Here is a 124,495-nt window from a genome sequence, read left to right on the forward strand (position 1 = left end):
GCGGAAAGATCGGCTCGAATGCACTCATATGACAGAAAAAAGTGACATCGTACCGGGCATCGTTTTCTTTGTACTTAGATTTGAATTATACGAATTATACGAGTACAATGATGAAAATACATAGGGTATGTATGGAAATTTAAAAAAAAAACGACAGGTATTAAATCATTTCTTAGTATTGTGAAAGGGTAATCAAGGGAACCAAGGTTATAGCGGTAATCAAAAGAATGCAATCCAGGGACAAAGACCAGACATGGAAAACAGACATACACAACAAAGAACATGAATTAACTAAAATCATACATACTGTAACTGTCACGATGCGCGGCCTGTATTTTCTCAACGTTAAATATTTACACACCAAAAACACAATAGTCACGTCAGTCAACGAGGCATCATAAATGGCCCAAAGAGGTAATTTAGTCATTTCTACATCAATCTATCAAGTCAATCATTTCTATTTTGATAACTTTTAAGATATTTCATGTATTTACTACTACTAGGTTTGTAAACAATGTTTCTTTGATCTTTTCAGGTTTTACGTAACTTTGTACCTTTGTACATGTACCTGTGACTGCATTCAACAGCATGTGTATTGTGATTTGTACTTATTTGCGATAATAAATAATTGAACTTTGAAGCTTCATGGACCTTTATTGACTGCGACAATACTCTTGCTGCTACAGTGAAACCTCTGAGAACATTTGTGTGCCGAGTTGTGGTTCGACCATCGGGGACACACGTTACATATGTGAGATATTGTGTATAACAGTATTTCATAAACTTTGGATATTATGGTGATTTGGAATATATTTTCACTCAATCGTAAGTGATTTATCAACACTTATAAATTTTCAATGTCGATATTCTACGTAATGCACCCGTCACGCAAATAAGTGTGTGAATAAACCACGTCACGTTCGAATTTTCTTCAAGTACAGTACGGACCAGTTTTGACATTCTCAGAAGATTGAGTAACGGAAGTGACATTGTTGTGACATTCTCAGAAGATTGAATAACGGAAGTGACATTACATATATACGTTTTGTGATTCAGAAAACATCGCTTCTTACGTTTCATGCGAACTTTTTGGAGCTAAGTGGATACACTGAAGATGTCCTGATGAACTTTCTCCAGGTAACAGATATCCGGTTTTGATCTACAGTATTGAACCTTTTGCCATTAAACTTTGCTATTTTCATGCCATGCATTATTATTACTATTTCAATTTTCTATTATCACAAGTCTTTATGTCATGCATTTTTATATTTCATGCATCTTGAATTTCATATATTGAATTGAGTTATGCTGCTATGTACATTTTACATTGATTGTTATGGGTATTATTCATTGTTGATAATCTAAATGAAGGTTATATTGAGCAAAATGTCCAACGCAGATGAATCCGAAAATGTTGTTCGTAGGTCTTCTCGTGAGCGAAAGCCATCAAGTGAAGGACTATGGTGGCAACTTGATACTTTAGATAAAAACTTTAAAAAAACATTGTTTGCTTGGAAAGCTTGTTGCAACAAATTAGAAGTCCTACTTAGCGACAGTAAAGATTGTGTTATGATTAGAAGTCAACGAGATAATTTAGCCGAGCACTCAGATCATTTCGTTAGCGTCTATGAACAATTATCCAGATTAATAGCAAAGGAGTGTCAATCCGGTGAGCATGTCGAATTAGGACGAGACATGAAAGAAGACATTAATACACGGTACGAAACGTTCGAATCTCACCATTACGATATTATGAAACGGATTTGGTTACGTTTAAAGGAGCTAGAGGATGATCGTTCGGAAGCATCGTCAGGAACGACGCGTAGGTCATCTCGAGTAGGATCAGGGAAATCCTCACATTATTCACGTCATTCCATAAGATCCGAAATGGCCTCTAAGACAATCGAACTCAAAACGAAACTTAAGTATCTAGACGCAGAAGCGAGTGCGAAATTACAGTTAGATAAGATTCGGACAATGAGAGACCTAGACATCGACGAGGCGAAGCTAGAAATTATCGTCGGAACAGAATATCTCGAGTCCGAGTTAGACAATGCTACGAAATCGTTGCCTAAAGCCGATGTTTTAGGACCATTTCTGGAGAGTGCTGTTAAATTCAAGGAAGTGCCTAACGTCACAAATAGTTTCGCGGATCGAATGCAAGATGATCCACGCTCTAGCGAGTTCGAATGTGTATCGCGAAGAACCGTGCAATCAGTTACGAAAATTGCAAATGTGTCATTCAATCAGCTTCCGGAAGTGACTGTTAACCGAGAATCGTTTGACGCCACTTCCATCTCTGCTTCATTGAATCCGAATGTTAGTGAATTCATACCACAGCGATCGCGTTCCACGAGTATTCCTGTAGGAGACGACTGAATGAACAAACCGACAATTGATAGTCACGTTCCGCGCGACAATTCAGTGTCAAGCAATAGAATACTTTCTGAAGTCGACAATCGTGATACGTCTTCCCCTATGATAAACGATCTAGCCAAATCGTTCGCCGATCAAGTGAATTTAAGCCGTCTTCCACCGCCGGAACCGACCGTATTTGATGGAGATCCATTGAAATATCCAAGTTGGAAATCGGCGTTTCAGATATTGATAGATCAAAAACAAATTCCATCTTCGGAACGCTTACACTATTTGAGAAAATACTTAGGAGAACAAGTTCGCGACGTCATTGAAAATTTCTTTCTACTGCCTACCGATAATGCGTATACAGAGGCAAAGGACCTTCTTGATCAGAGATATGGCGACTCGTTTGTTATCGGAAACGCTTTCCGTGATAAATTAGAAAAGTGGCCTAGAATTGTACCAAGAGACTCTAAAGCATTATTAAGATTTTCTGACTTTCTTAAGCAGTGCGAAATTGCGATGGAAAGCATTGGAACATTAAGTATTCTGAACGATGATCGCGAGAACTGAAAATTGCTAACAAAGTTACCAGATTGGTTAGTCACTCGTTGGAGTAGAATCGTCGTCCAATATAAGAAAGAATACAGACAATTTCCGCCGTTTAAAAACTTTGTCGAGTTCATATCGCAAGAAGCTAAGATCGCGAGTGATCCCGTCACATCCTTACAATCAGTGAAAGGAGACTTCATTCCGAGTCATATCAACAACAATGGCGACCGACATAGAGCACCAGAAAGACGTCATGAAAGACGACCCAACACTGGAACGTTTCAAGGACGTGCTTTGTTGACCGACACTTCCGATAAAAGTACAACGGACATGTCTCGAACGGTTTCGAAACTAAAAGAGAAAGTAAAATGTTTGTATTGCGATCGGTGGAATCACGATCTCGACGCTTGTAGAACATTTCGTGCAAAGGCGATTGAGACTAGGAAAGACTTTGCAAAGAACAATCAACTTTGTTTTGGATGCTTAGGATCTGGTCACGTTTCGAAGCGATGCACGCAACGTAAAATATGTGAAATTTGCGAAAAACGCCACCCTACGTCTTTACACGGAGATTTGATCAAACATAACGCCATGAACTCGAATGCGTCGGCAGGTAATTCATCAGTTTATAATGTAACCACCAAACCCGAATCGTTTCAGTCTGGAACAGTACATATGAGTAGTATCGAATTGAGTGCTAAAAGTTAATTCCCGTATACGTCTCTCGTTTAGACTTTCCGAATGATGAAGTACTTGTTTATGCCTTACTTGACACTCAATCAGATACAACTTTTATTCTCAGCGAAACTTGCAATTAATTAGGTCTTACCGGAACGGAAGTGAAATTGTCGTTATCTACGATGTTTGCGGAAAACCAGGTTGTAGATAGTCGCAAAGTAAAAGGACTAGTTGTGCGAGGATATGGTAGTCCACTGCGGATTCCACTACCGACGGCGTTTACGCCTGCGAATAGATCACACATCCCAACTCCCGAAATGGCTAGAAATTGGCACCACTTACACGGTATTGCGGACGAATAATTACCGTTACTGAACTGCGATATAGGGTTACTTATAGGATATAACTGTTCACGTGCGCTTATCCCAAGAGAAGTAATACCTGCGACAAAGGATGGTCCGTATGGTCAAAGAACTGACCTAGGATGGGGCATCGTTGGATGTGTTAACTCGACTAGAAACGACGAAGATCAGATACGATTGGACACTCTCACAGAGTGCAGACGTTCGAAGTACCGAAGGAATTATCCGACACCAACGAATGTTTTAAAGTGTCAATACGATCAAATGTAAAGGAGGTTATCAATCCTTCCGATTTGAACCGACTATTCGAAACGGACTTTGTTGAGCATGGGGACTGCACAAGACCGATCTCACACGACGACAGGAAGTTTCTTACAACATTGCATGAAGGAATTCATGTAATCGATTCGCACTACGAAATGCCGTTACCGTTTAAAAACGGCCCACCGAATTTACGGAACAACATATGTATAGCCACACAAAGACTAGCGTATTGGAAGAAAAGATTCCGTAATGATGCAATGTACGCCGATCATTACCAGGATTTTGTGAACAATATAATTCGAAATGGTTTCGTGGAAAGAGTTCCAGAAAACGAACGAAGTCAGAATAATGGTCAACAATGGTTCATTCCACATCACGGAATTTATCACCCTCGAAAACCTGGTAAACTGCGAGTAGTGTTCGATTGTAGTGCTAGATTCATGGGACAGTCATTGAACGATAATCTGCTTCAGGGTCCCGACCTTACGAATTCTCTTATCGGGGTCTTGAGTCGATTTCGTAAAGACTCTATCGCAATAGTTTGTGACGTAGAACAAATGTTCCATCAAGTTAAGGTCAATGTTGAACATCGAAACTACCTGAAATTTCTTTGGTTCGAAAACGGAGATATCACTCGTGACCCAGTGGAATCTCGGATGAGTGTTCATCAATTCGGTGCGATATCGTCACCCGGATGTGCAAACTTTGGGCTGAAACAACTGGCCAATGATTACAAAGCGGATTTCGGACCAGAAGTAGTGAACTTCATTAGACGTGATTTCTACGTCAACGACGGATTAAAATCCCTCCCGATTGCCGAAGAAGCAATAAGGCTTATCAAACGGACAATTGAAATGTGTAGTAACAGGGGCATTAGATTGCATAAGTTATTGTCTCAAATGCCGGAAAAGGACTGCGCTAAGGAGTTGAATTTGAACCTGTCGTATGAAACGTTGCCAACGACAAAGACTCTAGGAATTCAGTGGTGTATCGAGAATGACGCTTTTCAGTTTAGAATATCACTTAATACCAAACCATCGACACGTCATGGTATGTTATCGATGCTTAGTTCAGTGTATGATCCCTTAGGTGTCATCTCGCCAGTTATACTCGTCGCTAAGCAAATGCTTCAGGAAATGTGCAAGGATCAGGTCGATTGGGAAATTGCGTTACCGGAAAGCGTCGAAATGAAATGGGAAAAGTGGTAAAGAGATTTGCTAAATCTGGAATCCTTAAACATTGATCGATGCCTTAAACCCGTTGGTTTTGGAGGAGTGAAGGCAGTAGAACTTCACCACTTTTCTGATGCGAGTTCAACAGGCTATGGACAGTGTTCCTACGTAAGATTTGTTAACATTCACCAACAAGTTCATTGTGCATTAGTTAAGGGAAAATCTCGTGTTGTTCCGTTAAAAGCCATTACTATACATAGACTAGAACTCACTGCGGCTTTGACATCAGTGAAAATCAGTAGTCTACTCCACAAAGAGCTTGACTATGCGAATGTTTCTTCTTACTTTTGGACCGACAGTAACGTAGTGCTTGGGTATATCGCAACTGACTATAAACGCTTTCATGTCTTTGTTGCGAACAGAATGCAACAGATTCGAAATATAACAGACCCTTCTCACTGAAACTATGTAACAGCACGTGACAACCCAGCTGATATCGCGTCTCGCGGAGCATCGCCTATAGAATTAGAACGGTCGAATTGGTTTTCGGGACCAGAGTTCTCATGGAAGGCGGATATAGAATTTGAAAAGAACAATACCCTTACTTCAGACATTTTATTACACGATCCGGAAGTTAAGAAGGTCAAAGCATTTTCTACCAATACATCCTCGAAGGATAATTGTAGTTCTATTCTTCAGCGTTTCGAATATTTTTCGAGTTGGAGCCGAGCCAAACGTTGTATTGCAATTTGTTTAAATCTGAAAGATAAATTGTTAGCGAAACGTCCGAAAGTTGCATGTAGTGTGATAAATGTGAATGACTTACAACGAGCGGAGATTGAAATTGTAAAACAAATTCAAAGAATTGCTTTCAAAGACGAAATTCAGACGTTGCGATCATTACGTTCAAATGGAGAGGTTGCTAGGGTGCGAAACGGTGTTATGAAAGTAATGTCATCATTGTATAGACTTGACCCATTTCTAGACTGAGAAGGAATAATACGCGTTGGTGGTCGTATACAACGCGCAGATCTCAGTTCAAACTTGAAGCATCCAGTTATCTTACTTAAACGTTCTCATATCACAGACCTTATCGTTCGCCATTACCACGAACAATCACAACACCAAGGACGTGGAATTACTACAAACATAATTCGATCTCATGGCTTTTGGATTCTTGGAGGTAGTTCTGTTGTATTGTCTCTTCTGTCTAAGTGTGTAATGTACCGAAAACACTGAGGTCAGACACAAATACAGAAAATGGCAGATTTGCCTTCCGATCGACTCGAGGACGTACCGCCATTCACTTATTGCGGAGTTGACCTTTTCGGTCCTTGGCATATCAAAGAATCTTGAAAGGTGCTGAAGCGCTACGGAGTATTATTCACATGTTTAGCATCACGCGCTATCCACCTAGAGACCGCCACTCTTAAGACACTTCCTCCTTCATAAACGCTTTGCGAAGGTTCATTTCATTGCGCGGACCTGTGCGACATATCAGATGCGATCGAGGAACGAACTTCATTGGTACTGAAACAGAATTTAGAAATTCCCTATCAGAATTAGACTTTGATCAAATACGTCAGTATCTTGTTTGCGGAAATTGTGATTTCGTAGAATTCAAAATGAATGTTCCGTCGGCTAGCCACATGGGCGGAATCTGGGAAAGACAAATACATACAGTGCGAAATATTCTCTCTACACTCTTAGCAAAGCTTGGAACACAGTTAGACGAATCTCTGAGAACTTTAATGGCCGAAACTACAACTGTTGTGAATAGCCGTCCACTTACCGTAGAACATTTGAACAATCCACTCTCTTTGGAACCCCTGACACCGAACCATATACTGACAATGAAAATGAACATTGTATTGCCTCTACCGGGTGAATTCATGAGAGACGATATTTATTCTAAAAAGAGGTGGAGACGAGTTCAATTCATAGCAAATGAATTCTGGAACCGGTGGCGCAAAGAATTCTTGGCAAACATCCAATCTCGACAAAAGTGGATCGCACCAAAACGAAATTAACGAGTCGGAGACATCGTTTTGATAAAAGATGATAACCTACCAAGGAACATGTGGCGAGTCGGTCGAGTATATGAGGTTTATAAGGACGAAGACAGGTTGGTTCGTGAAGTCAAACTGATGGTCGGTACACCAAAGTTGGATCGCAAAGGTGCTCGTAAATTCAAATTATCAGAACTTGAAAGACCGATACACAAACTGGTTCTCCTTCACGAGACCGAGGATGATTCCCAGCCGAGGAGCTAAATTTGTGGACTCAGAAACTGTGCATTGATTTATTGTGAATTTTGAGACTATAAGAGTTAGAAAGAGACTTGCTTTGAGGGTTAAATTTTGATTTGTGAATCATTTAAACTTGTTTATTTCCTATAAGAATGTTTAGTCGAGAGTACTAGTATATTGTTGTCTTACCTATTTCTTTGAAATTTTTGAATTGATAGAGTTTGATATAGGGTACGATTTTGTGTCTTGAGGAAAATTAGTTAACTAATTTTGAGGAGCCATGTAACTGTCACGATGCGCGGCCTGTACTTTCTCAACGCTAAATATTTACACACCAAAAAACACAATAGTCACGTCAGTCACCGAGGCATCATAAATGGCTCAGAGAGGTAATTTAGTAATTTCTACATCAATCTATCAAGTCAATCATTTCTATTTTGATAACTTTTAAGATATTTCATGTATTTACTAGGTTTGTAAACAATGTTTCTTTGATCTTTTCAGGTTTTACGTAACTGTGTAACTTTGTACCTTTGTACATGTACCTGCGACTTCGTTCAACAGCATGTGTATTGTGATTTGTAATTGTTTGCGATAATAAATAATTGAACTTTGAAGCTTCATGGACCTTTATTGACTGCGACAATACTCTTGCTGCTACACATACAAAGTAAGAAAAGCAAATGAGCAACTCGGCCTCCACTAAAAACTGGGAGCATGGACCAGGTGCACCGGTAGGGTAAGCGTCCTCTGCTTTTCTAGAAACACCCGCCGAGTTTCTCATAAAAATTCAAGTACGGGGTAGACAAACGAGGAAAGGAAAACTATGATCCGTTGAATAAATCAGTTTTCATGGTACAGATGGATACACCATAACGATCCATGAGTTTATGATGACAACCATAAAACTTCTGTAGTGATGACTTCAATCGTGTAGCAACATAACCCTGTTCCAGAAGCCTATTTGTTAGAGTTCTAGCGCGATACAAAAAGTCTGCGTAGTTTCATCAAGCTGTGGCATAGCGTATGAGTTGTGATATGAACACTCCATACGCAGGTGCTGAAGGAATGTTGCCAAAGATGAAAGGAAAGGAGATAACGGTGCCTAGAATTTTCTTTAAAAAATGTATATTATTATCAACTGTAATGGCTATCCTACGATATAAAAATCACTTGACAACGGAGCTCGTTAATCCTTCATGCTCTCTTAAAGTGGTCTTTTTCGGTAACGTTAAACTTTATTTCGGCGACGTCACATATCTTTGCATGTTTATGCGGTTGTGAATGTTCAAACGCTAGGTTTGCTACGACACTTGTTACATATATAGTATGTGTAGCAAAATTAATGAAGAGAAGGCCTTGGACACAGTTTTTTCTTCAGTCTCGAAGCAATTTTAAAATAATGGAAAAAGAATTTAAAATATTAAAAAGGCAGATAAACAGTTTTCACAAAGAAGGCGATTTATAAATAGCACTTTCAACCATTCTGTTTCAGATTGCTATATTTTAACGAATGATTTTTTTTCATTTATTTAATAACACGTATTTGTATCGAAATAAGATCTCTTCAAAATAAAGACAAAATGGACAGGTACACGATCGTTGCGTTTTTTGTTTTTTGTTTGTCATTCATTCCCTGTCAAAGATGAAGCGATTGATCGAATAATTATTCTATTTTGTAACTCATGGCTTACCATTGGAAAAGTTCTTCGCCGAGTAGCTGTTCTACAACCATCATGTTCTGTGTTGATAGGCTAATCTTAAATGCAATGCAGCGATAGTTCTAATCCAGATTTTTTCTTAATTTCAACAGAATTTTAGCACGACTATTGGATAAAGACGTTACAAATAGAATAGAACTTTGCAAAGACGGTGGCATGATAATTTTGATCATGCAATTTTCTAAGGAATGGTTTCAGTCTATGGTATGGTGCTATTGCTTTGTTAATCATCTGTGTGGGTGTCTATGCGACAATTTGTAACACTTAAATTATATAATAGCTTATCTACTGAGAATAAGTTGTAGATAGATGGGAAGTTCATGTACATGTAAATAAGGGCAGGTTTAATTTCGACGGTTGTGGCTCAAGTTTGAATAATTTGACTGACAGTTTCGATCTAGAGTTCGCTAAATTGAATTTCGACTTGATGATATAAAAACTAAAAAAGGCCAACTAGTAGTTTTAGTTCAATTGTGCAGGATGTCAGTGAGTTTTGTGTTTCTTCATCTATGTATTCCATGTAAACCGAACACGAACCTGAATATCACAGTAACTGGCGCACTACTAAGGTGCCAATTGAATTTTAATGTGATACTTTAAAGATAAATTGATCGTCGTTTGTAATCAGGTGAATTTAAATAAAAGAGTATAATAATAACAATTTGCAACAACAAACTTGTGTTTAAATACGTTTAAAAACGACCCTGGTTCTTTGCTTTTATCTTATCCCTATTTTTGCAATTTGGCGATTGTTTGAAGAGTAAAAATTTAAACAATCGATATAACTTCAATACAAGAGTACTTTGATTTGATTTATAGTTTATTGTTGTAGGGATACCAATCGTGTCCTGTTTGATTTATAGTTTATTATTGTAGGGATACCAATCGTGTCCTGTTTGATTTATAGTTTATTGTTGTAGAGATACCAATCGTGTCCTGTTTGCTTGATATCTGTTGTTTTTTACCGGCGTTTCGGTGACAAATCCTGCATTATAAGTTGATGTTGCGTTTTTAAAGTCTGTAGGTAATGGTGTTTTCATCGTGCATCATACAAAACACGCACTTCTGGTTTAACGACTACAGGCAGAATTATCGCGATGCACAATAAATCTGCGCTTCCTTACTCATTGAAAGTATCTGCATGTCTGATAATGTTACGCTCACAGGCATAAATCCCTCTGGAGACTGTGCTGCAATACCTGTAATTATCGCTGACAAATATAAGAAAACAACAGATGAGCAGATAAGTACCTGTGGAAATTGAAGGGGATGAAGGTAGGGTTTTGAGATCCGTTCGCCATTCCTGAATGCTAACAATGAAATAACAGGTTACTAACGTAAGCATTATAAAGGCTTGTCGAAAACCGGACACATCTCCAGAAGCAGCAATACATTAATGAACTTTTATTTAACTCGCTTTATTGTTTACCGATAACCAGTACTATATCTAAGAATAAAAAAAATATCACATCAAACAGCTAGAATTTATTTAATGTGAAGTCTTTGAAATCATGAAAAATACTTAGAAATGAACAGTAAAATGATTGCAACGTTGATGTATTTGATAACATTTCAAACAAAGAAAGCAAATAGATATTGTACCTAAAAGCTTCTTGCGAAGATAGTCAAGGGTACTACTGTGATCAACAAATCGTTGGACGTTCGAGTTCTTACTAATACAATAATTTGTATGGTTATTTTTTTAAACAGAGATAAAGTAAGTAATTTTATTTCAAAGTGATATCTCATGATTATGAGAGGTACATAAAGTAAATGCAACATCCCGTTAACAGCTCTTTGGGGCTCTTCAAAAACCTCCACTAGATCAAAGTTGTATGTCATTTAGAAGTGAAGGCCTTATACAAACTATGATTGCATTTTGGAAATAAAAGCCGAAAGGGAAATCAATGGAACTAGGATTTAAACAGTAATCAAGAGGAATCCAAGGATAACGACTATGGTTGTGAACACTCCAAAATACTTTAACCCCGTCGCATTTTTGCGCCTGTCCCAAGTCAGAAATTTCTGGCCTCTGTATGTATTGTTTCGTTTCTATGCTGCTGGAGTAAATGGGGTAACTATTTCGCTGTGTCTGTGTATAATTTTATTTGGAGACCAGCTGCACACTGCTCGGTGATATGAGGGTTTCCTCGTCATTCATTGGTGGTCGTGAGCCGACATTCCGTTGGGGTTATTGTCTCTTTGATATATTCACCATATCCATTTTCGTTAGAGACCAAAAAAATATAGCGCCAAACACAACAAAGAACAGAAAATAAAAAAAAAAAAAAAAAAAAAAAAAAAAAAAAAAAAAATAAATAAAATAAGCACATAGAAACAAAAGTAAATGAGCAGTATGGACTCCACCACACTAAAAACCGGGGAATTGACTAGGTACACAGGTAGGGTAAGTGTCCTCTTCTTTTCTAGAAACATCTATCGAGTTGCTCAGAATTGATCACGTCCGGATATATGAAAGAGGAAAGCAAAAACTATGACCTGGATCGACAAAAAAACTAGAAGTTTGGCGAAGTTCATGGACGGCTTTATTGTTTGTAGGGTATATTAACCTGGACAGACTGAATTTTAAATTTGATCAAACCGTGGGTTTAACTATAAAGTGAAATGAAATGCTCTCCTAGAAAAACAGAATTCGGCAATATATGCTGTTTGTTCTTATTATCTGAAAAGTCAATAAATAAAATGATGCTTCTCGGACTCCTTAAAGTATATTTTCATCACAGGAACACACACACACGCGCGTATATACATAGATAGATATGCAACGTCTCAGAATGTGACGACTCTATTCGCTGCACTGTCTGGACTTAGTGCAGGCGGTGTTGCCATAGATGTCACAGCGGAAGGAATGACCAAAAATTTGCTTCTCAAATTTGACAGTTCTAACATCGTTGGGAGAGATTTTGGATAAAAGAACTCCGTGTTTTACACCCACACGATATTAACAGAAAACATTAAGTCCTACCTATTTTGTAGTTTCTTATTACAGTGTTTGTAAATATTTTTAGTTTTGTAGTTCAGTGTTCAAGATCAGCACACAACCTGTGTCTATAACACAATGTTCAAGATCTTTGATAACTGTCAATAAAATTTGATACGTCACAAGTATTCACCTGTTTAGGTAGTGAATCAATATTATACAACGTCTCAGAATGTGGCGACTCTATTCGCTACACTGCTCCATCCGATCAAATTGATACAGGGAAGATAACGTAAACTTAGAACGTCTCAGGATGGAGCAGTGTAGCGAATAGAGTCGTGCATTCTGAGATGTTTGCATGTTTAATATTGATTTGTTGTGACATGTATAGTTAATTTGATCCTCTATCCTACATAACAACACCTAGATGAGCTGTCCTGTATTAAGATATATCGTGTACTAAGTTACAACCCTAGACTAATCCCACGAGGAGAAATGGCCCTGCCAGCGAAAGTTATATTATATATAGCCGAATGGTCTAGGGCTCTGGGCTTTGTGTAGGAGGTGTTGTCATAGATGTCACAGCGGTTCGAGTCCCGGGGATGGTACGACCAATGTATATTGTGCATGCTCTACGCATGCTCATGGACAACTCAAGAGTTTACACGAAAGGGTCTACTGAATAGGTTAAACGTTTTTTTTTTCAGCTGATGTGTAGAACTCCTAATTTGAAAGTAACCAGTCCGGTTTTCTGGTATCGACGGTCAATATCAAAATTCGAACTGCTACTACTTATTAGTGAGTTATTCTCTTCATAAAACGCATCGGTGATTCCGACATCATCATTGTCATTGCAGACGACCACAATGTGTTAGACAATAAAATACTACAAATACAGTAGAAATGAAGTATGAACGACAAACAAAAAATCACGAAAATAACAGAAACATAATAAACGGATAAAAAATAATGTTTTTTCATAAATGTGAAATCAAGGTAAATATGATAGTCGGTTAAAAGAGTAATCAAGGGAACCAAGATTCTAGCAGAAATCAAAAGAATATACTCCAGTGACGGATCAGACAGGGAAATAGATACACATATCAAAGAACAATAATTAACCAAAATAATACGTACAAAGGAACAAATATAAATGCAATAAGCAACTCGGACTCTACTATAAACTGGGAGCATGGACCAGGTGCACCGATAGGGTAAACGTCCTCTGCTTTTCTAGAAACACTTGAAAGCACTGCAATCGATGTAGCCCTTTTGTTTTCAGTTTGTCTCATTGTATGTAAGTTCGATCGCGTTCCTTATAATGCATATATATAAAACAAAAGGTTGCAATCTATAATACTGTTATACTACAAATATGACAACGAAAACACAATAAAAGTGTACAGGTTCTGAAGCAAAAGGCAGTGTTTATTACTGTATGGTTCTTCAATGCAATAAACGGAACAGTAAATTATGGCGAGGATAATATAACCAAAAGTGGACTGCCCATGGGTAACAATATGGACCAGAAATCGGATATTGCAGGTGGCTCGTGAAAGAATGATATTAACAATCATAAGCTACCGTTTGCTGAAAAAAGTTAGTGTCATTTCACGAATTAACCTGTTTTAAAAAGGAAGAAAATATGTTGGTTAAAATGATACTATATGCACTATCTTACTTAATAATAGTAAACTTGCAAAACCATTTAGTTTTCGGAATTTTGTTCGTGACAGGTGGTACCCCGCTATGTTTTAATACCAAATCAATTTAAACAGATAAAGACGAAAAAAATATGTATAATCAGCTTTACACATAATCAGTAATGACTATAAAACAAAATGTGTGTTCCAGATGTCCATAAAATCTTCAAAACTGTTTAATAAAGCCAAGTTATTCGTTTATCATTACAAAGGATAAAGCGAAGAAAATTGTTGATCGTGAACATGATCCTTTACAAATGTTCAAATTGAACAACTTTAGTCGCTTAGCTACATGTATCGACAACAATTAAATATTAATCACCTTTACCAATGACTTGTTTTATTAAGTATTAGGTTTCTGGTGCTTTTTAACGATGGTCTAAAGGTACTCTTTGTGCATTTAAGCGTCTCGTATAATGGTGATGTTAAGACTATCATAATCAATGGCATGTTTAGGATATCTTCGTGACACCGCGTCACGATATGACTTTTTTCAATGTTTCGCAGAAAGTAAAACAAATATCATTGAAACACGTTTTTGTATTAACTCATATATGATATATACTGTAAAAGTTTAATACAGTTTTGTCATGATATGACCGTTTTTACGGATTAATAAAGTGCAAAAATAAGTCTCAGTTTTACACGTTTTTGTATGAACACATGTATATATTATTACTCTGTTTGCATTTTGTTTTTAATTTGTAATCATATCTTCGTTCGTAGACTTATTTATCATTTGTTCCATTTTATTTTCATTTTATTTGTTTGCTTATTAATATAAGCATCATCGCTATTGTCATCACAACTCTGTAGTTTTTCCTGCAATTTCTGCCTTTTAAAGTGCGAGTATTTGACGTGTTAAAACCAATAAATCTATGTTATTTTGTCATTTTACTGAGGAACATACTGTTCAATGTTCTGATTTTCTTATTTGTCATTTTGTGAACAACTTAGCATTTTAAAAAGCTTTCTATTATTTATATGCCTCGAGTTTACAACAAGTTTTATTTTCTTTACATTGAATTTCAATGGTGATCACCTTTACAATAACAATATGAAAACCTTTTTGAACGATCGTCGAGTCATGACGATGCAGCAAAAACAAAAACAAAAACAAAAAAATATATGTCTAAAGAATTATACAACGATACCGATAAAGATGTTAATACACCATAATAAAATATATAATGAGCAAAATTTTCAGTCAACAAATGACCTTCTTCAGTGCATTAAATAAACTGGGTGTGTATGAAAGTAAATGGTCTGTGAACACAACTCACTACCTAAACAGGTGAATACTTGTGACGTATCAAATTTTATTGACAGTTATCAAAGATCTTGAACATTGTGTTATAGACACAGGTTGTGTGCTGATCTTGAACACTGAACTACAAAACTAAAGTTGTGACATGCATCATTAATTTGATCCTCTATCCTACATAATAACACCTATATGAATTGTCCCGTACTACCATACATCCTGTACTAAGTTACAGCCCTAGATTAATCCTACGAGGAGGAATCACCCGGCCAGCGAAAGCTATATTTTTATATAGCCTAGCTGGCCGATTGGTCTAGGGCGCTGGACTTAGTGCAGGCGGTGTTGCCATAGATGTCACAGCGGTACGAGTTCGAGTCCCGCGGAGGGAACGACAAAAATTTGCTTCGCAAATTTGACAGTTCTAACATCGTTGGGAATTTTTGAGACCCTTCTATATATACACCGCTTGATGAAGTTTTGTCCGCCCGACACCACGTTGGTAGAACTGAGTAAAGAGGCAATATTCGTTTCTAAACCTGTAAGTTAGAAAGTATTTGGCATTTACCAATATAAAGCTATACAATACATTATATATATCATTATGATCCGGCATAAAATTTTATTTGTTTCTATTCTAGGCTGTTGCTTTCACCATTTTATAATCAAAGATACATTAACAAATAGGAACGATACAATAAATAGCTTATGTAAATTTATAATATTTAGTACGATTGGTAAAAATTTGAATTATAGTTAATGTTTGTAATCTTCGATTCAAGAAATATACAGTTTTAACGCACTTGTTGATCACAACCAAAGTCACATATGTGGAGCCCAGTAGTACATTTGGACTTACACAACACTCCTGTACGACCAACATGTACATCACATCCAATAATACAGTTTAGACAACTACTTCTGCATGTAAAATGACAAGTACCAAAGAGATGACTAGTTGTCATTGGACAGAAATACAGGTCTTTTGTAGGTTGGAATGTAGTACCATCAATTTTATTGGTAAATCCGAATGTAGGAGGGGATTGGCTCGTACTATATCCATATGGGGTAGCTGGTCCAAATGTGGGTGGGGATGGCGCAAAGCTGAACATATGTATTCTACCAGTCATACACGTTGTAAGAAACATCAGTTGCGTCAAATACGTCATCGAATCACTGTACAAAAATATTCATAGGCTTTTTAAGATATTTTTACGTTAGTTCATTAATTATCTCCTACTACATTGAACATTTTGTTGATAAAGGATGGCAACAAAGGTCTTTTAAATATTTTGCATCAACGTTATACAATTCATCTGTTGTTTGAACCACTTTCAATAAAATAAAATAGTTAGAAACTAAATATTAAATAATATATATTACCAAATAATTAATGACACAATGTTGATCTTGGTAAGACTAATCATTCTTGTGAGACCTCATTAAGGAGGTAGACCTGGGGTAAGGGCTATAACTCTTAGAAATCATTGTAACGTTTGTATTCAGCATTTGACATCAATCTCAAATAAGAATCAAAGTCACTTGGATTGATTTTATTCTATTTGAAATGAAAGCTTGTTAGGCTTTGGTGAAATTAAATATGATACAAACATATCACTGATTTCAAGAGTTATCTTCCTCCTTAAATAACTTTGATTATCATATTGATGATGGTAAATTAACAGTAGTATTGTTTATTGATCTTTCTAATGTTATTTTATCACAGCCTAGAAATATATTAATTGGTGTTCTTTAAGATACAATGTAGTTAAAATACTGGGACATTAACTTTTTGAAATATGTGAATGTCTATCCAATTATATAAAGACAGAAAAAAAAAGAAAGAAAGGAAAAAAAAAAGATACACATATTGAATTTAACGAAAGCTCAGTGCATGTTAATAGGATCTCAAAAGATATTGTCAAGATGTAAAATCATCTCTATTGAAATTAGCAATGTAATTCTTGATACAGTCGATCTAGTTAGACTTTAGTGAAATTGTATTGGTTTTATTCTATAAAATTGATGTTATGAACAAAAGAAAATGTTTTACGACAGTTATAATGCGTAAATTTGCCATACGAAAGGTCAACAACCCTGTAATTTTGTCCACTTTCATTAATGCTGTATTATTCTGCCAGATGCCAAAAATCGATAAGATTTTAAAACATAATCAAATGACGAAACCTATTATCTTTAATGCACAAACTATGACACCATCTAATGAACTTTTAAAAAAATATTATAATGGATACCTGCGCCTGATTATTTTGTATTCTGGGACGACCTGTTCATTTTATTTTTAAATCTTTCAAATAAATGATTATTTGAATATTTTAAAATCTGTTAATCAGGTCACCCCAAGATCGACAAGACAGAGTACTTGATACATATTACAAAAACCAAAACTGAGTATTATAGGCGTTCATGTATCATGTCTGAAAGTAATTCGTTGAATAATTTGAATGAAACTTAAAAAGAGTTGCAACTTTAATTAATTATCTTTGAAAATGGACGACTAAAACTAATACAATAAGGACCCATATTTTGAGCTGTTGAAACATAAGATCATTGTCATTATCATTATTACAAAGTTGTCATAAAGTTGATAAATGTACTGTTGCATTATAATACTATACCTCTGAAATTGAAAACTTAGAATCACTACCGTTCCTAATATGGGACTTAAAGATAAGATCTTAAATAGAAGTAATGCATTCTATTTTCGTCTTTTAATCGCGGTGTTACACAATATCTTATGGAGGACTGATTATTTGTAAACAAAATAATGAACAATTGTTGGACAAAGATTTAAGTGACTGACTTGATATTTGAGCTGTAGATGTAAAAGTCTTGATTATCTATTTTTTACAAATTTATTTTTTAGTTTGAATTCTCCCTTGCTTAAAAACGTGACAATAACCTGCAAATTCGTAACACATGATCCAAGTGATTTGGTCCTATTGGCCGAAGTATCGTTAGAATTTATCGCATTCCTTGCTAGCCATATTCATATTAAGAATTTACAGAAAAAAAGTAATGTTTTCTCCCTGTGGGGGAGAAATCGTAGTAAAAACAGGTAACGTCCTCTCCCTGTTCGGAAGAAACCTTAGTAATAAAAAAAAGGTAATGTCCTCTCCATGTGGGGGAAAAACCTTAGTAGTAAAAAAAAAAAAACGGTAATGAGCTCCCCCTGTTGGGAAGAAACCTTAGTTGTAAAAAAACGGCTTTGTCCTCTCCCTGTTGGGAAGAAGCCTTAGCAGTAATTATGAGAAATAGTGCAAAAATAATAAGTCCCCGATCTTTGTTAGGACTACTGAACTATGATATCTAAATCTTTTCCTAATTTCATTTTGTTACCATGGAAACACAATCAACAATACTAACAACAGCAAATGGTAATCAACGGTGTTTATCTAAATATAACAGATCAAATTACCTGTTACATCCGAAGTATGCTTCTTCCGTTTTTCTATGAAAGACAACGATGGCAGACTGGTGCACGTGACCGTGTCTGTCTGTAATATAGCCAATCGCAATAAGCATAAAAAAGTAGTCCAGTAAGGTTCAGATGAATAAAGCAAAGATTTGTACGTAGATCTTTGTCTAAGAATGTATGCTTTCAATTATATAAAAACTTAATCACTATATAAAGGAATTTTCGAGATGTTCACTGTAAATCGCACGTGGTTAATCGGCGCCCAGTAATACGACACATTGTATGCAGATTACTCATTGACCTTTATTGTAATTCCACAGCTTTTGGCTGTAAAACGGAAAAAATACCTTTAAGAACTCATCATTTGTTTAAGATCTGGTATTTTTCCTCTCGTGTGAGAAATTAGTCGTCTTTTTAATCGTTCCGGTGCGTCAAAAGACGGAATTTCTCACGATCTTGAAAGAAATCAAATAACCTCAATAAGTACTCGTGTAATCTAGAACTTATTATTCTGTCATTTCATACTATTTTATCTTACATATGTACTGTACCAGTAAAGTCAGTCATATCCGTGATATCATTACAGAATTGCACCTTTCAAAAGACGACGTGTGAATGTAATTTCGTAGATTTAACACGTGGGCGATCGGTAGTGGTGTCTGTTTTCCTCAAACGAACCTAGACATAGTGGTTTGTTGAATGATTCGCAGTTTTTGACATACCTGATTCCAACATGTTGATGGCTCGCCCTCGTTCATTCTGCCCTTGACAGGACATCGGTTCTGTATTTGAAACTTGACGATGCTATATTTAGGAATGTGTCAAAGTAACAAAAACAAGTAAGAGACAGAAAGATAACGCCGAAATTTAAATGTAAATTCAAAGAAACAAGGATTGATCAATACAAATGCAAAGGTTTTATTACGTATATTTTTTTAAAAACCTTGAAACATCCGTCTGTATTCACAAAAAAAAAACAAAAACAAAAACAGACAAAAAAAAAAAACAAAACAAAAACAAAAACACCCCCCAAAAAAAACAAAACAAAACAAAACAAAAAAACGAAATATGTTACACAATCAGTTCTCCGGCACTAAAATATCAGTTCAATTTTGTTTTTATTTTCTCATTTCGTAGGGGCAAAACCAGGTTCACACATAATATATTGTTTTTATTTCGCCGGACTTCAGAATATGTCGTTATTTTTTTTTTATTAGTGAAGAGATTATGCTATGCTATATATTGTATGTCAAAAACATTTTTTTTTCAGTCGATGAAGACATGATTTTTAGAAAATTATATTCTATTAACCAAACGAATTTTAAATTATATAATTTATCGTGATCAAATTGAGAAATATCTATTTTTGAATTAGACAAGTTTACGTCATCAAAAGGCCCATACGCAGAAAAGTAAAGAGTAAAAGAAATCCATGGAAAACAATTTTAACAGCTTAATTTTGTAATGTCAATTAAAAATGAGAACGTTCGAAATATTGCTGTCGTTATGCATGTCTATTTTTAAGTGTTCATTAAACCAGGTAAATTCAAGTTTGATCAGAAAAAGATGAATTGATGTGAACGAACGGTTAGTTCAATGTATAGTCAAATTTTACACATTCTTACATAATCTTACGTAGGAATGTAGAGTGGACACCCCTTTCACTATATACCCACACTTTAAAAGTAAGGTGTGTAATAATTATTAAAATGTAACCAACCCATGGATCTTTAAAAAAACAGTGTTGTGATGGAATATGCCAAATGAGATAGACTGCATTAGCATTAGATGTTATGAAAAAAAACCCAAAAAACAAAAACAAAAATACAAAAACAAACAAAAAAAAAACAAAAACAAAAACAAAAACAAAAAAAAACAAACAAAAAAAAAAAAACGAGAGAAAAAAAAGTTTTCCTACAAACAGAGTGAATTGTCTGAAATAACCGGGATAACATAGGTTTTGATAAACTACAAGAACTGTGTTTAAATACATGAACGTCATCTCTGAGTTGACGACTTTTCGTCGTCTTTATTGATAATGATTGTTCGTGACAATGAGTGAATTTTTATTATTTCGTGTATTTAGGATTACGGAAATAAAGCACCATATTTAAGACAAATGAAGAGGATATGGTATATATATAATTATTATCGGACTGCTATATAAGCAATTTTCCAGCTCCATGTTTTTTTAACTATATCAGCAGCTCTCAAGCGGTGAGTGGGAATTCAGTAAACATGGTTAACAATGTAACTTAACATTATATAATTATTATATTATTATATTATTATTATAATACAGCTTTATATTGTTAATATGTAACATAATTTTGAAACTCGGCCTTTGTAATTGCCTTAGAAATTGTATTCACACTAATATATTTTTTTTACAACAACAATAACTTGTGTATTTTTTCCTTTCCTTTCCCCATTCATCTACCCCGGACTTTACTTTTTATGAGCAACTCGGCGGGTATTTCTAGAAAAGCAGCTTACCCTACCGGTGCACATGGTCCATGCTGCCAGTTTTTAGTGGAGTCCGAGTTGCTCATTTACTTTTGTTACTTTGTAGGTATGATTTTAGTTACTTTATGTTCTTTGTTGTGTATGTCTGTTTTCCATGTCTGGTCTTTGTCCCTGGATTACATTCTTTTGATTACCGCTATAACGTTGGTTCCCTTGATTACTCTTCGAAACTCAGCCTTTGTAATTAACTTTGAAGTTGTATTTACACTAAATGTTTTTTTTAACAATAATAATTTATATAATTTTTTCCCATAAATATTTCAGGCTAAGATTTACGACGGACACATGATAAGAATGTTGATATGTGTACTCATCTAAATCAATGTATTTTTAGTAATCCGAGGGTGTTGATGACAGGAAATATGGAAAAAAGTTTAATGCAAATAAGAGTATTACTGCACTTCTTTTAACAAACGATGCTGAAGTTTGTATAACCTTTCATTAAATTAATCAAAGATAAAAAAAAAAAAAAAAAAAAAAAAAAAAAAAAAAAAAAAAAAAAAACCAGAAAACAAACGATTTTACCGTTCTGTTAAGCTAGCTTCCTTTAATTATGCATAGATGTACGAATTCACTTATTCCAACCAATATATCTACACATATTTGTACTTAATTTTATTTTTCAGACAACCAATACTTTGCCTTTTATAATTTTATAATTTTGACCTTAGTGCCAACATGTTTCGCTACACAAGCAGATGCGGACAAAGACTTTGCTGGAACAAATGACAAACTAGAGTTAAAAAACAAATCCTTAAAATTCTGTTTTAATAAGTTTTTTTTTTAACATTTTTTAGAGTAATGATTAATATGCTATAGGTTCGTTGTCAATGTGACAGAAGGTATGATTCACGATATTATTAAATAACTTTGAACAGGACCAAAAACCTAAAATGGAGTTATTTATGTCTGAATTTTTTCAACATATCACTATTCATTGTTCAATTTGTTAGAAATAGAAACTAGAAACTTCATTAGTTTATTGTTTTATTTTTCTGATAAACATTCATTGAATAAATACTTCTGTTTTATCATTTATTTGAAATTTGTTTACAGTATTGCATGTATACTAACATTGAAACTTTACTATTTCTTTGTGTTATCAAAACACAATCACAGACATAAAACAAAGCATTTTTTTATACAGCGACAAACCAATTCAGTTCACCTTTGTTGTTATCACATATTTGCTGGTTAAGGACTGAAAACAACAATAGTGGTTTCTTAATTTTCTTAATGTTCTTAATTTTTTATGCAATATAGATATCCATATTTAGTTTGTAAACTAACAACTTCGTTCACCATTAGCAGTTTCTGATATACATTCATTAAATAAATACTTTTGTTTTATCATTGTTTGAAATTTTTAGAGTAATGCATATTTTATTATTGGATCTTTGTCAAGAGATAGAAGTCATGAAGAATGAAGAAATAGCCCTTAATCTTAACCCGTTAAGAAAAAAACACTATGATGGATTCACAGATACTACTACAGAGAACAACAAATCATACAGCACAAAATATCTAACAATCACTTGTACATACAGAGAACAACAAATCATACAGCACAAAATATCTAACAAGCACTTGTACATACAGAGAACAACAAATCATACAGCACAAAATATCTAACAAGCACTTGTACATACAGAGAACAACAAATCATACAGCACAAAATATCTAACAAGCACTTGTACATACAGAGAACAACAAATCATACAGCACAAAATATCTAACAATCACTTGTACATACAGAGAACAACAAATCATACAGCACAAAATATCTAACAAGCACTTGTACATACAGAGAACAACAAATCATACAGCACAAAATATCTAACAAGCACTTGTACATACAGAGAACAACAAATCATACAGCACAAAATATCTAACAATCACTTGTACATACAGAGAACAACAAATCATACAGCACAAAATATCTAACAAGCACTTGTACATACAGAGAACAACAAATCATACAGCACAAAATATCTAACAATCACTTGTACATACACAATCTATTACAATTTTTTTTACATCTATATCCGTAGAGTGCGTTGAAATTACTAAGGTTTTTATCAAAGTTTAGATGTCCAAATCTGGAGAGGTTAGATTTATTTTATCCTCTACCGAACGTGGATGTGTTTGGTATATAATGCTTTTTCATAATCATATCAAATTTCAACATATCAATGACTTCGCTCTTGTATCTATGCCGATTGCCTTTTATTTCAATTTATATCTAAAAAAAATACCCGAACACTATGTTAACTTGTCCATAAAATCAATGATAACCATGTCTGTTTGTTTATCTAAAAACCAATGAATGATGACCAAGTCTACATGCTTATTTAAATATCAGTCGAGGATAACATAGTCTTTGAGGATATCTCAAGACCAGTAAAATATCCCAGTTTACGAGTACAATATCTCAAGATCAGCCAAGATTTATCACGCATGTCTCCGGGTTTATCAAAAACTAGTAAAGTATAACAAAGTCTACGGGTATATCTAAATACCGGCGGAGGGTAACAATGTCTAAGAGTACATCTTAATAACTGTCCATAGATAAAAGTCTTCCATAGATTTTTTCAACTATTTGAAGAGACTCATACGTGCAAAGAGAATTAATAAATGTTTCAGGAATGAATATTATTACACGAAATGATTTGATCAAGTCCTGAAATCTTAACTGAACCATTAATAAAAAAGAGGATTAATGAGTGTTGACCAATTTTTACCCAAAACGTTGCAATTAAAAAAAAAGAAAAATGCCAGACCAACGAAGTTATAGTATACCTTATCATGTACAGTATTTTTGTCACGAAACAAGTGTTCTGTAGTAAAGGAAACGAAAGATTATCAGATATGTATATCTATGTTTGAATAAATGTTTATGTTAAATTAGTGTGGTCTTGTCATGTATGTACAATACACTATTGGTCATACGTTCAGAACCATAAAGTTTTTCATTCATCGAATAATACAACATATTTTTACAGGTATTTTTTTAAGATAGTACTCACGCGAAAGCCCTTGTCTTTCTCTAGTTCAAATTAAAATGACTTCATTGATAAGAAGGCGCAATCGATGGATGTAAAGTGATACGAATTTAAGAACATTTTCTCCGTGGCTGCGAAATTTCACGCAATAACTTCCGAATTACGTTTGTCATTTTAATTTCGGACAGATCGATTTTTTAAACTTTATCACCAGTTAGCGTATAATACAAAGAAGAGATGTATTGAAGAACCAATCCATATAAAATACAAAATGGTGAATGCATATACAGATAACTCTCCAAACAAATGAGGCTTTGTCGATCTGCATACCCCATATCTTAATTAACCATTTCCCTTTTTGAATGTCTGTCTGTATTTTGAAGAAAAACCTAGGTCCATCTCCTTCTTATACCTATCAAATTAAGAACGGTAACCGTAGCAATGTACTAATTTCATGTACAATGAATAAATCTTAAAATTTTGATCTTAAAAGTTTAAAAAACGAATGACGAATTTGGTTGAATAGTCTGTAAATGTTTCTTAATAAGAAGTAAAAATAAACTTTGTGGATTTTTAGGATGCACGGATCACTTTCTGTGTGAATAATATGAATATTACAAATTAAACTGAAAGAAAATTCATCGATTTAAATAAGGCAGACATAAACATGACTTCTCGTTACTATCTATATGAATGTATACTTAGATCCGCATCTTGTATCATCTATAAATATTAATGTAATAGACTACTTTTAATAGGATTAGAATTTAAACAAGATGATAGATTGGCATTATTTAGTAAATCGTTTTTCCCTTCTTTGAATAATACCGACTAATTTTAAAGGTATATTTTAAGAGAGCTTTCGTGTAAAAGTTTTGGTATTTTTCTTCTTCTTCAAATTTCAATGACCTCATTGATAAGATGGCACAAGCGTTGGATGTAATGTGATGTGATTCGAATTTAAGAATATTCACTCTGTGCCTGCGTAAGGATATATCTCCGATGTCTTAACTGGTTTTGTCACAGCTTCCCGGAACTACGTGAAAATCTTACAATCGTACTTTTCTTCTTACAATAAGGTTTCCGAACAGGGTTTTGTTGTCCAAAAATAAGTCATCACTACAAAATTTTAATGGTCGTCATGAACTCGTGGATCGTTACAGTGTATCCATCTGCGCCGTGAGAACCGATTTAATCACCATAACATAGTTTTCCGTTCCTCTTTCGTCTACCTCAGACGTGATATTTTATGTCCAACTTGGTGGGCCGTGCCAATTTTTTTTTATCGAGTCCGGGTTGCTCATTTACTTTTGCTTCTGTGTATCTGTTATTTCAGTTATTTCATGTTATTTGCGTCATTTTCCCTGTCTAATGGTTTTAATTCCTTGTAACATATTTTTCTTTTATTTACACTCAAGAAATGGAACAAGTAGTTAGTAATGTAGGAAATTACTTGGGCTATACATCTACGTCAAAAACAGGACACGATTTGGAGATGATTTATATTATATAAATCAAATATATTTTTAATTATATATAGTTCATCGTGATGAAAATTGAGAAATATCGATTTTTGAATTAGATACTTCTACAATAACAAAGGGAAAATAAGAAGCAATTATCGCTATATACTTGTGTACCGACAGGTGTGTCACGTCTTCATATCTTTATTGAAAATAATAACAAATCAATAAGTAAAAAAGAAATAAAAATTGAACACAAAATTACACAGACTAAGTCATTTTATCTTGCAGCTATGACCATTTACTGGAAATCAATAAAATGTAGGTTCTGACGTTGGGTATTTTATAACAATGAAAATAATCATTGTAGTAGACTTACCCACATTAACCTAAACGGCAACATGAGTCTGAGTTATATAAATCATTGGATTTATTTTATTGGTACCCTAAAAATAACTAACTATAAGAACTGTGTTTGCTTTAATATCTTTAAAATAGAAACACTTAAATGGTTTGCATACTTTTTTTAAGTATGATGTTTCCAATATCTAAACATGTAAAATGGATTCTTCCCTGCAATTTCTTCTTTAATGAGTTTTAATCATCATTACGAAATCAATTACAAAAATTATCGTGAAATGTCCATACAAACTATTATGACATAATCCAACAAAAACAAAAAACGAAAGCATTTTAAAATAAAATCGGGTTTTTCAATAACTGTTCCACAGAATTTTAACATTTTAGAATTCATTACAACATTGTGTCATATATTCAGCATAAAAATAGTAGCCCCTCAAAGGTGTGCGAATTAAAACGATATAACAATCATCATTTGTAGAAATTAAGATTACCCAACGTCGGGATGCAGCAAAAGAAGATAAAGCGAGCTATATTCTGAAAGGAGAGTAAATGAAATTAAAAATACGTTTACTAATACTAATTTCGGGGATTTGATACATCGCATCTACCCAAAAGAACTTGAGATAAAGGATACTACAGACACTGTGAAGTCAGCCTCATATCTTGACCTACACTTAGAAATCGGTGGTAAAGGAAAACTATTGACCAAACTTTACGACAAACGTGATGACTTTTCATTCAGAATTGTCAACTTTCCTTTCATCTGTGGCAACACCCCTTCGGCTCCTGCGTATGGAGTGTTCATATCACAACTCATACGTTATGCCAGAGCTTGCCGAAACTACGCAGACTTTTCGTATCGCGCTAGAACTCTAACAAAAGGCTTCAGGAACAGGGTTATGTTGCTACAAGATTGAAGTCATCACTACAAAAGTTTTATGGTCGTCATCATGAACTCGTGGATCGTTATGGTGTATCCATCAGCACCATGAAAACTGATTTATTCAACGGGTCATAGTTTTCCTTTCCTCGTTTGTCTACCCCGGACTTGACTTTTTATGAGCAACTCGGCGGGTGTTTCTAGAAAAGCAGAGGACGCTTACCCTACCGGTGCACCTGGTCCATGCTCCCAGTTTTTGGTGGAGTCCGAGTTGCTCATTTGCTTTTGTTACTTTATATGTATGGTTTTAGTTACTTTATGTTCTTTGTTGTGTGTGTCTGTTTTCCATGTCTGGTCTTTGTGCCTGGATTACATTCTTTTGATTACCGCTATAACCTTGGTTCCCTTGATTACTCTTTTAAAAATTAGTACTTGAACGTACAGGTTTATTTTTAACTTTTAATGTCAATAAATATTGAGAACGTTCGAAATCTTGCAGTTTGTTTGTTTGCATGTCTATGCTGTGTGAAACTGTTGATTCTGCGTAGTATCATTTGGTGATCTGCTTTAATCAATTCAAGTTTGTTCAGGAAATGAAGATAAAAAATACTGATTTGATGTCATTGAACGGTAAAGTTCCATGCTTAATCAAATTTTACACATTCGTAATAGCAACTAGAAATAATTGTTATAATGTTACGTAGTAGTCTTTGTAAGAATCATGCAAAATCTGTCAAATGTCATACACCCCAAAAAAGGCTACATATTTTTTTGTTTTGTAATTAAGTTGATTTATGGGTCTAGATTATGAAATATGTAATTATTCATTGCAATCGGACTGCTCTAAGAAGATTATGGAAAACCCAATAGATTCGATTGTATTTGCGTGTCAATTACAGTTATCTCCCTTAATTTTGAAATCTATAGTGCATTCTATATAATTTTTATCTTTTAAGAATACGTGTTATATGAAAAAAAATATTTTTGATTACAATTCATTTCAAATAGAATAGAAAAAATAAAAATAAAAATATGTAGGCTATTCACCCATGAATCACATTTTGAAAGATTCTTAGCTGGAGTGCTACTTAAGGAAAGAAGAATAGAGACCCTATCACTATATACATGTACTCCGCTTAGCCAGTTGGGTGTATAATATCATTACATTATACCTAACCCATGGATCTTTAAAAAAAATGTGTGGTAAAATACGTGAAATGGGATAACTTATATCATGTCAATATAAGATTTAATAAAATAAAATTCCAACAAAATACGAGTCAACGCCTTTTCGTCTGACTTCTTTACTGCTGATTATTGTTCGTGACCAGGAGTGACTTTTTTTTTTATAATTTCGTATATTTAGAAATACAGAAATACTGCACTATATTTAAGCTAAATAAATAGGATGTAGTAAATATAAATATTATTTGACAACTATATAAGTAATTTTCTAGCTCCACGTTTTATAACTGTATCATCAGCTCTCTAGCGGTAAGTATGAATTCAACAAACAGGGTAAAATAATTTAATGATGTAAATTAATATTGACAGTTTTCTATTGTTAATATGAAACATAATTTTGAAACTCGGCCTTTGTAATTAACTTAGATATTGTATTCACTTTAAATGTTTTATTGTAAACAATAATAACTTGAAAAACTTTCTCCATAAATATTTCAGGCAAAGATTACGACGGATACAGAATAAAAATGTTGGTATGTATATTCATCTATATCAATGTATTTGTAGTAGTTAAAGGTTATTGACGACAAATGGAATCAGTTTTCTGCAAATCTAAATATTCTAATATGACGTGCCTCAAAGCTCTTTAGACCACAACCATGGTAAAGAAGTGATAAACACATGACCAACATTTCGTGCAATTCATAGGCTGCTGCGTCTATTCAAAATTATGAAGAAACTATTTCTATTAGAATAGCAGTAATGCACGAAAACTCCATGTTATCATAGTTTTACGACTGGCCATTTATGTTGTTATTCAATAAAACAACGCCGTATAAATGGTCAGCTAGTGGTAAAACAATGATAAAATGGAGCTTTCTAGGTTTATTTCTTAATTACTTCATCACCTTCAACAAACGATGATGAAGTATTGTCTAACAATTCATTACATTAAACAAAATACCCCAGAAAACCAAACAGGAAGAAATTATTTGATCAATGTGATAAGCGAGGTTCTTCTAATTATTTATATATGTATATCCGAATTATTCACTGATTCAAGACAATAGGATACATATACTTTTATTCGTACTTTTATTTTATTTTTTCAGACAAAAACTACTTTGTTTATTTTAATGTTGACCTCTGTAGCAACATGTTTCGCTAAACCCACAGATCTTGACAAAGACATGGCTGGAACAAATGACAAACCAGAGTTACAAAACGAATCATTAACCGGCGAAGACCTAGATAGTATTGACATAAAAGAACTTGGTGGGGGATGGTACAATAGGTGCTACTACTGTAATCTACAATACAATAAATGTACATTTTACTGCCAAGGGTATGGAGGATTCAACTACTACAACAGAAAACGATGTTATTACAGATGTCAGCACCAGTATAAACAGTGTGTGTATTACTGCAGATATAACAGAGGAGGTGGACGATATTACTAAGTAACTTAGAACATGACCAAACCCTAAAATGGAGTAATCTATGTCTGAATTTTTTCAACATATAACTATTCATTGCTCAATTCGTAGAAATAGAATTAAGATAATTCGTAATTTTATTGTTTTAGATTTCTGATATACATTCATTGATTAAAAAATTCTGTTTTAATAAGTTTATGTAACATTGTTTAGAGTAATGATTAATATACTATAGGTTCGTTGTCAATGTGACAGAAGGTATGATTCACACAGTTGAAGAAAGTTGTGAAGGCTTCTGAATTGAATTGCTATTTGTGTCTACCTGCTAACATTACAACACATTTTGTATGAATGGTTGTCTTTTAAACGGTGTACATGTCTAAATATTTAGAAGCTGCTTACATGTAAATCGACCTATACTTTACTTGTTTACATGGCGCATACACGTACCTATTTCTTTGCGTTAAACCAGACTATCTACTGAAATGTCTGATTTAACTTACACGTATATTAACACGTGCATGGTTTTGCACAGTGACAAACCAATTCATTTCACCATCATAGTAATCACACGGTTACTTGTTAAGGACTGGATATTATACACAGCCTAATGTTCTGTATCTATTCTGTGTTTATGAAAAACTTAATATGAAATTTTAGAATCGACGATAAATGCTCTTAAAAAAACCCTTTTATACCAGGTAAAATTTCATATTATGCATGTCGTAGAACATGCATGTTCGACACAAGCACTTTGTTCTTGTTATGTAATTTCTATATAATGCTCCCTTCTACAAACATCAAACACATATAAAATAAGTTCATCAATTCTAATTGTGCAAGTAAATAAAAATATTAACAGTTTTCAAATAAAATTTAGACCATGGCACATTGTAGTTAAAAGGACATTACAATTTAAACAGCTATCAACTATCAAACAAACATTTCAAAACAGAGGAGCTTCAACAATGGTTAGAAAATTGCATTTAGTTTTGAAAAAAGTAACAATACGATACAACAGAGAGCAGAAAAAACGATAAGGAAAATGAAAAAACTTCCTGGTTTAATTATTGGTTGGACGAAGAAGTGACACTAGCTGAAGTGCAAAGGAGGGGAATCTTAATTCGTTGAAATAAATCAAAAAATCATATAGCACAAAATATCTGATAAGCACTTGTACATACATAAACACAATTTGATAAATAAAACATACTAATCATTACAATCTCGATATTTTCATTTAATTGAACTTGATTACATGTTTGAATAGTGTAACATGAACCGATTGTCTTCATTTCATTTTATATTCATAAAAAATCAAATCAATATATACAATCAGGAATGAGGCAGTTTACACGTATATCTAAAGATCAGTTACGGTTAACACAGTCTACACGTAAACCTGAAGATTAACCAAGGTTAACACAATATTCTTAAATTCATCATATAACGACACATAATAATGTTTTAGTGCAATATGTCTTTAAAATTGAAACACTGAAAATTGCAGTACGAACGTCTTAAGTATTTGGTAATATAACTCCTTGAAACACGATTACAGAAATAGAAACATGCAATATTAATGTGATTAGTATTTTGTATTCACTTTCTTCTTTTATCGGAGCGTAGCCAATCCTAAAACACATCAAAGTTTAACTTTGCTGGATATAAATCTACAGGATTACCCATATGGGCCGTAGTTATGATTTGCTTTGTTGATAAAACTGCACGGTTCAGGAATGTGAATGATACTGAACAAAGACTGGCAACTAATTAGAACATACTAAACTGATAGTAAGAAACTAAACAATTTATTTATTCTAATATGAATACAGTAGGCTTTTATACAACAAGTGTGAGTTGATAAAATCAAGTCATGGAGTGACACGATTCATGAATCAATTTTAATTATAGGAAACAAAAAAGCCAAAGAGATAAAGGAACAGAAAACCAGCACTAACTTTTCCCTTTTAAACTTTTTTTATTGCAACTTGTTGTATAGTTTAATTGTTTGTTGATGTAGTTTTCTAGCTTGTACACTTCTAGTGTATTTAAGATATTATGAACTTATTGTTTTAAACCCAATCCTTGAATATGCGATAGAATTGAGTTGATTGTTTGGTACATGTATAAGACCTTGTGTCCTAAAAATAAAGTTAACATTATCGATAAGCTTGTTTCTTATAATAATATTCCTACAATTTATAAACTTGAACAAAACGGTTATACAACCGAGTCGTAGCAAGGTGAATATGCTTATCAATTCAATACCATCCTTAAAATTACAACGTATGAGTTTTGATATGAGATTATTCCACAGAAAGAAAACAAAATTTGAAATTGGACGTGAAAAATCTAACATTTCGACATTATTCAGGAATTTTGTGTCCTATTTGAGATCATAGTTGCTATCAGATACAGTTTGGATTTTCATTATTTTTTATTTTGGAACATATCAATGCCTGTTTTATTTAAGCTTGTTATCATAACCCTTTATGTTTTGTGATGTTATTGTTGACCAAGCAGGAGTAATAAAGAAACATTGTTAAATGGGAATAGACACCTGAAGGGTAGCGAACATAAACAGGGCTTTCGTAACCTCAATACTGTATGAATAATCGACCTAAATCAGTATTCAACGACGTATAAGCTGAAAAATGTCTCTCCTCTCTTATTGAGAAATATATTGTTTTCCTTCAGATAAAGCCTCAAACAATATTCGTTTGTATATAAAGCACAAAACCACTAATGCTTATATTCAAGTAATTCAAGTAATCCTATATACAAAGGCAGTACATTCAACAATGACGAACAAGTGTCAATTTCACAATTAGTCGTATAGGTGTGGCAGAGTGAAATTTTGATAGGTTATTGTGTTTTACATATTCATAACTGTTTTATATCTTTATTGATTATTTAACTGTTTTCTCTAATAAAAATCATTAAAACAATCAATGCTTACTTAGCCTCTGTCTCTAGTATTTTCTATATATCACTATATAAGAATTAGTCTATATCTATAGGTCAGTTTATGGGTCATTGGTTTTGAGCGGGAATATTTCTTTTGTTCTGGACACTCTATTGAAAACTATTGAAGAAGGAAGCCATAATTTATTTTCTTTGAACATCAACATAATTTGACTAAATCTAAAGTCTGTGGAAGATTTGATAATGCAATTTCAGTTTCTTTCCTTACAATAATAATTACTTAATAATTATTTTAATCATCTGTTTTGTGGAAATAATATTGTTTATTAATTTACAATATTTGATTGATTGATTGGTGTGTAAAATGTGTGTGATCCTGTGAATGAATGCTAAAACCTTATAAACAGATATAGATAAAGTATGAATAACAAATAATCGATAACAGTAATATTGAGGTAATAATAATATTATATTTTTTTAAGGGAAATAACTACATTTTCATATTTTTAGCACATTAGTTATTGTTTTAATATTGTTTCTTCAGGTGAAATAAACAGCTTATGTAATAATTGTATTGTCCCTGGAAAACGAGGCCTCTTGCACCTCATGCGAGGTATGTTTATGTGTATTGTACACATTTTGTATCAAATGTAATGTCATTGCATTGGCTTTGTCGTGTCTAAATAAGCTATATGTCTTGCTTAATTATTTCGACTTATTTTATGTTTCATATTTTTCAAGTAAATCATACAGCAATTCCGCCGTTTTGCTGTTTATATATATATATATATATATATATATATATGCAGATTATTATAAAGATGCATTCTCAAAGATGTGCATACTAAAATATAGTATTGATGTGCTTATATTGATCAGAATGCTTAAACTCATTTTGATAACTAAATATAGTAAAGATATAGAGTTTCGTAATTTTAATAGTGAATATAGGAAATAATATGTCTTTCCTATGCATAATATGTATGTAACGCAATTTTAATCGTGTAGCTTGTTACTTAATTATTGTAATTGTTATTTCAGGGCCTTTTTCGTTTGTAAAACATATCCACATATGATGAAATAAAGAACCCTGAGACTTAGATTACTTGTTTATTTTATTGGGAATTTTGGACCAATTTTACACAGGTATAAAATTGATCCCAAGTAATGCTGTCACAAAACTTTTTTTTCGGTTGTGACGTTATAACTTACAATCAACATGACACTTTCGACCTTTTGTGAAATTGACACAGGTCCTTTGGTAGGTACAGTCATTTTTTATCGGTTTTTATAGTTTCGATAGTTTTTTACATGTAGAAATTGGTGAGTTGATCCTTGTAGTACAAAAATGCGGTGGACAGCTATGTTTTATGTTTAAAGGGATTGTCATATAAACCGCTTTCAGGAGCAGATTCAGGATTTTATGATGGTGAGGCGTAATTACGAGAATCGGTATAAAAGAACATGTTTAATAAATGAATATGTCATGAATAAATGAAAAAATAAATTGCCATATTCAATATAACATTTAGCAGATTACGATTGTTTTTTCTTTTCCATGTTTTTCCCTTGAAAAAAGGAGCATACGCCCTGTCTTGAACAATTCAAATCAATGAATTTCAGTGAAAGAGTAATCAAGGAAACCAAGATTATAGCAGAATGATATCCAGGGACAAAGACCAGACAAGGAAAACAGACAAACACAACAAAGAAGATAAAATAACCAAAATAATACATACAAAGTACTTTTGTTAGTACATGAGCAACTCGGACTCCTCTAAAAACTGGAAGCATGGACCAGGTGTACCGGTAGGGTAAGCGTCCTCTGCTTTTCTAGAAACAACCGCCGAATTGCTCATAAAAAGTTAAGTCCGGGGTAGACGAAAGGGGAAAGGAAAACTATGGCACGTTGAAAAAATCAGTTTTCATGGTGCAGAAGGTTACACCATAACGAGTTCATAATGACGACCATAAAACTTCTGTAGTGATGACTTTAATCTTTCAACAACATGGCCCTGTTCTAGAAGCATTATTTTAAGAAGTCTAGCGCGATACAAAAAGTAACGGCAAGCTCTGACATAACGACATAACGTATGAGTTGTTATATGAGAACTCCATACGCAGGTGCTGCAGGGATGTTGCCACAGATGAAAGAAAAGTTGACAATACAAGTTGAAACGTCATCGCATTTGTCGTATAGTTTAGTCAATAGTTTTCCTTTACCATCGATCTCTAAGTGAAGGTCACAATATAAGGCTGTCTTGACTGCGTCTGTGGTATCCCTTATCCCAAGGTTTGTGTTTAAAAAAAGAGATAAAAAGATTCATTGCTACAGCTTCACTTTTGCAGTTTGCATAATTGATGTACATTGTTTTCACATTAACTTAACACGATACCCAATGTTTGGGTATGAGTACTTTTGCGTACGTTCTAAAGGCTTGAATTTGTGATGTGTAACCTTAAACGAAAAAAAAAAATGAAATAGAATAAAATAATTATTTGATTTGTGTAACAAGATCGCCTTTTTTAAATTTAAAGGTTTCTGAAATATAAGTATTTCCCTCTAAAGGCTGATGCAGACACAAACGGTCCGATCTGCCTCCAAGAAGCAACCAACTCGGCCTAAAAATGCTCGTAATCCCGCCATGCAGGGTGACTTCGGCAGGAAAATGTTGAACATTGTTAATAATGTTCATAAATTGGAAAATAACTAGCTTTTATATCAATGAGTTTCAGGAAATCACTCTCTTAATATCACTGAAAAATTTTCATCATTAGCCAAAAAAACAGATAACTGGATTGAAAATTATTGTGGAGGGAAAAGGGTGGTGGGGTAAGCGCACTATTAACCTGGTTTAACCCACCTTTCATTTCGAAATGCCTGTTCCAAATCACGATCACTGTGGTTTTAGAGCTGTTTGTATAAAAGTGTCTCATAAGTGTAACAAGGCTGAATATATATATTTAGGTATGGTCTAAAATGTGTTACCCGTACCCGTACCCGTACCAATTTTTAACCCCCGTACCCAAATACTATTTTGCCAATTTCTTCATTATTACTGGCTTTTTCCAACTGAAAGTTGGTACACATTTACAAAATGACATTATGATTAGGCTAGAATTAATGATTATTAAAATATTTGTCGAAAAAAAAAACCCATTTTATCCGATTTTCTGTTTTCAAAAAGTCTAAAAGGTGTAACTCGAAATTTCCGTACCCAAAAATCAAAGTCCGGTATTTTTTTATCTGTACTAATTTAATGCATATTTGACATTAGAACATCATAATGTTATTAAAACTTTCATTAAAGATGACAATGATAAATATATTTCGTAATGAAAGCAATTAAATGTTAATTTACCTATGCTTTAATTGTATACATATTGAAATCCATGGCCGAAATGACTATGGCCGAGATGGACTATGGCGGAAAAGTAATGTGGCCGAAACGTTCAATGGCCGAGATGAATAGAAAGCGTTTACGGTTTCTACCCTGATATTGACATTTTGTTATCATGTTCTCCGAATTTTCTTTTTATAATATCTTTTTGGCTACTGTCAAGATTTTTCAGTTCGGTTATTTTGTAATTACCATTTATTTACCATCAACATATTCCAAAGGTGACTGCCCATGCCCAGGAAAATGGAGGTCGGAAAATTTGACGAGCCAAGAAAAGTTTGAGATTTCATCTACAACAGCTGACACAACCCCGGAACTTAGCTATTACATGTTAAATGTTCTAAAAGTGATCATTGCAGACATTTTGCGTAGTTTTTGGAGGTTCTTAGCTTAAATTAATATTTTTCCCATTTTTTTACAGTGGCGGTTTGATATTTTTGAAATTTGTTCAACTATTTTTATAACTTACTGTTAGATTTTTGTGTAAATAAAGTCTCCTCATTAAATAGGGAATAAAACCCCATTTTTGCACTTCCAGACCAGCTAACTTAGGCTACCTAGTGTGCTCCCTGTGTCCTTGAGTCACCCAAGGAAGAAGATGTAACTTGTCATGAGGTACTAACCCCTTCTTATAAATTGTACGAGTCAGTGTGTGAGAATCACATCCTAGTCTTCTGCACATACTAGATAGAATTCACGCTTGAAGAGACTTTGTTTAAATGTTCAACAATAAACTTTTTGCAATAATGTCTATTTTTGCAATCATTATCAGCTGCGATAAACAAATTAAATCACAAGATAAAGACCTAAATATTAAACTTTTTAATCAGTGTGCCAACACAAATATATTACTGGCATTTACATGTATCAACTATAAAAAGACCTTTCCTTAAAACCATGTACAATTCAGAAATGTACATGTATTGATAAAACTGTTGCTTAGTAACCAAGTAGAAACCAACCCAGGACCAACACATTTAGATGAATCTAGCTATCCTTGCACAATCTGCTCCAATGAGTGCACTTGGGAATCTGCTGCCATTGTGTGCGATAACTGTGACAATTGGTGACATATAGGTTGTGTCAATATGTCCCGATCTACGTACGAGAGGTATGGAGGTTCTTCAGTATTATGGATATGTCGTGTATGTGACACGCCAAAACATTCAAAAACTATTTTTCAATCCTGTTATTCATCAGGGAATTCCATTTTGGCAAATAATTCATTTCCCTGCTTATCCGATTCTGATAGCTCAGCTTACTCAATTAGTCTACATGAAACGAGAGAGTATTGGTGATCCAGTAGCAACATCATCTCCTAATCCTAAACAGGCATTAACATCATCACCTAAACCTAAAACAACTGTCAATAAATCAAATAAGAGAATAAGTAGGCAAACATCATTGAGATCACTAAACATAAACTCTAGAAGTTGTAAAAATAAAGTGGCACTGATTGAAAAGTTAATTTCATCATCAAACTAAGATGTAATAATTGGCAATGAGACATGGTTAAAGAAGGATGTCGTATCCTCTGAGATATTTCCTACTTACTTGTTCGAGGATGTATTCCGTCGGGACCGCCTGGATAAAGAAGGCGGATGTATTGTCTAGCAATTAAAAAAAGGTATCATATGTCAACAAGTTTACAGCAGCAAAACTATAGAACTTTATAGCGGCACAAATAAGTGTAACAGAGGATTAATTATTGAAAACAAATGTTATCAGAAATTACTGATTTAAAGCATAAATACAACAACTCCACATTTTGGTTAAGTGGAGATCTAAATCTCCCAGACATTAAGTGGTCATCAATGTCAGTAGAGGGAAGCATTTACCCTAAAGAATTTAATGAAATGTTTCTGGAAACCTTAAACGATCTTGGCCTAGACCAGATGGTCGATTTTCCAACCAGGGAAGGTAACACTTGAAGATTTATTTTGTACAATGAACCATCTTTGGTAACTAAAATTAAATCCATACCTGGTATCTCAGACCATAAAAAAGAGCATTTAACAAAAAAAAAAAAAAAAAAAAAAAAAAAAAAAAAAAAACGGGAAAGAAAGAGCATAAAGATAAATATAAAAAACTAAAAGCCACAGCCCAGAGAGGATTCAGAAGAGCTCAGCGTAATTATATGGATGAAGTAATCAGTCCCCCCCCCAATTGAATGATAAGCTTAAATCCTTTTGGCAATATATTAAAGGTAAAAAGACCGAAACTATTGGTGTATCCCCATTGAAAGGCAATGATGGCCTTCTCTACAGTGACCCACTGACTCGGGCAAATATCCTGAATAAACAATTTATGAGTGCTTTAACGGAAGAAGATAAAACTTCAATTCCATCTACAGGCAATAGTCCATACACTACCATGCCTAATATATGTATTAATACTAATGGCATAACTAAGCTCTAAAAAAAACATAAATCCCCATAAAGCTTCAGGCCCGGATAATATTCCAGCCATGTTTTTGAATAAATTTTCAAAAGAGGTATCTCCATTTCTTCAATTCTTCTTTCAAAAATCTATAAATAAAGGTAAAATTCCAGAAGACTGGAAACAGGCTATTGTAGTGCCCATTTTTAAAAAGGGTGACAAACATGACGCTATAAACTACAGTCCTGTATCCTTAACAGCTATTTGTTGTAAGATCCTTGAACATCTATTAACAAGTAACATCAGGAAACATCTAGACATAAATGATATTTTAAGTGATTGTCAACATGGCTTTAGAAGTAAACTCTAATAACTTTTGTTCAGGACACAGCAAAATCGTTATTAGAAGGCAGCCAAGTGGATGCAGTTCTTTTAGATTTCTCAAAGGCCTTTGATAAAGTGCCACATGAAAGATTAATTAACAAACTAAACTATTATGGAATTAGAAATAATAACCTTAACTGGATAAAAGATTTTTTTATCAAACAGACAACAACAGGTCATCATAAATGGCATTCAATTTTCTAAATTATCTGTAGATTCGGGCGTCCCACAGGGTACTGTATTGGGCCCTACCCTATTTTTATTTATTAACGATCTGCCAGAGCATGTATCCAATAAAGCTCGTCTTTTTGCTGACGACTATTTATTATACAGGATAACAAATAAAATAAGTGAATCTAATGAATTACAAAAGGATCTCACAAATCTTGAACTATGGAAATCAGAATGGCAAATGAAATTTAATCCGGAAAATTCTTTGTCGTAAATATTTCTAAAAAAGCTAAAACAAATTCATTTCGATATAAACTGCATGTGCACATACTTGAGACTGTACCAGACAGCAAATATCTAGGTGTCATTTTAAGTAGTGAACTCGACTGGGGTCCACATATTAACAATATAATGGCGAAAGCCAATAAAACCTTAGGCTTTTTACGTAGAAATATAAAACAGTGCATACGTAAGGTTAAAAGCCTTACGTATACATCACTTGTGCGTCCGATCGTAGAGTTCTCCTCGTGAGTTTGGGATCCGCATAAACAAAACCAAATTGCCTTAATTGGAGAGTCTTGGAGAATCTCGCAGAATAAAAGCCAGGCTTGTTTTACTTTAAGATAAATAGGGGGGGCATGTGGAAGTTACAAATGATATGCTCATACAATCAGATAGGCGCACTAGAGGCCAACATAAATTCAGGCAAGTCTATACTAACAAAGAATTCTATAAGTAGTCCTTCTACCCAAACACTATAACAGATTGGAACAATCTCCAAGAAACTATCTGTATGTCACCTTCCCTAGAGTCCTTCAAGAGTGGTATCTCCACGTCAACATTTGAAGGACGTTATCTAGCTAAATAACATAATGTAAATATGTTTAATTTTATGTTATATATTTTAACATTAATGTAATGAATTGCGAACTTGTCTTTGAACGTTAATTTTCCGACCCTCATTTTTATGTATATAGCATGGCAAGTGCCGGGAGGTTCCACACTCCTTGCAGAGTCTACTTCCGTATCGGAAGATGATGAAAGGTGTTTGCATAGTATCGGAAAAAAAGTACCGAAGCGTCAATAGTGGGAAAATCCAAATACGCCAAACCTATCTGCATTCACATAGTTAACACCCTCCCCCCCACCCCACAAAAAAAGAATAAACATAAATTGAAAATAAGGAAAACAAGACGTCACACAAAAAGCTAAAGCACTAGTAATATGACCCCCTCCCCTCCCCCCCCAAAAAAAAAAAAAAAATTAAAAACACAAATGTGTGACATCAGGTTCTCTGGAAGGATAAGCATGTTCATCTCTGTCAGCAGCACCCCTCATATTGAAAAGTGATCATGTAATAATCTTGCAACAATACAGCTCCCCTGCACAAGTCACAAAAGGGTCACGTCAAAATAATTCACTAGGGCAATATCATTTAATCCAACAAAATAAAGTCTTCTGGCAATATTCATTATGAAATCAGTTATAAAACATAAAAATGATAAGTGTTTTAGGGTTCTTACGAATTTAAGCAAAAATAAGTGCAAACTTACACATTATACATTTCTGAACCCTTTTGATTTTCTAAATCTAAGGCCACAGGTAAACGTCACGTCAATCAATCTTTCGACACGAGGAAAATCAATTTGCGTTGCCCCTTTGTATCTGCAGGCGCGTAGCTGAGGCCAAATTGAAGTGTAGGCAAAATTACGGCAGGGGGTCTAGGGCCGCTTAAGGCCCCCAGCAGGTCCAGGGCGGAACCGTGGTAGGGGGTCCAGGGGGGGGGCGAAGACCCCCCAAAGCTCCGCGGAGATAGCGTTTTAGAGCATCATTTATGCCTCTCCTGGATGTATTTTATCTCAAAAAAAAAATTAACTGCAGGCAAAAGCTATTTTGCCTAACGGCAGCTACGCGCCTGATCTGAAGTTAAATCTGTCACATTTGAAATCTCACGATGAATATAATGAATTGAGATCACCCACACATTTGAACAAATATAATGAAATGATATAATCCGAACATTAGAATGAATATTATAAAAATGAGACCACTTGGAAATTAATAGAAGGACTATATATATTATCAAACAAAATCACTTGGACTTTTGAATGAAAATAATGAAATGAGATGACCTGGATAATAAAATGGATATTATATTTATTATCATAAAAATGAGATCACCACGACATTTGAATGTCATATGATGAGGTTATCTTTATCAGAAACTCAGTGATCAGAAACGAGATAACCCAGACATCAGAATAAATGTTGCATATGGTATAACATTCTTCTTTTTACTGGTTATCATGATTATGTGATTCAAAAGATATTCAACGTATCTGAAGCCTTCTTTCTATTTTAAAGCATATTGAAGATATGTTACTATATATAAGTTCGATGTGAATTCTTATTTGATCAAAACAGAAAATATCCAAAATATGTTACCTTGTTTTTATAATAAAACATGTTATCGATTTATAATCATTTTCAATTACATGTAGCAACCTTTTAAAATACATAATTAAAGGCCATTCCCATATACAATACACTATTTACATATGTAATATACAAATCAAAGACTTTCACTCAGTCAACATGTGATACATGGACCTGTTAGATTATATTAGCCTCGGTCAATACAGTTGCAACACGTCCATATATCATGTAGAACTTCTCTGCTCATAGCCAAACACCAAAATCATCTCATAATAGATGAAATATTAAGGGCTAATCACATATGTTAAGCAGTTAAGAATGACAAAAACAACAACAAAAAAACCCTCCCGCTTCTCTATTTCACTTCTATTATAAACTGGGTCGAGGGTATAAGTTTGGCTACAGTAATAAGAAACTACAATGTATATGTATCTGTATTTTTCCAGTTAATAGTATTCATATAATGGTTTTCAATACTGTAAAAATATACAATGCATGGATAACTTAACCCAACAATAAATCAAAGAATGATTTAGATTGCAATCTTACAATACGTAAATAATATAAATAAAAAAACATAACATAAACAATATATAATACAGTGCGGTTTTTATTGCAAACAAAAAAATGTGTACAAAATATTTCTGATTGTGTGGTACGATCATTTAACAAACTAGGACCTTGTTGATTATTATGAATGTATAAAGTTTTCTTGAGCATCTACTGATAAAATCATTTATGTAGCAATCCATATAGAATTCTGACACTGCCGATGAAAGAAAGAACTTATGGTGCAGAAAAAACAGACTAAACATTTTTTCCCAGTCTTCAAATACTACATTATTATGTTAACTATAGTCCTATCTCTTTACAGGGTTTTATATTGTAGAATTCAACACAGTTATCTCCCATTTAAATCAACCAAACCAAGAATGATAACTCTTGCAAAGTGCCGGATTCTTACTTAATCTATATAATTTTTACCTCAAATCTGGTTATATGATCTGTAACTGTTCTTAGAAAGTAAACTTCGTGGGTTTTTGACATGCATGAATCATTTCCTGTGTGATTTTTATAAAGAATGCCATATATACAAACAAAAAAATATTGTGACCCCTCAAAAATCTATTACTGATGGAACTGACCTCCACTAAACAAAAATGTATGATTATATGTAGAAGACACTGAAAAAAAAACAGCAGTTAAGTGAATAGACAAATTCAGGGAGTTGTCAACCGATATAAATCTATCATTATTTGGTGGGTGATACAAAATTCAAAACATATGTGCAGTCATGACATAAAAAAAAAATAATACAAGATTATTACAAGAAACATGAATACATGCTTTAATATAATGGGGAGACACAGTTTTAGAAGATCTGTTTTTCCAGTGCAATCCAATAATGACAATACAGAACAGTAGCTGCCTTAGCATTATTCTGAAAAGGAACAATCTTGTTAGTAGAGTTCATTGCATTCAACATCATTTTGTTTAGCAATTGCTCATTTACAGATGTTGAATTCAAAGAAAAAAAAAGAAAAAATGGTCTTCTGTGTTCATAATTCAATTAACCAAGAGAAAAAAATGACATCATGATGAATGTGAAGTGGTTGCATTTGCTCACATATAGCTTTGTATTCAAAGTGTAAGTAAAGGCAGTGGAAACATTTTAATAAAGCTTTTTTTTTTTCTATTAGTTTCAAAAACAGAATTGAAGTCAATTCAACTATCCTATATTGATGAACACTTTAAAATAAATTAAGTTAATCTAGTTATCTTGGTTTCTCATATGTTTTGTCTTGATCGCCAGTTTATTCTATATTAACACAGGTAAACATTTTAGAAAATAATATCACATTAAAAAATATGTTGGTTTTTATGAATAGATCTGCATTATGTGATATCCTATAAATCTCTGCTTTAAACAACTGAAGTATAAATCCATCTAAATTTCAGACACTGCCTATGGTAAAAGCGAAAAAACAATATTGTTCCAGATATCACATATACAATATGTTTGTGTGACGATAGTTCTTTCTGTATTCAGATCGGTATTTTTGAGATCTCTCATTTAAATCAACCAAAGAAAGAAGGATAACTCTTGCAAATTTTCAATTTCATTAACAATTTGTACAACATTTATCTCAAAGTGCAACAATCAAATATCCAACTGGTTATGTGGTATGAAACTGTTTCTGAATAAGAAATAAAAGTGAATTAGGTTTTGACATGCATCAAATACTTCCTGGCTGCTACTGAATATACTTTTTGATACCAGGGTATTGCTTCACTACAGTTATCTTTTAATGTTTACAACCTCTGACAAAACAAACAAATCACAAAGGGGATTTATTCAATTAGACTTTATAATGTATATATGATAAAACTAAATGCAATTTACATATAATGCTTTGTAAAAATGATAAAAAAAATATATTATATCACAATATGCTTATTTCAGCACTAAAATAACTTGTGTCTGAATGAGAGATATCATCACAGATGTAAAAGAAAATGGACTATACAATAATATTAATATTTTTGATATTATGATATGTACACCACATCAATTTAGAATGACAATAACAATACAATTAGTCAATCAAATAAAATTTGGGCAATCTATTTTAACCAGTCTAAATGTGTATCAACATCCATGTCGTCAAACAAACTGGGTCAATACTGTTCAATACCTCCTTACATATTTAATACTCATTTGATTAAAAAATATAAAAACCAATTCTAATGATAAAATTTCTAATCGCAGTTCAAATTAGGGTTTGATTCTTATTTAACAGAAAATTGTGGGCCATTAGATGACATCACTCTACCAAATAGGCTTATACAAAATAACCTATGTTGCCCAAAGAGACCTAACCAATCACAAAGCTTAATTAAAAAGTTCAACTTAAGTCATTAAATTAAGTGCAATATAGACTGGTTTAAATCATATACTCCCCTCAAAATGGAGATGTCAAATCTTACTTTTACTTCAGGGAATGGAGAAAAATAATTCAAATAAAGAATTTGCTTTCTCCTATGAAATTTGGAAATGTTAAATGGTGGGAAAGCTCTCGTAGAAATATAATCAACACCCGTTGGTCAATAGTCACATGGGTTTATAATCAAAGATAGTAAAATTATCCATTTTCAGAAAAGGTCAAACATTTTGAAGCTCTGGTTGTGATCCTGTCTTGTAGTGAATCTGTATTGGCTTAAATGATGTACAGCACATTGCAAACTCCTTCAGAATCCTTCTCAATATGTCTCCTATAGGTCCAAACATATGCCGAAAGCTAACAGCTGCATTCCAAAAGAAAATTCCAAGAGGCTGAACAAAGCCGTTGAAGCAGATTGACAATAATGGCTTACAGAAAAATTCCCCTAAAGTTCCAAAGACGCCAATGATTAGAGGTTGGAGAATGTGCTTCAGTACAAAGTTTAAAAGTTCAACTATCAGAAGAATTGCAATACTGGTGATGATTCTGATCACGCCAAAAAACTCCTGGTAAATTCTCTTTAAAACTCTTTCAACTCTGCAATGCAAATAAAAAATTCATTAAGAGCACACTTAAGTAAAAAGTATGTCTACTAACCAAAAGCAATGATGAATGTCCAGTATATCTGAAAAGTATTTGCAGAATTACATTGAAATTTGACATACTGACAAACATACAAATAGTTATTTTACTTGTCACTGAAACTTTTATCTTAACAAGTATCATTGTAATCTATTAAAGACAACTATGGTGTTCAGCTTGAGACAAAAAAAAATTATGTAAGATGCCATATTTTAAAGCCTCTTTATATTTTATCAAAGACTAGGAACAATAAAATGTTCCATTTAGTGCTGCTGGATACGACCATATAGGTTGATCCATTTAGCACTGCTTGATACTACCATATAGATGATCTATGAATATTAAGGACAATTATGGACACTACATTTAACCTTGATAAACATAGTTCTGATTAAGAAGTACCAAAACTTAAAATTGATTACTTAGTTCTTATAGTCTAATATCCTAATCTGAATTTATTGTTAAGATTCAGCATACAAAATAATCTCTTAAATTTCATTTTGTTGAATCAAATTTATTTCAGTTTTGTACTTTATGTTGACCGAACATAAAAAGTGACCCATAACCAAAAATAAAAAAAGTAAATATATATATAGTAAGATTCTATATATTGAAGAAACCATAAAATATTTAAAAAAAAATCTAACACTGAAAAAATTTGGTTCCCATTAACACCAACTTCATTAATAGAAATCTAAATAAAGAATTAAATTCAGATATTGAAGAGCAAGAAGCACAAGACTGAAATCTTTTCTTGAAATCAAATAAAATTCATTTTTTGACACTTATAAGACCTTAATGTGGACCAATTTAAAGTAAAAACCAAAAATTGAAGAAAAAAGAAATACATTACACGGTAAAAACACATAAAAAAACTAAACTAATGACGACTTGATTTATGCTTTATTATTTACTTTTTAGCAATCCTGAAAGCCTATTTGTCATAGATAAAGAGGAATAATTAATTTTCATGATCCTTGGCATGACGGTCCAATTTCCACTTTCAAGGAGGAACACTTACTTCTCAGCAATCCTTGTCATGAAGTTCTATTCTCCACTGATAAAAGGAACACTCACACCAATCTTACAATCCATGGCATGAAAGTCTATATACCAATTGATAGAGAAAAACACTTCTCAGCAATCCGTGGTATGAAAGTCTATATACCACTGATAAAGAGAAACATTTACTTTTCAGCAATCCGTGGCATGAAAGTCTATATACCACTGATAAAGAGAGACACTTAATTGTCAGCAATACGTGGCATGAAAGTCTATATACCAATTGATAAAGAGAGACACTTACTTCTCAGCAATCCGTGGCATGAAAGTCTATATACCAACTGATAAAGAGAAACACTTACTTCTCAGCAATCCTTGGCATGAAAGTCTATATACAAACTGATAAAGAGAAACATTTACTTCTCAGCAATCCGAGGCATGAAAGTCTATATACCAATTGATAAAGAGAGACACTTACTTCTCAGCAATCTGAGGCATGAAAGTCTATATACCAATTGATAAAGAGAAACACTTACTTCTCAGCAATCCTTGGCATGAAAGTCTATATACAAACTGATAAAGAGAAACATTTACTTCTCAGCAATCCGTGGCATGAAAGTCTATATACCAATTGATAAAGAGAGACACTTACTTCTCAGCAATCCGTGGCATGAAAGTCTATATACCAACTAAGAAAAAGAGACACTTACTTCTCAGCAATCCTTGGCATGAAAGCCTGTTCTGCCTCATCTTCAGCTTCATATTGCTGCATGTTATTACTGTGACCAAAATAGTATGTCCATCTGTAATATAAATGATCAAAATTTGCTTTAAATCAAGCTTTTAGTCTAATGCTCAACTTTTATCATTTCGGCTCAATTTTGTAATTAGGTTCCCAGGTTGTGAATGGTGTATGGTTGAACTGCAAAAAGATTTAGTTGGGAAAAAGTAAGCACACATTTCACTTATATATAATGCAAATCCAGTTTGAACTAATTTTATTTTCAAGGCTGTAACATAAACCGAACACCTTACCCATTTGAGAGTTTTTTTGTTTTTTTTTTAAGTATTTCTTAAGCTCTTATAACACTCATTTCAAGATTTTCTTAGAATCAAGATTAAACAATCCTTAATTGAAAAGTGGTGGTCGAAGGATAGGATAATAAATGAACTTGTAGCATCAGTCTATCGTAAATTTTTGTTTTGTTTAACTTTTCATTTGCCTTTTTATAAATACTTGTGAAATTCAGACCATTTCATTTCATTGTTTATAATAATATATTTCCTGAAGGCAACATGATTTGCAAAGCTTGTACCAACGCCAGGAGTGTCCGATCACCCATATAAAACCCCAACTATTTCATGGAGCGTCACGGTCATGTGAAAAATTTTTTACACACAGGCCAATCTGAAGGGAGTTTCATGCAGATGATATATGTATAGAAGCAAGCCTACCAGTTAGGAAATACATGTATACTCTACTGTTCTGTAGGTAAATAGGTAAAGGGAACTAACAAAATGGCAGTGATAGATAAAGAACTTATTCCTTTGGAAGGCATAATTTATCTAATACACATTAGACTAATATTTATACTATATCTACAGTCCTGTTTTGAAATTTACACCAAAATTTATTTTCAGGACTTGCAGGTGCATACAAAAATAATGATCTAAAACTATACATGATGAGACCCTACACCAACTTAACATGTTAGGTAAAGTTCTATGGACAGACAATCCAAGACAATAAAACGTAGACTCTTAGGTAAAGTTCTACGGATAGACAATCCAAGACAATAAAACGTAGACTCTAAGGTAAAGTTCTATGGACAGACAATCCAAGACAATAAAACGTAGACTCTTTGGTAAAGTTCTATGGATAGACAATCCAAGACAATAAAACGTAGACTCTTAGGTAAAGTTCTATGGATAGACAATCCAAGACAATAAAACGTAGACTCTAAGGTAAAGTTCTACTGATAGACAATCCAAGACAATAAAACATACACTCTTAGGTAAAGTTCTATGGATAGACAATCCAAGAAAATAAAACGTAGACTCTTAGGTAAAGTTCTATGGATAGACAATCCAAGACAATAAAACGTAGACTCTTAGGTAAAGTTCTACTGATAGACAATCCAAGACAATAAAACGTAGACTCTAAGGTAAAGTTCTATGGATAGACAATCCAAGACAATAAAACGTAGACTCTTAGGTAAAGTTCTACAGATAAACAATCTTGTTTAAATATATACAACTTAAACTGCTTATAACATGCTGCAAAACACCTAACAGTGATCCATTAGTTGTCATGTAGAAAATGTCAACAGTTTTTGTCAAATGAAAATTTTCACTATTGTTTTTTTTTTTTTAATTTTCAAGACAGCCATGATGATCATCCCCACCTTGAATGTCCTGATTTCAGATTCAACTACTTAATAATATATTATAAATTTAATGTAACTACTAGCTGAACTCTGACCTACGAAGAATAAAATTAAGAAAAAAAGTGTTTAAGTATATTCTTGTAAGTAAAAGCTTAACCATTAAAGTAGCATTAATTATAAAAGTAAATCTGTAGCAAGGCATTTTTGTCAAATTAGATACCATAATATTAAAAGTTTAAAATGAGTAACTAGCATATCACACATTATAAAATCATGAAAACTAAAATATTCAAACAGCAACACTCTCACCTATACTTGAATCTATATAACAAAACAAAGCAATATTTACACAACTATACCTACTTAAACATTTACATTAATGTACTGTATTGACAAATGTAAGTTAAGAACACTGTTGTACTGTATTGATAAATGTCAGTGAAGCAAACTGTTGTACTGTACTGATAAATGTTAGTGAAGCACACTTTTGAACTGTATTGGCAAATGTAAGTAAAGCACACTGATGAACTGTATTGACGATGTAAGTAAAGCACACTGATGTACTGTATTGACAAGTAAGTGAAACATACTGTTGAAGCATTAATGGAAAAATAAAATAGACAATGAAGGCAGTTTCTGTGATTGCAAGAATATCAGACAATCTTTTATAGAGCAGGTAAACTGAAGGTCATGACTTCAGTAAATTCAATATGAGCTTAACTTGTCCACACAAGACTTTATAAAGTTGACTTAAGTACCGGTCCATATTAAATTTAGACACTGCCTATAGTAGAGGTGATTCATGGTGCAGAAAAACCCACAGAACAGACAATGCTATTTATGTCTACAAATGCTATATTTTTAAATGACAAAAGTCCTTTCGGCATTTAGATCTGCTTTAAAAAAAATAACAAAAAAACGTGTTCATCTCTAGAAAAAATTAAAACCAAATCAATTCAGAATGTTAACTCTTCCAAAGTGCCAATTTCATACACAATCTATGTGATTTTTATCTCCAGAGGACAATGACTGAATGATAAACTAAAGTTGTTTATTTGGTCTGTAACTGTTTCTGAATTAGAACCAAAACTGAATTTGGTGGGTATTAAACATCCATGAATCACCTCCAGCCTTTTTTTAAAGACATCAATATATTGATTAAGAAGTAAGTCTGCACTCCAAGGATATCTCATTGTATATGGAAAATGAACAACCAAAATATCATCAACAGTGCGAGGAACACGATGACTTAATTATTTCACATAACTTGTTAATATTCTAATCAAATTTCATGTCCAAGACAGAAATTACAAAATCTATTTCAAATGTAAAATATCAAATTTATTTGTTTATTTCTAGACTTGCTACAAGTTCCTCTCTTTATATTAAAGAATGTATGAAAAAGTTTATTGATTACATGTATCCCTCTGATAGAAAATCTACTAACTGTGTGGGAGACAGCAATTAATAGTGGTGTTATCAGAGAGGTTAATTACATAGATTTTCTGTGTTATATATATAATAAAGAGGGACTTATAGCAAGTCTCGTTTATTCCCTGCTATCTATATAATAAATATTACATATTTAATCTTGAAACATGCATTTGTGCATACTAGTATACCAATAGAATAAGTAAATTATCAGAGAAGAGCAACAATGTTATAATTTGGAGGGTAATAGCTAATCATTATTTTTTTTGTTTAAGTTCAGGTTATTGAATAGGCATATACAACATTAAACAGAGCAGGTATGTCAAGGATGATGTAGGTGATACAATAACATTAAACAGAGCAGGTATGTCAAGGATGACGTAGGTGATAACATTTATCAAACTTGCAACAGTGATCAGTACAAGATTTTTTAAAAAATAAACATCACAAATAATGATATAAATATAAATGCTTAGTATCCAAATTCTCAATTCTTCCAGATTCTTCTATTTGGAATGAGACAATATGTATTGTTATGATAAATGACCATAGATGACAACATTGTTGAGATAAAAAAATAACATCTTTTTCTTTGTTTTTTATTCACACATTTGGGTTTGTCAATCTGTTGATAACTATAAATTTCTTTTTTAAGTCATAAATATGTGATAAAAAGGATATTACAAGTCAATTTCCATATCACCTTGGAAGAAGAGCTACTGAGCCTATATCTGCCTTAGACTTCAGGCTTTATAAGGAAGTCTAATATTGCTGCTGTTATGGAAAATGTCATGTAATAACTTAGAATTATTAAATTTTATTCATTTTATATAAAGTTTCTGACAACGTAATATTGATCAACTGCATACAAACTTATGTTATTTTCTAAGTAACTCTGTGTTAGCCATTTATATTTCTGGTGGTGCACCTAACCTAATCTAATATGAAATGTAAAAAGTACAAATTCAGGACTTTTCCCTTATGGCTAAAAACCACTAATTCCACTTCCCATAGGCTTCTATGCTAATTTCACAATATTCAATGGCTTCTCTGGACTTTACCTTAACTTTAACCTGCAGATGACTATATATCAGCATGATTCTACATATGTCAGCTCACAATCCTCAGAATGGCATGTGGGGTTAGCAGACTTGCAGTGCAGTACTGGTCACCGGAAGTGAAGGGTCTATAAATAGCATGGGAAATCCCAGTGTTTTCACAAGATAGGGGTATATTTAAAAATCATTATGGAGATTAGGCTTCACATCACAAGAAGCAAAATGCACCTATAAAATGTACAGAAATGTTTTTCCTTTCAGAAACTCTTTAAATTTTTAAAATAAGATGAGAACTTTTTTCACAGCACTAAGAGGAACAGGGGTAATTTCTGCGTAGGACTATTTTTGCGTACGTTCCAAATGCTCATTGGTTGAATTGGTGGTCTGTAACCTAAAGAGTCACTTTTTGTCTTAGAAAAAATAAATAACTATACAGGTATCTTCCTACACACATACTGAATGCATTTGCAAAGTTTCAGTGAAATGTGACAAGCACTTTTTTAAATATTTGATTTTTAAATATAGGGTAACCAAGTTGTGCGAGCAAAAAAGTGAAAATATTCTACCATACTGAAATGCATTAAATATTTGCAAAGAACTTTTTCTGACTTTTCAAATAAAAAATATCAATCACAACTTGTTTTTTAACAATATTAATGAAGAAATAGTTTTAAAAGTAATCATTTTCTGAGAAATTGGTCTATTTTTAAAAATTTATTTCTGACATGCCTCCCCCTTTTTCTTGATCACATGTCAAAAATCCTAAATCTTTAAATTTTCACAAAAGGTGATATATTTGGCATTAAATTTGTAAATACAGTGTTTTCACATTAAAACATGACCAGTAAAGGGCACCTAAAGCAAAAAAAGTGCTCAATAATGAATTTTCCATGTTGCCATAGGGGAATGCTTATATGGCCTTAACCGCAGTAATGAAAGTGAGTTTTTCCTCATTTCTAACCTAATTTTTTCTCAAATCTACACAAAACTTGATTTCAAGTGCTTATTACTACCATATTTAGGTAAATATAGCCCTCAAAGTTTAATATTTGATATTTTTACTAAATTTTCTACACTTTTTACAAGATAGGACATAAAAATCAGCCAAAAAGACCAATTTTCCATAATTTGGACCTATAACTTAAAAAAATGCATATTTTGAAGGATTTTTGTAGTGTATTCCTCTCATGGCAAAGTTAACAAGATCTTCAAGTAGTTTAAAGCTATTTCAAGAAACTTTTCATTTTGCCATGGCTTCATCTTAAGGCTAAAAACCACTAATTCCACTTCCCATAGGCTTCTATGCTAATTTCACAATATTCAATGGCTTCTCTGGACTTTACCTTAACTTTAACCTGCAGATGACTATATATCAGCATGATTCTACATATGTCAGCTCACAATCCTCAGAATGGCATGTGGGGTTAGCAGACTTGCAGTGCAGTACTGGTCACCGGAAGTGAAGGGTCTATAAATAGCATGGGAAATCCCAGTGTTTTCACAAGATAGGGGTATATTTAAAAATCATTATGGAGATTAGGCTTCACATCACAAGAAGCAAAATGCACCTATAAAATGTACAGAAATGTTTTTCCTTTCAGAAACTCTTTAAATTTTTAAAATAAGATGAGAACTTTTTTCACAGCACTAAGAGGAACAGGGGTAATTTCTGCGTAGGACTATTTTTGCGTACGTTCCAAATGCTCATTGGTTGAATTGGTGGTCTGTAACCTAAATTATCCATACTCATATGAATAACTTACCCTCCTTCCTCTTCTTTTGTTATATAAGGAGGATTAATTGATGTGGAATACGACTGAAACATCCTAAGATCTCCCTCTACCCCTTCTTGCATTACAATATTCTCTGGATCAGCTGAGGTTGCACGGAACATATCCGTCGTTAACTTGGTCGGTATCAGTTTCTGGGGAGCAGGTAGCGGTTGTGGCTGTCTCTGGTCCTGTTTTTGTTGTTTCTGATTGTTGTCCTAGAATTATACAAATGTTGAAAATTCTGACTTCTGGACCAAGATTATAAGAGAATATGTCTCATACCCTACCTAGATAAGTTTTGTTTCCTCATCCACATTTTATTGAAAAATATTCTCTTTCTGACAAACAGATTAAAATGATGGATTCTCAAAATGTCAACAAATTAATTTTCTATTTTTTTTTACTTGTATACCATTATTTCATCTTGAACTTGATGCACCTACCCCACAAAGTTCAAGAAGTTTTGAAATTTGTAGTATGGATTTACAAAATTTTCATTGTATGTAGTTCTTTTTTATTTGTACTTATTCATTGTTCAGATCTTCTGTACTATTTTGAATACTCATTTCGCCAATAATGCCTGGTGGCAATTCTATGCTGCCCATTTATGTTGAAATATACAGAATATAATGAATTGTAATGGAAGCAGGAGATTTAGGGCTATAAAATCTAGTTTCACCCATCTTCCACTTTGGAATGCCTGATCCAAGTCAGGACCATTGGTATGGTGTCCAACTTTCAGGTTTTTGCCTTGATATTTCCATTTGTTATACAGACTTTCCTTCTGACTATTCCTTTTGACCACTGTCTAGGTTATATCAGTTCAGTAATTTTGTTATTATCTTTCATTTTAAATAATATTCAGAGTTCTCAACAGATCAAAATGATATGTACATATTATCATGGCTTTGTTGCTGCATTATTCATTACTATGATGTTTATACCTTAAGGAACTGATCAAGTAAAGTAGAAACAGCTTTCAGTACCCGATAATATTTTCTCATATCATGACTACCGCATACCTTGAAATTAGTGCTGCAGTTTCATTTTTGGTATGTTGACAGTAATTTAAAGTGATACCAAAGAAAGCTTTGCCAATATTTTCATCACAAAAAATCATATATTTTGAACACTGCCAAAATAGACTGATCAGGAAGGATTGCAATATAAAAGGTTTATAAAAATCCCTGGTTGATAGTGTATGTGTTTGACATCCATTGCATTCCATTCTACAGCTGAGGGAAGACACACTAAAAGTTTATGTTATCACAATAAAATGGTTGGATATGAAAGAGTAAGTCTGTTACAAGGAGGGAGTCAAATATGTTATATCATGTTATATCATGTTATATAATTCCATATCTTGCACATTTATGTTGATATTGTGTTGTCATATAGTGATACATAGTTATTTGTGGCCACCATGCGAAATAATTGCATTTGAATGAAGTCTTCAATTATTTTCAGAGAAGAAACAATGCATTCCAAAATTGACAACAACAAAAAAAAAACCACCCAAAACCAAACAACAACAAAAAAAAACAAAAAATAAAAAAAACAAAAACAAAAACAAAATAACTGATGATGATATCAAAACCAATTTTCAGTAAGCCCCACACAGATTGACGATTCTAACATTGATAGACAGTTAATTTAGAAATCAATGGATGAAAAAAAAAAAATAAAAATTGGAAATTGGGATGAATGCTTAAAATAAGTTTTAAACTTAAGCAAATTGTAACAGAAAATGTTTTGATTAAATTATGTAGCATTATGACCCAATGGAAATAGAAATTTACAATGTACATTGGAAAGGGGAGATAACTGTGTAAAAATAATATTTTTGACAGATTTTTATCTTTTTTTTATCAATTTCATGTAAAGTATGACATTTAGATTGATTTTTTTACTTACTTACTGACTCTCTCCTAAAATATGCTGCACATGTTATGTTACATTTTGAATTAGGATAGGTATATCAGTATTTAAATTTTTGGGAAATTTTCAATTACAGGAAATGCTTTTTTTCAGGCAGTTTCGTCATTTTATTTTGTTTATTTCTGCATGCTATTTATAAGCAGTTTTGCCGTTGTTATAAAATCTTCTAACCACTAAAAGTAGAATATTCACTTCATCATTTTCATTAAAATTGGAATTATTGAACTTCATTATCTTGAAAAATGGACACACGGTTTACTATTTAGTCTCTATATCTTAGTTGTTGTTTAATTTAAGAATAATGAAGGGAACCAAGGTTATAGTGGTAATCAAAAGAATGTAATCCAGGGACAATGATCAGAAAACTGACATACACAACGAAGAACATGAAGTAAATAAAATGATACATACAAAGTAACAAAAAAAATGAGCTACTCGGACTCCAATAAAAACTGGGAGCATGGACCAGATGCATCAATAAGGTATGTGTCCTCTGCTTTTCTAGAAACACCTGTGGAGATGCTCATGAAAAGTCAAGGCCAGGGTAGACAATTGAGGAAAGAAAAACTATATATATAAAGATATGAAAACTGTTTTAAGTGGTAGATGATCCTCTAATCAATGATAAATGTTTACTATAGCTACATTTTATTTATAAGATAAAGCATTATTATGATTTTATATCAAAATTTATTGTTAAATCAGCCATTTTGACAGAGTTATTTCCCTTTTCCAATGGTCATTTCCACAGGAAATTTGAAATGCATATTTTGAGTTTTCCTCACGTTAAATTCAGCAGAACTTTAATCTGTGCTTATTTCAGTCATAATTCTATATACTTTAGAGCTTAAACATCTTCTGTTGCAATTTGTTTTGATTAAGGCCAAATTCTTGCTAGATTGACTGGACTAGAATACTGCAAGTTCAAAGATAATGTTTGAATTGATATATGTGATTATAGAATGTCTCTCTGAAAACATTGGATATTATTTGATGCTATATGCCAAGACTGTTTAAGTTACAAATTTGTAGAAATATGAAATACAATTAATTTTTCACCAAATAAAATTAAGTTACCATTGTAACGAGGTTAATGTATAGTATTTGAAGATTTTGAGGTGTCAAACGTGAATATTAATTCATTGCAAATTGAGTTGAATGGTAACGCGTCAAATATAGATTGATGACAACAAATCTTCTTATAAAATATATTAATCTACTAATGATTGGAAAAATGGTTTTACTTGGACTTAATTAATACATCAAGTATTAATTAATTACCTGGGTTCAATGGTACACATATTATTAATTGCTTTCTTTATCTTTATAATCCCATATATCAATTCAGTCTTGCCAAAGATTCAGATCTTTTTTCAGGACATTCGGTCCTGAGATGACATACTATTTTCAGGACTGAACCAAGTTTTACCGTCCATTTTGACCTGAATCAAGGTCAATCAATAATACCTTATAATAGTATCCTACAAAGTACCATGAATATGATATTGCTCTTAAAAGCTGAAACATTTTTATTATCTGGGTAATATTCATACGAATAAATGTTATTATCCTCAAATCATATAGGTACACTATATATTCCATTGTCCCTGTAACATACATTTTGATTTTTCATTTGTTGTTTTGATCCTTTTGGTCCTCTACCTGACAGTCGAGCAATTTTTTCTCCAAAACCACTGGTAAAACTCTTCCATGTTGTCTCAGATCTGTTGGTAGCCATTGGGTCATCATACAGAGGGTCTGTAAAGAAAAATAACATGTAAGCGAATACCGTCTAGTGACACCAAATGTGAGTTTGAAGTCAATATTTATTTCTACCAGACCTTCACTGCATTAATACGGAAAATACAAATAATAAAAAAATTCCAAATAAAACAAATAAACCTTGGTTTTGCAGCTGTAACTGAAGCCATGTATACATAAAATCCCAACTTTGGTTTTGCACCCGTTACTAAAGACATGTATACATAAAATCCCAATTTTGGTTTTGCACCCGTTACTAAAGACATGTATACATAAAATCCCAATTTTGGTTTTGCAGCTGTTACTGAAGACATGTATACATAAAATCCCAACTTTGGTTTTGCACCTGTTACTAAGACATGTATACACAAAATCCCAACTTTGGTTTTGCAGCTGTAACTGAAGCCATGTATACATAAAATCCCAACTTTGGTTTTGCAGCTGTAACTGAAGCCATGTACACATAAAATCCCCACTTTGGTTTTGAACCCGTTACTAAAGACATGTATAGAAAGAATCCCCACTTTGGTTTTGCAGCTGTAACTGAAGCCATGTCTACAAAGAATCCCTACCATGGTTTTGCACCTGTTACTGAAGACATATATACATAGATTCCATACCTTGGTTTTTCAGTTGTTACTGAAGACATATTTACATAGATTCCCTACCTTGGTTTTGCAGTTGTTACTGAAGACATATATACATAGATTCCCTACCTTGGTCTTGCACCTGTTACTGAAGACATATATACATAGATTCCTTACCTTGGTTTTGCACCTGTTACTGAAGACATGTATACATAGATTCCCTACCTTGGTTTTGTAGCTGTAGTTTCATTGATTCTACCTCCTGTTCCCTTTTCTTTTCTGCACTAAAGTTGACTCTGAGTTCTTGCAAAGTTTTCTCATCTGCATCTGAGTCCCATGAATTTACACCTGTAATTAAAAACAAATAGCCTATGTGATGATAATTATTTTTTAAGTACTTCTCTAAGAATCAGGCAAACTGTTCCTAAACTTTTGCAAGTTTCAAATCATAACGGTTCTCAAGATATAGAGCGGACATGATCTTTACCACAGGACATGGGGTTGTCAACTGAAACCCAAGTTTTTGATGTTGACCTTTGACCTAGAAAATTGTACATACATTATGACACACCCTCTGGTGTTGGTTAATATACGTGTCACGTAAAAACTTTGAAATCATAATGGTTCTCAAGATATAGAGCAGACACGATCTTTACCAAAGGACATTAGGTTGTCATCTGAAACCAAAGTTTTTGACGTTGACCTTTGACCTAGGAAGTTGTATCTACATAATGACACACCCTCTGGTGTTGGTTAATATACATGTCGAGTATAAACTTTGAAATCAAAACGGTTCTCAAGATATAGAGCAGAAACAATCTTTACCACAGGACGTGGGGTTGTCAACTGAAACCAAAGGTTTTTTATCTTCACCTTTGACCTAGGAAGTTGTACATACATTATGACACACCCTCTGGTGTTGGTTAATATACATGTTAAGTATTAAGTTTGAAATCATAATGGCTCTCTAGACAAATAGCGGACATGAATTTGTTACAGATGGACAGACAGACTGATCACTATAGGGCGACCCGCTGAAGGTGGGGACCTAATTAAAAGAGTTGAATGTCCAGTGCCCATGTAAATTAGACTTTAAAGGTCCTAAGTGAGAAAATGTAGGCCCTGGACCTTAGACCATCACTAATTTCAACCACTGTTAATTCAAATGTTAGACCATTACTAACTTCTGAAGCTGTCCTGTTTATTGATTGGTTGTCTTGGTTCTTCAATTCGAGCTTCATCATATATATTGCCTTTCCTGTCCTTTCCTGGTCTCTGTTGTTCTCTCTGTACATTTGGAGTGATATTACCTTCAACAAAAATTTACTAATGAAATAACTTAACATCTCCACATAGAAGGAGGATCCAGTTAAAGTTTAAGGCATTCCATAAACTGAAGATGCTAATAAAAATTAATTGGGGCAGTGAAAGAAATTAGCAGTAGACCTACGGGCTGAGTCTATGTAAAATCAAGCTGGTCTATGATGAAATTGGCTCGGGTTGCTTTAAAATGTACAGTGCTGTCTATGTAAAATTATGATGGGTTTATGTTGACAAAAAATTCAGTTTCCAACATTGTACTGGTGACCTTTGACTGTGTGACAGAAATTTTTTGTTCTGAAAGAATAATTAAACGAACCATGATTCAAACAGATATAACAAGAGGCTCCCAGGAGCCTGAATTGTTCACCTTGTTGAATTTTGCCTTTCAAAGGCAATAAATTAAACAAGAAGTTGTCCAACAATTTTGACTCAAGAAGTCTTTGGTAGGACTTATCACTTTTCAACTTAAGATCCTTCAACAATTGAAAGTTTCTTTTAATCTATCATAGTTTTCAAGATATTGACTGAAAACTATTTAAAAAAAGTCATTTTTCCCCTTTCAAGGGCAATAGTTCTTACAAGGAGTCTGAAGACTTTTGTAGTCCTAATAATATGGATCATTTCAGATATTGAAAGAATTTGGATAAACCTAACAGTTTAGGAGATATATGTGAAAAACAACTGTCTGACCCCTATGTTCTATTTTTAGTAATGGAGGCCATCTTTTTCGACGAATCAAAAATCCCCACATCAGTTCTATGCAGGATGCCCCAAAAAACATTCATACCAAGTTTGGTTGCAATTGGTCAAGTAGTGTCAGAGGAGAAGATTTTTGAAAGAAATAACAAAAAATAGCAAAAATCGAAAAAGGTGAAATACTCCAACATGGCTTAATGGATTAAAATAAAAATTTGACCAGAGATAGATCTCTTCATGCTGAACACTTTTACCCAAAATGTCAGATTTCAGCTAAACCTAACGGTTTAGGAGATATACGTGAAAAACTACTGTCTGACCCCTATGTTCTACTTTTAGTAATGGTGGCCATGTTTTTTCGACGAATCAAAAATCCCCAAAACAGTTCTATGCAGGATACTCCAAGGAACATTCATATCCAATTTGGTTCTAATTAGTCCAGTAGTTTCAGAGGAGAAGAGTATAATTGTTAACGACAGCGATGGACGACGACGATGACGACGGACACCAAGTGATGGCAATAGCTCACATGGCCTTTGGCCAGGTGAGCTAAAAAGGATATATATATTCCAAGATATTTCAGTAGTGCATTTTAGGGAGCAACTTTCTAAATGGCATAGCTCCAACAATATTTGAGGGATAAAAATTACTTTGAAATATGCCCAACAACATATTGTCAGTCCTTACTACATACCAGTGGCATGATATCTCATTCTCTAGTTTGAGAGGAGTTCCATATTTAAATTACTTCCATTCTTATTACATTCCCATGATTCAGAATTACACTTCAGGAAATCAACCCCAATGAGTCATAACTCCATAATTATTTTGAAGAAACTTACTGGAGATAAGCATAACTATATATATTGTGTCCTTAATTTCTTTATAAGTTTCATAAAAATCTGTTCATTAGTTTGAGAAAAAGTGCAATGACAAATAAAGGACAAACAGACTGACAAATACATCAAAAACAATATACCCTTCACAACTTTGTTGTATGGTTAACACATGTATTAAAACAATAAAACATGAAGTTGCACCCATTGTCATACTTGGTATTTCAAAACTCATTCCATATAGTGTAAAATATGAAAGTTAAATGAAACAGGAACTTGTTTACCCAATATTCTTAGTTTAAATACATCTTGTTTACAATTTATTTTAGGATCTTGAACTTCCTACATATTTGGTTCTAAAGCTGCTAATGAGAGATTACTCCTTGAAATATGTGTACAGCATACTAAAATTTGAAAACTTTTTATTGGACAGCAACTGAAATTATTCACTACATATGCCCATCTACATGTATATAAAGACACATACATATACTTAATTTTGAAATCAACTCAACGGACTGGATAATTGCAACAAATTTGGGACTGACACGATGAAGGAATGATGGACAGACAAGGTGATTCGAATTTACCCTCTCTCATTCAGTGGGGACATTAAAACCTGTTATCTTTTGTTCTTTGTGCAATTTTTGAATTTGTAGAAACTTCATCTATCTATTCAACTGAAAACAAAAGTCCTATTTAAAAACAGTAAGTACCAGTTACTGCTTGCCTGAAGTTATATGGTGGACTATCTTCTAGCTTAGTCTCCACGACTTTTCCTCTGGAATCTTTTTGAACTGTGGCATACAATGGAGGTTCTTTAATCCTGAAAATGAATTGAATATTATCTAGAAATACCATTAGTAAGCTCACAAAGAGAATGCCGGTTTCATCATGAAAAACCCCGAAGTTGGTTTATCTCCCTTTGCAGACAATAGACCACAATTACTGTAAACATTAATAGTTTTCATGGTTGCTATTTTTTTCAGATTCTGTCAAGTGAACATATTTGTAGGTATCAACTTTCACATTTTCAAAAAATTATTACTTACATAGTGTTCAAAATCTAATTCGTAGGATTCAGTTTTCACAGTTTTCAATCCACCTTGAAAATAGTGAAAGTTAGTACCTAAACTTCCTACAGAATGTTACTGAAATAAAATTAGTGAGTTATGCTTATGAGATTTTAGCAAAATAAAGCCTTAAGATAAAGTGTCCCCTTTCAATGCATTGAGAGGGTAAATAAAGAGAATCAAGAATCAAGTAGAAATCAAAAGAATATATTCCAAGGATAAAGACCAGATGGGGAAAACAAACACAAACAACAACAAACATAAAAATAAACTGTAAAAAGAAACAAAAGCAACCCAGTCTCAGACCAAACAGGAAGCATAAACCAGGTACATTGGCAGGATAAACAATAATTGTATTCCTGAAGGTGGGTTGAAAGATTTTGATATAAGGTTTGGGAATCCCATGTTTTCTGATGATTCAGTACATATAGGTGGCTAAAGGCATCAAAAGCTAAAAACAGGCATGATGCCAATCTATAACCTTCAGAATTTGTTTTTATAAGAGTAATCAAGGGAACCAAGGTTATAGCAGTAATCAAAAGAATGTAATCCAGGGACAAAGACCAGACATGGAAAACAGACACACACAATAAAGAACATAAAGTAACTAAAATCATACATACAAAGTAACAAAAGTAAATGAGCAACTTGGACTCCACAAAAAACTGGGAGCATGGACTAGGTGTACTGGTAGGTTAAGCGTCATCTGCTTTTCTAGAAACATCCGCCGAGTTGCTCATAAAAAGTCAAGTCAGGGGTAGACAAACGAGGAAAGGTAAACTATGACCCGTTGAATAAATCAGTTTTCATGGTGCTGATGGATACATCATAACAATCCACGAGTTCATGATGATGAACATAAAACTTCTGTAAGGATGACTTCAATCTTGTAGCAACATAACCCTGTTTCAGAAGCCTATTTGTTAGAGTTCTAGCTCAATACAAAAAGTCTGCGTAGTTTCGGCAAGCTCTGGCATAACGTATGAGTTGTGATATGAACACTCCATACGCAGGAGCCGAAGAGATGTTGCCACAGATGAAAGGAAAGTTTATAATTCCGAATGAAAAGTCATCACGTTTGTCGTAAAGTTTGGTCAATAGTTTTCCTTTACCATCGATTTCTAAGTGTAGGTCAAGATATGAGGCTGACTTCACAGTGTCTGTAGTATCCTTTATCTCAAGTTCTTTTGGGTAGGTGCGATGTATCAAATCCCCGAAATTAGGATTGTTTAAAGATAATACGTCATCTATATAGCGGAAACTGAGATTGAAGGATCTAGCAAAACGATATTCTTTCTTTCTGATCAAATCAGCTATAAAGTCAGTCTCATAAGAGCGAAGAAATAGGTCACCAAGTAAAGGAGCCCAATTTGTTCCCATTGGAATGCTGACCGTTTGTTGAAAAACATGTCCACCACACTGGACAAATATGTTGTTGATTAAAAATTCCAGCATTTTGTAAACATCTTCCTCTGTATATTTAGAAGATGATTTGGAATTATTTCTTACAAAGTATGAGGAATCTCTACCAAGAACTATGTATTTGCATGTAGGTGTACCATCTTTTTTGGAAAAACGATGTATAATGTTTATAAGTGGGGATTTTAACTGAGTATGGGAAATAGAAGTATACAGTGTTGAAAAATCATAGGTTTTAATGCTATTGTATTCAGATAATAGTCTTGAACTGATTGTCTCCAAAAGATCTTTCGAATTTTTCAGGATCCACATTGAATTAATACCACTATGGGAGTAACAAGTATTGTGGTAGGACTGCAGACCCTCTTTGACAGTTGTGAGTATAGAAGTTAAAAGTTTTAAAAGAGGTTTGGTGGTACATTTTGCAGATCCAGCTATGAAACGTTGTTTGTATGGATTCTTGTGAAGTTTAGGAATCCAGTACATATACGGTAAATCACAATCATCGTCCTTGGTAGAGAGACCACAGAGGATACCACAGATTTATGGTTTCCATACAATTTCTTCTTTGGAGAGAGTGGTAGCAGTATAGGTCTTATCACTGCTATTTTTTTCTACGTCTACCTCTGATAATAAACATTGGATATAAAACGTTTTGCAGACAAAAACAATGTTGTTTTGGGCTTTGTCTGCTGGTACGACAACATATTTATAAATCAGTTGAAAAAGTTATACTTACAAGATACATATACCTTTGTTGTATGTTGAAGGATGTACAGGGAGAACATACAGTCAATGATACCTTGATACTCTATACACATGTACTTTACTATGGGGATTATAACTTTTCACTTACAATAATGAAAACAAGAACTTTTTAAAGAGAACTAAGTCCTCATACTGGTATTCAATATGAATTTAACCTTTGACCTTAGAAGCACTGAGGGCCTGACTTCATTCTGACAGGAAGTTCAAGTTAACCTGTGAATGCAAATTGATAACCTAAATGTATAATATAAGTATGTGCAGTAAAACCCCCTTTGACAGTTATATGGTCTATAACAAAAAAAAAATATTGATCGCTCATATCTCAAAGTTTAATCAGTTATAAGGAAAAATTAATCTTAGTTAATGTGAAACTGAAGAAGGCATAATTTACCTTAAAAACACCAATATATTTAACTTTGGCTTCTTACAGGTTACATCATATTAATAAACCCTAATTTATGTAAATGTATGCTACTATATATTTGTATAAATCTATGGAAGGCTGAGTAGATACCTTGTCTCTACAGGAAACAAAATATAGCTGTAATTTTGCAGCAAAACTTAGAACATTTTTGGCAAGAATTGTTTTCCAGAGCTACAAAGCCGCAATAGTATTGTGACAAATATTAACGCAAGAAATGTGCCACAATTTTAGAGGAAACTAAATTCTTAAGGATGAGATGAAGTAAAGTAATGTTACCCATAACTCATACAGAAATTCTTAAGACTCGACTCTTTTCAAGTTGTATCAAAAACTTATATAGAAGTATCATATTAAAACTGGAAGTACTGTGAGCAAGCTCACAAAGAGAATACCCCCAGCTTCAAATAGAATTACATGTACCAATGTTCAAGTGAAAACCCTAAAATACATGTAGATTATCTCCCTTTGGAGCCCTCTAACATCAATCATATCAATTCATACAGATCAAAATATCATGCATAATTTTCCAAAAAAATTCATCAAATCCCCTTGAGCTGTTTACATGTACATGTAGGTACATTGTATACTCCAAAAGAAAAAAAGGATTAATTACTGTGCAAAAGGATAGAGCTATCAGTATCAAGAGTAAGAAAAATTTTTTTTCTTTTATCACTTCATATAGCTAAAGAAATTTATTGAAATTTAAACTTGCATTATTTTTCATACGATGTAATTTCTTTTTTTCCATTATACCAGTCATAAATACTCGAATAAAGGAAAAACTGGATCCTAACAAATTATCCTTTTGAGTTATGGCCCCTTGAATGTTAAATTATAATGATTACAATTACAAAAACAAAGAAATTAGATCTCAAACAAAATTTAAAAGTATCGTACATCTATGTAGAGTCATGAATTCATCTGAAACTTTAAATAAAGGAGGAGTAGGTTATAAATTAAAAATGGTGCATAATGAGCCCTTTCATGCATCAGACAATCAAATTTGTTCAATGAAAATTGCCACATCATCAGATTTTCACTTCCTAAATCTTTGTTAGAGTTGCTATTACATGGTTGAAATGATAGTGCACTTACTTAAGTTTTAACATGGAAAGCCAATAAGTTAGATTATCCCCTTTGGAGTCCTTCAACATAAATTTTTATTCCTTCATACTACCTAAATATGATGCTCAACCTTTACATAAAATTTCATCAAAATCCCTTGAGTAGTTTAGGATGCACTAACAAGAAATGTGGACATGATGGACAGATGAATGGATGGTTAATAGAAAGACAAGCTGAAGTGGTGATTCCTATAACCACCCCCCCTTCCAGAAATCTTAGTTTTCAGGGGTACATGTATTAATGTAATGTTTCTCACAAATTGGACATAAAAATGCCCATATTTGAAAAGTAATCATTGCAACAGTATTTTGAATTATGTATTTATTAAATGAAATGGTTTACAAGATGCAGCTTGACAACACCACATATGTACACATTTTAAAAATACAAAATTTCCATTAAAATTCCCTACACTTACTCAGGCACTGGACTGTTAGTTTTGCTTCCTCTGTTTCTGTCCTCAATATTTTTCTTGTTATCTGAAATATAAAGTCAGATTTGAAGATTTCTTGTGTTGAATGAAGGTAAAAATTACAATGATCTAGGCAGTAGTCAAAATACAAGGTCAAAAGGAAAGTCGGTATAATAAATCGCATGGGTAAAAACTGCAAAATTAGAAACCTATGCAATGGTCCTGACCTGGTTCAGGTATTCCAAAATTAAAGGTGGATTAAACCAGGTTTTATAGTGTGCTAAACCTCCCACTTGCATTGGGGTTCATTATTTCCAGTGTAATAAATATTAAAACAATACACAGTAGAAGGTTTTATTCAGTCATTAATCTATACTTAAAATCATCCTGATTTTATACTGATATTCTATTTTCCAATGTATTAGAAGTACAAAACAATAAATAACACATGTAACTTATATCTCCTATCAATCATTTAAAACTGTAGGTATCCATTGATGACAGGGTAAAGAATGATTACATGGGTCCAAATTATACTACCCGTAATTTAAATATTTTTCTTTATAACAAATATTAGAGAAAGTCCTATTTGTATTCATTTATTGGTCATCATACAGTGTTCTCCCAAGCGCTGTACTTAACAGTGCTATGATTTCTTAGCACTGTGCTTTCAAATATTAATTTTAGTTAGAAGGCACTATGGGCACTGTAGTATAATTTTGAACGAAGGCCATAAGAGCTGTGCTATGCCAGTAAGCACTATGCTATTTAAAAAAAAATATGGGGAGAACACTGATTATATATACTTGTTTCCATTTTTACACAAAAAATGTCATGTACATGTATTAAGTCTTTTTCCAACATTATTAAATAAAAGGTTTGTATGATGTTACATTTCAGGAAATAAAGTCACATCCATAGAGTTAAGTTAGAATAGCACCTAGCAGTGAAACATTTCTGATGTCCACTGCAAAAGCTAACTTTAAATCTTTGTTTATTGATGCATGTTTGTTATGTACAACCTTCAACAAGCATCCAGAAAAAAACATTGCAGAACAGGTCTAATACACTGTACCTTGAACTAGTATTAAAATCAAGTGTCAAGGCATATATTCCATTATGTACATTTACACTGTATATATGAATTTTTAAAATGACTAATAAGTACATGAACTTTAGTTTTTCTCTAGGGTTTCAAATACATATATTTAATATGCATTATGGTGAAGGGAAAGGATTTGAAATCAAAATTAAGGTACTGAGCAGTGTTCTTGAATTTTTTCATGTTTTATGCATAGAACCTCCAAATGACCATGTCTACTTTACATATTAAAAATCACTTTCACAAGTGACAAAAAATCAGGTTTTCTGAAACAAAATTCAAACAACTTCCCTATCAAAATTTCAATTGGTATAATTACATGTACAATGTTAACGAGAATCTCAGAACATAGTAAGTGTGGACTAAATTCTAAGTTTTTATTGTATTTTCACTAAATCACAGTAAGCAATTTAATGTCTTCATTTTATTGCAAGGTGATTTTGAAAAAAAAAGGACAGCCAAACAGCTGATATACATGTATGAGGTAAAAGTGTCCATTAGGTTTTCAAATTAGTAAAACAATAGAGTACAGCATATACAGACCTGTTTATGCTACTTTAAGACAAACTGTTTTTAATTGTAGTTAACAGAAATTCATAAAATCTTTACTGTATTATGTTAACATGAGTTTAATGGAGAGATTCACCATTCATAGTTTACAGTCAAATTTTGTAGACGACTAATCAAGGGAACCAAGATTCTAGGAAAAAATCAAAAGAATGTAATCCAGGGACAAAGACTTGACATGGAAAACAGACGCACACATCAAAGAACATAAAATAACCAAAATAATAGATACAAAGTAACAAAAGTAACTGAGCAACACTGACCACTAAAAACTGTAGAAAAAATGGCAAAAATGTAATGGTAAACACCTTTGCACATGCCAATAGATAATTTCATTACTATGAAAAATATCTACCAGAAAATTGGATGGGGCATACCTCTGTTGAATCAAACAGAATTCAAAGTTTTTGATAAACTACAACTGCATGGAGTTCGATTTCCATGATAAATGTGAGTACATATATGACTTTATTACCTATCCTTTAAATATCTGAAGTACACTGTAGGCAACTGAATTCAGTATGACCAGATTCCTGGGTCAGGAAGGAATTAACATGATTAAGGTCAAGAAGAAATAAGACCAGCAAGCACTATATGACATAAAATCTTACTAAAGAAAAACAGAAAAATGTTTAAATGACCATACTCAAAGAAAACATATGGTTGTATTTTCCCACCACTGTCCCAGGTTTACGTGAGAGTTGAGAACTATCAAACATGTACAACTCTCCACATTCTTAAAGCACCTGTCCCAAGCAAGGAACCTGTCCAGTGGTTGTTGTTGTTTTTTTATGTTCATTGATATTTATTTTACATTTTTTCTATGAATGTAGATTGTCGTTTTTCATCTTTTATGAATAGTTTCACTTCATTTGTTTTGGGACCTTCTACAGCTTGCTTTAAGGTAAGGATTTTTACTCATCATTGAATACTGTGTGGTGACCTGTAGAAGTTAATCATTCACTACTTGGCTTTTGGTGGATGACTGTCTCATTGGCAATCATAACACATCTCCTATCTTTATATGAGTATGAAACTGATACTCAACGTTAACAAAGAGAAACATAGGTAAGTGATCACTTTAACATATATATTCAAAATGAAGCTTCATGACAGTCTAAAACTACTAAATATACATGGCTAAAATTTTCTCTGAACTCAAGTGTTCCTAAATGTATACGTAATTTGCAATCCCAAGTAAGAGTAAAATTTAAATCATACTTATAGCAACTGAAAATCTCTCAGCTGGTGTAGGTTTTGGTTCTGCATATGAGTCATGGCGACTGAAGTCCTCATCCTCAATTTCAAGGTCAATTCTTGGAGGTTGTGAAACTCCTGGCTGTCTTGGAGAGGTGAAGTCAAGGGTACTATCCCAATCTGAGTCACTATCATTCTGGTCAGTCATACTTTTTAGCTGAAATATATATATATATGAAATAATTACTTTGGAATGAATATTTGATAATTCATAAACAACTATATTTACACTACACTCAGTGACTTGTGTTTCTCTAACACTCAAGTTCTGTGTTAGTAGGTGAAACACGGTGTCTGTCGGATTTTTTCATGGTGAAATGTGAGTGTTACACCCACCCAGCTGGGACATCGTATATTCCAGTTGTTAATTGTGTACGGAGAACCACCGAACTGGGTGAATCAAAGTGCTGTCAGCACTGCAGGTTTTTGATTCTTGTGAAAATTGTAGCACAAAAAATAATTTTGAAGATTACATGATGTAAAATAAAATTCTGATGATACATTTGCATTTTTCATATTTAATATCAAGAACAGTTTTTTCCCTTATATGCATAAACAGGATGTCAATCCATACTTTTGGTCGAACTCCACACACAAATACAAATTTTGTTCCATTTTATCTTTTTCCCTAGATTTTTAAAGCTGTCCAAAAGTTAATTTGTATTAACATTAAAAAAAACAACAGTAACAGATTATTTATTATAAAATGTACTCAATTAAAACCAATTTTAGCTTAAGAAAAAAATTCTTGATGAACATAAGCTTTTCAAAAACTTTTACTAGGTTAAAATCACTGCTCTTCCTTTCGTGTTTATTAATGGTAAACTATTAATGAAAGTCTGGAAAATTTGACTGATAAGTGTGTCAAATGGAACATATTTAACACATTTTATGCTTCTTGACACATTACTGCAAGAACTAAATTTCCTAAACACAAATTTATTACTAAATATGATCTTTCAAGGTGAAAAAGGAGTCCCTCAAATCTTCAGTTGATATGAGGACTAGATCTCAATTCTATCTGAAGAAATAATAGAATATTATTGAGCTGAATAATGAATAATTGCAAGAAACATATTTACTGGTTATAAAGGAGGTATAGAATGATATAAAAGGAATTACATTATTTTATTTTTATTTTACATAATATTATAGGGACTATATTTTTGTGCAGTGTTCAGAAATAGTAGGGAAGTTCCTGTGACAGACCAGTGACATAAGGTATTTTGATAAATAAAAAACCTAAAAATCACCCAGCATGGTGAAGTTAATCTCATTGATCCTTGCCGACAATATGGATGTTAGTACCTGAGCTCCCAGGTCGCTAACCTCCAATATTCATGTGGGACCCCAGAAAATCACAACAAGGGAGACCGGAGGACAGTGAAAATTCTTAATCCAATCACCGAAATCAATATTTAGTCTAGTTGATTTTTCCAGCTTTAATCCAAGCCATCGGCACAATAAAACAGCGGTTGAGACGATTAGTAGGTGGTATTAAAGATTGACAAATGTAACATGAAAATCGTAAAAAAGACATTTATCATTGATACATACTTCATGACTGTCTAGCATTGAGTAATTATAATTAATTGCAGTCCATGAGATGACCAGACACGCATCAGAGACATGCGAGGTTCGTCAAGGGATTATTTTTCTACGGGAGTAAACATGAGTCGGCATTACTGACAATGTTCTCAGTCCTGATTAATGGCTTCTACATTACAATTCTCATGTATCTTGGGACCTGTAATTAGTTTCTTTTATTTCTAGGAAAGTCATTCAATTATTAAAACTATCAGAAACTAAAAGCATCACCAGACTGTTTTAACAAGTCCATCACTCGAATCAAATTCCAAAAATTGATACTTTCAAAGTGTTTTATTTGATAAACATGTACAAAATAAAAAAAATAAAAGGATGATGCCGAATTTTTAATGACATGACTATTTTTTAATTTTAGCTGGAGCGCTCCAAATTACCTGAGAAACAGAAATACAACCTTACAATGATTCCCCGTTATGCCTCATTGAATTTTATGACTATTGCAATATACAAACAGTTGCTGTTGGCTAGGTGGAATCTCAATAAAATTAATAAAAGAGTGAAGCTCGCTTTTTTATGTGGAGAAATTTGTCTAAAAATTCATCATACTGTCAGCTGAGAAACATTGAAATCTTAAGAAATAGATGCATTGTAAAATGACATAGACATAGACAAAACATCTAAAAGAAGTCTATGTTAAGGGGATAGACCTAGGGTAAGGGATACAACTCTTATAAATGATTGGAATGTTTGTATTCAGCATTATACATCAATATAATGTAAGCATCAAAGTAACTTGGACTGATTTCATTATGTTTCAAATGAAAGCTTGATAGGCTGTGGTGAAATTGAATATGATACAAACGTGTCACCGATTTAAAGTTAAAGATCTAGATAAACCCAGCAATCTATGCTGAACCTGGAACAGGTCTTCCCATAATTTTACAAACATATGGTCTCTCACTTATATATCCTGGTGTCATCGGTTCTTGATAGCATAACAATGTTGTTTACCTGTTTGTTGAACTACTTATTAAATAGTACCAATTTTTAAGTCATTATATGAACTTATCTTTGTTTGTATTTTCCCAGTAGATTGGCAAGATTGCATGTTTACACTGTGAGAAAAACACATTTTAGTGTGGTGACCTATTATTGACTTTATGGGTATTACGTCATCAGTTCTCGATAGGGATATGGCTTTCTGTATGGAGATGGAGGGCAGAAGAGACATAATAGGAAAGTGAAAACAAAAAAAATTAAATAATTCAATATATTTTCATTGATATTTCATATTTACAGGGTCCATATATTACTTCCAGTGAACGTTATACTTGATTAACTTTGTTATGGGTAAAAAATTTTAATCGTATCAATTATTTTTTTATTTGCTGTGATATGGTGTTCCAAGCATAGGAGCCAAGATATACATGTACAAGAATATTTATATAATTGGCCAAAAAGAAATAGACTTTCCATATTATCAGGGTTCTCCATGACCTCTTTTTGCATGGCGCTGCACCATGATTTCAAAACAAGTGCTATGTGTTCATTTGATGTGTACCATATATTCAAATTTGCATCACACATTACAAATCGGCAATGCATTTCCCAATTACGCGTTGTTATTAATCATCTATACCTGTCATAAATCAATATGATATAGCGTGTGTTTATTACAGTGAAATTTCTCCAAACCAGACCCTCAGAAAACCTGTCTTCCCTTCAAACCGGCTGTTTTCAAAAGTCCCAGCCGATATACCTTAAAACCTGTGTTTTGTCTTCACTAGACCGGCCAACCCCTAAAACCGTACATTGGCCGGTTTCCACAGTTTTAGTTATATATTTCAAATAAAAACAACCTTTCAATTCCGGCCGCCCAGTTATTATTCACCTATAATAAATGTGTCAACAAAACTGTAAATGATTACTTAATATTAAGTAATTAATAATTCGTTCACTGACCGGTTTGCATTTCCTCAGTGGACAGATGATAATTGAAGGGGACAGTAGTTTAAACAACAAATTTAATCTAGACATTACATTTTGTCACTGGTTGGCTGTTAACTGGTATGTACACACGTCAGGCAGCCAGGGTCATTTAATAGTACGATCTTTATGATCTTTTAACTGTCAATTAATGTGACCTGTAACCAAGCCAAAAGAAGATGGGGGGAAATTATTAGACTTTGTTGATAGGTAATTTACAAAAACAATACAAATAATTAATTACCATCAACAGCCCTTTGGTCTTTCATACACATTCTTTAAGAACTGTGAACATTATTTTGTCGGCAGTACCATTTGTAAAATCAAATCATTTACAAATGATGCAAGCTTTGAAATGTAATAAAAGGACAAAAGTTTTGAATTGGCATTAAACATGTCTCGACCAACAAACTGACAAGGTGTAGCCTACACAGTAGGTTTACAGAACACATTTATGGAAAGAAGCTCTCAGAATGCATTGCTATTTTCCACAAAACTGGCCACCCCTATAAACCGGCCATTTTTTCTTGTCCCAGTGGTGGCCTGTTTGAAGAAGTTTCACTGTATAATGATAATGCAATGTTTTGATTGGCAATTTTCAGGGTTCTAATGTGTCAGGGAGTGAAACAAGTGTGTAAACAAATCTCGGATTGGTAAAATTCAGCAAAATCAATAAGATTCAAATAAGCTGAATGATTTCTACTGTTTTTTAATGAATTAAATTTGAAAGCTTTTCATTTAAGAAAATATTCAAAGTATCAAGAGTTGAATTAAATTTGAGAAAGATTAGAGACGGGGGAAGAAAATCTTGAATTTATACAACAATGTATTAACGATTTTGGCATTAAAAATATCTGACACGGAAAAGCAATCCAATTTGCTATACTTTTTTGGAAGATTGATGGATTTACTTCCAAATTGCATGTAGCTCTAAAATATTGTTTAATGATAAAGATTCGGACGAAAACAACATTTGACCACGGTTAAATTATTAAAAAAAAAAACTTTTTTAATGGCACTAAAAAAACGACCACACCTACTAGTCATTTTAATTTCTTTACAGCTGTGGACCTATAGTGAAGCCTATACTGGGAAAGGAAAACTTCACCTTAGTGTAACTGAGTTAGACAGTAGAGATAGAAAGATTTACCATAATTGTTGATTATAAATTTCTATGTTGAAGCTTGTGCTATTAAATATTTCTCATTCAACCTTATCATACTTTCTTTGGCAATTTATTTTCTGTGTGAAAGGACACGTGCAAAATGAAAATTTGTTCAACCAGAGAGTGAGACATGTGTTCAATTTGATCTATGGAGATCTCTGTATTATTGCTATTCTACATGTATATCTCTTAAAACATTGATTACACCATGACGTTTTTAAAGTTTTCTGGTAAGAAATAAAAAGATATGACCAGTACTGTGCACCATACAATTTTTTTACCGACATACATTTTGTGGCCATGCCTTATCCTGACTGTGCATCACGGCTGAATATATGACCTACCACTTTCAATAAAAATTGTTTATATTACATTCAAAATGTGTGTTGGGAGAGGTGGGCGCTTAAACTATAAACTTTAAAGGGTTTAAGAGAAAGGTGAAATAAATGGGTACTAAAGTTTATTGGTATCATACATACATGTACATGTACCTTTATATGCAACATGGCGGAATCAAAGCGAGACAGAAGTGTGGAAGTGTTATTTCTTGGTAAATAGATGACACTTGCAATTTCACATTTTGTGTCATATTGCCTATATGCATCGCTATCAAAAACTCGTGACTATAGTCTATACTGATGAAAATTTAAAAAAAAACTTGGCAAAATGATAATTTGCATGAAGATTAATTTGTTGAAAAGGGAACCAGATGCTTTTGCTTCGATTTTTGTTCACACTAAAGGCCACTGCATTCCTTATATTAGCTAAGGTCTTGTATACTATAAGTCAAAGTATAACTATATGTCATTGTAGGAACGTTATAAACCCTTTCAGTGCCACAGCACGTTTTTCATTTTTTTCTCTTCAGTGCCACAGCTTGTTTTTTCACTTTCAAATGTCTGTTCAGTGACGTTGACAATGAACTAACGTCACAAAGCAATATCAGGGAAATGGCGTTTTCACCACAGGTGCTTGCTCCCTTTCACATATTTAGCCCAAATATACATGATATATTCTAGTTAGGCTAAATATTTGAGAGTGGGAGCAAATATCTGCGTTTTCACACAGAACGAGCAAGAGATATGGACGTGAACAGTCGAGTACTTGATCGTGAATGGAGGATGTTAAGGATCGTGAATAACAAATAATCGATGAATCACACGTAAGATCAGTCATGTTTTACTAATATTGTATTTTAATTTATGTTACTGAAAAAAAAAGAACGTCTCTAAAAATGATGTTATATACACATGTACACTATAATTCCAAGTAATAGCCAACGTCCAAAACCAAATAGTTTTCACATATTCACTTTAGGCATGGGACACCCCGGCATGTTCAAACTTCAAAACAATGTAAACAAATCATGTATTTTTTTAATGAAAACAAAACAAAGATTTGTTTACTTTGGTAATCAGCATGAATATATACATATTCACTCTGACTTGACCTTCTCGTTTCAGATTACAAGTTCCAAATGTCCATTTATCAAAATCATTTTTTCATTAATAAGACAAATGAGCACTTTTGTGATCGTGAAGAAGGAGCCAAAGTTCATAAATATGATCTTGAACAAATTTCAAAACATTTTGTCAGCACTAAAAGCATGTTTTACTTATCTACAACAACTGATTTCATTTTATAAATGAATATAAAAATGTCAGAATTTTTATGAACTACAACCAAATGTATATATATAAGCTAATTAAAAAAAACCTACATTCTGAATACAATTTTACCTGAGCATATACAAGGAAAATACCGAATGAAAGTAAAGAAAATCAAATGAAAATTGTGATTGAATATTGTCATGGAAACGTTCTTAGGCAATGACCTCAGCAAGCGGATACCAAGCGTAAATGACCGGTTGACTATGAGTGATTCTGAAGGGGACGATTTGTCCGACACAAACAGAAATGGAGGGGACAATTATTTGGAGACCAAGGTTGACAGCAGCGACGAATTAAGACAAAGTATAATATTCCCGTTGCGGAACCTCTACAACCATGGTTCCGAGTTCTCCCACCAGTATATGTGGGCTATGTTGGATATGAGAATTTCCCCGAAGAAACAGGACCAAAAAATAAATAAGTTCAATATGTTGCAGTCATATTATACTGCGCCCTGTGAAGCTCTTTTTGTTCTTATTTTTCTATTAATAATAATATCCATTGTAGAATTGCATGACTGTGTTTAAAGTAGTTTCTTACAGGATTTACACATTTGAAAATTTCACAATATTTGGTATAAGTAATTTATGCAAAAAAATCAACTATAGATTTCTTTTCTACTTAAAATTTATTCTAAGCAATTAATATATTAAAGTGTGTTGCATCTATTAGAACGTCGCATCTACATGTACTATCTACAGAAACTATTTCTAACTCAAAATAAAACCCAAATCTGCTACATATTTTGTTGAATATGGAAATTTATCATATTCATGCATTAAACATGTAAAAATCTGCTTTCATTTTACACTGATTCTCATAATTACGCTTCCCCTACACAAAATTCTTGATCCGCCCCTGTGATCGGTAAAAAAGTTAGTTTGAAAATAATTTTTGGTATTGAGAAAAATATTTTATGGGGCTTGCACCTATTGTTTATCAAGTTGACACACCTATCGATTCCAAAAATTCAAGCAATCATTATTCATTATAATTAAACTATATCAAATAATCCAGATACAGTGATAGTCTATTTCTTATTTGGCGCGATTTTCGTTCTACAAGGAAGAACTAACAATGACGTTACGCCACAATATATACTAAAACATCAAATAAAAAACAAGTGGCCCCGTGGCACTGAACATAGTATGAAAAAAGTGGCCCGTGGTACAGAGGTGGTTAAATATTCGTTAACCGAAATTGACATGAATGAGAAAGTAAACAATCTCAGCCGTCAATGGTCCTGGACTGCAGGCTGCAATGGTATGGAGAGCTCTATCATCCATGATGTTTTTTTACCAATCCAAACCTTTTATTTTGCGTGTGATGTTGATCGTTATGATACTAATGTACAAGATATTAAACTTTGTTTTGGCGTCATTGGATATCAAGGACTTCCTCTTCCGGTAACTACGTAATACACGCCTAAATTAATGATGTCAACCCGAGTTAAATTCGAAATAGCTTGTACAATGTCGAAATTACGAGGTGTTCTGTCGTAATTTCGACAAAGTATGTCGTAAAAGCAAAGGCAATAAACCCAACATTAATTCCATCCTTTAGAGAATGAGAAATCTGTTACATAACACGGTGACTGCAATGCATATAGAAATAGTAATCACTATTATGAATGGGAATTGATATAATTATACACGAATTTTAAATTTATCATTTTTTTAATGACTGAGGAAGGTTGTTTTCTCAAAATAAATACAATACCTGTAATAAATTATTCCAACAGATATATTTCTCGGCTATCGCACTTTGACTCTGTTACTTGACTAATGGAGACGTCGACATTGTTACAAAATTTATATATTATTGGCAATTTTTAATATAAGTACAACCATTTGACGTCGTCAAAGTGAACAGATTCCTCAGACACAGTTTATTGTCCCCCTCATGAGTTTTTTTTGCCAAATTTGAATTCTATGTTTGGGAGAACGGTTCATATATGCACACCCTTGAACTTTGGTGGAGAACTATAGCTAACTGGTATGTTGACTAACTAACCCTGCATTTTCTGTAAAATCTTTTCCTTAGAAAATTATTTATGACGCATTGAAGAGGGTTCCCCCATGAGTTTTTTTTTGCTAAATTTGAATTCCATTTCTAGAATCTATATTCGAATTGTTCTTGCAAAGTTAGATTTGAAATTGGGCATTTTAATATGTTATGCAGGGGTCCCTTATCAAGTAGTTATATAATATTTCGTAGCCTTATGCTTTTACGGACAATTAACGGCAGAGTTTTCAATATATTAGTTAACCATCAAAGGGATATGTTCAGGAAATGTCAAAATCAGCCCCAAAACTGAAGTGTTTCAAAAATTTGATAATTGCAAAATTTACTATTTGAATATATGCCTTCGTTAAAAATAAAGTTTCATTGCTGTTAATGACAGTGTTGCACTAAAATTGTAGATGAAAAGAAAGCAAAATCAGAAAATAAAGCCGAATTTTGTTAAAACAGCTTATTTAATGAGACATTTTTATTTAGAAAATATAGAGCGCATTTGTCGAACTCTTTGATATTAATGTAAAAGTAGCCTTTTATACTATCACAACTTCTGACAAAATATTTTGTTGTTCATAGCTTGCGCTCTATATTTTTGGATTAAAAAACTACCCCTAATCCTCTCATTTTTTGTGAAAATTCTTTGAAAAGTGTGTGGAAGTAGCATTTTGTACCCTCCTTGTGACATATATATTATGACACTAGAGCTTGTATTTTCTGTATTCAGATAATATTTTAGCTTGAAAAAAAAGGCAAATAGAAAATTTCAAATAGTAAGTTGAAACTATGGGGAAATAGTAGGTCTGAAACTAAAGTTAGTGAATTTACTCCTTTTTGGGATGTGTATATGGATTGTTCCCTCAAAATCAGGATCCCTAACACATTATTTTTTTTTCATTCTAGTTTCGAATTAACCATTTACAGAAATGATTTTTCGAGGAGTTTAACAGTGGTGGGTCATAATTTGTTTTTTGTTGTTGTTTTTCTTTGTGTGGGAGTATAATTCATTTATGTATAAATATAGATAGGAAATTGTTTATTTTTAACATTATTCTGTCTTTATGTGACTGAACTGAGTTGTATAATTAAAGTTGACAGAGTAATGAATGTCAGATCCAGACATTTACAAGTCTCGTTTTCAATAAAGCGATTTGAAATGCATTAGAACTACGTGCATAAACACAATAGTGTCAAAAATTTTATTACGAAATTATCCAATGATACATAAATAATAAATAAGTCCATTGTGGGTTTCTTTTGTTCCATGGTTTTTAGATATTTGAGTTTTCCCGCGTTTTCTTATTGTTCGCTATATTGATCGGACTTATTGTTCGCTAGTTAAGGTAGTTGGGATGATTTTCAGTCTGTAGATACCGAGGACAATAGATAACTTTAATTTGAGCTCCGTGAAGAAACTAATGTCCCGCTGCAGTATAAGTTCAATTTCTATAAAAAAAAAATCTTTATATACGAGGACGAGCATTGGTGTCTAAGATCTCACCGGTCGACCGTGTCTATACAAGCTTTATGTAATATTTATTGTGACATGCATAACGAAAATCTCACGTTACTTTCGACGTGAATCTTATCTACATTGTAAACATAAAACTTCCAAAACGTGGCCGGCTTGCGACAGTTACACAATATTTCACTTGAAAAGTATAAAAGACATGATACTCTAAGGGGAGGTAAGTTTAAAATAAAATTATATGCCATGCATCATACAAGTAGAGGGGGCAGTTATTCAGTGTTTTTAACTAAGAACACTGAACATCTGTTAATTGAATAAAGATTGTTGTTAAGACAAAATAAATATATGATTGCATAGATTGTTTTAAAAGAAGGAATCTGGTGTTAGATGTCGGTCTTGTAACAAACATTAAAGTTCAATTAATCCGTAAAAGGCCTCCTCTTAGATGTAACAATGTGTCAGTTTCAGTTGAAGCTCGAGATATGAATAAAAGGGGCGTTAACCGCGGGCCAAGCATTTCATCTTAAATGTCGTACTAAATCTTGGCTAGTGCAGCTGTTTTAAACTTTCAAGTTTCGTGTGGATCCAGGGGCGCTCATGATATATATTTTATATATGGTATTTTATGTGTATACATTACCGAACTAATAAACTCTAAGCAACGGTTACATGTAAAACAGGAAATCCGTATTCAAAATAGCAACCGTGACCGTAAAAATTCAAAACTTGTAATCGCGGAAACCATTTATGGTTGAAAGATATATCTAGATGTACGTGCATGCAGAAGCGTTAAACATTAGGTAGATCTTAATTTCAGACATTTAAAAGCCAATTGCTAATATTTTTGGGCAAATTAATTGGAACAAAATTTAGTTTTTATTTATCTTTATTCTATTATTTAAGGGTTCATTTACCATCTTTGCTCCTGCGGATGCAGCGTTTGATGCCCTGGGAACAGAACAAGAGCTACTGGCTGATACAAACGCCATGGCTAGCTTATTGCTTTACCATATTAGAGAAGGGGTAGTAAGGAGCATAGACGCTAAAAATGAGCTAGTGCTTAAGACTATGACTGGTCAGAAAATCAGCTTCAACATATACTCATAAAACCATGTAAGCATAGATAAGTTCTATATTTGTCAAACCGTAGGAATTGTTCACGTGATTTACTGTGATGTTACCATCCAATGGAAATATTGTTCAATTGGTTGCTGGAAACAAGAATTTGACCACTCTTTTATCATTGGTTTCAAAGAGAGAGAGAGAGAGAGAGAGAGAGAGACTAAAAATTAACGTGAACAGTAATATAACGCAACTCGTATAATAAATTACGTATTCAGTATATGAAGTGTTTAAATGCTATCCTTTATGTTGAGATGTGTTTTTAATAATCAACGAGTCAACAAAACCCACGACACACATATGTATTTTTAGAATGAAATTAGAAAAATTATGATTAACACTCACTTACTTGATACCCTCGCTCCTCATTTGACAACATGCACCTTTTGACCTCTCTTTATCATTGCCACAAATAAAAAAGTTATTTTTTTTTATATGTGAAACGGCCAATGTGATTCGGATCAAAATCTAAAATAGACGGTGCAAAATGGAAATATGTAATAAAGATTCAATGAAAATTTCATTAAATTCCATTTAGTGGTTTAGGATTAATTGATTGATTATTGGGGTTTAACGCCCAAGCAGGTACGAGAACACAATTAATTCCCCTTGGTTTTCGTTGTATAGTTCCAACTTTGGTAGTAGGTACCTTCCACATTTTTTCATATTTTTACTGGAAACTTATTTGCTGAAGTTTTGCCTCTAATTGGTAGAAAATAGGTTAAAATTACATGGGATTTTTTTTCATTAATCAATTCTGACTAAAAGTTGTGATTTGGTTCAGTGGAAGAAGGTTAAAATTTAGGACTTTTAACTCAGTTCATTTGTCATGTTTACCCCATCTCCGAATTATATGTATTAATTTCAGAAAATGATGGTAAAATTTTCTACAATTTATATATAAAATCCTGTTTGTACATATCTTTAGGCCAGAGAAGTTTTATTCAGTTTGCGCCGGTGGAATTTTTTTAATCTGCTCAAATGTGTATATTGAAATGCACTTGAAAATTAATTGCGGTCTCGTGCCAGCAGCAATATTTCAGCTATATTCAGGCGATGAACATGAAGGGATGATAAAATGAACATGAAATGATGATGATGAAAGGAAAAAGGGATGGGACACAAGGATAATAGGGACGACAAATTTTGATTGCCACAAGAAAAAGGTAGGGATGAGTAGAGTCGAGCAATTTAGCCTGGGCCGAGCGCAAAGGTTCCTACCACAGCAGGGTTCTTTAACGTGCGAGGAACGTGGCATCTTTCCCAACACGGTGCACCATTATGGTTTGCGGTCAGGTTTTCCGTATTGTAGCCTAACAACCCCAGCATGTAACACGCCAGGGGTTTTCCATTCCACCACCTGGGGCACACATCCCAGTTGCTCTGTGGGCAGAGCGCCTAGCCCCCGGCTAGGTTTCTCAGCACTATTTATTCGCCTTATTACGACAAGCTTAGCGCTGTTGTACGCTTATTCTTTTGACACCCGGACCTGCACGGGGTTAGTGGTTTAGAATGTGTCCACCTAGTATAACGAAGTACAGACGAAGGACCAGACACCCTAATCAACAGAAGTGAGGATGGGGTGTATAATAAGATATTTAACTTTCATCCTTTGTGAAGCTTATTAGTTTCACACCGCTAGACCCAATGGTTTAAACAATTCAATTTAAGAGAATTAAAAAAAAAGTCTCGCGTAAACATATTACTATTATTTCAGCATAATGGGAGAAATATGTATTGTACTTTAATTTCTCGCGAATTAATAACGAATAATTTTCTTAATTTCGGAGAGTTAAAAGTAAAAACTAACATGCCCACGAATGCTGCACCCTTTCTAGTATAAAAAAGGTTTCAATATTAATACCCCACATGAAACTTGAGAAGAATCTATCTTAAAACAATCATAAATTTTCTAAGAGCTAGTGATTCGGATAAATAATGAATTTAGTTTTTCCATGCAGGTCGTGGTATAACAGTAAATGAAAGAACTAGAGTAGTTCAAGCTGACATATCTGCCTCCAATGGAGTTGTTCACATGATCGATCACGTGCTAATTCCTTTACACTTATGCAGTAGTCTCGGACTTGAATACCATATCGTTGGAAAATGATTGCCACAGACACAGAAAAAAGTGTTCGATCAAGATCTAGGAGAGAAGATGACATTTTATTTATGCTTTTGTACAGTTTTACATAATGTTAATAAAAATAAAGTTTTATAAATATGTTTCACTTACTGAAGTATTACTGTTTATTATGATGGAGATAGACTTGACTGGAGTCTGTGATTGATGTAGCAAAGTAAGCAGGTCTCTGATAACAGCAGCATATGTTGCTTATACGTAGGAAAGTCTCTGACTACAGCAGCATATGTTACTCATACCTATAGACGTATCTGACTACAACAGCATGTTACTCATACCTAGTGAAGTCTCTGACTACAGCAGCATATGTTACTCATACGTAGGATTGAAGCAATATCAAATAACCGTATTTGACAAGGCTTTCTTAGATTGCATGCCAAAGGTTCAAAACGGAACAAATTACACAAAACATTTCCAAAACTGATTAACATTCTTTGACTTGTCGTTATCCTTGGATTATACATTACAATGCATTCCTTTGGTTACCTTTTGAATTCTGGTTCCCTTGATTCCGTTTTAAATTTAGAGATTAAAACTTTCACTGTGGAACAGAAAAAAATAACTGTAGTTTTTTTTACCTTAAGTTTCATAACAAAAACTTAGTTACCTGCCTTCTTTTTCATACAGAAGAAAAAAATTAACATGTATGTATTTATATATAGTATAACTTATAGAAACATATGTTTATTACCAATAAAAAAGTAAGGAAATTAATAAATAAATACAAGCAAGCTATATATTTTTGTTCAAAAATGGAAAACCTGTACGAACAATTCATGTTGCAAAATCCCATGTAGTAAACATGTGGAACTTTGTGACCGTACAATACCATAGAGATCTATGTTCTTTTACTCGTCATTGTCTGAAATACAGACAGTGAAGTTTGTTTTTAGTCCCTTATTATTTAATTGTTTTATGGAAGCATGAGGTAAAGTTCCTTGGTTTACAAATTTATCTTACTCAGGTTAATGTTACAAAACCAGACAGAAGTATTTGTATTTTTCCCTTTTTGAAACCTCCTAATGGTTAGTTTCAAACCCCAAACCCCATACTAGACTGACTTTTCATTCAGTTTTACTGTGCAGTACAATATCACAAAAATAAATTCAGTTTTAGTGTGCAGTATAATATCACAGAAATCCATATTGTGAAGTACAATTTCACAGAGATCCATTCAATTCTAATGTGCAGTACCATTGCACAGAAATCCATTCAGTTTTACTGTGTAGTACAATATCACAGAAATCTATCATGTTTTCTGTGCAGTACAATTTCACAGAAATTCAATCAGTTTTACTGTGAATTACAATTTCACAGAGATCCATTCTGTTTTACTGTGAATTACAATTTCACAGAGATCCATTCTACTTACTGCAGAAACAAAATATCCAAGGACAACAATGAAACCAGTATCATACAACATCATACGACAGCAAATTTGTTGCTGTCATTTTCAAAAATTGCTTTTTGGGGACAGCTTGATATACCCACAGAGGTTAAAACCTGACCATGTACGAATGGGGCAAATATGGACACAACATTTAATCCGAAACCAGATTAGGACATGTTTAATGAATGAAAATAATAAACTGTCATATTCAAATCAACATTTAGCAGATTATGACAGTTATTTGTTTTTTTTTCTTTGAAAAGTAGGGGCGTACGCCCTTTACGTCCTCACCTTGACTCGACCCTGGTTATTAAATAACATTCGTATGCTTTTGCGCCATATTTGGTAAATCAGCAGTCACATCAGCACAAAGAAAAAATTGAAAACAAGTTAATCTATAAATATGGTCCATCAAAATTGTCCTTTATGTAGAGCTACGATTACCACTGATGCATAAAATAATTGGTCAGGGATGTGTTGAACACAGGGGAAAGCTATTTTTTTTAAAAAGTTCCCTACATCCATCACCGTCGAATTTCTGTATTCAAGACCTAAAATCATTAGATTTAGCTATGCAATCAACGGGTTTTTGAAGAAAAAAAATACATATCGTGTATGAGTTTGAACTTGACAGTAAACTACATTTAGTCCTACTCATCTGTAGTAATTGCAACTAACGATGGAAAACATAAGGCTGCCCAAAGAAAATGACGTATCAATCGATATGCACGGGGCGCCGAATGGTACTCTCGTGGTTTTTTTTATTAAAAATCCAATTTTTGTAAAAGTAAATTTTGTTCAACAAAAATGAATTCAGAGTAACAAAATATATATTTTCAATTTTGTGAGACAAAAGTCGATTTTGTGTGACAAAATTCAATTTTGTCACAAAAGACAATATTGTATACAAATTAATTTACAAAATCATTCGGATCTGTGCAAATGAAAATGAATTCTCTCATCACGATTTTGTAAGAATGTTTCTCATTAGATATAGTAACCCCGGGTCTCGCAGACGCAGGTTTGAACTTTGAACCGATTACTTCGAGCAACGCAGGTCAGTTAAGTGAAATTAAAAATAAATCTGTTTAAGTTGTATTCCACAGCAAAACTGTTTAAAATGACCAAAATTGTTATCATACGTTATTTATGAGATTTGTTTGATAAAACTACGCGATTTTTTTACTTTCGATTTATTGGGATTTTCAGTGGTGAGCCACTTGATCATTTCTTGCAATCTTTCAACTAAACTATAAAGTGCTTTTGCCCGGCCTTTTAATCGCAACTTAATTTGTTAAAATTTGACAAGATAATTTGTATTAATGTATTTGTCCCAAATTTTGCAGGAAAAAGAAATGAATCGTCAGATTAGCCAAGAAAATCATGTTATAAATATGTTGTGCGGTGAAATTTGTTAACCTGTCAAAGTCGGAGAAAGATTATATTTTGTTCTACTGCCCCTCACGATTGTTTTTGCCAGATACAGATAGATTCATAATTGCATTTCGATTCTATTGATGTATGACACAAGAAATTCGGTTGAGGGAACAGGTCGGGCGAGATGAAAAACGACACAGTACGTATCTAACTTTCGTTTCCATTTTTTTACAAACGCTCAGATACTTTATCTTTGGATTCAATATGATATGTAAGTCTCGTCATGTGACCCCGTGATTTCACGAGATTGGGTCCTAGTCTACCATTTGAAAGAATGGAAACTTGTCATTTAGAGAGCTTTGAGTTCAGTGTTGAGGACAAAACATCTTATGTAAATAACACCGATAAAAAATAACAATTATCTATTTCTACACGATAAAGGTATTAAGAAAAAATATAAAATAAAAGAATTTGCATTGCTATACAGCGTTTCGAGTACCCGGAAGTAAACAATAAAATGCAGATCGGTCCTCGGTTTTCAATACATTCTACGTCGTAAATTCCGGTAAAGAAAATGAAACTAGAACGAGACTTACATACCCTATATTAAGTGACACAGTGGGTTACACGATTATGTTGTCCGATATTTCTTCCTTTATTATAACCGTGCACATTCGTATCTTATCCACTGTATTGCAGTGAAAACGTTTAGTTCGTAATACACATGTACATGATGCTGCACATTTTGAATTCATTTGCATATCCAAAGGATTCTGTAAACTAATTTGCATACAAAATTGACTTTTGTGACACAGAATTGACTTTTGAGACACAGAATTAAATTTCGACTCACAAACTTGAATTTTATGACAAAGATTAAATTTTGTGACGCAGAATTGACTTTTGTCTAACAAAATGTTATAACAAATTGATTTTGATTACAAAAAGATCAAGTCCCATTCGGCGCCCCGTAATATGTCGTACGTTATATGGTCGTTACTATAATCTTACCGACCATTATAAAGTGCACATCATACGGTAAAACGTACATCATATGGCCGGGGAGCTGCATTATTGTCGATAGATTATTACCGGATTATACGCACTTGCATCATGACGGGTCCCACTGGTTGAGCAGGACATGCTACCCTTTTGAAACACCCGGTTGTTTATGGAAGTTCTTATTGCTATTTTTTATGTGACGTCTTCTTTCCCTTGATGTGTTTCTTTTGAAACCGCTATAACCTTGGTTCCCTTGATTTCTCTTTCGATTTATTACATTGTGTATGAAGATTGTCTTTGTTTCATCTATTCACGTTCATAGTGTCATAGTGTTTCCATTCTCTTTCGTCTACCGCAGACATTTTACGATATATTCGGTTAGAAAAGCAGTGGACGCTTACCCTACCGGTTCACCTGGTCCATGCTCCCAGATTTAAGTGGGTCTGAGTTGTTCATTTAGTTTTGATTCTTTGTACATGTTTTTATTTATTATTAAATGCTCTTTGCTGTGTGTTTCTATATCCCTGCCTGTTTTTTTATCACTGGATTATATTCTTTTGATTTTTACCCTACCGGTGCACCTAATCCATGGTGTCTTAGTTGTTCATTTAATATTTTTTTATATTTGGTTATTTCATGTTTATTTTGTGTGGTCGACATTCCTGGATTTACTTTTTCGAATCCTGTCTCCCTCATTTTTGTACCTTCATTATTATTATTACCTTTAACTTTCGTTAAAGTGTCGAATACCGATAATTATGTTTGTCTTTATGTAGAAGTAATTTTTGCCTGTATTTTTCAGGAAACACCCAAAATTATCACAGAAAACTGTGAAGTAACATTTTACAATATTTTCATCGCAGAAAAAAACAAATGTAAGGGTAATGTCGACGATATAGCATGCATATGTACTCGGTGCGATATGAGGAAAATTCTCGACAAAGCCTCGCAATTACCCTTCCCTAATGGCCCATAACTTCTTTCACTTTTTTCTTGATATCTTACAAATTCATTTGATAATATTGTGATACAAAATAATACCAAGTTTTTTATATATCAAAACAAACGATAAAGAGGTTAATTATCTATCTTCGAATATAGGTGATGATAAGCAAGGTCAGATCTTCTGATTCTTCGTTTATCACCATAGACAAAGTTCACATACATACAATGTAATAATAAAATTATTTTTATTTTCAGTTTTATGAACATCAACTTGACAAGTTGTTTTTTTTTGCGTAATTTCTTCAACCTAATGTGACCTTGGAATTAAGAGGGCACCTTGATTCTTTCTTTATCGTAAAATCAAGTACGATTCGGAGAGTTGTTATTTCTGGGCGAATCGAGACGGCAGGGTCAACTTCAAACCCCTATATAATGGGTAGTGTTGGCCGTTTCGGGCGTCTGGTACCATCTACTCTCTTTGAATCATTATTTTAGCTACCTAAGAGCTGATCGAGGTACCAGTCCATATTGTTACGGCGTGAGCTTTCCTCAACAAAAGCAATCTCATGGAAAATAATTTAAACAAACATACAGCCAACTATCCCCGTCACAATAATATTATAAAAAGTTACAAACTTTATTTCAATTCTCGTTTATACAATCGATAGAGATGTACCGGCAGAAATAATTTCACCGGATTTGAATTAATTGCCCAGGTTAGAATTAAGGCGGTTCATTTTTCTGTTTTTGTCCGAATATAAAGAAGAAAATACCTTATCGGATAAAGTATACTAGAAATATAGTTCATGGTAAGATTTGCTAATTGTCAGTATAATATTAACACACAATAGTGATTATTAGTGGAATGCGTCCATAAAATGTTTTAACTTTGTCATTGTATGCGTGAAAGTCTTGTTTAAAGACCTGAAAACTACTTACTGCGTGTGTTTACATTTGGTTTTACCATCAACTTATTCAGTTTGAAAACTTTTTATTCGGAACTACTTTTGTTTTTTTTTCTCACCCTAAGCCCGTTGTAATAAATGTACGTGACTATTTAACCAACGGTCGGTGATTTAATTTCTACGAGAGTTTCCCGCTATTTTACCCATTCCGAGTTCTCTACAGTTTTCATAGAAACAGGTTCTCCTCCAATTCTCTCGGGAATTACAATATTTCTCCACTCGAGAAACGAGCTTCAGTGAGAGTGAATAAATTCTTTAATCTCCCGAGACTGAAGAAGAATCTATATTTATCTATCCACGAACATAAAAGTTGCATTGAACATCGATACTTTAACATATAATATTGTATTATTGCGTAAGAGTTTCCATATTAGCTCAGTTATTGTTCCGAGGCTAGATATATTGGAATGGGGCGTAGCCGAAGTCCAATATTGCTAGCCGAGGATCAATAACTCAGCCTGAAACCTTGTTAGTTGAAACCTGTATTGATTAACTAGTCCAGTACTCCATATTTGCCTTAGCCAATATATATATTTTAACCAAGCCAATTTGACGTATTGGACAGCTAAATCCCGTATTGGCAAATTTTTATATTTTGTATAACAGTTTTAAAAGAATGTAATCCAGGGACAAAGACCAGACATGGAAACAAGACTGATTACACTGGTAAAAGCAGCAGGACTCGCTAATGCTATCCTCGGGATTAAGGGGTTTTTCTTCGAGTCTCGAATATAATTGAATTCAATAGTGTATTGACAAATACAAGGAATAGTCAAGGAACCAATGTTACAGCGGTAATTGAAAGAATGTAATCCAGGGACAAAGATCAGACATGGAAAACAAACAAACACAACACAGAACATAAAGTAACTAAAATCATACATACAAAGTAACAAAAAATGAGGAACTCGGACTCCACTAAAACTAGGTGCATGGACCAGGTGCATCGGTAGGGTAAGCGTCCTCTGCTTTTCTAGAAACCCCCACCGAGTTGCCCATAAAAGTCAACTGCGGGGAAAGACAAACGAGGAAAGAAAAACTATGATCCGTTGAATAAATCAGTTTTCTTGGCGCAGATGGATGCACCATAACGATCCACGAGTTCATGATGACGACCATAAAATTGATACAGTGATGACTTCAATCTTGTAGCAACATAACCCTGTTCCAGAAGCCTTTTTATTAAAGTTCTAGGGCGATACAAAAAGTGCGTAATTTCGGCAAGCTCTGGCATAACCTATCTATTGTGATATGTACACTCCATACGCAGGTTCTGAAGGGATGTTGCCGCAGATGAAAGAAAAGTTGACGATTCTGAATGAAAAGTCATCACGTTTGTTGTAAAATTTGGTCAGTAGTTTTCCTTTATCATCGATTTCTGACCGTATAAATAACCATAGACCATTATTGGAGCTTACAACATTTTTTTACGATTTTCCTTATCTATATTATGGGGAAATAAGGTTTTTAGTATTGAACTACATTTCTTCGCGTCCAGGTCAATGTACACATTGCCCGGTGGCATTATTAAACTGTTCAGGTCAAATTAATTTTATTTAAAGTGCATACCTAGCGTGCGTCGTTTCATTGATAAAGTTTTACTAATCTCAATGTCATTCTCCAACTGTTATTATAGGTAGATGGAGTTTCCTTTTATGGTCATTTGCATATTTCATTCAAATTTTTCCATTAACGCGGATGTTTCTATTCTTAATTTGCATATTGCTGCCTTCATTATCAATGGTTTTATCCAATCAACAGTGGCCAAACACAACGCAAAATCGTAACAATAAATATAATCAGGGTGAAATAATGTGAACTTCTAATTCGTACAGCATCGGAAATGAAGATATTCTAAGCATTTAAAGCTTTTCAATATATTTTAGAATAATAATTTTTAATATTTTACTTCAGTTTTTAAACCTGTGTGTCAAAGGTCTGGAACACACAGAATTTAAGTTATGCCAGTCTCGCGTAAAAACAGTCGTAAGAACATGTTTTTTTACCCATGTCTACAGAACGCCATATCTAAGATAACATTGATGTATTAACAAAATCTATTTTGTAACGTGTAACATATGGAAGAAGTGATGTTCTAGTCATCTCAGTAAATAATTATTCACAATTTTAATTTGTTTGAAATTAGAGATTTATACCTTAAAGTAGATTAAAACGGGTAATATTTGCCTATAGATTTGCTTCTTCCAAAATATAATTAAGATGTTAATTGATAAACAAACATTAAAACTCAATTGGACCAGGCAGCTATAAAGTGTAAATTTTTGTTGCATAGCCAAATAATGTCCAAAATTGGGTTCAGCCCTTGAAGGTGAAACAGATAAGAAAGTTTATCTTATTCATTCCAACGTGAAATATTAACACTTCGCCTTATCGCCTTATATAACTAATGGATTTGTGTAAACGATATACTTGGCTTTACTAACACTTTAAACATGTACAGATATTTAAAACATGCTTACACCACGTTGACCATTTAAAATATTTAACAGAACCATACCTTAAGAAAACAATCTAAGACTAACGGGAACACTTATAAATGCATTCCATAAAGGAAAAAAAGTTTTATGTGATGAATATTCAATAGTACATGTACTTTAAATAAAGAAAAACAAAATGTTGATTGAAACTTTAAATGTGAAATCTTTGATGAGTGCATATCGTTCTCTTTGATATGCAATCTACATTGTTTTTGTCTCAAAAGTGCAACAATTGAGTGACAAACTAAAACTGGTTGTATGGCGTTTATTAACTTTATGCATATAGGGTAACCGTTGATGCATTTGATATTATTCGCTGGTTCTTTCCTGTTGTTATTGTCTCTGGATTTAATATAAAAGTGATTTTGTGAATTTTGGAATTAAAATAAAAAAATCACCATATGTCGATTGGTGGATAACATGAATACCCAAAACATTTTTAACTACGCAAGTATTTCGTTTTCTACTCAGTTTGCAATGATTTGTGAATGATCTGTTTTTACCCAAACTTCAAATACATAATACTTTTCTGTTGTTATTGTCTCTAAATTTAATATAATTTTATATGACTTTGTGAATTTTGGAATTAAAAAAAAAATCACCATATGTCATTGGCGTATAACAAGAATATCCACATTTTTTAACTACACAAGTATAACCGGTAAAATACCTTGACCTTATTTCAGTAGGTCAATTCAGTTTAGACAACTACAATAGTACCACATTTGGTCAGTTTTATGCAAATATTGATAAGCATGGAAGCATGGTATCTCACGAGGCTAACGGTTAAATGTCGTCGTTTCTATTCTTGTTATCATTTCACGTTTTCTCCATGTGAGCTCGGTGAAAATTGTTACTTAAGTCTTCACGATTCATTAGTATAAATACAGAAAATGATTGAGTCAATGTACATTGAAATCCTGAATAAAGTTTGTGAAGATGTTCAAATACCTGGCCGCGTTCTTGGTCGTGGAGAGTGTGTTTTGTGGCAACTTGGTGGAAGAGCTTCAGAGTGATGGGGAAACCAGGTTGATAACATTGGTTAAAGCAGCAGGACTCGCTGATGCTATCCTTGGAGGTTAGTGCTGTACTTAATGTACTGAAACATTGATATATATGTTTAATTTAATTGACCAAATGATGTATATGAATAATAACAACAACAATAATAATACATATATCAATACTACAAATATAACAATAATAATAATAACAATAATAATTACAATAATAATGATAATAAAACAACACCAACACACAGAATAATATTATAACAAAGTTTATACATTAAGATTTCAATTTTCTAGGTACCTTTACAATTTTCGCCCCAACAAACGCTGCTTTTGATGCCCTGGGTACTGACGCTGCACTAACAAAAGATACAGCTGCCTTGGCTAACATACTAAAATACCACGTGGTTGTGGGTAAAATTCCAAGCTCAGCAGCCAAGAACGAACTTCAACTGGAAACTTTGGCAGGAACAAAAATTAGATTCAACATTTACGGCCATAACCATGTAAGTTTGCTCTTAGTAGACACTTGTTTTGATTTAGAAAAGACAGTTTGTTGCTGTTTAATTTTGTCTTACTTTATCTGTTTGAAAAGAAGGATTTCAATTTATTAACAAAAGAAAAAATAACACCACGACTTTAGGTATATTAGAAGGCATAATTGAAAATATGAATTAAAATCAGGCTGCTATTGACTTGTTGGGTCAAATTCAGTAATTTTTACAGTTAGATCTTCTACAATTCAAACATATTTATAAATAACGTTGATAGAATTAATCCTAAATGAGTTAAGAGAAAAAACTAAAGCCACTTTATTTTGAAGTATTCTGTTCAATTCCAGGCTGTAACAGTAGAAGGATCTACAATTGTCTCATTTGACATCGGAGCATCAAACGGTGTCATTCATGTTATCAACAAGGTCATGACCCCTCCTTCCGGAAGTATTGTTGATCTTGTTGCCGGAAATAGTGATTTCAGTACATTGCTTGCTCAAATCCAATCTGCTGGATTAGCTTCTGCTTTACAAGGTAAACAATCTTAGATTTGATTTTACCTTTAATATCAATTATAAGGAACCTCTCGGACACATTTTAAAATGATCACGAGTTGTATTGGCAAGTGACATTTGAGCTTTTTCCTTAGATGAAATTGAAACCAACTATTTTTTACCCAATTATTGATGCTTCGATATTTTTTCCCTTATACATATTGTATAGAAGAATGTTTATTTTACATTTTGCTGATTGATTATTTAGTATGCATTTGTAACTCAGTACCATTTCATACCTAGACACACAAAAGCGATTATTAAAAAAGATTGATTTTTTTTTCTACTGAAAAAATAGATATAATTGCTACATTTCAGGCGATGCTTTGACTGTATTTGCTCCAACAAACGCTGCTTTTGCACGTCTTGGTTCAACAGTTCTACGAAGAATTACTAGCAACAAGGGTCTTCTTAAAGGTGAGAAAATTAACGTACTAATTTCACATGTAAATATCATTAATATTATACATGATTACGAATATTACATTCTAATATAATAATTATATAACAAGGGTTTTCATTGGCTCTACTTAAACGCACAATTCTCAATCTACCTGTCGAATGCGATTCACGTATGAATATTGCGATTTTGAAGAATATTTATATATAATATAAATATAATTATTCACATCCAAATTGGCTTATTATAATTCCCTATGAACAAAGAATACTTAATCCTAAGGTAATAAATTCAAAATCTCAAAATCTTTTGTGGTAGGTCTTTGTAAGAGTACCCCGATTGAATGAATGAAAGACAAGTATTACGCTTCACACCTTATACAGATGAATTTCATTAGAATAGAGATTGAAGTTTTGCGGACGTCCACCTGTAGTTTTATTGTCGCAAATTTTCGTTTGCATTGCTCCGCTACTCGTCGCCAAGATAAACTCAATTTACGATAGTAAATCTACAGATGGACATCCACAAAGCTTAAATACAAAAGAGTCATTTCTTAATTCTATGTATAATAGGTTTATTTGCTTTTTGTCAAAATAAAACCAATCTTTCTTTTAATATACACTTTGATGAATTATTAAAGCACAAAAAATGGCGCTTTATAAATGGGAAATGAGGTGCAAGTGTGTTTTTTGTTTTCAGAGATCCTAGAATACCACGTAGTACCCCACACAGAATACTCTGCCGGTCTTTACAACAGAGAATCTCTTAGAACATTAGATAGACACCATGACATAATCAGGCTTCATGTATCTAGTAAGTGTTCCTTATATAGTAATGAATTTGTAGACATGAATGCAATGTTCAAGTAACAATAAACGACCTTTTAAGTACAAGTTCTTTCTGTACTGTGATTATAGTCATAGAGTATTTAACAGCTATTCAGCAGATAAAATCATAAATAATGATGATGATGTTGAGTATAATATATGATGGGTAAAAATAAAATTATCAATCTAAAACGAATAAGTGAAAAAGTGATTAAGTTGCACATGCATATTTAAATTCAAGAAAAAAAATCGAATGATCGAATGCTGAAAAAAGTATGTCAGGTTGTGTGAACGTTAAATTTAGAGGTTATTGCATGAAATAGTACTTACGATTCTGTCATGTTTTCGCACATGCAATTAAAATTACTTTGATCTAAAAAAATTCCTATCCCAATAAGAATAAAAGTTTCATAATATGACCTTTTGATAATATAATTATAAATACCATTCTGCGCAGAAATCATGCTATGGGTGGCGCATCATTTTTATCAATTTGGTCTTTTTTTGCCTCAAATATATTCAATAAATCTGGAAAACAACCGAAAAGCAATTCAAATTTATCTTGATTCATCAGAGACATAGATATTATTTGATTATAAAAGGGGGTATTTCTCTGTCGATTTTTCATAGTGAATTTCAACTAAAATTGCTCTATCAATATCTCAAAAATGCAAACAATTGAAACACCTTGTTTGTGACTTCTGGATTTTATGATGTATGAATACATTACACTGTTCGGTCTGATTTTTGGACAGAGAAGCCCTTTAATCGGCTGCATTTTTCACAATAGTAATTAACGTCAATAATTCTGAATTACAGTACCCACACGTATTTTTTTTTCAGACTCAGGGGTCTCCGTTAATAATGCTCATGTAACAAAAGCTGATATTCCCGCCACTAATGGAGTCGTCCATGTTATTGATCACGTGCTTGTTCCTGCTAGATATTTACTATATCTTGGATTTGGAAAGAAGTAAATACTTTTTAAAGATGTAAAAATGTAAATTTGTACAAATGTTAATAGTGTATATAATACTTTTTATGTGCAATGTTGTTTATTGGAATAAAATTTTGAAATATAATTGGTGTAGTTATGTTGACAGAATGATAACTATTTAATCAAGTGTTAGTTATGAACATAACCGGCTTACTTTCTATTGGAACAGTTCTGATGACAATAAATATACTTCATTGTGTTGGTTGAGGCAATTATTAACCACCAAACGAAAACGTAATGCCCTATTTATCAAGGCAATCGTCGTGTTGTATGTGTTTAATGTTTACAAGTGTTTGAATGGACTTTTTAGCTACATTTCACTTGGTCTCCCCGCAAAAACAATTTTTTTTAATACCTTCTGACATAAATATGAACTGCTTTGCCTCAAGTAGCATTTCCATAAATCGATTGACCATTTTAATTATTTACAAGTGTTGGAAGTAAGTACATGCTTCAACAGAAAAGGCTTTATTAGCTACTTGAAAATAAAACACTTACCGTAATATTAAGTTTCTATGTGTTTCCTATTTGAGCTTTGTATTATTAGAATATGCTAAAACACATAGTATTAAAGTCAAACTAAAGCATAGTTCGGAAACTTTATTGTATCGTATTTTCTTCGCTTCCGACTCTTAGTGCAGAGTCAGTAGTGAACAGTAGTAATTTTGGGCAATAGACAAGACGTGAATAGCGGTTAATGGTAGTTTCCATTGCACGAAAGAGTAACCAAGGGAATCAAGTTTCGAGCAGTAATTAGAACAATACATTCCAAGGATAAAACTAGTCAAGGTAAATAAACACACACACTTTATAGCTGATCTGATCAGAAAGAAAGAATATCGTTTGGCTAGATCCTTCAATCTCAGTTTCCGCTATATAGATGACGTATTATGTTTAAACAATCCTAATTTCGGGGATTTGATACATCGCATCTTGAGATAAAGGATACTACAGACACTGTGAGGTCAGCCTCATATATTGACCTACACTTAGAAATCGATGGTAAAGGAAAACTATTAACCAAACTTTACGACAAACGTGATGACTTTTCGTTCAGAATTGTCAATTTTCCTTTCATCTGTGGCAACATCCCTTCGGCTCCTGCGTATGGAGTGTTCATATCACAACTCATACGTTATGCCAGAGCTTGCCGAAACTACGCAGACTTTTTGTATCGCGCTAGAACTCCAACAAATAGGATTCTGGGACAGGGTTATGTCGCTACAAGATTGAAGTCATCACTACAGAGGTTTTATGGTCGTCATCATGAACTCATGGATCTTTATGGTGTATCCATCAGCACCATGAAAACTGATTCATTCAACGGGTCATACTTTTCCTTTCCTTGTTTGTCTACCCCGGACTTGACTTTTTATGAGCAACTCGGCGGTTGTTTGTAGAAAAGCAGAGGGCGCTTTCCCTACCGGTCCACCTGGTCCATGCTGCCAGTTTTTAGTGGAGTCCGAGTTGCTCATTTGCTTTTGTTACTTTGTATGTATGATTTTAGTTACTGTATGTTCTTTGTTGTGTATGTCTGTTTTCCATGTCTGCTCTTTGTCCCTGGATTACATTCTTTTGATTACCGCTTTAACCTTGGTTCTTTGATTATTCTTACACAACAAATAAATTAAATAATCAAAATAACACAGGTAAAAAGAAACTAAAGACAAAAACAAAAACAAACAAAAACAAAAAAAAACCAACAAAACAAAACAAAACAAAACAACAAAAAAACAACAAAAAACAAAACAAAAAACATCAAAACAACAAAAAAACTCGATGATCATAGAGCTTGGAATATATGCACACAGATCTAGATATCAGTATGTTATCAAAAGTTTCTTTTCCTAGATAATATGTTGCAGGAAATTGTTATGTCAATTATGAGAATCGAGACGAATTTGGTTTTACTCTCTTGAATATATGTATATATATTCCCTCCGTGGGACTCGAACTCGTACCGCTGTGACATCTATGGTAACACCGCCTGCACTAAGTTCAGCGCCCTAGACCACTAGGCCAGCTAGGCTATATAAAAATATAGCTTCTGTATACCATAAAAAAATTAGGCCCAGCCCTTGAAGGTGATACAGATAATGAAGTTCGTTCAAACGTGAAACATCAATACTTCGCCTTACATAACTAATGGATTTGTGTAAACGATATACTTGGCTTTACTCCGTTAACTACTTTTTTATGTCGTTTTTTTTTCGGATTGCTTTACTAACACTTTAAACATGCACAGATATTTAAAACATGCTTATACCTAATTGACCATACAAATATTTAACAGAATCATACGTTATGAAAACATTCTAACACTAATGGGAACACTTATAAATGCATTCCATAAAAGAAAAAAAAAGTTTTATGTGATGAATATTCAATAGTACACGTACTTTAAGTAAAGAAAAACAAAATGTTAATTGAAACATTAAATGTGAAATCTTTGATGAGTGCATATCGTTCTCTTTGATATACAATCTACATTGTTTTTGTCTCAAAAGTGCAACAATTGAGTGACAAACTGAAACTGGTTGTATGGCGTTTATTAACTTTATGCATATAGGGTAACCGTTGATGCATTTGATATTATTCGCTGGTACTTTCCTGTTGTTATTGTCTCTGGATTTAATATAAAAGTGATTTTGTGAATTTTGGAATTAAAATAAAAAAAAATCACCATATCTCGATTGGTGGATAACATGAATACCCAAAACATTTTTAACTTCGCAAGTATTTCGTTTTCTACTCACTTTGCAATGATTTGTGAATGATCTGTTTTTACCCAAACTTCAAATACATAATACTTTTCTGTTGTTATTGTCTCTAAATTTAATATAATTTTATATGACTTTGTGAATTTTGGAATTAAAAAAATAATCACCATATGTTATTAGCGTATAACAAGAATATCCTCATTTTTTAACTACACAAGTATAACCGGTAAAATACCTTGACCTTATTTCAGTAGGTCAATTCAGTTTAGACAACTACAATAGTACCATATTTGGTCAGTTTTATGCAAATATTGATAAGCATGGAAGCATGGTATCTCACGAGGCTAACGGTTAAATGTCGTCGTTTCTATTCTTGTTATCATTTCACGTTTTCTCCATGTGAGCTCGGTGAGAATTGTTACATAAGTCTTCACGATTCATTAGTATAAATACAGAAAATGATTGAGTCAATGTACATTGAAATCCTGAATAAAGTTTGTGAAGATGTTCAAATACCTGGCCGCGTTCTTGGTCGTGGAGAGTGTGTTTTGTGGCAACTTGGTGGAAGAGCTTCAGAGTGATGGAGAAACCAGGTTGATAACATTGGTTAAAGCAGCAGGACTCGCTGATGCTATCCTTGGAGGTTAGTGCTGTACTTAATGTATTGAAACATTGATATATATGTTTAATTTAATTGACCAAATGATGTATATGAATAATAACAACAACAATAATAATACATATATCAATACTAAAAATATAACAATAATAATAATAACAATAATAATTACAATAATAATGATAATAAAACAACACCAACACACAGAATAATATTATAACAAAGTTTATACATTAAGATTTCAATTTTCTAGGTACCTTTACAATTTTCGCCCCAACAAACGCTGCTTTTGATGCCCTGGGTACTGACGCTGCACTAACAAAAGATACAGCTGCCTTGGCTAACATACTAAAATACCACGTGGTTGTGGGTAAAATTCCAAGCTCAGCAGCCAAGAACGAACTTCAACTGGAAACTTTGGCAGGAACAAAAATTAGATTCAACATTTACGGCCATAACCATGTAAGTTTGCTCTTAGTAGACACTTGTTTTGATTTAGAAAAGACAGTTTGTTGCTGTTTAATTTTGTCTTACTTTATCTGTTTGAAAAGAAGGATTTCAATTTATTAACAAAAGAAAAAATAACACCACGACTTTAGGTATATTAGAAGGCATAATTGAAAATATGAATTAAAATCAGGCTGCTATTGACTCGTTGGGTCAAATTCAGTAATTTTTACAGTTAGATCTTCTACAATTCAAACATATTTATAAATAACGTTGATAGAATTAATCCTAAATGAGTTAAGAGAAAAAACTAAAGCCACTTTATTTTGAAGTATTCTGTTCAATTCCAGGCTGTAACAGTAGAAGGATCTACAATTGTCTCATTTGACATCGGAGCATCAAACGGTGTCATTCATGTTATCAACAAGGTCATGACCCCTCCTTCCGGAAGTATTGTTGATCTTGTTGCCGGAAATAGTGATTTCAGTACATTGCTTGCTCAAGTCCAATCTGCTGGATTAGCTTCTGCTTTACAAGGTAAACAATCTTAGATTTGATTTTACCTTTAATATCAATTATAAGGAACCTCTCGGACACATTTTAAAATGATCAAGAGTTGTATTGGCAAGTGACATTTGAGCTTTTTCCTTAGATGAAATTGAAACCAACTATTTTTTACCCAATTATTAATGCTTCGATATTTTTTTCCCTTATACATATTGTATAGAAGAATGTTTATTTTACATTTTGCTGATTGATTATTAAGTATGCATTTGTAACTCAGTAGCATTTCATACCTAGACACACAAAAGCGATTATTAAAAAAGATTGATTTTTTTTTCTACTGAAAAAATAGATATAATTGCTACATTTCAGGCGATGCTTTGACTGTATTTGCTCCAACAAACGCTGCTTTTGCACGTCTTGGCTCAACAGTTCTACGAAGAATTACTAGCAACAAGGGTCTTCTTAAAGGTGAGAAAATTAACGTACTAATTTCACATGTAAATATCATTAATATTATACATGATTACGAATGTTACATTCTAATGTAATAATTATATAACAAGGGTTTTCATTGGCTCTACTTAAACGCACAATTCTCAATCTACCTGTCGAACGCAATTCACGTATGAATATTGCGATTTTGAAGAATATTTATATATAATATAAATATAATTATTCACATCCAAATTGGCTTATTATAATTCCCTATGAACAAAGAATACTTAATCCTAAGGTAATAAATTCAAAATCTCAAAATCTTTTGTGGTAGGTCTTTGTAAGAGTACCCCGATTGAATGAATGAAAGACAAGTATTACGCTTCACACCTCATACAGATGAATTTCATTAGAATAGAGATTGAAGCTTTGCGGACGTCCACCTGTAGTTTTATTGTCGCAAATTTTCGTTTGCATTGCTCCGCTACTCGTCGCCAAGATAAACTCAATTTACGATAGTAAATCTACAGATGGACATCCACAAAGCTTAAATACAAAAGAGTCATTTCTTAATTCTATGTATAATAGGTTTATTTGCTTTTTGTCAAAATAAAACCAAGCTTTCTTTTAATATACACTTTGATGAATTATTAAAGCACAAAAAATGGCGCTTTATAAATGGGAAATGAGGTGCAAGTGTGTTTTTTGTTTTCAGAGATCCTAGAATACCACGTAGTACCCCACACAGAATACTCTGCCGGTCTTTACAACAGAGAATCTCTTAGAACATTAGATAGACACCATGACATAATCAGGCTTCATGTATCTAGTAAGTGTTCCTTATATAGTAATGAATTTGTAGACATGAATGCAATGTTCAAGTAACAATAAACGACCTTTTAAGTACAAGTTCTTTCTGTACTGTGATTATAGTCATAGAGTATTTAACAGCTATTCAGCAGATAAAATCATAAATAATGATGATGATGTTGAGTATAATATAAGATGGGTAAAAATAAAATTATCAATCTAAAACGAATAAGTGAAAAAGTGATTAAGTTGCACATGCATATTTAAATTCAAGAAAAAAAATCGAATGATCGAATGCTGAAAAAAGTATGTCAGGTTGTGTGAACGTTAAATTTAGAGGTTATTGCATGAAATAGTACTTACGATTCTGTCATGTTTTCGCACATGCAATTAAAATTACTTTGATCTAAAAAAATTCCTATCCCAATAAGAATAAAAGTTTCATAATATGACCTTTTGATAATATAATTATAAATACCATTCTGCGCAGAAATCATGCTATGGGTGGCGCATCATTTTTATCAATTTGGTCTTTTTTTGCCTCAAATATATTCAATAAATCTGGAAAACAACCGAAAAGCAATTCAAATTTATCTTGATTCATCAGAGACATAGATATTATTTGATTATAAAAGGGGGTATTTCTCTGTCGATTTTTCATAGTGAATTTCAACTTAAATTGCCCTATCAATATCTCAAAAATGCAAACAATTGAAACACCTTGTTTGTGACTTCTGGATTTTATGATGTATGAATACATTACACTGTTCGGTCTGATTTTTGGACAGAGAAGTCCTTTAATCGGCTGCATTTTTCACAATAGTAATTAACGTCAATAATTCTGAATTACAGTACCCACACGTATTTTTTTTCAGACTCAGGGGTCTCCGTTAATAATGCTCATGTAACAAAAGCTGATATTCCCGCCACTAATGGAGTCGTCCATGTTATTGATCACGTGCTTGTTCCTGCTAGATATTTACTATATCTTGGATTTGGAAAGAAGTAAATACTTTTTAAAGATGTAAAAATGTAAATTTGTACAAATGTTAATAGTGTATATAATACTTTTTATGTGCAATGTTGTTTATTGGAATAAAATTTTGAAATATAATTGGTGTAGTTATGTTGACAGAATGATAACTTTTTAATCAAGTGTTAGTTATGAACATAACCGGCTTACTTTCTATTGGAACAGTTCTGATGACAATAAATATACTTCATTGTGTTGGTTGAGGCAATTATTAACCACCAAACGAAAACGTAATGCCCTATTTATCAAGGCAATCGTCGTGTTGTATGTGTTTAATGTTTACAAGTGTTTGAATGGACTTTTTAGCTACATTTCACTTGGTCTCCCCGCAAAAACAATTTTTTTTAATACCTTCTGACATAAATATGAACTGCTTTGCCTCAAGTAGCATTTCCATAAATCGATTGACCATTTTAATTATTTACAAGTGTTGGAAGTAAGTACATGCTTCAACAGAAAAGGCTTTATTAGCTACTTGAAAATAAAACACTTACCGTAATATTAAGTTTCTATGTGTTTCCTATTTGAGCTTTGTATTATTAGAATATGCTAAAACACATAGTATTAAAGTCAAACTAAAGCATAGTTCGGAAACTTTATTGTATCGTATTTTCTTCGCTTCCGACTCTTAGTGCAGAGTCAGTAGTGAACAGTAGTAATTTTGGGCAATAGACAAGACGTGAATAGCGGTTAATGGTAGTTTCCATTGCACGAAAGAGTAACCAAGGGAATCAAGTTTCGAGCAGTAATTAGAACAATACATTCCAAGGATAAAACTAGTCAAGGTAAATAAACACACACACGTTATAGCTGATCTGATCAGAAAGAAAGAATATCGTTTGGCTAGATCCTTCAATCTCAGTTTCCGCTATATAGATGACGTATTATGTTTAAACAATCCTAATTTCGGGGATTTGATACATCGCATCTTGAGATAAAGGATACTACAGACACTGTGAGGTCAGCCTCATATATTGACCTACACTTAGAAATCGATGGTAAAGGAAAACTATTGACCAAACTTTACGACAAACGTGATGACTTTTCGTTCAGAACCTTTCATCTGTGGCAACATCCCTTCGGCTCCTGCGTATGGAGTGTTCATACCACAACTCATACGTTATGCCAGAGCTTGCCGAAACTACGCAGACTTTTTGTATCGCGCTAGAACTCTAACAAATAGGATTCTGGGACAGGGTTATGTCGCTACAAGATTGAAGTCATCACTACAGAGGTTTTATGGTCGTCATCATGAACTCATGGATCTTTATGGTGTATCCATCAGCACCATGAAAACTGATTCATTCAACGGGTCATACTTTTCCTTTCCTTGTTTGTCTACCCCGGACTTGACTTTTTATGAGCAACTCGGCGGTTGTTTGTAGAAAAGCAGAGGGCGCTTACCCTACCGGTCCACCTGGTCCATGCTGCCAGTTTTTAGTGGAGTCCGAGTTGCTCATTTGCTTTTGTTACTTTGTATGTATGATTTTAGTTACTGTATGTTCTTTGTTGTGTATGTCTGTTTTCCATGTCTGCTCTTTGTCCCTGGATTACATTCTTTTGATTACCGCTTTAACCTTGGTTCTTTGATTATTCTTACACAACAAATAAATTAAATAATCAAAATAACACAGGTAAAAAGAAACTAAAGACAAAAACAAAAACAAACAAAAACAAAAAACCCCAACAAAACAAAACAAAACAAAACAAACAAAAACAACAAAAAACAAAACAAAAAACATAAAAACAACAAAAAAACTTGATCATAGAGCTTGGAATATATGCACACAGATCTAGATATCAGTATGTTATCAAAAGTTTCTTTTCCTAGATAATATGTTGCAGGAAATTGTTATGTCAATTATGAGAATCGAGACGAATTTGGTTTTACTCTCTTGAATATATGTATATATATTCCCTCCGTGGGACTCGAACTCGTACCGCTGTGACATCTATGGTAACACCGCCTGCACTAAGTTCAGCGCCCTAGACCACTAGGCCAGCTAGGCTATATAAAAATATAGCTTCTGTATACCATAAAAAAATTAGGCCCAGCCCTTGAAGGTGATACAGATAATGAAGTTCGTTCAAACGTGAAACATCAATACTTCGCCTTACATAACTAATGGATTTGTGTAAACGATATACTTGGCTTTACTCCGTTAACTACTTTTTTATGTCGTTTTTTTTCGGATTGCTTTACTAACACTTTAAACATGCACAGATATTTAAAACATGCTTATACCTAATTGACCATACAAATATTTAACAGAATCATACGTTATGAAAACATTCTAACACTAATGGGAACACTTATAAATGCATTCCATAAAAGAAAAAAAAGTTTTATGTGATGAATATTCAATAGTACACGTACTTTAAGTAAAGAAAAACAAAATGTTAATTGAAACTTTAAATGTGAAATCTTTGATGAGTGCATATCGTTCTCTTTGATATACAATCTACATTGTTTTTGTCTCAAAAGTGCAACAATTGAGTGACAAACTAAAACTGTTTGTATGGCGTTTATTAACTTTATGCATATAGGGTAACCGTTGATGCATTTGATATTATTCGCTGGTACTTTCCTGTTGTTATTGTCTCTGAATTTAATATAAAAGTGATTTTGTGAATTTTGGAATTAAAATTAAAAAAAAATCAACATATGTCGATTGGTGGATAACAAGAATACCCAAAACATTTTTAACTACGCAAGTATTTCGTTTTCTACTCACTTTGCAATGATTTGTGCATGATCTGTTTTTACCCACACTTCAAATACATATAATACAAAGATACAAAACCGTACATCAATTATCTCCTTCACAAACAGTGCTCTATAAGGAAATAACCGTTAAAATACCTTAGCCCTATTTCAGTAGGTCAATTCAGTTTAGACAACTACAATAGAACCAGATTTGGTCAGTTGTATGCAAATAATGATAAGCATGAAAGCATGGTATATCACGCCACCACTTTAGGTATATTAGAAGGCATCATTAAAAATATGAATTAAAATCAGGCTGCTATTGACTCGTTGGGTCAAATTCAGTAATCTTTACAGTTAGATCTTCTATAATTCAAACATATTTATAAATAACGTTGATAGAATTAATCCTAAATGAGTTAAGAGAAAAAACTGAAGCCACTTTATTTTGAAGTATTCTGTTCAATTCCAGGCTGTAACAGTAGAAGGATCTACAATTGTCTCATTTGACATCGGAGCATCAAACGGTGTCATTCATGTTATCAACAAGGTCATGACCCCTCCTTCCGGAAGTATAGTTGATCTTGTTGCCGGAAATAGTGATTTCAGTACATTGCTTGCTCAAGTCCAATCTGCTGGATTAGCTTCTGCTTTACAAGGTAAAAAATCTTAGATTTGATTTTACCTTTAATATCAATTATAAGGAACCTCTCGGGAACATTTTAAAATGATCACGAGTTGTATTCTCTTCGGTATTTTTTGCCCTATACATATTGTATATAGGAATGTTTATTTTACTTTTTGCTGATTGATTATTTAGTATGCATTTGTAGCTCAGTAGCATTTCATATCTAGATACGCAATGCCGATTATAAAAAAAATGATTTTTTTCTACTGATAAAATTGATATAATCGCTACATTTCAGGCGATGCTTTGACTGTATTTGCTCCAACAAACGCTGCTTTTGCACGTCTTGGTTCAACAGTTTTACGAAGAATCACTAGCAACAAGGGTCTTCTTAAAGGTGAGAAAATTAACGTACTGGATTCACATGTAAATATCATTAATATTATACATGATTACGAATATTACATTCCAATGTAATAATTATATAACAAGGGTTTTCATTGGCTCTACTTAAACGCACAATTCTCAATCTACCTGTCGAATGCGATTCACAAATTATGCGCGTATGAATATTCGGTAACGATAATTTGAATTACAATAAAAATGGCAGATCTACTAATTGACAAGACGATAATGACGATTTTGAAGAATATTTATATATAGTATAAATATAATTATTCACATCCAAATTGGCTTATTATAATTCCCTATGAACAAAGAATACTTAATCCTAAGGTAATAAATTCAAAATCTCAAAATCGTTTGTGGTAGGTCTTTGTAAGAGTACCCCGATTGAATGAATGAAAGACAAGTATTACGCTTCACACCTCATACAGATGAATTTCATTAGAATAGAGATTGAAGCTTTGCGGACGGCCACCTGTAGTTTTATTGTCGCAAATTTTCGTTTGCATTGCTCCGCTACTCATGGCCAAGATAAACTCAATTTACGATAGCAAAACTACAGATGGACATCCACAAAGCTTAAATACAAAAGAGTCATTTCGTAATTCTATGTATATTAGGTTTATTTGTTTTTTGTCAAAATAAAACCAAGCTTTCTTTTAATACACACTTTGATGAATTTTTAAAGCACGAAAAATGGCGTTTTATACATGGGAAATGAGGTGCAAGTTTGCATTTTTTGTTTTCAGAGATCCTAGAATACCACGTAGTACCCCACACAGAATACTCAGCCGGTCTTTACAACAGAGAATCTCTTAGAACATTAGATAGACACCATGACGTAATCAGGCTTCATGTATCTAGTAAGTGTTCCTTATATATTAATGAATTTGTAGACATGAATGCAATGTTCAAGTAACAATAAACGACTTTTTAAGTACAACTACTTTCTGTACTGTGATTATCGTCATAAAGTATTTAACAGCTATTCAGTAGAAAAAATTATAAATAATGATGATGATGATGATGATGATGAGTATAATATATGATGGTCAAAAATATTAAAAACTATTAATCTAAAACAAGTAGCACATGCATATTTAAATTGAAGAAAAAAAATACATTTGATCGAATGCTTAAAAAAGTATGACAAGTTGTTTGAACGTTAAATTTAGAGGTTACTGCTTGAAATAGTACTTACGATTCTGTCATTTTTTCGCAAATGCGATTTAAATTTCTTTGATCTAAGAAAATTCCTATCCCAATAAGAATAAAAGTTTCATAATGTGACCTTTTGATAATATAATTATAGATACCATTGTGCATAGAAATCGTGCTATGGGTGGCGCATCGTTTTTTATCAATTTGGTCTTTTTTTGTCTCAAATATATTCATTAAATCTGGAAAACAACCGAAAAGCAATTCAAATTTATCTCGACTCATTAGAGACATAGAGATTATTTGATTATAAAGTGGGTATTTCTCTGTTGATTTGTCATAGTGAATTTCAACTAAAATTGCCTTATCAGTATCAGTATCAAGAAAAATTCAAACAGTGCGAACACTTTGTTTTTGATTTCTGGATTTTATGAGGTATGAATACATTACACTTTTTTGTCTGATTCTTGGACAGAGAAGTCCTTTAATCGGCTGCATTTTTCACAATTGTAATACATGGCAATAATCCTGAATTACAGTACCCACACGTATTTGTTTTCAGACTCAGGAATCTCCGTTAATAATGCTCATGTAACAAAAGCTGATATTCCCGCCACTAATGGAGTCGTCCATGTTATTGATCACGTGCTTGTTCCTGCTAGATATTTACTATATCTTGGATTTGGAAAGAAGTAAATACTTTTTAAGATGTAAAAATGTAAATTTGTACAAATGTTTATAGTGTATACAATACTTTTTATGTGCAATGTTGTTTTTTTTTTTTTGAATAAAATTTTGAAATATAATTGGTGTAGTTGGTGGGACTATGTCGACCCCTGGTGGCAATGGTCGTGTTTTTTGCTGGGTCTTGAAAATTTGTTAATTGGATTAGTTTTAAAACACTATGGAGTAAGATTCTGTGTAAATATGTTGACAAAACAACATGCTGCAGGAATACATACTTTTATCTGGTGTTTTGCACCAGGTTTTGACGTTTATATGATTATTATGTGTTGATCTGCTGTGATCTCTTGTATTGGACTGATTACAGTTCACGTCCATAATGGGCGATGTAAACAGAGACCTATCTATTCACTTCTCAACGAAGTTTTTTAATGGCTTAAACCATACAGAGGTACTTAACGCAATTGAATCTGTGGTTCCTAGACAAAATATTAATGCTATACAGCTACAGAAAAATTGTGTTGTTTCTTTAAATGAGAAAAGTCAAAAGGATATACTAATGTCCGTCGGACTTAAAATTCGAGACAGGTCAGTCAGTTTTGTTCATGTAGATAGCCAGTTAACGAATGTTACAATTAAAGACATTCCCTACGAAATTAGTGACATATTCGTTACAACTAACATGACTAGATATGGGCAGGTTGTTGAAGGTTCTATTAAGCGAGGCTATATCAAAGACACTAACATTAAAAATGGTACGAGATATTTACAACTCCTCAATTGTGTACCTGTTCTGCCTAACAAAGTGCTATTTGGTAAGCATGAAGTCAGGCTTTTTGCTGACAATAACAGAACCGCCTGTAAATTCTGTAATGGTACTGACCACCCCTCTTTTAAGTGTAAAGACAAACCCATTAGACAGCGTGAGTGCTATAGCGAAAGACTGTTTCGAAGAGGTTGTCTGCAATTATTGCAAGTTGCCTGGTCACATTAATCGTGATTGTGTAAAGTCTCGGGATGATAAAAAAACGAGAAATGGGGGAATATGCTGCCGAAATTATTGAAGGTAGGCAAAGCATGGCCCAGACGCTACAGGACGATGATGAGTCAATTGCCGAACTTAATTCTAGATTCGAAACATCAAATGGTAAAACTATGCTTTTGGGTGCCTCAAATTGTAAACGACTGGGTGATTTCAGTCCTGACGTTTTAAACGCTTCAGTATCAGGTGCATTGTTTGAGAAAATTGATGATTTGCTTGAACATGTGACCCCTTTGGTTGAAGAAACCAACTGTTGTGTTAAGAATGTCATAGTGTGTCTTGGCACCAATGATATCACCCAAAACAGGAATGTTCCAGATGAGGTGAATTTAAGTGTGACACGTGCCCTTGGCTGTATTAAGACAAAATTTCCTGAAACTCGAGTAGGCCTGTGTACAGTACTTCCCCGTAAAGGCAAAGGTCAGCACATTATAAAACTTAATGACACAACCAAAGCTGTTAACAGCTTTCTTACTAAGCTTAGTAAAAGAGACAAATCTGTATCTTTAATTGATATATATAGTGTTTTCATTGACAATGGTAATACACCTAGGTCTTTATATGATGTTAATGATCCCAGTGGTGTACACATTAGTGGTAAAGGTGTAGACAAAATTATTGATCAAATGACTTCTTTTATGTCAAACTCTCAGTCATGGATTGAAGCAATTGTACACACACCAGCCATGCGTAATAAACGCAATCTTAGCGCCACCACTACTCCGTCGTCTGCTGAAAAGCAAGGTAAACAGCAAACGCATAGCTAGGCCAAACTCCGTAACAGGAGTGATTTGTCAAGAGTTAAAAATTTAACTGAAAATCTGAACTTTGTATACTTAAATGTTTGTGGATTGAGGTCTAAATTATTGTTACCTGAATTTCAGGAACTAATTATCAAGAATGACGTACTGATATTTTTGGAATCTAAGACTGATAATTTTGATGTACTTGAAATGCCTGAAGGGTATAGTTATTTCGCAAAACACAGATCGAAATGTGATAAGAAATCTGGTGGTATAATTATTTGTTACAAGAAAGAATTTGAACATTTTTTCAAATTTCCAAATTCTAGTTCTGAATTTGTACAGTGGCTTATTATTGACCAAAAATTGTTTGATTTTGATAAAAGTCTGCTTATTGGGTGTATGTATTTACCACCAGAAAATACAAGGTATACAAGTTATGAAGCATTAAACGAGGTTGAAACAGAAATGATAGATATGTGTAATAGATTTAATTGTTTACCTACAATTGTTGGTGATATGAATGCAAGAACGAAATTATTGGACGATGTTGTTATTCCTGATGACAGTCTCTTTGAAAATTTAGAAGATTTTGATGATGAAAATTTGATGTTGTATCTCTATGATTTTCATAAATTATTAGAAAACAGTGTACTTTTAAAGCGGTCTTCAAGGGATAACTCAGCGCCCAATAAATACGGGTATAAACTTATAGATTTTTGTAAACGCAACAATTTATATATGTGTAATAGTAGATTACCTGGAAATGATTATATGAAAGGTTTAACTACATGTAATAATGTGTCCTTAGTTGATTATTTACTTTTGTCGTCTAAAATATTCCCTTTGATAAAAGAATTCAATATACTTGATTTTAATCCCTTGTTTTCAGACGTTCATTGTGGTTTGTATTTTTGTGTTCATGCTTCGGCGAACATTTTTACTACGCATTCCAATGATAATTGTAGTAATCCACCCACGCATGTGCAGTGGTGTCCAGACAGGGCAGACCAGTTGATCGAGTCAATATTCAGTGTCGTCACACAATTAGATCAAATATCGTCATTGCTGTCTGGGGAATTTAATCCGGGTCAAGGTGATGACGCAAAAATACGCATAAATAGTGCTGTTGACAAAATTTGCGATCTTTTTAAAAGTACCGCTGAGAAAGTATTTACATTCCGTAGAAGTTCAGCTATAAAAAGAAAATATTCGGGTCAAGTTTGGTTCATTGCAGCATGTAAAGAAAAACGAAAAGTATTTCACAGGGCAAAGAATAGGTATAGCTTTATAAAAAGTAAAGAAAACCGGGATGATATGAAGATTTCAGGGAAGGCATATAAGGCTGAACTAAAAGTTTCAGAGATTTTCAACATAAACTAGAATCTGATTTACAGGATTTGTCGAAAAAAGATTCTAAGAAATTTTGGAAAATTCTGAAACGATTAGATAAAGGGGGTCTAAGAATGATGTAAATATCACAGTTGAACAGTTGTATGAATATTTCAAATCGCTAAATAAGAGCGATGACGCAGAGGAAGACAATATTGAAGATTTATTAGACAATATAGAGAATAACGATATCATTGATATTTTAGATAGGGAAACCTCAGAAGACAAAATTTTGTCGGCAGTGAAAAATTTATGCAATGGTAAAGTTCCCGGGGACGATGAAGTAGTTAATGAATTTATAAAAAGCACGGTACATCAATTCCTGCCTATTTATATGAAACTTTTCAATCTGGTGCTTAATGCGGGGATTATTCCAAACTCTTGGTTAACAGGGATATTTAAACCATTGTACAAAAACAAGGGAGACCCAAGCAATTTAGATAATTACCGTGCAATTTGTCTTACGTCAAATCTGGGAAAAGTGTTTAACCTCTATTCTTAATTCGAGACTTAATAAATTGTCAGATGAGATTGGGATTGTTATTGATGCCCAGGGTGGATTCCGAAAGGGTTATTCTGTTCAGGATAGTATATTCGTCATGCATGCTTTAATTTCATTATATTTGAATTGGGGTAAAAATTATTTTGTGCCTTCGTAGATTTTAGAAAGGCATTTGACACTGTGTGGAGGGTCGGACTTCGGCGAAAACTTGTAAAAAATAATATTGGTGGGAAAATGTTTAATGTTATATTGAATATGTACACTGATATTAAGTCTTGTGTTAAGAGTGGGGAATTAATCACTGAATTCTTTCCTTGTGAAATTGGTGTAAGGCAGGGAGAAAAGTTATCTCCCTTTCTCTTTGTCTTATACCTTAATGACTTGGAAGAATATTTGTCTGAAAACTCTTGTCTGTGGATGGTTTAAAAATGTTGAGTGAAAAGGTTATGGACAACCTTAATATATATATAAAGTTGTTTATTCTTTTATACGCCGACGATACTGTTATTTTTGCGGAGTCGGCACCAGAGTTACAAAAGGCATTTTCTGTCTTTGAAAAACATTGTACTGATTGTAAATGATCTAACACCCAGTATACGTTTACAGAACTGAAGATGTAATTTTTCAACATAAGCCTTATTTTCAAACCCCCAAATTTCCGAAGAGTATGTCAAAATAGGAACAACCAATACATCAAACAATTTTAATTGCAGATCAATCGGAATGGAAATATTTTGAATCTTTTTATAAAGTGCATAAAGAGCTTTCTGAGCTTGATCAACCAATTTTTTCCGTGCCGGGACAAAATTTCCAGTGTAATCAAATAAAAGACCCAAGTAAACATAGGAGTCTTTTATTTCTATATTTTCTTTAAACAATTTAAAAGAAACATGTTGTTGTGATTTCCTTTTAGAGAAGATAACAACCTTTGTTTTTGCTACTTTACACCAAACTTTATGGTTTATGGGGAACTTGGAAGATTTCCACTTGAACTGCAGATCAAACTGAAAATGGTTGGATTTTGGCATAAATTAGCTTCTAGTGAAAATTATCTGTCTGGCAAATTATACAAATTATTATTCTACATGTGCGAACATGGTGAATATAATTTTAAGTGGATTAACTATTTAAAATCTATATTTGATAACTATGGACTTAGTGAAATATAAAATATTCAAGAGAATGTTGGTGGTAATCTTATGAAAATTAACGTGAAGCAGCGTCTTCAAGACCAGTTTATTCAAAAATGGTTTACTGATATGAACAACTCGTCTAGAGGTGAATATTATTCTAATTTTAAATATGAATTTCAATTGGAGCCTTATCTTCTAAGTTGAGTTACCGGATAATTTTTTGTAGATTAAGGGTATGTAATATAAAGTTTACCATTGAAACGGGGAGGTGGAGGAATATCCCAAGGGAAGATAGAATATGTAGAATTTGTGGAACTGGTCTTGGGGACGAATATCATTATTTTTGTGAGTGTAATAATAATGTAGTTCTAGACTTAAGAAGAAAGTTTATACCATCATATTATACGAGGTATCCAAGTAGAGAAAAAATGTATGGCTTGATAAAATTTCGCAATATAAAGGTATTAGTAAATGTGTCGATATTCATGCAAAAACTGCAAAAGATGTTTAATTAGATATGCTATTTGTACGCAATATTATTGTGAAAATAATGTCTTGATAACTTTATGTGGAGATATTTTGTTTTTATATGTATGTACGTTATATTTATATATACATTTATATACTCCTGTTACGCAGTACTCTGCGGCTGAGTTTTTTTTTTCTAATAAACAGTAAACAGTTATGTTTACAGAATGATAACTATTAAATTAAGTGTTAGTTATAAATATAATCGGCTTACTTTCATTTGAAAGGTTTGTTATTTTTACAGTTATAATTTAAAAGAGTAAATAATCAATGAACAATTTAGCATTGATAAGATGTTAAACAAACAAATAAATCAAAAAACAAAAAAACAAAAGCAGAAAAAAAACAAACAAAAATCAAACAAAAAAAACCCCGAAAAATCAACAAAAAAATAATTAAATAAAAACAATAAAAAAACAAAACAAAACAAAACAAAACAAAAAAAACAAAACAAAACAAAACAAAAACCCCAAAACCTCAAATACCCTACAAAATTAAATTAACCCCCCCCCCGAAAAAAAAACAGCAACAAAAAAAAAAGAAAAAAAAAGAAAAGAAACCAAACATACAAACATACAATGTACTTTCTCATTCTGCTGTTTGATGGTTGGTTGTAAATTGCAATTCTAGAATGCATTTTTTTCTCTTGATAAGTTTTAATCCTGAAACACCAACATTCTTATATAGTTTTTTCGTCCTTGTTACTCTTTCTATTGGAACAGTTCTGATGACAATAAATATACTTCATTGTGCTGGTTGAGGCAATTAAGTTTCACCAAACGAAAACGTAATGCCCTACTAATCAAGGAAATCGTCGTGTTGTATTTGATTAATGTTTACCAGTGTTTGAATGGACTTTTTAGCTACATTTCACTTGGTCTCCCCGCGAAAACAATTTTATTTTTGAATTCTTTTGACATAAATATGAACTGCTTTGCGTCAAGTAGTATTTTCATAAATCGATTGACCATTTTAATTATTTACAAGTGTTGGAAGTAAGTGCATGCCTCAACAGAAAAGGCTTTATAAGCTACTTGAAAATAAAACACTTACCGTAATATTAAGTTTCTATGTGTTTCCTATTTGAGCTTTGTATTATTAGAATATGCTAAAACACATAGTATTAACGTCAAACAAAAGCATAGCTCGGAAACTTTATTGTATCGTATTTTCTACGTTTCCGACTCTTAGTGCATTTGGTAGTGAACAGTAGTAATTTTGGGCAATAGACAAGACGTCATTAGCAGTTAATGGTAGTTTCCATTGCACGAAAGAGTAACCAAGGGAATCAAGTTTCGAGCGGTAATTAGAACAATACATTCCAAGGATAAAAACTAATCAGGGTAAATAAAACACACACAATATATATATTAAATAATCAAAATAACACAGGTACAAAGAAACTAAAAAAAAGAAAGAAAAGAAAAAAATCTCAATGTTAATAGAGCTTGGAATAGATGCAAACAAATCTAGATATCAGTATTTTATGAAAACTTTACCTAGATAATATGTTGCAGATAATTATTATGTCAATGATGAGAATCGAGACGATTTTAGTTTTACTCCTTTGAATATATATATATACAACGTCTCAGAATGTGACGACTCTATTTGCTACACTGCTCCATCGGATCAAATTGATACAGGGAAGATATATAAACGTATAGAAAGGTCTGAAAAATTTCCAACGATGTTAGAACTGTCTAATTTGCGATGCAAATTTTTGGTCGTTCCCTCCGCGGGACTCGAACTCGTAATATATATATATATATATATATATTAACATAGCGCGCGTCAATATGCTTAAAAATAAAAACAAGGATTCAGGTAGGTTGAATATCCCTTGAATCACGCGATCGGTGTTCATTATTTGTAAGAAGGTAATACTTGTGTGAATATTATGCTTCAGATCATTAGAATTCAACTATATCGAAAACCACAAACAATACAGCAACTCAATCAAATTTTAAACAAATAGATTGAAAGATCATTCTTTACAGGAACCATAAACCATAAAAAAAAAAAAAAAAAAAAAATATGCTTTTTAAAACGGCCTCCGAAAAATATTTTCCAAATCACCATGTTTATGTATTTTGAAGCTTTAATTTCTGATTGCTATCATCGTTTACTGAAGAAAAAGTCCTTACGGTTCAGCTAAAGTCAGTATTTCTTAATGAAGTGTGTTCATTGATAGTTTTAATAATACATTACATTTAGCACTGAAACATTGCTAAATGCATCTTTATATGTATATGACACACAAGCATAAGTCAAACTTAGGAACACATGTTTTATAACTTCTTCTAAATATACAGAGGAAGATGTATACAAAATGCTGGAATTTTTAATCGACAACATATTTGTCCAGTGTGGTGGGCGTCTTTTTCAACAAACGGTCGGCATTCCAATGGGAACAAATTGTGCTCCTTTACTTGTTGACCTATTCCTTCAATCTTATCAGCTTGACTTTATAGCTGATCTTATTTTAAGAAGTAAGAAACGGATATTGTTTCCGAATTGCCTACATCATAAAAAGGCTTTTCTAACGCATCGTGAGTCTGGGAAGGAATCTTTCCTTTACCTGATTCTTAAAAGAGGTTACAATTATAAGTTAAACACTTTAAATTTTTTTTATGACTATTGTTAAAAAATATGCTGTCTGCGAATCGTAGAATTAACTATCCGTCCCGTCTAAAACTGTGATATAACGTCCTGGTATATTTACATTTCTTTTACTTGTTCATCATTGTGTATTTTCTATAATGTAGGTGCTTTATCATACTTTGCTGACCTTTTCCTTCACTCTTATGAGGCTGACTTTATAGCTGATCTGATCTGAAAGACAGAATACCGTTTAGCTTGATCCTTTAATCTCAGTTTTTGCTATATAGATGACGTATTATCTTTAAACAATCCTAATTTCGGGAATTTGATACATCGCACCTACCCCAAAGAACTTGAGATATAGGATACTACAGACACTGTAAAGTCAACCTCATATCTTGACCTACACTTAGAAATCGATGTTAAAGGAAAACTATTGACCAAACTTTACGACAAACGTGGTGACTTTTCATTCAGAATTGTCAATTTTCCTTTCATCTGTGGCAAAATCCCTTCAGCAACTGCGTATGGATTGTTCATATTTCAACTCATACGTTATGACAGAGCTTGCCGATTCTACACAGACTTCTTGTATCGCGCTAGGACAAAATAGGCTTCTGGAACAGGGTTACAGTCGCTACAAGATTGAAGTCATCACTACAGAGGTTTTATGGTCGTCATCATGAACTCGTGGATCGTTATTGTGTATCCATCTGCACCTTGAAAACTGGTTTATTCAACGGATCATGGTTTCCTTTCCTCGTTTGTCTACCCCGGACTTGACTTTTTATGAGCAACTCGGTGGGAGTTTCTAGAAAAGCAGAAGACAATGCAAAACTCCATTCTCCCAGTTTTTATTGGAGTCGAGTTTTTGCTCATTTGCTTTTGTTACTTTATATGTATGATTTTAGTTACGTTATGTTCTTTGTTGTGTGTGTCTGTTTTGCATGTCTGGTCTTTGTCCCTTAATTACATTCTTTTGATTACCGTTATAACCTTGATTCCCTTGATTACTCTTTCATTAAACATGTCTCATATAGTTGTTGATAGTTATGACTTTTCTACCCTGTATACAACTCTGCCACATAGACTAGTTAAAGAAAAGTAGTCGTCATATTTTGTTAAATGGTCATTGCAAACATGTAGATCTTGCTCTCAATTCCTTTTAAGAGGAAATAAAAAAAGGGTGTTTATTAAATATTACCGTGTGATATTCATGATTTATGTTAGACTCCAAAGAATGCCTAAACTAGTTATATCATACAATGATAAAAATCAATACGCAAATTAACTGAATATCTCTGGGTTTATCATGTGCTAGAGTTAATCCTTTTTTATGTTTTCAGAGATCTTAGAATACCACGTTGTACCACACACAGAATACTCTGCCTGTCTTAACAATAGAGAGTACCTCAGAACAATAGACAGACACCAGGATAGAATTAGGCTCGGCGTCTCCAGTAAGTCTTCCTATCGTCGTGTTTTTATGTGGGCAAAATGACTGAGATAGTTACACGGGTACATGATTTGTTATAATTGTAATTTTTGATCCATCTGTTTTATTTTAATGCTTTCATGTTCTACTAGTGTATATATTCCACCACGAAGTATCAATTCAGTCTCAATTTTGTATTTTTTACCTAGCATTTCTGTCATCAAAATATGAATAATTGACGTTTTACATAGTATGACAAAGTCATGGATTTTGACCTTACTGATATCTTCACTTGTAAACTGTGTAAACAAATGATCTCTTGGGTCTTTTCTAATAATGGCGATGGTGGAAATATCAGACTTAAAATGGGATGAATTATTTGATTAGAATTTGCTTCTGTAATCTTTAATGAAAGTTTTGTGTGAATTTTTAATTAATAAGATAAAAATTTAATTATGTGAAATTCGTGACAATGTTTTCCTCACACGGTTAACTGATATTAATAATATCTTGTAGGTTATGGAGTCTCAGTGAACAACGCTCATGTAACACAAGCTGACATTCCCGCCACAAATGGAGTCGTTCATATTATTGATCATGTGCTTGTTCCCGCAAGATATTTACTCTATCTGGGATTTGGAAAGAAGTGAACTCTTTTGATATGTAAAATTGTATATTTATTCAAATGTTTATAGTGTAAATACAACGTCGAATATGTAATATTTGTACAAGAGTAAATAGTATTGATAACACTTGAAATAAATCTAGTCACAAAATGTTTTTAATAAAATATACGATTCCAAATGCTTATCAACGACTAAATTTTTCATCATTTTCTCCTAGGAAATCTGTATATAATGTATTATTTTATTGTACAATTTGTGTTTTTACAACTGTTGTTTATGTTCAGTGTTACTCTTGTTTCAGGCAAATAAAATTGTCAGATATTTTACTCTCTGTTTCCTTTTATGATGACTTCTACTAAACACTTTAAGTCATACGACGCTTACTTAAAATAATGAATGACTACAATACTGCAATTTATAGTCTAGTGTTATCAAAGTATGAACGGTCTGAAAATAGAATGGCAATAAGTAAAAGAGTGTCTCGGGAAAGCTTTTGGATGAAAAAATTCAACGAATTTCTCCAGATGGAATTAACGAGAAAAATAATTCAATGTTAGGTCCTGGTCTTAAGCCGGTACTGCACTATACGCTTTATATCGATACGGCGTACTACTATAATTTGACTTTTTAAAATGTTTTTCCACATTTAATTCATTTCTCGTTCTCATTCAGATTCGTTAACATTTGCTTATGTGTGCCGTTGATAAAGGTATAATTATCCACAGCGTGAACAGCTGCAGACTCAATGTTTTAATCTCGAACTTTTTTTAGTTTTATGCTGAAGATGGATATTGGTTATCCCAAATATTCACTGTAAATTTAACCATCATTTGGTGATGTGGAACATTTTAGACGTTTATTTATTTTTTTTGTTATGTTCCGCTTCGTTTTTAACGATATAAGAATTTGCAAAGTAAATTTTTGGTTGTTCCCTGCGCTGGACCCGAACTCGAACCACTGTGACATCTACGGCAACACCGCTTGCACAAAATCCAACGCTCAAGACCACACGGCCAATTACGCTATCAATAAATATAGCTTTCATTGACAAAGTGATACTTCTTTGTAAGTAAATCTAAAGCGTGAACATATCATATTTTTTTTGTCGAGACTGCAACAGTAGTGTGTATTATTTTTGTAAAAGTTCAATTTGTGTTCGACTATGCAGCCGGGAAGCCGCCATTCAAAGCGATCAATCAACATACAGAATGTCAATATTCGCGCGTCAAGAAGGACAACCGCGATTTTTGATATAGAGGGCGCTACGTAAAAATATAAACAGTATTGATCGCGATCGGGTATCTTCAGCAAACGTTGTTTTCTTAACGTAGACGGGCTGTTTTAATTCTTTTAATGTCTTTTTGGATAATAAGTTGATAAATAAACATGACTGAATGGTTTTTATCTTCAATCTACCCAATTGTACGCTAATTTTGACAAATTTTGTGGCGACCTAGTTTGGACGTTTCAGGTCTAAAAATATGGCGCGAAAACCCCCCTCTCTAAATTTAACTGACACAATCGCATCCCCCTAAACCAATCAAAAACGTGAATTTATAAATAAACTCTAAAATTAGAAAGGAATCCTCTGATATCAAAAATGTCCCAGCATTCACTTGGTAAATACTTGATTTTGACCTTCAAAGTCGGCATTCTTTTCAGACAAATTCCAGCAAAATTTTGTTTGTTTCAGCGTTTTATTATTGTTTTTGTCCATATTAGTGTGTATTGTGCATTACAATTAGTCTTTTTCAGTCCCATACCATAGAATATTAGGATTTTTCGTCCGAAATACCAAAATTCACCATGTAGTTCTACCACATTTCCAAGTTTTTCAGCGTCAGAGACCTGTCTTGCCTGACCTTTTTATAATTAGCTCTGATATTTTCCCTTATATAGACTAGATATCCAACACAGATATTGCCTTTTGTTTCTTACATTTGTAGACTAGATTATAATAATCAAAGACATGTAGCTATATATTTTTATTTGATTTCTTTCATACATACATGTACATGTAGCTGTGTGAATGTTACCAAGCTACAGATGTTTTAGATAATGCCTTCATCAGTTTTTTGTGAGTAGCTCTCTTTACATTGTCTTTGATTTGTTAACAAATATATCTATACAGTTTACACATAATTTCTTTTCAACCATGTGAGCTTGGCACAAATATACAGTTGTCAGTGGTACTGAGTTTGTCTCGGGTCAACAGACTGCAGACTTTCATATTTGAATGTTTTTTTTTCCGTGTTTATAGATTTTCTGTGTAGATAAACTTGTAATTTATCTGCATATAAGGCTTTTAATTTTAACTCCTAGTCATGTGTTGTGTTTTCAGATTTTATGATACTCCTAGTCTCAGATTTTATGATAGTCCAAGTCATGTGTTATGTTTTCAGATTTTATGATAGTCCAAGTCATTTGTTATGTTTTCAGATTTTATGATATTCCTAGTCATGTGACTGTGTTATGTTTTCAGATTTTTATGATAATCCTAGTCATGTCTTCTGTTTTCATATTTTATAATAAGAATGTAGTTTTTGAATTAATTAATATCATTGAATTGTTAGCCATAGTTTTAGAAACCTTGTAGATGGAGCCCAATGAGTTTGGTGATATGTATCAATGAATGGTGAATATGATAGAAATGACTGTTAAACAAGGTAATTTGAGTTGCATGCTAAGTGTTAAAGACCATACATGTATTTATACATGTACAAGAATTAATAATATGACTTATTCTTAATATTAAAAATTATGGTGCACTAATACACTATGATATTATCATGTACATATGTTAGATTTTATGTTTGATTTTTAAGCTATTTTAAAGTTACAAGTACATCTCATACACATAGCTTGTTTTGAAACAGTTCCTTCAAATTGTTTAATTCATTACCTATACATGTATACATAATTATATATATATTTTTTCAGGTAAGTGAGACCATTTTAAGCAGTCAAGGAAATACATGATGTGTCAGCTAATAGAAAGAACTTTAAAAATTAAAATTTATATAAGCTTGTCAACATTAATGCAATTTTAAATGATATTTAGAAACATTGATTTAATAATTATATAAATACACAAATTGTTGGTATATCTCTTTTTAAGAAATCAAGTCATTAAAGCAAATAATCTTTAAAATACTGCCAGCTATGTCATAATGTGTTGTCTTGGAAAGTTGGTATTAAAACACCTTCAGTACCTAAACTGTTTATTGTATGTGTGTTTTTCTGTGTGATGCTGGTCATCATGTTCTGTCTGGGGAAGTTGGAATTGAAACACCTTCAGTACCCATTTTTTTCTGTGTGATGCTGGTCATCATATACTGTCTGGGGAAGTTGGAATTGAAACGCCTCTAGTACCCCTTTTTGTAAATGCTGTGCATTTTGTCTTGTCATTTCCTGGTAAAAATGGCTATAGCTGGCAGTTTTGTTGGAAGAAAGCTCTTAGTTAATAAAGTATGCATTATTATATCAGAATTAACAGATTATTATTGTAATTTTTATTCATAGTTCATATTCAAAGTCTATAGAACAAGATTTAGAATAGAAATGAATTAGTGTTGACAAGTTTCTTATGTATATTGACTTGATAACATCCTGTAATCAATGAATTTTGCAAATGAAGGTTAAAAAAAACAACGTCATTTTTTTATTTACCTTTTGCCTTGGTGAAATTCTCAGGATTGGAACATGAATGCCCCTTTGATTCTCCTTGCTTAAATGGAATTTGGAATAAATGTACATGACATAATTCAATAAACCAACAGTAATTACAAAATCCTCAACAGAAGACAGTGAGCAGCCTTCAATAAAGCCCATAGTCGCTGCTCGCTATCTTGCTATTGGTCCAGTATATAACTAAATGTATATGATCCTTGGACTAATCTCAACATCACCAAGGAAAACTCTCCCTCTGGACAGGAAACAAGATCCATAGAAAACAACACACACATTAAACATGAAAAGGACTCCTGGCTTGGGACAGGCACATGTTGCATGTGGCAAGGTTAAACTAGTTTTTTGGATCCAACCTTCCCCTAGTCTCTGTTAGAATCATGCAAAACAAAGATTTTGTGGCAGTGGTATAGTTAGCAAATTTTGATTTTTTTTTGGTTTCAATTGCTTTTATGCTATTTACAGAAAACAAAACATAGCAGCCTCTGATTTTAACTTTGTATATAGGGTGTTAGCAGATGAAAGAGGTCCTGAAATGGTTTTTTAGATAAAAGGTTGATTAAACCAGATTTCATGGTTCCAAACCACTGCAATCTTTGCACATAAAGAGAGAATTAGGACCTGGGTTATATTTTGACCCTATGTGGTAAAAATGTTAATTTAAGAGAAAAAAGAAAAGAAGAAAAAAAGGTGACCACAAATAAAAAATAAAAAATGTGGAAAAGGCAGAAATTTTTAGAGAGATTTCAGGTTACTGCATCACAGTTAAAAATATAAAATATACATTAGAACATATGTATAAAACACATTCATATCAGATGGAGACAAATTCCATAATAAGCGCAACACACTTAAATAACAAGGTCAGATAAAGAGAGCACGCATTGAAAGGGTTAAAATGGATGTCAGTTCGTCAGATTTTTCTCTTCCTCCCTATAACTAGAGCAATGGATGTGCTGCAACAAGCAGGAACTGGTCACTTTTCCGAAGAACACGAGTTTACTTCTATTCAAGTGACTGGGTGTCGGAAAAGATTTAGACGTGTTGTTGTGGGTTTCCATTTTGTCATTGTCTTAAATGTCTATAGCTAAGAGTTTTGTCTTCTTTTTTAATGAATTTTTGCCGTCTGAACATCCCTTTGGTACTCCTTTATTTTTATTAGTATGGAAGGAAAAATCACATAAAAACGAATATTTTTTGCAAATGTTTCCAAATATCACAAAAGAAAACTACAAAATTGCACAGAACCCCATGTTGCCCTTGGATTTATGTGAAGCAGCATTCGTTTATAAGAAAAACTCTAGAGGGTATGACCTCAAGTGTTTTCATATCCAATGAAAAATTAGTAAAATAAACATGAAATGGGAACTTGTTATCCAAATAAATGCACATAATCATTCGTATCAAAATTGTATTCACGCCCCCCTTTTTAATCAAACTATGTTCATTCGTAATAAATATTTATTCATTTTTCGAACGAACATATCGACTAAAGCAGAGAATTCCGAACAGAATAGAAATGCCGGTGACATGACGTTGGATATTTTACAATCGGGTAGGGAAATCTCTGACACAAATCCCATAATATGTATGAGAAAACTGTTAATATTATAAGTATCGGCAATGATTTGTTAGCTATTTTACACATTCAAATGACCAGCATTCGTCCATTTTATGCAACTCTTATTAATTTGAACGAGTCTTTATCGTCAGATTTCCAATGCAACTTGACATTTTTTATCCAATATTCTCAAAATCCTCTTTATTCAAAGTTTAAAACATAAACAATTTTATTCTTATGCATCGTAAGATTGTATCTGAATACATAGCTATGTTAAAATAATTGTATTTAAGTGTTAAAAAGACATAATTTAATGGTCTCATCGCAACACGAAAAACGTCAACATTTGACGTTAAAAGTCACGTGACTAAAAACGTCGAGTGGAACTCTCCTATTTCCGTGGCTTCCCGGCTGATGGCGAAATGTTTTACTTCATTTGTACGATGTGTACAAGTGATGCACATATCATTAAATTTCACTATCTTTATTTTTAAATCGGTTTAAAAATGATGTTTTAATGTTCGATAAAACATACTTCCAGTTTTTAATATAGGTCAAGCCCACATTTAATTGACTACTTTGTCACCATCTTGCATGTACTGCATTAACCATGTTAACTAACTACTTATAGAATTTCTGGTTTCAAATATTGAAGGGTTATAGCGGTAATCAAAATAATGTAATCCAGGGACAAAGACAAGACATGGAAAACAGACATACACAACAAAGAACATACAGTAACTAAAATCATACATACAAAGTAACAAAAGTAAATGAGGAACTCGGACTCCACTTAAAACTGGGAGCATGGACCAGGTGCCAGCGTCCTCTGCTTTTCTAGAAACACCCGCCGAGTTGCTCATAAAAAGTCAAGTCCGGGGAACACAAACGAGGAAAGGAAAGCATATTTGCAATCTTTTTCTGTCAGAATTTCATTTGAAGTTTTATATTCACACATTTTTCTCCTCAAACCAGAAGACAGGACTTTATAATAACAGACAAATACAATAAAAAACATATAGTGATTAAAATAATCAGTACAAGTAACAACAGTAATTGAGCAACTTGGACTCCACTAAAAAATGATTTAATGAATTGTACATTGAGTTCCTGACTACTTTTTGTAAAGACGTTGGGATACTTGGCTGTGTTCCTGGCTGTGGAAAGTGTGCTATGTGGTAATTTGGTATTGGACTTTCAGAGCGATGGAAAACCGGACTGCAACATTGGTTAAAGCTACAGGACTCGCTGATGCTTTCATCGGAGGTAAGAGGTTGGAACTACGAAAGGTTCTTTTTCGAAAATTTCTATCTATAATTGTGATTTTGTCAAAATTTCAATACATTATTCCTTTCGTTAATCAAAATATCTATTTGTCCTTCAACATCATAATTTTTCTGAATTTGTTTCATCACAATTATCAGGAGTGACTACTTTTCTAAAATTTTTCGATATTCAATATGATTATTTGGTCCAGGTTCGATAATTTTTCATTTCTACGGTTTTATTCTAAAGGATTTTTTTTACTGCAGTCAGTATTTTATAACTTAAGCAAACCAATTGATAATGTAAACGACCAGAAGGTAGCCAGAAGTATTTCAAAGTGAAATTATTCAATGAAATGGGCAACTATGAATGGAAAACGGAAAAATGGGAGTAGTGACAACATTTCTTGTGAGATAGAACTATCGAAATCTTTCAAAGAAGTAAAAGAAGAAGGGTAATAGAACACAAATCTCTGACAATGTCGATGTAAAATATGTAAGCAAATCGAATGCAGCCAATGTATCCAAAATGTCAGATGTAAACAGACAAAACTATAATACTGCCAAACCGACATACTTCGTCCAAGATCAAAGTTCAAATTTTGCTATGAACCCTGTAAACCCTATGAACACACAATATATGAATCGTACACCAGTGATGTAACAATATTGTTCGATCCCATGCCCAATGTATTAACCACAGATCGAACTTGACCCCTCCTACTACAAATCCTCAACCACCATGGGTAGATGAGTTATTTCATAGAATAGACAATATAGATTTTAGGTTAAACAAACTTCTCCCCAAGTAGAATATCTTGTGAATAGTGTCAACTCTTAAGTAAATGAAGTAGAGAGTGAAAGAAAGGTACTTACCCAAAGAGTTATCGAAATCCAACACATAAGAAACAGTACAAATAGATGAATTTATTTCATGTCAGAATAGCAAAGTTAGTGAAGTGGAAAAGCAAATCAAAGATGTACATACAATCTTGTCTTTCACAATATCACCGAAGAGACAGAAGACTGTACAACTATTCATAAAGACAAGAAGTTCGTAAATGTGTCCCTATTCTGAAAGGTACTGATTATAGTATTTCGGTTGCCTATTAAAACACTTAAAAGAAGTAAACATTATGCGCTGATGATTTGATTTTCTTGACTTTATTAAAGATTATGACATGTTATTTTTATGCAAAACATAGTTAAGAGACTATAATAAAGTTCAGATAGATAATTTTCAACTTGTATCTTCATTTGAAAGGAGTCAAATATTCATGCACGAAACGAGGGTGGAATTTGTATTGAAGTTTGAAAAAAAAAAAAAAAAAAGAAAATGGTGTTTTGTAAATATAGCTAAAAAAGTGTAGTATACTCCTCCGTCGTGATTTTAATAGTAGACTAGATTAACTTAATGACACATTGTTAAATGAAAACCTTGACAGGTATATAAATAGTGTAAGAGTAATCAAAGGAACCAAGGTTGTAGAAGAATGCAATCCAGGGACAAAGACCAAACATGGAAAATAGACATGCACAACAAAGAACATGAAGTAACTAAAATCATACATACAAAGTGACAAAAGCAAACGAGCAACTCGGATTCCGCTAAAAACTTGGAACATGGACAAGGAGCACCGGTAGGGTACGCATCCTCTGCTTTTCTAGAAACACCCGCCGAGTTGCTCATAAAAAGTCAAGTCCGGGATGGACGAAAGAGGAAAGGAAAACTATGACACGCTGGACAAATCAGTTTTCATGGTGCACATTGGTACACCGTAACGATCCACGAGTTCATGATGACGACCATAAAACGTCTGTAGCAATATTTAAAAAAACTATATTTACAGCTTCAATTGAAATGTGTACATATGTATTATCGTTCATAGCAAAATATGTTAAAATGTACAAAGAAATAATTAATTTTCAATATGGTATGTTTTAGAAAGAAATCTAGAAACTAAGAAACTTTATACTTTCAGGAATTTGAGCACGATATGTGCCATATGCAAGCTACTTACTTATTTTATGATGTCATAGTGTTTGGCCTCTGCTTGGTCTTATTTTTTTAATAAAATAATGATTGCCATGCTGTTTGACATCTTGTTATTGCTATTGCATTGATACGCTTTTGCAATAAATGATTTATCGACCTGATCTTAGTTAAATCCTTGTACTTTATTTCAACCACACTCATTAATAAATTGATTGCTGAAGCAACGTATAAAGGAAAATTGCTTTGCTTTTTAATTTTAGTTCTTAACAACAATAAGAGTAACAGAATTCATGTACTGTCTTTTAATTTCACTGGTAATGTGATCTTAATTAGATATGTAAGTTTATTGCAAATAACTACTTGTTCATTTGTATGAATTTTATTAGTATCACTAATAATATTTGACAAATGATATGACAAATGAAATGAGATAGATGTAATAACAGAGTTTAAGACTATTGATAATTCACAG

General features: G+C 33.0%; 5 protein-coding genes and 1 long non-coding RNA gene across 9 annotated transcripts; 4 read left to right on the forward strand and 2 right to left on the reverse strand.

The window, feature by feature from the left end:
• The first annotated feature begins 352 nt into the window (after nucleotides 1-352).
• LOC148610681 (uncharacterized) lies at nucleotides 353-8,191 on the forward strand. Its single transcript, XM_088595949.1, has 2 exons — nucleotides 353-414; nucleotides 536-8,191. The coding sequence occupies exon 2, from the start codon at nucleotides 4,370-4,372 to the stop codon at nucleotides 5,420-5,422; it is 1,053 nt and encodes a 350-aa protein (XP_088452075.1). The 5' UTR covers nucleotides 353-414; nucleotides 536-4,369; the 3' UTR covers nucleotides 5,423-8,191.
• A 6,800-nt stretch (nucleotides 8,192-14,991) lies between these two features.
• Nucleotides 14,992-24,309, reverse strand: LOC148610682 (uncharacterized). Of its 3 annotated transcripts, XM_088595950.1 has the most exons (5): nucleotides 24,253-24,309; nucleotides 19,423-19,504; nucleotides 18,701-18,779; nucleotides 16,121-16,437; nucleotides 14,992-15,800 (listed from the first exon to the last, which is right to left on the reverse strand). In XM_088595950.1, the coding sequence occupies exons 2-5, from the start codon at nucleotides 19,475-19,477 to the stop codon at nucleotides 15,619-15,621; spliced, it is 633 nt and encodes a 210-aa protein (XP_088452076.1). In that variant the 5' UTR covers nucleotides 19,478-19,504; nucleotides 24,253-24,309; the 3' UTR covers nucleotides 14,992-15,618. The 3 variants fall into 3 exon arrangements, 2 of the variants coding, with proteins under 2 accessions (XP_088452076.1, XP_088452077.1); XM_088595951.1 differs by lacking the exon at nucleotides 24,253-24,309 and having other exon boundaries at nucleotides 19,423-19,522; XR_015924740.1 differs by lacking the exons at nucleotides 14,992-15,800; nucleotides 18,701-18,779; nucleotides 19,423-19,504; nucleotides 24,253-24,309 and adding an exon at nucleotides 17,901-18,646 and having other exon boundaries at nucleotides 15,870-16,437.
• An 8,720-nt stretch (nucleotides 24,310-33,029) lies between these two features.
• Nucleotides 33,030-33,583, forward strand: LOC148610683 (uncharacterized). Its single transcript, XR_015914628.1, has 2 exons — nucleotides 33,030-33,096; nucleotides 33,525-33,583. It is a non-coding gene; the product is annotated as an uncharacterized LOC148610683 (long non-coding RNA).
• Nucleotides 33,584-40,958: 7,375 nt separating this feature from the next.
• Nucleotides 40,959-75,586, reverse strand: LOC148610684 (uncharacterized). 2 transcript variants are annotated; one of them, XM_088595953.1, is made up of 10 exons: nucleotides 75,455-75,586; nucleotides 67,741-67,933; nucleotides 64,857-64,917; nucleotides 60,346-60,455; nucleotides 57,959-58,084; nucleotides 57,000-57,122; nucleotides 56,045-56,184; nucleotides 52,480-52,703; nucleotides 46,551-46,643; nucleotides 40,959-44,793 (listed from the first exon to the last, which is right to left on the reverse strand). In XM_088595953.1, the coding sequence occupies exons 2-10, from the start codon at nucleotides 67,922-67,924 to the stop codon at nucleotides 44,418-44,420; spliced, it is 1,437 nt and encodes a 478-aa protein (XP_088452079.1). In that variant the 5' UTR covers nucleotides 67,925-67,933; nucleotides 75,455-75,586; the 3' UTR covers nucleotides 40,959-44,417. The 2 variants fall into 2 exon arrangements, with proteins under 2 accessions (XP_088452079.1, XP_088452078.1); XM_088595952.1 differs by lacking the exon at nucleotides 75,455-75,586 and adding an exon at nucleotides 75,341-75,359.
• Nucleotides 75,587-90,013: 14,427 nt separating this feature from the next.
• Nucleotides 90,014-93,339, forward strand: LOC148610685 (transforming growth factor-beta-induced protein ig-h3-like). The gene is made up of 6 exons (XM_088541636.1): nucleotides 90,014-90,152; nucleotides 90,382-90,590; nucleotides 90,926-91,112; nucleotides 91,451-91,549; nucleotides 92,232-92,345; nucleotides 93,203-93,339. Exons 1-6 carry the CDS (start codon nucleotides 90,014-90,016, stop codon nucleotides 93,334-93,336), a joined length of 882 nt encoding a protein of 293 aa, XP_088397762.1. The 3' UTR covers nucleotides 93,337-93,339.
• A 3,241-nt stretch (nucleotides 93,340-96,580) lies between these two features.
• On the forward strand, nucleotides 96,581-99,906 carry LOC148610686 (transforming growth factor-beta-induced protein ig-h3-like). Its single transcript, XM_088541637.1, has 6 exons — nucleotides 96,581-96,719; nucleotides 96,949-97,157; nucleotides 97,493-97,679; nucleotides 98,019-98,117; nucleotides 98,800-98,913; nucleotides 99,770-99,906. The coding sequence occupies exons 1-6, from the start codon at nucleotides 96,581-96,583 to the stop codon at nucleotides 99,901-99,903; spliced, it is 882 nt and encodes a 293-aa protein (XP_088397763.1). The 3' UTR covers nucleotides 99,904-99,906.
• Nucleotides 99,907-124,495: the final 24,589 nt, after the last annotated feature.

This window comes from Perna viridis, chromosome 8, assembly GCF_037379345.1.
Source record: "Perna viridis isolate PV_CMFRI_1.1 ecotype Kerala chromosome 8, ASM3737934v1, whole genome shotgun sequence".
Taxonomy (NCBI): domain Eukaryota; kingdom Metazoa; phylum Mollusca; class Bivalvia; order Mytilida; family Mytilidae; genus Perna; species Perna viridis.

What these genes read in the sequence shown, in the direction of transcription:
- LOC148610681 (XM_088595949.1), top strand. Translation starts at nt 4,370, where the DNA reads ATGCCGTTACCGTTTAAAAACGGCCCACCGAATTTACGGAACAACATA.
- LOC148610686 (XM_088541637.1), top strand. Translation starts at nt 96,581, where the DNA reads ATGTTCAAATACCTGGCCGCGTTCTTGGTCGTGGAGAGTGTGTTTTGT. An exon ending in CGCTGATGCTATCCTTGGAG is followed by an intron (nt 96,720 to 96,948) that starts GTTAGTGCTGTA and finishes TCAATTTTCTAG; the next exon opens with GTACCTTTACAATTTTCGCC. An exon ending in ATTAGCTTCTGCTTTACAAG is followed by an intron (nt 97,680 to 98,018) that starts GTAAACAATCTT and finishes GCTACATTTCAG; the next exon opens with GCGATGCTTTGACTGTATTT.
- LOC148610685 (XM_088541636.1), top strand. Translation starts at nt 90,014, where the DNA reads ATGTTCAAATACCTGGCCGCGTTCTTGGTCGTGGAGAGTGTGTTTTGT. An exon ending in CGCTGATGCTATCCTTGGAG is followed by an intron (nt 90,153 to 90,381) that starts GTTAGTGCTGTA and finishes TCAATTTTCTAG; the next exon opens with GTACCTTTACAATTTTCGCC. An exon ending in CAACAAGGGTCTTCTTAAAG is followed by an intron (nt 91,550 to 92,231) that starts GTGAGAAAATTA and finishes TTTTGTTTTCAG; the next exon opens with AGATCCTAGAATACCACGTA.
- LOC148610682 (XM_088595950.1), bottom strand. Translation starts at nt 19,477, where the DNA reads ATGTCCTGTCAAGGGCAGAATGAACGAGGGCGAGCCATCAACATGTTG. An exon ending in GCATACTTCGGATGTAACAG is followed by an intron (nt 16,438 to 18,700) that starts GTAATTTGATCT and finishes ATTTTTGTACAG; the next exon opens with TGATTCGATGACGTATTTGA. An exon ending in TGGTCGTACAGGAGTGTTGT is followed by an intron (nt 15,801 to 16,120) that starts GTAAGTCCAAAT and finishes TCTAACTTACAG; the next exon opens with GTTTAGAAACGAATATTGCC.
- LOC148610684 (XM_088595952.1), bottom strand. An exon ending in GAGATTTTCAGTTGCTATAA is followed by an intron (nt 64,918 to 67,740) that starts GTATGATTTAAA and finishes TTTATATTTCAG; the next exon opens with ATAACAAGAAAAATATTGAG. An exon ending in AACAAATGAAAAATCAAAAT is followed by an intron (nt 52,704 to 56,044) that starts GTATGTTACAGG and finishes GTATAATTCTAG; the next exon opens with GACAACAATCAGAAACAACA.